Below are 128,645 nucleotides of genomic sequence, written 5' to 3'. Positions count from 1 at the left end.
TGGGACACACATTTCCCACGCCCCTGGCACACATTTCCACTCTTGCACTGGCACTGGCTGTCATCTGTGTCAACCTGGTTTGGGTTTGTGTATTCAGCTGAGGGCTCCATGTTGAACTATGGCTCTTTACTGAGAGAACAGAAAGTGAAAGTGTTAGTCACTCAGTCCTGTCCCACTCTGCAGACCCATGGACTGTAGCTCGCCAGGCTTCTCTGTCTCTGGGATTTTCCAGGCAGGGATACTACCGTGGGTAGCCATTCCCTTCTCCAGGGGATCTTCCTGACCCAGAGATCAAACCCAGGTCCCCCACATTACAGGCAGATTCTTTACTAAACCACCAAAGAAGCCCTGAGAGACATGGAATGCACAAATCTCTCCAAACAGTGGTTTTCTCATCTGCAAAATAGGGATACTGATCATTCTTACCCAGCCTTCCTGTATCAAGAACATGGCTTGAGATTATTCCCAGGGAGAGTTTTGCAGGTGGTATCCATTCCTCCCTCCCGTTATTCCTGAGGCCCACTCAGTGCTAGCTTGGGACCCCAGGTGGGAAGCCAGCCCAGATGCTGTCCAGGGTGCTGAAAGAGACTTGCCACCCTTCCAGGCAATAAGGAGACAACCTCCTGAGCAGCTCACCCAAGCTCACCTGCAGCCTTTCCTTACCCTTCAGACTGTGGCAAGGTCATGGGTGAGTAGACCATCCCTACTTTCATAAGATCATACCCCGGGAATGTGCAACAAAAGTATAATGCAAACTCTAGCTCTCACTCTCAAAGTTGCTCAGTCATGTCCGACTCTTTGCAACCCCATGGACTGTAGACTGCCAGGCTCCTCTGTCTGTGGAATTCTCCTGGCAAGAATACTGGAGTGGGTAGCCATTCCCTTCTCCAGGGGATCTTCCCGACTCATGGACCAGACCTTGGTCTCCCACATTGTGGGCAGATTCTTAATCTGTCTGAGCCCAATGCAAACTACATATGTAATTTAAAGCTTTCTAGTAGCTATTTTTAAAAAAATAAAAACTAGTGACATTCATTTAAATAATCTATTTAACCCACTATATCAAGAATGTTATTATTTCAAGAACACATAATCAATATAGAAAAGCTACTTTACATTCTTTTTCCATACCTAAGTCTCTGAAAGTGTGTGCATTACATGTACAGTACATCTCAATTCAGAATTGAGGACTCAGTAGCCACATGTGGTCAGTGGCTATCATATTAGCACAGCTCTAGATAGAATAAAGGCAGTGACCTTGGGAAAATCAATTCAGCAACCTCTGAAAAGGAGGTAGGAATACTACCTGCCTCAGCTGGTCATGGGAGGGTTCCTGGAGGTGATGTAAGGAGGGTCCCCAGCTTGGTGCCAGGACTGAGTAGGTCCAAAGTCGATATTCCTGAGATTTGGGTATTCAGGGGACACTAGCGGGCAGAGAGGGGGTGTTGGGGATGTAGGAGAAGGTCCTGAGGAGACCTGGTATCAGGCCTACTTATCCCCCCCTCCCCTCCCCCTCTACAGCCGCCCTCACAACCTGTCTTCCTTTTTCCCTGCCTGCATCCCCAGATCCTGGGATAAGGCAGGCAGGTTAGGAAAGGCACTTGAATAAACATATTAAAACTCAATTGAGTTTAATTCACTTCCATTAGGCACCAATTAAAAGAAAATTAGGTGGCCTAGGTGGCCAGAGGGAGAACCTGGGTAGAGGATGCTGCCAACTTCTGTCTCTCTGAACTCATCTCCCTTGAGGCTTCTTCTTGAGCCCCCTGTGCAATTCATGGGGTCCAACAGTGGGGCTTTTTAGAGCCAGTCCCCAGTCCTCCCTATTACTCCTCCTTGCACTCTTCCAAGGACACCAACCCCAGGAACCCTCCTACCCTCTCAGGCCCTCAAAACACATGCTGAGTGTCCAGGGCAGGGGAGACTCTAATAAGGGTTTTGGTATTTCAGACTAGTGGAAATCCAAGAAGAGTGTTGGGCAGGGGGTGGCAGGATCAGATTTAATAGGATTGCTCAGGGTGAATGGGAAGTGGACGGGGGCAGTTACTGAAGAGTGAGATGGATGCGGAGAGACCAATGAAGAGACCACCCATAAGAAGGAAACTTGAATTAGGGGGATGCTACAGAGGGGGCACGGAAACTATATGTATGCAGCAATGGAATTATCAGCCCCTGGTATGGGCATTATCAGAAGGAGCCAAGGGCGACTTGTGGGCTTCTGTCTTACATGGCTGGATAGATGACCATGCCATTGAATTTGGAGTCCAGGAAGAGGACCAGCTGTGGGGGAGACAGTTATGACTTTCACCTTGAGCCTGTTAACACTGCAATACATTGGAGATAGTCAAGGGGGAATTTCAAGTAGGAAGTAGGTGGTTAGACATACAGGACTAGAATTCAGGAGAAGGGCGGGACTAGAGTTACTGACATGGCAGGAAGCCATACTGGAGCAGGTTGCAGGGTGAGGGGGAGGTGAAGAAATTAAGGCCGGATAGACAATTCCTGAAGTGGAGCTATGAAAAGAAGGAAAGCTCAGGGGCCACTGTTGGCTCTGAAGGTGAAGTTACCTGGAGAGGATGATGGAATGTTTCCAAGGATGGAGAGGCCATCCTTACCCTCTCCCCAAGATCCTACATAATGATAGACCAAAAATAACCAGCCTTACCATCCTGGGAGGCAGGGTCCTGAGCCCTGGTAATGGATATCATCACAGAGATTGATTCTGCTCATTTGCTGGGCGGCAGGCCAGCCACAGTTCCTAAAGGAGGGTGGGAGAGGAGAGGGGTGGGCATTCAACGAAACCTTGGCTCTAAGGTCTAATGGGAAGAGGAACTCTGGACTCTATGGGGAGCTCACAGGCACAAGATGGACAGACAAACCCACTGCCTTGGGCTCTCTGCAGCCCTTGTGCCTGTTCTTTCCGACCAGGCAAGAACAGGGGCGAGCTCACCCCACAAGCTTCAGCTGCCCACTGGTATGTCCCCATCCCTGGCCGTGGCACAGCACAGTCCCAGCCATCAATCCGGGCATCCCCAGGGTCAACCAAGAAAGTCAATATTTAATTTGGGCACCATGTTAATGCCATCGATTGCTGACTCCCCTCCTCCACTTCCTCAGACTCATTTGTCACTTCCCACCCATGGGGGGCGGGGTGGGGTGATGCAGTACTGGAACCCAGGGGCGGCGGAGCTCAGCCAGGGTCCGCTTGGGAAAACTGGCTGCATGTGGGGGCGCTGCCCTTACCCACCCAGCCTCCCATTTCTCCCTGAAAACCACTGATCTGCTTTGTTTGAGTTTTCCGAGCTCTGTCTCCAGCGAGGAGGAGGTGGGGAGGTCCACATTCCTTCCAGGCAGGAACTGAGCCGAACTCCCTGCAGGGTCCAGGTGTAGCCGCCGGTTGAGCAATGAAGGGAAGGATAGAAGCCGTGAAGTACCTCCCATGGGACTAAAGTGAGGGTCAATCCTGAGACCCAGAACCCGAGGGCTGTGCTGGCTCAGGTTTCTGAAGCTCCTCCCAGGTGCCCGCCACTGTGCCCGTGTGATGCTGTGGAACCCACACAGGGGCTTTATACGGAGTCCATCTCTGGGCCCTGGAGATGGGCTTCGGGGAGAGTTGAGCTTAGAGGCCTAGAGCCCCTCTGAGCAGTGAGAGATGCCGAGGGGAGGGCAGAGCCCATCTCAAGGCTGGGCCGGGTCCAGCTCCTGTGTGTTCTTGTCAGCTCTGTGGATCCAGATATGGACTGGGGGGCTGTGCCTCCACACCCAGCCCAGCCCACCCATCCTCAGGAAGGGCATGGACTCTGCTTTATGGGCCAGGCCTGTGCTCACAGCTCCATCCCCAACTTCAGATCGACCTTGGGCAAATTAAATAACTTCTCTGAGCCTTAGATTCCTCTTCTGAGAAGTTTCTTAGGGCCTGGATCATTTTTTATAGTTTCAGAGGGTCAGGGATGGGCAGGGGCAAACCTTGGTGGCCCAAGGGGGTATTATGAGAGTTCTCACACCAAACAGTTGTCACATCTGGTGCAGCCTTGAGAAGCTGCTGGCAACGATGCTCTGAGGCTGCTCACTATCAGTTAGGCCTGGGCCACTGTGGCCCCCTAGGTGTTCCTCATTATGCAGAGCTCAAGAGCCAAGGCTGTGTCACCAAGGGGACAGTTGGGTCAGGCCAGCCATGTGGCACTGGGTGTGACCCAACAGGCAGTCCAGCTTGGGGCACCAGCAAGTGACAACAACATAGGTATACATACACACACACACACACACACATGTGAAGAAATACTGCTTCGATGAACTTGTCCAGAGTTTTGTGATTGAAAAATCCACAAGAAGTTGTTTTCATTTCAGCAGACATGTAAGTGTTATGCCTCATGGGTTATTGCTATTTCTGTTATGAATCATGTATGGGGAGTATGAGGACATCTAAATGTCTTAGTCTGCCCCAGATGACTCCCATCCTGAGCTGCCCAGAGACTTCACAGCAGCCCAGATGACCCACTCGGAGCCACTCAGTCAAGCCTAAAGCCAGAAGAGCCTGGCTTGGTCATTCATTTATTCAGTAAACATTATCTGATGTCAAGTTGTGCTAGACCCTGAACTGGGCACTGACAATGTAAAGATAAGGAAGACATACTTCTTAAGAAGGACACAGAGGAGGAGGGAAGCAAGACAAAGGGATGAATTTTGTTTTCTCTGCCCAAAACCTTCTAGGGGCCTCTTGTTTCTCTTAGAATAAAGTTAAATTTCCTTCCTGTGGTCCCTGCCCATCTCTCTGATAGAGCTCCAGTCACATGGCCTCCTTTGTGCTCCTTGAACATAGTTTCTTCCACCCCAGGGCCTTTGCATATGCTATATCCACCACTTGAAAGGTTCTTCCCTGGTTATCTGCTTTGCTGGCTTCTCATCTTTTGATTGAATCTCTAAGCACCTCCTGCATACCCCTTGCCCTTCTGGACCATTTTTAATCACATCACCCTAATCCTTCTATAGTACTGCTTCTCCTGGTGAAATTATGGCACCTATCTTCTGTTTGGGTTTCCCTGGTGGCTCAGGTGGTAAAGAATCTGCCCACAATGTGGGAGACCTGGGTTCAGTCCCTGGGTTGGGAAGATTCCCTGGAGGAGGGCTGTCTCCTCCACCAGACTGTAAGCCTGTGAGGGCAAAACAGGGTGAGTCTCTGACATTCACACCATTGCCTGGCACATGATAGGAACTTCATAGCTAATGTTGAATGAATGAGTGAATGAATGTGCAATTTAAGGTTCCCATAGGAGATCAAGGGGCAGGTATCCAGGAAGCTGGTAGAGCTAAGGCTCTGGCCCTTGTTCCCCTACCGTAGACCAACTGCATCTGCGTCTCTAGACTTGGGGGTGAAGGGAGGGTGTTGCATGTGCAGTCCTGGAAAGGGGAGAGCCCCAGAGAACACCAGCCTTTGAGCATGCATATTGCAGGAGGCTTCTTCCTTGCATATTAACTTGCTGCTGGACTGGCAGCTCCAGCTGCTGATGAATTTTTTAGTGTTAGGGCCAATGGTTGATTGGGGATGAAGGCCACGTCCACTTGTGTGGGGGAGAGTTATGTGCAGCTATTTAGGCAGGGGTTTGCTCCCGGGTGGTCCCTGGGCGCTACCACGTGTAGCTATGTGTCCAAGTGGGCTCTGCCCTTAGCTGGCCGACAGCACACATGGGTGATCGATGTTTTACATGCCATCACTTCCAATCCCAACCCAGGGAAGGAAGGGTCCTTAGAAACCATGAGTTTCACTCCCCCCTCTCCACATTGTGCAGAGAGGGAAAACAGGCCCACAGAGGGGAGAGGTTGCCCAACATTACACCAGGAGTCCATGGAGGGGAGAGTCAGGACTAGTGCCCAGTGGACATTGAGCATTTATGGAGAGCTATGGTGAACCTGGCACTGCTCTGGGCACTGGGGACTCATCACATGAGGGAAGCTCACGATCCAGGAAAAGGAGCCTGGGAAGAGGGAGTCAGACCTGGACATGAGCAATAGGCCCAAGAGCAGGAGGCGTCTCCTCTGCCTTTAGGCAGAGGGTGTCAGGGGAGGCACTTTAAGAAGACCACACTTGTACAGAGCTTTGAAGAATGATTGAAAACTCAGCAGGCAAAGAAAAGGGAAAGGACACTGCTGGTGGAGGGTGCCATGTAAGCAAATGCACGGAGGTATGAAACAACCTGGGAAGTTCGGAAAATTGCAAATCATGAGGTTTGGGTGGAGAGGAAAGTGTGAGGAGGATGGGCAGCAGAGATGAGGTGGCGAAGGGAGGAAGGTTCCAATGGAGTGGGCCTTGTGGGCCACAATAGGGGTTTGGATTTTATTCTGAGGGCTGCTGGCAAATCACTGGAACAGACTTGGGATTTAGAAAGATTTCTGTAGCTTCCAAGGAAAAATGAATTCAACAAATACATTTTGAATGCATCCTTACAATGTGCCAGGCACTGCGCTGGGTCCTAAGAATTCAATTCTGAATGAGGCACACCTAGTCTCAGTCCTGCAGTTGGAAGCACAGACAGGTGGAGCAGGTGGGACTATTGGCACATGGACTCAAGAAACACCCTATTTTTGTATTCTCATTAAATCAGCTCCAATCTGACTCTCACTCTAAGCCCTTTCCTACATGTTGGCAAAAGATTCAATCTCAGCCATCCTTGGGGCTGCCTGTCATTTCCCTATAGGCTTGTTCGAGGACCTGCTGTCCCACCTGGGGTCTAAACATGGAGTCCTGATTCTGGGCAGACTGGTTATATAGAGATAGGTGTTCATTATACTAGTCCATGGGGTCCCTTGAGCTTTGGCAACTCAGCTGTTCCTCTGCCACCCGGAAGCATTGAGGTTGGTACTCCAGTGCTTGGGCTCTGGCCTCCCCAGGTGTTCCATCCGTCCTCTCAGTTCCCATTACCTGTTGGGGGAGGGACTACCAGACCCCAATCTCCACCATTCAGATGACCCCTGCTTGAAATCCACTGCAGCTAGCTGCGTGCTCTCCTTTCTCTGCCCTCACTGGCTTCCCTCTTCTCCCCATCCCTTGGGAATACCTAGTGCAGTCACTTCCAGAAGGTTAGCTTTTTCAACAGTCAGGATGAGCCATCAAACTTCAAGCAGCTTTTGTGTTCAACCCCTCACAAGTTCCCTGAGGCTAGAAAAATCAAAGGGCTCAGATACCAGCTTGGAACTGGGAAGGGAGCAAAATAATTAACATCTCAATAAAATATACTGCCACAGACGAATGGATAAGAAAGCTGTGGTACATATACACCATGGAATATTACTCAGCCGTTAAAAAGAATTCATTTGAATCAGTTCTAATGAGATGGATGAAACTGGAGCCCATTATACAGAGTGAAGTAAGCCAGAAAGATAAAGATCATTACAGCATACTAACACATATATATGGAATTTAGAAAGATGGTAATGATAACCCTATATGCAAAACAGAAAAAGAGACACAGATGTACAGAACAGACTTTTGGACTCTGTGGGAGAAGGCGAGGGTGGGATGTTTCGAGAGAACAGCATGTATATTATCTATGGTGAAACAGACCACCGGCCCAGGTGGGATGCATGAGACAGGTGCTTGGGCCAGGTGCACTGGGAGGACCCAGGGGAATCGGGTGGGGGGTGGGTGGGAGGGGGGATCGGGATGGGGAATACATGTAACTCCATGGCTGATTCATGTCAATGTATGACAAAACCCACTGCAATGTTATGAAGTAATTAGCCTCCAACTAATAAAAATAATTGGAAAAAAATATATACTGCCACAAAAGTGGATAGGTGATGAGAGACCCAGGAACTGGCTCCTGTGGGAGCTCAGACAAGAGGTACCTAAATTATGCCAGAAGGTCAGGAAAAGCCTCCCAAGGAGGGGACCTTTTTTTTTTTTTTGCCAAACAGAGTCCTGAAGACAGCAAGGAAAAGTATTCCAGGAGGAGGGAACAGCAGGTATGAAGGCCTCGAGGTGACAGTCAACAGGGGTGTGTGATGAACTGATAATTGCTTTGTGAGAATAGCTGGGATTGAAGGAGGTGAGTCTGGGTGATGAAGGGTCTCCCAAGTCCCAAGCCAAGGTTTGGAATTCATCTGACCACGAGAAGCCACGGAAAAAAATGAATCAAGGAAGTGACCCAAGCAGAGGTCTGGTTCAGAAACATTTAGTTGACTAGTAATGAATGAATGGGGAGAGGGTAAAATTGGAGGCAGGGAAGGCAGTTGCCAGGAACTGCAGGGATCCAGGCAAAGGGTGGTGGCTGCCTGGACCCCCCTGATGGCGGCGGTGATGAATAGAAGAGCGTATTATCCATAAGTAATAAGGGAAAAGGGACAGGTTTTGGGGGTAGGGGGAGGGTGGATCTTAGGATGACTATCAGGGGTGAGTCCGTGAGACGGAGCAGAGCAGGATGGTGGTTTGAAGGTGTCAGCAGAAAATCTAGGGAGAAGGAAGGATTGGGGGTGCAATGGACCCCTCCCCGCACCCCATCCCTGCATCCCGCGATTCCCAAACTTCCCACTAGATGGAGGGCTGGTGCTGGGAGACCGGCTCCGCCTCTCATCCTCTGCCCCTCACCCTCAGTGGGCTGGGCCTCCACTTGGGCTTCTCCAAACCCCGTGTGTCCCTGAACTCGATCCAGAACACATGTATCAATATTTAGGGTCATCAGCTGTCCCCACTCCCTAGGACTCTCTTCTCAGCCTCGAGGGCCCAGTAGTAAGGGCCCTCTGCCCCAGGTCCCCTCGTTGTAGAGCTCTGTGCCCAGGTGTACAGGGGTGTTTCCGTGCTGGGGGCTGCCTACACCTCTTCAACCTCCAAAACTGCCTGGCTCCCACAGATAGGTCCCCAGCCTAGAGGCATCCCCATCAATGGCACCATTGTTGCCCTCGATGCTCTCCTTCTCCCGACCTCACGCTGGGGGAAGAGGCCCCCATCCCTCTCAGTTTTGCCCCAGCCCCCAAAGACGGGCCCAGTTCCGGTGCCAGGCTGTTAAGGAGAATGGCATCCAGGCCTTCCTGGACGTTGGGAACGGGATACGTGCTTGGCTGTGGGCGGAGCTAGTTAGGAGGCGGGGCCCAAGGTGGAGTCAGGGATGCCACCCGGGCCGTGGGTGTGGCCCAAGGCGGGATAGGGGCGTGGCCTATGAGGGGTGGGGTTGGGATCTCCCGAAATTGGAGGCATCCTCCCTTCTCTCGCAGCAGTCCCCACCCCCGCCCCGTCCCAGCCACTGCGGTCGCCCGGGAGTCCTGCCCGCTCTGGCTTTCAGTCCAATAGCCAGACAGACAGACGGTCGGGAGGCTCCTGGCCCCACTTAACAGAGGTCGTTTCTCAGGAGGCCGCGCCCAGCTCCCTGAACTGCCCGGCCTTGCGGAGCCGAAGGGGAAAAGGGTACAGATAGATTTTCTGGGCGCGCACCTCCCCCCCCCCCCCCCCCCCATACTCCGTGTTATCCCGTTTTTAGGACAGACACAGCCTGGAGGTCCTATGGGCTTAGAGTACTGAGCTGAAGGCTGGTCAGGCGCCTGCACCCCATGAACCCCCCCCCCCCCCCCGCCCCGCCTCCCCTTCCCTGCCCCTCGACGCTCAGGCCTGGAGCCGGCTCTAAAAATAGATCGAGGCCCGGGAGCGTGCCTACGCAGGAGGGGGTCTGGGAGGCCTGAGTCACCCTGCCGGCAGGGCCTTCCCCCGTCTCGGGAGCCGAGGCCGTCTTGACGGCTGGGCATCTCTCCGATCCTGTTGGCCCGACTCTGCACTCTTGGCTGTGCCATGTCCCCCTCCCAGGCCCGGGGAGCCAGCCAGGCGATGGCGGACCCGGCCGCGTGAGCGGTAGCAGCCACAGCCGGGAAGGATTAGGAGTCCCCCGGTCCTGATTTATTAGTTGTTTTTGTGTGCCTGCCGGCAGCGCTCCCACCCCCCATCCGCCCCCGGAGCAGTCACATCTACATCTGCCCTTCTCTCCTGCCCAGGCCCACAGAGATGTTCTAGGCTTCTGGGTGGGGACGTGGCCTCCGGGCAGCAAGAAGTCCCAACTTGGATCTTCGAGGTTCAGAGTTAGCATTCCCATTCAACAGATGAGAAAGCTGAGTCCTGGAGATAGGAAGGGGCCTATCACACAGCAGATTGTGCTGTGATATTCCTGTGTTCAAATCCCAGCTCTGACTCCTAGTCAGCCACTTCTCCTGGCCTGTTTCCTTACGGTAAAGTGCTCAAGTTGAAGATGACACCCATTCACCTGTAAAATCGGAATAAGAATAGATTCTTAGGATTGTCCAGACAATTAAAATTATTCTTTAAAAAGCAGCAGTGACCTGCTGAGTGTTACATGTGGGTTTAGTTCCAGCTCAGCAAGTCAGTTATCTCCGGCACCTATTTTTCTCACTTCTGGATGTACAGAGGGGGATTAATGGGTGTGGTGTGGTGAGCCCTACCTCCTATGCCGAGGGGCTCAGCTAAGATGATTGGGGCCTGGTCAGGGCGCTTAAGTGAATGTGGAACACCGGTTAGAGTGGAGGGAGGAAGGGCAGCATCCAGGCTTTGCATGGGTCTGGCTCACCTGGCTCAGACGGTAAAGAATCCGCCTGCAATGCGGGAGAGCCGGGTTCAATCCCTGGGTTGGGAAGATCCCCTGGAGAAGGAAATGGCAACCCACTTCAGTATTCTTGCCTGGGAAATCCCATGGACAGAGGAGCCTGGTGGTTACAGTCCATGGGGTCCCAAAGAATGGGACATGACTGAGCAACAAACGCTGGCTCCCGTTCTGAGGAGGGGGCATGTTTGGGTCATTACAGGTTTAAGAGCTTCAGGCTCAGCGAACAAAGGGGCTCAAGAGTCTCTAAGATCATCTTTTCCTTGTTGGCAAAGGGCAACGGCCCTGAATCCAGGTCCCCTGTCCCAGGCTCTTTCTCCCCACCTTCCAACCACCTGTCCTCTGTCATCCAGACACCAATATCAAGCCTTTTCTGAATGATCAAAGCTGACAATACTCCAGTTGGTTTTATTTCTTTATAATATATTATTTAGGCCACTTCATGGAAAAAATTGTCTGATATCTGTTGGAAATGTCATTGACCTTTCAAAGCTACATGAAATCAGCTTTGTAAATAGGAAGGCAAGTGGGCTGGGAAGGGACTGCCAGCGATGAACATCGGTGTAAGATGCAGGGCAAGAGTGCCCAGTGAATTAGCAGCCCTCTCAGTACTAATGATGTTAATAATTAACATTTTTGAGCATTTACTATGGACTTGGCTTAGTTTCATGTATTATCTCATTTAATCCTCCTGACAGTTCCATGTGGTTAGGTGCTATCATTATCACCCCATTTTACAGATATGGAAAGTAAAGGCTTAGAGAAGTGAAGGAAGAAAACGAAGCCAGGAAGTAGCAGAGCCAGGAACAAACCTTCTCTGAGCTTAGATTTTATTTCCTGTCTTGATGAAAAAGTTGGATTTTCACCCTGAAAATCCACTCCCTCAGCCTCCCTTTCTAGCTAGGTTGTCAGGACTCCCCAGCCCAGCCCAGGGCACTACTGGGAGGAGGTGGGGCTGGGTAGCAGCCAGTTTCTCTCCACCCAGAGTTCCAGGATTCAAAGAATTTATGAGTCCAACTGTCTGAGGCTCTTGCATGCAAAGACAGAATCCGGGAGTCCCCAAGTGCTCCTCTCCCCACCATGCCTTACCCAGGAGACTCCTTGGCTTGCTCTCCACCAAAGGGAGTTTGTCCTGGGCCCTGTTTCATTCCTGCTGCCAGTATTTATAAAGGGCCTAGTCTCTGTCACATGCTCCGGGGATAAAATGGTAGCAAAAACAGGGCTTTCTGTGGCTTACAGTCTAGCAGGCTGATAATTAATTACACCCCTCCCTCTTCCAAGCTTCTGCTCAGATCTGCCCCTTTTGGGAGACTGTTCCCAATTGCCTTCCTCAGCTCCTTTAGGAAGGAAGGTGAAGATAGTCTCAAAGCTAAACATGGGAAGGGCAGGTGGGAAGGGAAGGCAGCCAACAGACTGTGTTTGTTGTGGTGGTAAGGTTATACTCTCACCGTGCGTATGGAATAGCTAGCATCTATTGAGTTTCAGAAGCTGTGCACAGCACTTGAAATGTCTCATCTCAGGGAACTCTCACAGCATCTCTGTGAGCTGTGGACAATTCCATTTTACCAACAGGGAAACTGAAGCTCTCTCCAGGAGATGAAGGGATTTGCCACAATTCACACAGCTGCTAAGTGGTAGGAGTGAGGTTTGAACCCAAATTATTCTGAGGCTGTAGCCCCCACCCTCAACACTATGCTGAGATCTTGTTTGACTTTTAGGTAAAGAAACTAAGACCTAGGACTTCTTGGTGGTCCAGTGGTTAAGAATCTGCCTGCCAGTGCAGGGGATACAGGTTCTATGCCTGGTCCTGGAACCACATGCCATGGGGCAACTAAGCCCATGCATCTCAACTACTGAGCCCATGTGCTGCAACTACTGAAGTTTGTGTACCCTAGAGCCTGTGCTCAGCAACAAAAGAAGCCACTGCAATGAGAAGCCCGTGCACCAAAACAAAGAGTAGCCTCGGCTTACCGCAATTAGAGAAAGTCTGCGCGCAGCAACGAAGACCCAGTGCAGCCAAAACAAATAAATAAATAAAATTTAAAGAGAAAGAAACTAAGACTTAGCGAGGCCCGGTGATTGGCTAAAGGTCATACAGCACAACAGAAAATTGTGGATTGAGTTGGTTGGTACCGAGAAGGATGCTTGGGTAAAGGTATACAAGCTACTCCACCAGGTCTTTGGGAGGCCAACTCTTGCACCAGAAGGGATTACTGGGAATGGGGCAGGGTCTAGAGGAAGACTGGTCGGGGGCAGGTCTATCTGAGGGTCTTCAGTGCTGCTGGTGCAGCACAGGCCCGTGCTATGGGGCAGAGGACCCTTGGGATGTCTTGGCAGATGCACTGTCCCTCCCATATGTGTTCTGAGATGTCATCTTTGTGTCCTGCTCTGTGCAGGTCTGGGGAGGTGGCTGGTAGACAGGAGAAAAGGATGTTTAAGTCCTTCACTGAGTCCTTCACCCCCCTGGGGGCTTCCAGTCTGTCTGGAGAGGAGGGAGGTGCCCTTGTTGGGGACGGTGACACTGGTGAGTGTTTATGAGTATATTTCATAGGTGCTGACACCAGGAGAGCACCTTTCCCTTCGTCTATCTCTCCCTTAATCCTTTCAGCAAACCTTAAGTGACAGATACTGTATTTCTATATACTGATACTGTATACAGATGCTGTATTTCTGTTTATCCAAGGAAGAGGTGAACTGATGCCACCAAATTACAGAGCCATGATTTGGACCCAGGTATAGGCGATCTAACACCGTGCCCTTCTGCAGGGCTTCTCACATGTGGTCCCTGGGCCCCAGCACCAGCGCTGCCTGGGAACTTATTTGAAAAGAAGACAGCTGAATCAGAAACTCTGGGGGTGAGGGGCTGACAGTCAGTTTAACAAGTCCTCCAAGCTCCCAACTTCAGCTCTCCTGCCTTACAGGCCCTGGGTGAGAATGGGGCAGGGTGCAGGTGACCCATCTAAGATCATGGGTCCTGGAGTCAGACAGAGCTGAGTTCAGGCAGAACTAAGTTCAAATCTCTGCTCCACCCTTTCCAGCCCTATGACTTTGAGATTTTAATCATGAATCCTTGCTTTCCTAGCCTGTGAAGTGAAGGTGGTAACAGTGCCTCACCTCCTAGAATTGTTGCTGGTTAAAGATATCATTTGACAGATGAAAAAAAATGACAACTCAGGGACCTCCTTGGGGGTCCAGTGGTTAAGAATCTGCCTTGCAAAGCAGGGGTTGCAGGTTCAATCCCTGTTTGGGGGACTAAGATCCCATATGCCGAGCTGCAACTACTGAGACTTTATGCCACAACTAGAAAGTCTGTGTGCCACAACTAAGACCCAACACAGTCAAATAAATATTTTATAAAAAAGGAAAGAAAAATGGTGACTCAGAGAGGGAAAGGGACTTCCCAGACCCCTGCTGTGTGGGCTCCTTTCCAGAGAGGACTCTGCCCTGTGAGTCTGTCCCAGAGTGACCGTTTCCCATCCAGCTCCATCCTGGCTAGCTGTGTAACCTTGAGCTGATTATTCATGTTCTCTCTGCCTGTCTCCTCAGGCTTAGAGTGGGGATCATAACAGTGCCTGGGCTTCCCGCCGTTGTGGCGAGACTAAAATGAGTTCCTCCGTGCGTGGTGCCAGCCGGCACTTCAAAAGGGCTCAATAAATGTTAGCTGCTGTTATTGAAGGCAGAGGCAGGATCAACCCCGGTGTCTTCTAATGGCCCCCAGCCCTGGTCAGAGCATGATTAAGAGTTTAAAGGAGGTCAGAGAGCGTGGGAATTCTGAGGAGCGGAATCTTCCCCTTGGAGGAGAGCATTTTGGACAGGATCATTCTGTATCGTGAGAGACCGTGCTGTGCCTTGTAGGATGTTTAGCAGCATCTTGTGGCTTCTACCCTCTAGATGCTAGGAGGTCCCCCCCACCAAGCTGTGATGACCCCAGATATCTCCAGACGTCACCGAATATCTCCCGGGGAGGAAAATTGCCCCTGTTGAGAATCACTGAGATTATCAGGCAGGGTGGTTTGAGGTGCTTTAACACACCAGGTGGGTTAACACAGGATCCCATTGTTTGCCTCATGGGATGGTGGGGAGCCTGGGGTCCAGGGTCACACAGCAGGTAGAGGTGGGCCTGGAATCCAGGGCTCTTGTGCCTGTCACCTCTCCACAGGTCCCTCAGAACAGGTGGGCAGAGCCCAGGGGACAACCAAGCTGAGGCTCAGGATGCCTGGAGTGTCCCCGCGTCCCCCATCGGGGTCTCCCTCCCCAACCACTGCCGCATGCCTGGCAGTGCCCGTCAGAGTCTGGGCTCGCCTTTCCAGAAGCTCCAGGGTAGCCAAGCCAAGCAGGTACCTGGTGCCAGGTGCTACTGACGTTGGGCATCTAAGAATGTAGCCAGGGCTGGGGTTGTCAGTGGGCGCTCGCCATGCCCCTGTGGGGGAGGGGGTCATCAGCAGAGTGGAGCATCAACCCGCCCGCCGGTACCATAAAGCTGCCACCAGAGGTGAAAGATGGGTCCCCCTGCCACTGGGATCCAGAGAGCCGTGGAGACGTGGTGACAGGGATGATTTAGCGGGGGAGGAGGGAGAATGAAAGGCAGGCAGAGATAAAAAGCCAGAAACAGAGGCAGAGAGACAGAGTGAAGAGAAGCAGAGAACATGGATGAGACAAAGAGAGACAGGAGAGAAGGACATAAAGACGCAAAAAATGCAAGAAACAGATCAGAGACGCACAGAGAGATGCAGCTAGAGACGCAGCTCCAAAAATAGAGGGAAAGAGGAGAGTCAGAAACATAGACAGAGATGAGAGGGAGCTGGAGAGGGGGCTGGAGTCACAGAGAGGGAGGAAAGAGAGCTAGAGAATTAGATGCAGAAAAAAGAGGCCAGATTCAGTGAGGGAGACACATTCAGTCAAAGAAGACAGGACAGAGACATCCAGAGACGCTCAAGGGGCTGACCTCTGCCTCTTCTCTGTGACTCATGTCCTCTGGGCATGTGCGTGTATCTCTGCCCACGTGCACATTCATGTCTATGTTCATGTGTCATACACCTCCCGTGGGAGCCATCTGTGTCTGAGAGCCCGGCAGTGCTTGGGTGCGTTCATCTGCTAATTTACCACTGGCTGCCTGTGGGGTGCAGGGCAGTGGGTATCAGTGAACAAGGCCCCTCATGGAGATGCTTGCTTATTCATATTAAAAATATACAAACAAATACCAGAGCTGTGCAGAGATGTGAAACAGAGTCATGTATTACAGGACGACTCAGGGCTCCTCTATACCTGGTGGTCAGGGAAGGTCACCGAGGAGGTGGCTGGCGAGGCGAGACCTGGATGTCAAAGAGCCAGCCTGGCAAAGATCAGGGGCAAATCCTTCCGGAAGGATGACTTGGTACAAAAGTCCGGAGGAGAAAACCAACTTGGTGAATGCAAGACTGAGAAAGGAGGCCGGTGGGGCCACAGCTTCAGGGGGTGAGGTGGCTGGACAGGAAGGCAGAGGGCAGATCATGAAGGACTTGGTAAGGCCAGGGGAAAGATGTTGGGGTTCTTCTAGGTGAAATGAAAACTGGAAGATTGAAGCCGGAGAGTGACGCCAACAGATACGGGTTTGGAAAGATTTCGCTGGCTGCTGGGTGGGAAGTAGGGGGTTGGGAGGCTCCTGCAGTAGTCCAGGCAAAAGAGGTGGGTGGCTTGGGTGAGACTGGGGAGAAGTGGGTGGATGCAGGCTGTGTTTTGGGTGTAGAATCAACAAGATAGTGGGGATGGCGGGGAGAAAGGAAGGCGCCAAGGATGATTCCTGGGTGGTTTGCCTGAGCATCTGAATGAATTATGGTGGTGTTTACCAGCATGAGGAAGACACGGACAGGCAGCTCTGTGGGGAACAGTACAGAAGTCTGTTTTAGCTGTGTGATGTGCCTGTGTGTGTATGTGTGTGCACCTGTGTGCACATCTGCTAGGGCCCAGGTGTGCACGTGTGCCTGTGTGGGTTCAGACCACCTCTTGCTTGGCTCTGTGGGGGCTCCTGGGCCTGACCTGGAACCAGGCCCTGTCTTGACTCTTCGCTTCCCCCAGCCCCAGGGGCTGCCCCTGCCAGATGGGGATTCTTCAAGGGCCAGCAGGAACAATGGGGTGGGCAGGCCCTTGGTGCTGCTGACATCTGGGCACACAACCCCAGGCCCAGGAGGCCCGGGAGACCCGCCCGGCAGCGGCAGGCAGGCTCCGGGGCAGCTGGTGGCGATTAGCAGCGTTGATTACCTCGTGGCGATGCCATCTGGGGTGAGGGCACTGAGCCCAGCCCCACGGGATACCCTGCTTGCTGGCATGCAGGGCTTTCTGGGGCTGAATGCATGTAAATGTGTCAGTGTCGCGGCCTGCGTGTGTGTGGATGCCCATTGGTGAGTACATGTCTGAGCAGGGGTTTCTGTGGGAGCCGCGTCTGTGTGGCCCCCTGCGTCTGTGTGTGCACGTGTATGTGCTGCAGGTCTGCAGGTTTCCCTGTGTGCATGTATAAAGAATGATGCCTGTGGGCGCGGGTGTGTGTTTCTATGTGTATGTTTGTGCACACATGTCTGCATGTGCCTGCATGTGTTTCTTTGTGCATATCCGAGTACATGAAGTACTGTATGTGTGCATTCTGAAATGAGGCACCTGTGTTTGAGTACACCCAGGGATATATTTCTGCAGCTTCATCTGTGCTCACACGTGTGTCTCTGTGTGTCTGCTTATGTGGAGGAGAATCATGTGTGTGCTTGTGTCTGTGTGAACCTGTCTACCTTTGCACACGGAGTCTATACACATGTGCTGTGAGAGAACATATCTAACTCTCTGCTTCTGCATATATGCGTCTGGGGCAGGGAGGGGCACAGGCCTGTTTCTAGACTGTGTCTGTGATAGTGTATCCAGGCATAGGTGCCCCAGGCTTGGCTGTTCTTATGAGCACTCTTGGGGAGCTATGGAAAGGGATCTGGACTCCCCCTTCTCAGATCCCTTCTGCTCTGGGTTCAGCCATCTCCTCCTGCCTAGGAGGGTCTGGGGTATGAATGGGGGAAGGATTGGGGGTGCCCAGGGTGGCACAGTGATTAAGAGCATGTGCAATGGACCCAGGCTAACTGACGTGGGCCCCTGCCCCACCACCCACTATGTGACCTTGCAAGTTGAGTCATTCCTATGCTCTGGGTTTCTCCGTCTGTAAAACGGGGGTAAGCATATAATTCTCTTTCTGGGGCTGTTGTGAGGACGAAAGGAGCTAGCCTATGTGAAATGCTAGCACAGAGCCTGACCTCTGTCTGGGTACTGTCTATTCATTCCCAAGTGCCTGCTGCTGGGGCAGCACCCTATGGAGACAGGGTCTGTGCCTACCCACTCCTCAGGCCAAAGCTCCCAGAAAGCCCCACCCCCTCCACTTCCCGCCTGCTGAGCTCAGCGCTTCCCAGGCCCTGCCACTGTCGTAGCCACATCTGGGCCGGCTCTGCGCAGGGACCACAGTGGTGCGCCTCCGTGGCCACGGCTGGGGTTTCCGCTGACTCAGCGCCTCAGGCTCTGGAGGCGGGAAATCCCAGTCCTGCCCCCCCACCCCCACCTCAGGTTACATGGGGCCACAGGGCTATGGCTCCACAATGTTGCTTTTCCAGGAAGCCCCCCGCCCCCCAATCAGAGGACTCCAGTTGCTCCCCCCACAGGCATTCTTACGCTCAAGGACTTCTTGAACCTACCTCTCTATAGTTCTTTATCCTTGGGGCCCAGAAATTTGCTACCTCCCTTAGGAGGGGGAGAGGCTCTTAGGAGGGTCACCTTGATCATCCCCCTGCCTCTAGACAAAACTAGACAGCTTACCTGCTTCCTTCTCTTCAGAAGTCCAACCTTCTCCTCATCCAACCTCAATTCCCCTCGCTTCCTTGGATCCTGAGCATGAAGCAAAACCCTCTCCATTGCTGGGCTGGCCCAGCGTCACCCCCTCACCCCATCCTCCATCCTCACATCCTGCCAGCATTTACCATAATAATGATAAAACAGCGAATATTTATTGAGCTCCTCTTTTATGCCGTTGGGAAGCACTTTTACAGACTAATTTGTTTTCTGCTCACAAAGTATATGCAGTCATTATCCAGTTTTACAGATGAAAAAGTAAAGTCATCGTTAAATAGTAAGTTCAAAACTAGAGGATAGGGATTTGAGCCCTTCTAACCTCATTGGGGAGAAGGCAATGGCAACCCACTCCAGTGTTCTTGCCTGGAGAATCCCACTGACGGGGGAGCCTGGTGGGCTGCCGTCTATGGGGTCGCACAGAGTCGGACACGACGGAAGCGACTTAGCAGCAGCAGCAGCAGCAACAGCCGCAACCTCATTGGGCTTCCCTGGTGGCTCAGATGGTAAAGCGTCTGACCCGGGTTCGATCCCTGGATCGGGAAGATTCCCCTGGAGAAGGAAATGGCAACCCACTCCAGTACTCTTGCCTGGAAAATTACGTGGACGTAGGAGCCTGGTAGGCTACAGTCCATGGGGTCGCAAAGGGTTAGACATGACTAACCTCATGGAGTCAGGAGGAATAAGGGGACCCGCTGGGTTCCACTTGTCTGGAATTGAGTCCAGAGAAGAAGGGGTTAATTTAGCACCCTCCCCAACTCCTGGAGGGAGCCCCCCTCCCCCCAGTTCAGACGGTCAGAGAACAGAGTCACAGGGAATGTTAGGCTCAGAAACTGGAAAAAGCTGACCAAGGAGGCTTGGGCAGCAGCCACGTCACGGATGCCGCGGAACTGGGGAGGAGGGTCTTCATTCCCCCTCCCCCAGCCCCACCCCCGTTTCTGGAGGCCCAGCCGGGGAAGGGGAAGGGGGTGGCAAAGGGGAGGCCTTTTAAGCTCCAGGCCTGGCTCTTAAAGGGCCGGACTCCCCCCTCCCCCCCGCCGCCCCCACCCGCCTGCAGCCAGAGCCCCCTTGCAGGGCAGCTCCAGGCACGCAGGGTCCCGCCTAGTTCGCTCGCTCACCTGGCGGGCAAATGGAAGGGGCGGGTCTGGGAGCGCAGCCAGGCCAGCAGCGGGGCCGCGCGTCCCGCCGCCTCTGCCACCGCTGGAGCCCCCTCCCGGTCCTCCCTCCCTCCTCCAGCCTGGCGGGCGGATCCAGCTGTGTTCCATTAGCGGCCCTGGCAAGTCCCCAGCCCCCTGGAACCGCCCCCTATTCCCCCACCCGGAGTAGCCGGCAGTCCCCGGCAGTCGCGCGCGCGGGCGCGCGAGCGGGACAGACTTCAGCCCCCAAAGCTCGGGATCCGGGAACTTGGGGTCCCCGAAGCCGGCCAGAAGTGATCGAGGACCTTTCAGCGGGCCGAGGAACCCAGGCCCTGCTTTCTGGGGTTGGCTGCGTGGGGTTGTCTGGATTACTCAGTGAGGTGGGGGCGATCCCCAGCCACGGTAAGTGAGGGTTGGAGGGGGTTGCCTCCTGGCTCTGGGCTTGCTGTGTGACCTGGGGCAATAGGCGTTCCCTCTCTGGACTTAAGTCCTCTTCTTTCTAGCAGGATAGGCTCTACCTCCATCGCAGTTCTGACTCTCTCTGCCCCCGAATCTGTGCCTTCCTATTGGGATAGGATCGTTTCCTCGCGGAAGCACCTCTCCTATCTCTGTAGTGCCCTGCTCTGGCTGGGGCTAGGTGAGTGGAGGCCAGAGGTCAGGAGCAGGAAGGGGACAGGGAGCCCATGGAAGTTCACGCCTCCACATGCTCTCACTTGCCTCTCACAGCTGGCCGTCCTTCCACTGACTCGCAGGAGGGGGAGGTCAGGACAGGGGTGGAGGGATAGGAGGTGCATACCTGCAGAATGGGGAATGAGCAGCGTGGGGGAACAGTTCTGCCCCAAGAAGAGGGAGATTGGGGTCCTATCTCCAAATATATGAAGGCGAGGGGTCCTGCCTGCTCTCATTCTCCATCCAGAACTGAGGGAGGGGGAAACAGAATTCCTTTACAGCTGGAGAGAATGAGGTCAGACTTGCACAAGAACTTCCCAACAGGAGGGCCTGCAGGAAGGGTAGTCATCGCCTGCCTGTGTGCACGTGTGTGTGTACAGGCTGGTGTGTCTGTGTGGCCCCTGAACACATGTCTCTGTGAGTCTGCCTGTGTGTAGGTAGGCTTGCGTGCACACAGTGCACAAATATGCCTGTGTGTATATATGCCTGTATATCTGTGTGTATCAAGCCGACACACACATGACTGTGTGCACACGCGCGGGCTGCCTGTCTCATGGGAGGCCGGATGATGTATGGCTTGGCTGGCTGCTTGCTGAGCCTGCATTGATTTATCTGGGCCCATCCATCAGGGTTTAATAAAACTAAAAGACGAGCATCCATCAGCAGGGGAGATTGGCAACAAGGTCCTGAGCCTGGTAACCTGCTCTCCCGCCCACTGCACCCATGAGGGAAGCTTCCTTGGCCCCTGTGATGCCTCTAGGAGACTCAGCTCAGTTGTCAGTGCCTTGTGGGTGCCAGAAAGGGCCTGCTGGCTGAGCTGGGTGCAGCTAGCCAGGTACCAGATTAGCATTTACCAATACAGTGCACAGGTTGATAAAATATTGAAATACTTCCAAGCGTCTTGGCAAATAGCCTCTGCCTCAAACTTCCACGCTATCCCCAGTGACCTGGCCTTTTAGGACCCTCTCCATCTCTCTTCAGTCCAGCAACTGTCCACTAGCACAGCCCGATGCTGCCTGGACATGGTTTCACTGCTCTAGCCAGCATTCTGCACTGGCTGCTGGATGTCCGTGCCATACCGGTGGTTAAATATTTTGAATATCACCGCGGCCCAAATCCTAGCCCAAGGCCTGTGGTTGGGCCTCTGAGAGGGACTGATGCCTGGCCAGACCTCCTGTCACCCCAGGACCAGAGCCTGGGCCCCACGGGCTGGCTGCTGCCTGCCCACGTGTGGAATTGTGCTCTGTGAGCTCTGGAATCCACCTTCCCCCTCCCTGTGGTTTTCAGGTGCCGTGACTGCAGTCGACCTCTCTGGACCGGGATGTGGGCATCTTGGGCTCCTGGCTTGTGGCTGCTCAGTCTCTGCGTTACCTACAGCCATGGGGCAGATACAGGTGAGATGACGTGAGGATCAGAGTGCCATAGGCCTGCCACTGGCTCTTGAGGTGTGGGGTCCTATGCAGGTATGTGACTGTGGACCTCGGTCACGTGGGCATTTATAGGAGAGTCCAGAGGCTGAGCTCAGGGTGGCCTGAGCTGTTTGCACACAAGAGCCAGCATGAGTCGAGCTAGAGTAGGGGTTCCTGACCTCCGGGATCTAACACCTAATGATCTGAGGTGAAGGTGATGTAACAATAATAGAAATAAAGTGCACAGTAAATGTAATCGTCCTGAAAACATCCCTCTCGGACCCTGGTCCTTGGAAAAATTGTCTTCCAGGACACTGGTGCCTGGTGCCGAAAAAGTTGGGAGACCACTGAGCTAGAGAGTGTGTGTTTCTGTCTACATATCTGTGTATCTCTGGGCCTCTCTGTTTTTACATCTCAGAGCTGCTCTGTGCTTCTGTCCATACTCTTATGTCTCTGTGTGTGGGAAGAACCCCCCTCCGCAATACATAAACCCAACCTGTGCCCCAAGGGCTGGCGAGGCCAGCGTGGTGGGGAGGAGCCGGCAGCAAGCTCTCCTTGCAGACAGGCCAGGACTCTCCAGTCCTTTCCATGGTGGAGGATCCATCCTCCAGCCCACGTGCTCCTCCTCCTCCCCCGCGATCTTGGATAAAGGGCCCGCCTCAAGGCCCAGACGCTGGATAAGACAGAAGGGTGTAGCTTTCCAGGGCCCAAAGCCAGAGGAAGTTGACCGGGCAGCTTGCCCTGCCCTGCTGGGTGCCCTCTGGCTGTGTAGTTGAGCAGAAATAGAACTCCTAGAACCCCCAATCCAGCCAAAAGAGGCAGAAAAACCCAGGGACAGATGTGAGAGGGTGTATGTGGCGACGTGTGGGTTGTGTGTCTACATACGTGTTTTCACATGTTCCCACGTATGCTTTACTCTCCTTTCCCTCACCGGGTCCCCTGGGGATTGAGGCAGAAAATTTCAACATCTGTAAGGAATTTGGGCCCATTTCCAAGGGGTGAGTCACCCCTTGCTGCTGCTGATACTAAAGACGGTGATAGTTTTTCTGGCCAAACCTGGGGCAGAAGGATTCAGGGAGAGGGGTTGGTCACTGAGCCTAGGGATCCATGATTCCTTCTTCTAGCCAGGGATCCAAGGAGTCCAGTGTCCCAGCTTCTAGGAGCTATATCCATTGCCTTGTCCCAGCTACCCTATCTGCATTGATGAAAAAGCTCTCTTTTTTAAAATTCTAGCGTCTATCTCTTCTGTTGTAGTACCTTTCTCAAAACTTCTCTTCAATCAGCCCTAGAGAAGAGGCAGGCCCATGGCTGCCTACCTGGTCCCTTTGAGGTTTCGGAGACCTGAATAAGCTATCCCCTCTGCAGGAGCCTCTACCCCCTTCATATATCCTGTCTGGAGCCCTAAGGCTCTGGTGGTTCCCTTGACCTTGTGGTCCACTCAGGCCCTCAGTCTCTCCTCACAGTTTCATAAGATGGCTATCCAGGTGAAAAGTCAATCTGTTGACTCAGCCTTATGTCTGGCCTGCTTGTCTGTTTTGGCTGCGGGAAGCGGAACCCCACCCATTGCTAAGAGCACATGTACCGGTGGCACATGGCATCCCTAGTGGCCCAGGAGTCTACAGCTCACACATGTGCAGACACGCGTGTGCACAGATACATAACAGAGTGTGCACGGTTCTGACATCTTGCCCTTGAAGTGCTCCTTTGTCCCCCACTCAGGTGTATGTCGTGGAGTATGTGACCTGTCTAGAGTTTCTTTCGTTCTCTTGCCAGACTGGCCCCTGTCTTGGGGGTCTGGAGGAGATCTGGGTTCTAGGAGTTCTGATCTTGCTCAGCTATGAACTCACTTAGTAGCCTTAGGCCAGGCCTCAGTCTTCCCATCTGTGCCCTGACTCCCATCGTAGGTAGGTAGGTTTAGTCACTAATTCGTATCTGACTCTTGCGACCCCGGCAGGCTCCTCTGTCCATGGGATTTCTCAAGCAAGAATACTGGAGTAGGTTGCCATTTCCTTCTCCAGGAGATCTTCCTGACCTAGGGATCGAACCCAGGTCTCCTGCATTGCAGGCAGACTCTCTACCAGCTGAGCCACCACCAGGGTCAGAAGGCAAAAGCTGAAAGGAGGCCAGGGCAGAGCCTGATTGAAGATCCAGAGTGGGGAACATGAACTGGCTCTGTCCCAGGTTCCCCAAGAGCCCAGCTGTGCCTCCATCTCAGCCTGAGCACCCCCCTCCAGATGCCCTCACTGCCAATTCTTTTCCAGGGGAGCAGTGCCCACATTCACAGCAAGAAGGACTCAAGTTGGAACATAGAAGTGACTTATCGACCAACGTGACTGGTGAGCGCCCAGCTCAGCCTGTTGTTCCCCCTCCGCCATCTTCCTGGAGTGGCCTGTACCCCACTCACCTGCCCAGCTGAGCTCGTCATCTGGTGTCTCCCCTAAAGGCTTCAACCTCATCCACCGACTCAGCCTCGTGAAGACGTCTGCCATCAAGAAGATCCGAAATCCCAAGGGACCACTCATCCTGCGACTGGGAGCAGTCTCAGTCACCCAGCCCACGCGGTAAAGGCCCCAGTGTGGCCACTGGGAATCAGTACTGACCTCAGCCACGCTCCCCAGCAACTCTGGATGTGGGGCTTAAGCTCAGGGGGGACCCGTGGGTCTTTTATCTCGCTCCTTGCCAGGAGTCAGCCTGGTCCCACTCCTGGGCCTGGCAGGGTAGGCAGGGAGGGACTGGCAGGCCCACCCTCTGTCCTTTCCCCATCTCTGGCTAGCAGTAGATGAGGACAGGTCTGCATCCCATGGGCACTGTGAGGACCCCAGGATGGAGGAGGGAGCCTGAAAGAGTTGGGTGTGTTTGTGTGTGCACGTGTGTGTGTTCACATGCGTTGATATGTGTCGAGTCCAAGCTCCTACAAGTTCCTGAGTGTTCTGGCCTCGGCTTACCTCTCCAGCCTCATCTTCCAGAATGTTCGTTTTTCTTTCTTGATTCTCTAGTCATGCTCAATCCAGTCATCTTTTTTCAGTATCTCTTCCCTTCCCTCAGGCCTGGTCATGCTCCCCATGGCATCTCGGTTTCCTTGGAATCCTCGTGAAAGAGTGAAACAGTCATTCTGAGGATTCTTTGTTTATGGCCTTATCTCCCCCATCATCCCATCAGACTTTCGGGCTGCCTGAGGATAGGCCTCTTCTCTTTCTTTTCACCTGTTACCTGCAGCCACCAGACCACCCCCGACGCATAGTAGGCCCTCAAGAAATGTCTGTAGAATGAATGGATGTGTATATGTATATGTGTGTTCATTGGAGGTTGTGTGCCTATGTTTGTCTTGTGTAAGTTCAACAGTGCTGAGGGCCCAGGGTGGGCAGCGGGTGGTCTCTTACCTGAGCCTCAGGGCACCCTCCCTGTTCTACCCCCAGGCGCGTGTTCCCTCGGGGCCTCCCCAGTGAGTTTGCCCTGGTGCTGACACTATTGATGAAGAAACACACCCACCGGAACACGTGGTATTTGTTTCAAGTGACCGATGGAGATGGGTACCCGCAGGTGAGCCTGGCTCCCCACTCGCTCCACCCCCGTTGCTGTTGGGTCTTGAGGGGTACCAGTCCAGCCCAGCTTCTGTCCCAAGCTTGAGATCCTGGAGCCTCCCTGCTCCACCCCAGTGCCCACCCTTGAGGCCACCTGCAGCCCCCCTATCCCATTCTTTTAGAAGGTATTTCTCTGTGACCCCAGCCAGCTTTCCTCACTTTGTGGGCTGTTTCCCCTCTTGTGAAATGAGTGGGCGGGCCCTTACCTTTGTCAGGCTGTGGCTCACGGGGCTCTGATTCTCTGTCCTTGCCTTCCCCGCCTCCACACAGATTTCCCTGGAAGTCAACAGTCAAGAGCGGAGCCTGGAGTTGCGGACCCGGGGCCAAGATGGTGACTTTGTGTCCTGCGTCTTCTCAGTGCCCCAGCTCTTCGACTTGCATTGGCACAAGCTGGTGCTGAGCGTGGCCGAACGAGTGGCCTCCGTGCACGTGGACTGCATGTCAGCCTCCTCCCAGCCCCTGGGGCCCCGGCGAGCCATACAGCCTGTGGGCCATGTCTTTCTGGGCTTGGACGCTGAGCAGGGCAAACCTGTCTCGGTGAGTGCTAGGTCGGGCTTGGACTCTGCTCCCACTTTCTGGGAGCCTGAGTCGGCTCCCCAGAACCTATATCTCACCAGAGCCTGCCCTTGCTCAGAATCCCCTTATGGTTCCCCACTGACCTCCAGATGCAGCCTGGACATATTACCCTGGCATTCAAGGTCTTTCATGACCTGGGCCCTAAAATGTCTACAAATGTCTACCTTCTGCTCTGCCTGTCCATGCACCTTGGCTCTGGTTGATCTCATGCCGGCCATCCATCTCACCTAATACTTTCACACCTCCAGCCTTTGCCTATGCTGTTACCTCCACCTGGAATGCTTGTCCTTGTACACCTACCTGCCGAATACCTACTGGTCCTCACGGCCCAGCTTGAATGGAACCTCCTCTTCTCCTCTTCCTCTGGCCAAAGCGAACGTTTCTCCTGCCTCTCCCTCTTTCTTGAGTGTATGGTTTTGCTTTGTATTTGTGACTATATTCTTGATGGTCTCCCAGGCCAGACTGGAAAGCCTCTGAGGGCAAACCCTGGGATGGAGCTAACTCTGTGCCTCCTTGGGGGCCAGGACACAGAGCTTTTTGCTGAAATGAAGTGACACTTGTGTGTCCCCTGCAGTTTGACCTTCAGCAGGCACACATCTACTGTGACCCGGAGCTCGTGCTGGAGGAGGGCTGCTGTGAGATTTTACCAGGAGGGGTGAGTGGCCTGGACCCAGCCCAGCTGGGAGAGGCTGGGGCACCATGCTGGGGCACAGTGTGCTGGAGGAGAAGGACCGGGAAGGGGATGCCTAGACATCTTAGGATGCTGAGTGGGTGAAGGGGGGCTCCACCTTCTGTACTGACCCCAGCCCTTCCCCCATACTGGACAGTGTCCCCCAGAGACCTCCAAGGCCCGCCGGGACACCCAGAACAATGAGCTCATCGAGATCAACCCACAGACTGAGGGCAAGGTCTACACCCGCTGCTTCTGCCTGGAGGAGCCGCAAAACAGCAAGGTGGGTGGCCAGGGTGGGCAGACGTGGGCACAGGCACGAGTGGGCCTGTCCCTCCCCCGATCTGACTGAGGCCTGCCCCCAGGGTCGGTTGGTCATGTGCGCCAGGGCAGGGAGGGCACTGGAAGGCCTACCTATTTGCATCCTACCCCTACTGGATTCCGAGAGGCAGAGAGACAGCCCACTGTATGACCCTGTGCCTGCCTGCTTGCTCGCATTGAGAACTGTGCCTATTGAACTCTGGCACTAACCACAACTTCACTGGTACCATCCCAGACCCTGGTGAGGGAAGGATCAGGCTAGCACCCAAAGGCATTTTCTCCAGGACACAGATATCTAGGGTCAGAGGCCAGGCGCCACACTGCTTGCCTTGGGGCTCACTCATTCTTCTAGGCTCAACCTGGGCCAATGCCAGGCTGGTTCCATGCCCAGCACCATGGCCAGCTGCCCTGCCTGCTCCCAGATTCTTTAGGGGGTGGCAGGGAAACCCAGTTCCTCCCGTAGCCCCACCCCTGGCCCGGCAGCCTCCCTGCCCACCAGGCATCTTGCCCAGCCTTTGGCTCCAGGAACACAGGATCCCATTGATTCATGGTCTTGTTTTCTCCGACATCACGTGGGTGGGGGGAAAAGAAGGGGGGTGGACTGTGGGGGTGCCAGGGGTCTGGGCAGACTCTGGATACCCTGGGAGCTGCCAGATATCAGGCTGAGGGGGTCCCTGGGGTCCATGCCCCTGCCTGGGGGCCCCCAGAACTGTCTCCTTCTCAAGGTTTCCCCTTATTCTGTCTGCCCAGGTGAATGCCCAGCTGTCGGGAAGAATCAGCCAGAAGCCAGAAAGAGGAGCAAAGGTAGAGACAGCCGGTGGGCGGAGGAGCCCATGGTGTCCTCAATCTGCCCTCCGCGTCCTCTGTAAACCCCTTGAGTAAGAGACTCTCTCCGCCCACGCTCTTCCCACCTGCCCCCACTCTTGGACAGAGCTTAGGACTTGAAGATGCCAGCTCTGAGAAGGAAAGCTGAAGGGGGGAGAGACAGAAAAGTACCTGGCTTTGTGTAGGGCACCCGCTCCTGGTGGTTCTTGGGTAGGGGTGTTGGAAGCCATGCTCTGCCCCCTCCATTCCCCGCCCATTCTCATGCCCCTTCCTCTTCCCAGGCCCACCAGGAGACAGCAGCCGATGAGGTAAGCCTCCCATCTAGATTGGAGAAAAGAGCTTGGTTGAAAGGGTGCCAGCCTGAGCCCTTTGGACAAGGCTTTGGGCCCTTGGAGTCTGGGCATGGGGGTGTGGGATGATCACACAGCTCCCAGCCTTCCTTGGGGACCTGGTATTGGGTTCTGTCTGCCTGCTGCTTCTCCTTAGGAGGTGGGTGTTTAGCCCTGGACACTCCTGTTGAGTGGGCAGCAAATGGCCATGTGCATTTTGGAGAGAGCCCAGGCCTTGCCCATGGGACCCCGGATTCGGGGTCTCACTCTGCTCCAGTATGCTGTGTGACCCAGGGCCCACTGCTGTTGCTCTCTGGGCTTCAGTTTCCTCATCTGAGAACTGGCTTGGCTCTGGGTTGGTGGGAGTTGGGGGACACGGCCTATTTGATGGGATTTCAATCTTTATGCTCCTCAACTCCGCCCAGACACCAGTGTACCTGGTGTGTGTATGGGGGCCAGTGGGGTGCAGGAGGCTGGTCCTGGGCTCTCAGACCTGACCTCCAGGTCCATTCTTCCTTTTCAGTGCCCACCCTGTGTCCATGGTACCCAGGAGAGCAACGTGAGTGAAGAGAGAGTGTGCTGGGTGGGGCGGGAGGGGGCTGGGAGTGGGCACTGCCTGGAGGTTGGCTGGGCTGGGCAACTTCTTGGTTTAGGACAAGGGGGTCTTTGTGTACTTTCACACTCTCTGCCCGCCCATCCCCCAGAACTGGGCTTGACCCTCACCCCCCAGCCCACCAGGCCAGGGCCTCATGGAAGGAAGTCTCATGCTCTGTGATCTAGGCAATGTACCGGGCTCCAGGGTAGAAGGGGAATGGGGTGGCAGCCTGCAGGATCAGGGCCTGAGTACTGATCCCAGCACTCCCCACAGGGACTCAGGCCCGCTTTGCTTGGAAGGCTTCCCGTGTCATTCTAGAGACAGAGAAGGGGAAGGGCTGGCTCAGGGTGACACAGCCCAGCATGGCCCCCCAAGCCACATGTTGACTCAGGACCTCCCCTCTAATCCATCTCCAGGTGGTCCTGGCCCATCCTCCCTCTGGGGGGCCAGAAGAACAAGGGAAAGGGGCTCGCTGTGAGCCCAGCTGGTACCCAACTGTGCCTCTTCCGTGGGCAGTATGAGTCACCACTTTCCCACAGCCTGACATTCTGAGTTGACATTCTGCATTGATCCACAAAGGACACAACCCTCTCTCCCCTCAGTTCTAAGCCCCTGGCCTTTGGGGATGTCAGGAAGTACCCCTCTGCTCCCCACCCCTTTTTCCATCCTGTCCCCCACCAAATCCAGTAAGGCTGATCATCCCCAGATATGCAGGGGTTACCATGGCAACTGAACAGCCATGTTATCCTAGCAACTAGGGGGTGGAGCTAGCCAAAGCCAGGCAGGTTAGAGAAGATAGGTCAAACCCCCTCTGTAAGTTTGATAGCTTTAGTATATAAAATCAGCATGCTGGTTGGCCTGGGAGGCAGAGCAAAGGCTGGGATTCAGGATGTTGGCTCAGCCACTCCTGTGTGACCCTAACTAAACTGCTTGCCCTCTCTGGGCCCCTGGTTTCCCCTTCTTCCCTAAGAAGATTATGTCCTCTCTCCTCTGTTCTTTCAGGTCACAATTGGTCCCTCTGGCCCCCAGGTAAGTCCCAGATGAAGAATAGGACACCCCTGCCCTCTTCAGCAGTGCTAGCCCATCTCATGGCATGTGGCCTCTTGGCTGTGTGTTTATGTCAGGGCTACCCAAGCCTGCATGGGCTTCCCAGGTGGCGCTAGTGGTAAAGAACCCACCTGCCAATGGAGGAGATGCAACAGATGCATGTCAGGAAGGTCCCCTAGAGGGAGGCATGGCAACCCACTCCAGTGTTCTTGCCTGGAGAATCCCGGGGACAGAGGAGCGTGGTGGGCTACAGTCCTACAGGCTACAGCTCCCTACCTCTAGGTCTCAGAGTTGGACACGACTGAAGTGACTTAGCGTGCACGCATGCACCCAAGTCTGCATAAGGGTGGGGCTGATTAGATGTATGTTTGTGTGTGTGTGTGTGTTTGTTAGAGAGAGTAGGGGGTTGTGTGAATGTAAAGATGTAAAGAACTGCTCACTTCTGAGGGCCTATTGTGCGTCAGGCCCTGGGCTGCCCATTGGCAGCATGACCTTCTTGAACCACCTCAGGCATAGGTACTGTCGTTTTATTTCAGGGCCAGCTATGCCCACGTATGACTGGTGTGATTTTGTATGTGTGTGTGTGTGTGTGTGTGTGACCGTGCATTTCTGGACACATGTTTGCACATGCAGGGGGTGAACCCATATACCTGTGGGCCTGACAAGACCATAGAACTGTGGGTGATGGGCTAGGCAGCATGTGAGATTTCACTCTTGGGTGTGCCCATGAATAGATCATGTTATTCTTGGGGCCACTTCCGTGTATGTGCTAAGTGGCCCTGAGCAGTTTACCTGGAGGGTCACACTTCTTCCTCATTACAGCCCCTTAGCCCCTTGAGGTAGGTGCTGATGTGAATCCCATTTTCTTGATGAAGGAACTGAGGTTCAAACAAGTCGCATGACTTGCCCTAAGTCATGAGCTTATAAGGTGTGGAGGTAGGATTTGAACTCGGGCAGCCTGACACTCACCATCATGGGTGTCTGCCATTCCACATGTGTGTGCCCAGGCACGTGTGTCCCTAAGCCCCTGGTGTGAGCTAGCATGCTTGGAAAAGGATGTGGGGAAGAGATGCTTTCTGCGTGAGACTATAGATTTACCAAATATAGCCTTTTGCTGTGGGAGGGACGGGGGATGAATGCGTATGGGATCCATATGCTGTGTGTATGGTGGTGGGGGTTGGGATAGGGCTGTGCTCATTTACACACCCATGTGTGGTGGATGCGTGGAGAAGATCAGACTGGGGAGAGCTTCTTCAAGGCTCTCATGTGCTTCTCTGGTCCCCGCCCTTGTCTTGGTCTCATCCACAGGGAGGGAAAGGTGAGCGGGGCCTGCCTGGTCCATCAGGACCCAAGGGAGAGAAGGGAGCCCGGGTAAGTGCTCCGCCCATGCCCACAGCAGGATCTTCCCAGTGTGCCCTGGGGTTGGTCTGGAATGTGAGCCATCATCATCCCATCATCTTAGCTGGGAAACCCGCAGCCTGGTCTTAATAGAGGAGGAGGGCCAGGGTCTTTCTAGGAGTTAGTGTGTAGAAACCGCTATTTTATAGGGGCACCTGAGACGATGGGATTCCTGGGCCCTTCCTTCTCAAAACAGGTCTAGGGTGGCTCCCCTAGGAAGCTGATTCCTTGCTCCCTACTTCTAGGGCAATGACTGTGTTAGAATCTCTCCGGATGCCCCGCTTCAGGTAAGACCTGGAGGAGAGGCCTGCTTTAGGGCCAATGTGTGGGTGACCCCTGGGGAAGGGGGCTGTGCCCTCCGAGCCCTGGGGGTGACCCCGTACCCCTCTCAACACCTTATCTCCTTGCTCAGTGTGCAGAAGGCCCGAAGGGAGAGAAGGGGGAGTCGGGAGCCTTGGTGAGTATGCGACCCGGGCCAGGGCAGGGCAGCAGGGTTGTGGCCAGTCTCCCCACCCTTTCATCACCTCTCTTTTGTGTCCCCTGCTCATCTCAGGGACCCTCAGGACACCCCGGCTCCACAGGCCAGAAGGTAATAGGCCTGGATTCTGAGGGGGTGGGTGCCAGAGAGACCTGCGAACCCTACAGACAGGAAGAGGGAGGCGTCCAAAGTCGTCCTAGAGGATGACGTCATTGGGCCCAGAGTGGGTGGCACCCCCCAACCCTCCCAGTCATCCTGCCTTGTCCACATTCCCACCAAAACCAGGAGGGAAAAGCCACAGACTCCCTGAGTGAGTGGCCTGGCTGGTTGGGCAGTTCTTTCTGTTGTCTACCCTCCTGTGAAGCCATTTAATCTCTGGGGAGGCTGAGACTGGCTCTAGGGAGCAGATGAAGCTGCCCTGATTCTTCCAGCCCCTTCTCTCAGCCCCCGTCACTCTGCCTCTTCCTCCTTCAGGGCCAGAAAGGCGAGAAGGGAGACGGAGGCGTGAAGGGCTCACCCGGAAAGCCAGGCCGAGATGTACGGTGCTGGGACCCTTCCCCCACAACCCCCACACCCCTCAGCACATGGTCTTGAAGTGCTGAGCTGTAACCTTTGGAATTGAACCCACTGCCCTTGTTCAGACAGAATGGAGACCCAGGGAGGGGAGGGCTGTGCCCCAGGAAAGGGCAGAAAAGGGCCTGACTGACTCCCAGCTTCCCAGGTGGTCCTAGGGGTAAAGAACCCGCCTGTCAGTGCAGGAGATGTAAGAGATGCGGGTTCGATCCCTGGGTGGGGAATATCCCCTGGAGGAGGGCATGGCCACCCACTGCAGTATTCTTACCTAGAGAATCCCATGGACGGAGGAGCCTGGTGGGCTGCAGTCCATGGGGGTGCAAAGAGTCAGACACACCTGAAGCGACTTAGCGCTTATGACTTATGACTTATGACTCCCAGTCCAGAAGCCCCTGACCTCTAAGCCCTGAGTTGACATCTGATGGCCTTGGGGCACTGGGTGGAGTCTGGCTTTGGGACAGGGTAGTGAGGGTGGGCATTTCCACGTCCCAGTGGGGCTGCTGTCCTGGGAGGTGCCAGGCCTCGGCCATTCTCACAGCCTCCCCCCGCCCACAGGGCCGGCCAGGAGAGATCTGTGTCATAGGGCCCAAAGGGCAGAAGGTGAGCTGTGGTCATCTGATCGGGAGGAGCGGGTGTGGGGGCACAGAGGCAGTGGTTCTCTCACACCTACCTTATGTCTGTGCTAGGGAGACCCTGGCTTTGTTGGGCCTGAGGGGCTGGCAGGAGAGCCTGGGCCCCCAGGCCTCCCTGGACCCCCTGGAATAGGACTTCCAGGGACCCCGGTGAGTACCCCTTGCCCCTTCTGCTGTTTTCCCCTCAGAGACCCTTCCTCCTCCTGGCCAGGGGTGAGGAGGTGGGGCTGGGGGAAAGGGCCAGAGTGGACCTCACTGTAATGTGAGACTCCTGGCTGACCCACCCTGTTTCTGCCCTCAGGGGGACCCAGGTGGCCCTCCAGGCCCCAAGGGAGACAAGGTGAGCACAGACAAGAGCGGGGGCCCATGTGGGAACCCCCCGCTTGGTGAGAGGAGAGAGGAAAATGGGGCTGGGATGGCCGGGGCAGCGAGAGGGAGGCGGCAGGCATGTCGGGGAAGGGGCTAGGGGCCTGCGCCCTCAGTGGGCGGTGTCCCCGTGCCAGTGCTTGCTGGTGTGAAGGCCTTGGCCTGGGTTCACAGGCCTAAGTCTGGTCAATGACCACAGCGGTCCGACTGGAGGGCCCAAGCTCATGTGAGGGCCTTGTGCCTCGAAGAGCAGAAGCCCTGGAAATGTCTGTCTGCTGTGGTTCCTCTGGGCTCACCCAGGTCACCTCCCAACCTGCTGCCCTGGGTCAGGGACACACAGAAGCCTCGTGATCCCCCTTCCTGTGCAAGCAGAAGGACTCGGGTTAGACACGGAGAAGGACAGGCAACAGGAAGGGAATGTTTGTTGGCAAAACTTACCGAGAGGAGACAAGAGATTTGGCAAGATTGTCCTGCCATCCAGAGGGGACTGGAGGGTGAAGGGGTGGATGGGCTGAGGCCATGGCCAGCACCCTTCCCCTTAACCCTTCTTCTGACCGCAGGGCAGCTCCGGGGTGCCTGGAAAGGAAGGTCCTGGCGGGAAACCTGTGAGTGACCCCGTGGGAGCACGGCTGCCCACCATGCCCAGACCTCCTCTGCCAAGGCCTCCAGAGGGAGCGGGGGTCTGTCCTCAGGCTCTCTCTGCCATGGCTAATGCCTGCTGCTTCTCCAACAGGGCAAACCAGGGGTGCCCGGGCTGAAGGGAGAGAAGGTGAGTCCCAGGCTTGGTTGCCACAGGGTAGGGTGGGAGGGCAAGCCTATCTCTGAAGGTGACGGTGACATCAAGGGTGCTGGGCCTGAGACCTTCCTTGGGGGACCCCCACCCCTTCTTTGTTCCGATGGCGTGCCTTTGACTACTAAATAAAGGGCCTGGCTTTGGAGTTACATAGCCGGGTTCAAATCCCACCTCTGCCACATACGTGAATATGGCAAGTCAGCTAGCTTCTCTTTTTGCCCGAGTTTCCACACCCCTAAATGGGATACAGTGATTTCTTATGGCTTGTTGTGAGGAGGTAGTTTTTGATGTCCAGGAATTGTACTCTGAGTGAATGAGTCAGGCGAGCAGAAAGCACCCTCTACCCCCATAGTGTTCCTGCTGCCTACTTTGCCCTGGCTCCCCCCTTGTCTTCCCCAGGGTTTCAGCCCCACCCTGTCCACTCATGGTCTTTCCCTTCTGCTAGGGTGACCCCTGTGAAGTGTGCCCAACACTGCCTGAAGGGTTCCAGAACTTTGTGGGGCTCCCTGGAAAGCCAGGACCCAAGGGAGAACCAGGTGATCCTGCACCAGCCAGGGTGAGTGCCTAGGGTGGCCTGTGGGACTCCATCAAAAAATCTGGGGGCATAATCATGGAGAGGAGTTGGACAGAGGAGCTGGAAACTTCTCGTGGTCATAGAGATCTCGTGAGCAGAGTCTAGGATCTTAGTTCCATGGGTTCCTAAACCATAGAGTTTAGGGCTGGGCTAGAAGGCTACCCCAGGTCTCCATAGCAACCAAAGAGGGTTCTTTAAGCCAAGGCTTAAGATGCCTTTTGGGCATGCTGGGGTGGAGCCAACCTTTATAGTGAGTGAGGCTGTGCCCTCCTCCTGGGATTGGATATTGGTTGAGGGTGGAAGAAAGGAGTGGGCAGGGGTGGTGAGGGTCCTGGCTTGGACTGTGTACCCCACTCCCTCACAGATGCTTTTTTTCAGGAGGGTCTGGGAGCTGTTGGACAAAAAGGTGATCGGGTATGTATAGGCACTTTCCAGTGGGGTAGATTAGCCTGGCCTTCTTTCGTTTGTCACTTGAGTTGATGAGCCCCAACTCTGAGATGCTGACCTTGAACCCCCTGGGACTCCTGGCTGTTTGAAGGGTTTGTGATATGTGACATTGCTTTCCTCATAGATGGCTAGGAAATTTGGGGTGCCCCAACATACCCAGTCTCTCAGCCCATAAACCTTTTCTCCCCGCAGGGAGACCCTGGCATCCAAGGCCTCAAAGGAGAGAAGGTAAGGGACCCCGTCCTCTGGCTGCCCACCTCTGACCACTGCGAGCCTTTCTGATCCCTTCTCTTCCTTCCCCAGGGGGAGTCCTGCTCATCCTGCAGCTTTGCTGTAGCGGCCCAGCATCTCGGGCCTTCTGCAGGGGCCAAAGGAGACGTGGGGCCTCCTGGCCTCGGTCTGCCAGGCCTACCGGTAAGTCACTGCTTCCCCCAGCCAGGCCAAGGCAGCCCATCTTTGCCACACTGGTAGCCTCCCTAGCTCCTTAGGCCCAGTGTCTCAAGCAAGGCAGAGGCCAGGAGGGAGGCCCTGAGGTAGGTGCCCCAGGCCTGTAGCCCAGTGTCTCCCTTCAACCCTGCATCTGCCCGGGACTCGCTCTTAGAACCTCTGAGTGCCATTCTGTGTAACAGCTGTAGTTGTCCAACCACCGTGGGGTTGTGGGATTTCTAGTTCTGAACTGGCCTTTCTCCTTCTGGGTGGACACTGGGACTCATGGAATCTTGGAGGGATGGGAGTGGGGGGCACGCGGTGACTGACTTGATTGTTTTTTCAGGGGAAAGCAGGGGCCCCAGGGCCAGCAGGGCTGAAAGGAGAGAAGGTGAGATCTGGCTAGATGTCAGGAAAACTGGGGTCTTCTTGACAAGGATGCAGGGGAGGGGCCCCTGGATGGGGCATAAGGACAACATAGACAAGAGACCAAACTGTAAATCTGCAGAGAAATAAATTCATCAGTGTTTTGCAGACTGGAGTCAAAGAATTTATTTCTGAGAGCCCACACGTTCTCCAAGAGAGTTCCTTTAGTATTGCATTTTTAAATTATTGATGATCCAAAACAATTGAGTGCCTTCATAAAATAATAACAACAGCCCTTCTTCACCACTTTGTACCAAGTAGCATTCCAAAGGCTTATAGACGTATTGACTTGTTTCCTTCTCCCAAAACCTCATGTGGTAGGTACTCTGTTCTTCCCATTTTGTGGATGAGGAAACAGAGGTCCAACAAGACCAAGTAAATTGCCCAAAGTCACATGGGTGTTTGGGTGCAGACCTGGGATTTGAGCAAAGGGAACCTGGCTCCAGTGTCTATAGTCTTGCTACTCGGCTGGGTTGCTCAATTTCAGTGCCCTGTGAATGTATGTATTTGTGGTTGTGTTGGAGACAAATGACACCATTGAACTGATAAAGCAGCTACTCCAGTGAGGGGTTTTCTGGGTGTACGAGTGTTCAAGTGTAAGAAACCCTGGAATATACGTTCAGACTCCGCTCTACCAGGCAGGTCATTTGTCAGATTTCTCAAATGGAGCTTTGCACCCTCAACCCTCACCTGTTTCCTCTTCCAGTCCTCCTGATCTCCATAAATGGCATATACCCAGTTCTTCAAGCCTCCTCAAACTCCAAACCCGTCTCCACCTCACCTCTTCCATCTGACAGGTCTCTCCCAATCCTCCCTCTCCCCTTACTTGGCTCACCCCCACGGCTGCACATCCGCTTGGTCCCACAGTCTCTTACTTGGATGGGGGTGGCAGCCCTCTAGCTCGCCTGCCTGCAGCCACTGCAGCTCTTCAACGTTTTCACCCAGTAGCTATTGTGGCTTTCTTAAAACAAACACACACTCAAGTTACACCATTTCCCTGCTGAAAATCCTTCTGGAACTGGACATTGTCTCAAAGGCCGGTTGTGCCTAACAAGACCCTGGACGCCCAACCCTGCCCGCCTTTGCAGGTTCATCTGGTTCTTCTCTCCCCATTTCTGTGCTTTAGCTCTGCTGCCCTCCTTTCTTTCTGGAATATGTCAAGAATGTTCCCACCTCTTAGATTTTGTCCTTGTGGCTCCCACTGTCTGGAATGTTTTTCCTCTCTTGCTCCCCCGGCTCTTTCATTGACCGGGCCTTGGTCTCCTCTTTCTGACAATAATTGTCAGAATATAATAATAAACAGTTCTCTGACCATCCTGTCTAAAATGGCCTCCCCTGCCTACTTTGTCTCACCACCCTGTTTACTTCCTTCATAGCACTCCTGGCCATCCAGTTACAATTATTTAAAAGTTCTTGGTGTCCCCCACAAGGATGTAAACTTCACAGACGTGTTTGTCTGTGCCGTTCACTGCTACTGACCGGCACCTTGCCCAGTGCACAATGCGTCCAGGCGTCCAGCGAGTGACTGTTGGGATAAACGAATTCCTGATCTTTGTGTGCTGGGCCAGGGCTGAGGGTGGGTCTGGGATTCTGCGGCCTGAGCCTGAGGACAGAAACAGGCTGGCCACAGTCTCCCCTGGGAACCTTGGAGGAAATCCCTTCGCTCTCTGGGTCTCAGTTTCCTAGCCAGGAAATGGGAGTGGGGGTGGTTAGGGGTCCCCAGGGACTGCTCTTGTGGCTTGGGGTTTTGGAATGACTTAACACGTGTGTGCCTCCCCACTTTGACCCTGTGTTTTCTGCTTTGCTCTCAGGGTAATTTCGGGGAGGTAGGGCCAGCCGGAAGTCCGGTAAGTGAGCTTTGGATGACAACAGCTCGAGGGAGCAGGACGAGGTGGGAGGTGGACAAATGACAGGCCCCAGCATGGCCCAGGCAGATGCTGGGCATCACACATGGCTTCTTATCACACAGGGGCCGCCAGGGCCTGCAGGACCCACAGGCATCAAAGGGGAGAAGGTGAGTCTGAAGACCTTCCCCATGCAGCCAGGGCCAGCATCCCAAACACACTCCTCCTGCTCTACTTCAAACCCTCCCAGGCTGCCCACTGCCTGAGGGTAACATCAGATCCCTTACCATGATGTTCAGAACTCCTGAGGCTTGGCCCCACCTCCTTTTTTAACCTGGTTTTCCACAGTTCTCCTGAGAGAACCCCCTGCCCAGTCCAGGTGCTAGGTCAGGCCCGGCCACATTCCCAGCCCCAGATCCCAAGCCTGGGCTGGAGTCCCCCAACCCCGTGTCCTTGCTCGGCAGGGGGAGCCTTGTGAGCCGTGCAGAGCCCTGACCGAGCATCAGGATGAGGACAGCCACGTGGTGGCCTTGCCGGGGCCCCGCGGAGAGAAGGGGGAGCCCGGGCCTCCAGGTTTCGGTCTGCCAGGAAAACAGGTGAGTTCTGGGGCATGTGGAGGTGGGATACAGGAAGGGCTTGAGGGAAGTGGGGGCTGCCTGGGTCTCTAGGCTCCTGGTGCAGTGGCGGGGTGGGGGGTAGGTGGGAATGTGGAGGGGCCAGTGCCTCTGTCCCCAGAGGGAGCTGGCCTGACGTACCTCTGCCCTTCGTCCTGGGACACAGCATGGCTGGTTGTGCAGAAAGACCACCAACCTGGGACCAGACAGACTTGGGTTCAAAGCCCACCTCTGCCTTTTACAAGCCCTTTGACTTGAGCCAGTTACTTCCCTTCTCTCTGTCTCTGTTTCCTACAAATAGTGTTACTGTAAAGTCTAGGAACGATGTGTGTGAAGCACCCGGTGGCATACAACAGGCATTCAAGAATGATAATTACAAAAAAAAAAAATGATAATTACCACTGGAGCGATTATTATTGTTACTGCTTTACTCATAGCAGTGAATGCTACCATAGTGCATATCATGGGCCATTCGCAGCTTCGTATATGTCAACTTGTCTGATCTCACAAGGACTCTGTGGGGTAGAAGGCTGTGTCTTTTTTTATCATCTCCATTTGATAGATAAAGAAACTGAGGCACAGAGAGGTTAAGTAGCTTGCCAGGGTCACCCAGGCAGGAAGTCTGACTCAAGGCTCTTTTCTTAAGCTACACAAATTCACCAGAAGGACAGCAGAGGTTTTGGTTTGTCTTGTGTGTTGTCTTCCTCGGATCTAACACACTGCCAGACACGTAAGGGTGTCTAGTATGAGGGAATGGACGCTGGAAATGCTTTCTCCTCAGGGCAAGGCCGGAGAGCGTGGACTGAAGGGGCAAAAGGTGAGAGAAAACTCGGTGGGCACGGGTGAGCACCACTTCTCTCAGATGCCGTCCCCACCTCCTATTCCCGAATTGTTCTGTGCCCACTCTCCACTCCTGGCCCAGCCCCCAACCCCAGTGAAGGGCTCTGAGTGCCTGTAGGGCCCAAGAGGCCACTATGCCCCGAGCTGGGTCATCCCTGCCCTCCTTGAACCTTACTCCTTACAGGGTGATGCTGGGAATCCTGGAGACCCTGGAACACCAGGCACCACGGGGCGGCCAGGACTGTCGGGAGAGCCAGGGGTTCGGGGCCCTGTGGGGCCAAAAGGAGAAAAGGTCAGTCAGGCAGGGGGCAGGTTGCCCCACAAGCACAAGGGGATCAGGCCGAGAGCTAATGAGGGGAAGGACTTTGGGGTCAAGGCCGTGATCCTCATGAGATGCTGGCTTCACCGGCTGGAGGCGCCTTGGCTCTTTTCCAAGGCAGGGGAGGAGACCCAGGAGTCTCAGGGGCCAATATTGATATTCTGGGCTGAGGAGGGGTCGGCGGAGGGGCGGAGCTCTCCGAAGGGCACAAGGACCCCCGTTTCCAATGCCTCCCCTCTTGGCGGCTGGGCCTGGCTTACGGCTTCCTGACTGTGCCCATCTCTGACCAGGGTGATGGCTGCACCGCCTGCCCCGGCCTGCAGGGGGCGCTGACAGACAGAACAGGGCTGCCTGGGAAGCCAGGCCCGAAAGGAGATCCTGGGCCGGAAGGCGTGGGCCGGCCTGGTAAACCGGTGAGTTCTGGCCACCTGCCTTCTTGTCCTTCCCTCCCTGGGCCTTCTTTCTCTCCCTCCTGCCCCTTTGCGCCTGTGGGAGTCCTGGCTCACCTGTGTCTTTTAGGGCCAGCCTGGTCTACCAGGAGTTCAAGGACCCCCAGGACTGAAGGGCATACAGGTATGTGTGAGTGTGGGGGGCCTGGGCTGCAGCTCTGTGGGGGTGGGGAGATACTGGGGGCAAGTGGGCCTGGATGGGGGAAGGGAGATTGGGCTGCCGAGCAGGGGGGAGGGGGAGGAGGCTGAGGAGGAGGGGCTGGGGCAGGGGTGAAGGATGAAGAGGGAATCTCAAGCTCAAGCTTGTCCTTCTGCCTATTTAGGGAGAGCCCGGCCCTCCAGGAGTGGGAGTCCAGGGTCCCCAGGTGAGCTTCCAGCCTTCCCTTTGCCTGCTTGCCTCCCAACACTTACTCTCAGTTCAGTTCAGTCGCTCAGTTGTGTCCGACTCTTTGCGACCCCATGGACTGCAGCAGGCCAGGCTTCCCTGTCCATCACCAACTCCTGGAGCCTACTCAGACTCATGTCCCGTTGAGTCGGTGATGCCATCCAACCATCTCATCCTCTGTCATCCCCTTCTCCTCCTGCCTCCAATCTTTCCCAGCATTAGGGTCTTTTCAAATGAGTCAGTTCTTCACATCAGATGGCCAAAGTATTGAAGCTTCAGCTTCAGCATCAGTCCTTCCAATGAACACTTACTTAGCCGACTGCTTACTCCCACCTGCCCCCCCAAACCTCAGCCCCCTCCCTGCCCCCAGAGGCTCCAGGGCACAGCCCTGGCCTGCTGTCGCTTCTGTCTGGGACTTTGGTTTGGACCCCCTGCCCCCTCTGACCCTCCGGATCTCCTTGTGGAGCCCTCCTGAGTTTGGGCTGGCAGATACCCCACCCCAGACCAGATCTGTCAGTGGGGCAGGTTGGCTTGGGCAGCTGTGACCGAAGCTGCCTTTTTCTGACTTGCAGGGGGAGTCTGGAGCCCAGGGTTTGCCTGGCATTCAGGTATGTACGTCTGCCTCGGGTGTTGGAGGAGCCTGGCAGGGGAAGGGGCTGCCCGAGGATAGGAATAACTCAGTGTGCTTCCATCTGCAGGGGCTTCCGGGCCCTCGGGGACCACCTGGCCCTGCTGGAGAGAAGGGTGCCAAGGTGAGCCTCTGCCTCCTTGGGCTCTAGACTAGTAACGCTTCAGAATGTCCTGGCCGTGGGCACAGGGGACGTGGGAACTGAGGGATACTCATCAGACGGCTGTGCAAGGCCTGGTCTCCCCTGCTGGATTGTCACTAGCTTCAGACTCGGGCCCTGCAACCTTGGTACCCTCTCTTCCACAGGGATCTCCAGGAATGAAAGGAGCCACTGGGCCGGTGGGACCTCCTGGCGCCAGTGTCTCTGGGCCTCCGGTAAGGGCCCCCTCTGTACTCCACACTGGGGATTTTGCTGGGACTAAGGGCATTCCCACCAGGAAGAGGGCACGGGGCTGACCTTGCCTGTCATGGCAGCATGGGGGATGGGAGGCGAGAGGCCTCAGCTCAGCCCAGCGTGGGAGTAGGAGGACCACACTGTTTGAGGCGGGGGGTGGGGGGGGGTGTCCCTGAAGAATGACAGTATTGACCACCACCAGTTTTTGAGCAGTGACCACGCTGAGGCCCGTGCTAAAACAAACAGAGTTTAACTTAATCCTCACAACAGCCCTGTAAGGGAACAGCTATGATTATTCCCATTTCACAGATGAGGAAAATGAAGGCCTGAAAGTGAGGAGACAGAGCCAGGACTTAAACCCAGTTCTGTCTGACTCAAAGCCCATATGTTCAGCCCCACCCCCCCACCCCACTTCAAAACTTGGAGTCATTCGGGATGATCTGAAACAGTGCTGACCAGTAGGACTCTCTGCCCCACCTGAGATGTAGCCACCAGCCCCCTGTGGCTCTTGAGCACTCAAAAATATAGCTAGTGTGACTGAAGAATGAAATTTTACATTGAATTTAATTTTAATTATTTTGAATTTAAGTAGCCACATGTGGCTATTGGCTACCATGCTGGCCAGCACAGCTCGATCTAGACCAGCAACACTTTCAGTCTCATTTACCCTCAAGGACCTCCTTTGATTACTGTCCCACCAATGATTTCCATATTCTGAAAGATGTATCTATTGAACAAATTGCACAGATTAGGTAATAATAAGTGCATTTCCTCGTTTTTATTCATCAAAGACCTATATAATAGCTAGCTTCAGCTCCACATGAACCCACTAGAATTTTTCAAGATGATATAATTCTAGCCTGAATCAAAGAAACGCTACCTTGCAGCCAGCCAGTGCCGTGCCAGGTCGTGGGCAAATGTATAATTTTTCTTAGGCTTTTGGTAATGTTGAAAATAGCTCAGTGAACCGTATCTTTTCTATCTTTATCGATCCCTAGAGAAAGTCCAGACCCAGTTTGGGAATCACTGATGGATTCCTCCTGAGAGGGCTATGGCCTTGCCCAAGTCCCCACTGTCAGTCTGGGTCGTCATGGTCCCTGCCTGAGCCAAGGAGCACCCCCTCCCCTGTCCCTGCTAAAGGCAGATGTGAAGGTGAAGGAGGCCCTGGTCCTCAGGGAGCTCCGAGTCCCATGTGGGAAGGTGGCTTGTCTGGCAGGAGAGCGGCTGTCAGCGTGTGCCCTGGCTGATCTCTCCAGACCAGCTTCCCTCAAGCTGAATCCCATCCGCGAGGCTCCCCGGTCCCTAGCTGTGTGACCTTCAGCACGTGACAGCCTCTCGGAGCCTTTAATTCCCTTTAATAAGAGCTGAAATCGCTATCTTAAGTCACCTGAGAGACCTTTTATGATGGAGAGACTGTGTCGCAAGCACTGAAGACAGAGAGGATAGAGCAGGGACCTTGGGGCAGAGCACAGACCGGGGTGCAGTCATCCTGTTGGGCCTATTAGAAAATCTTGTTAAGCCTCAGTTTCCTCCCCTGGGGGCTTCCCTGGTGGCTCAGCTGGTAAAGAATTCATCTGCAATGTGGGAGACCTGGGTTCAATCCCTGGGTTGGGAAGATCCCCTGGAGAAGGGAAAGGCTACCCACTCCAGCATTCTGGCCTGGAGAATTCCATGGACCATACAGTCCATGGGGTCGCAAAGAGTCGGAGACAACTGAGCGACTTTCACTTCCTCCCCTGTGAAGTGGAACAATACCATCCTGCAGGGCTGGGAGTGGGGGGGTTCTATCCACTGCTCTCTCACAGGCACTTGGCCCACTGTCTGGCCCCCAGAAAGTGCTGGAGAAATGCCAGTCTTCCTCCTTCCTCCTCTCCTTGTCTCGTGGGCCTCAGTCTCCTCCTGTGGACATGGGCACTGAGATGTGGGTTCCAGGGAGCCTGGTGCTGCTTCCGTTTGTCCCGTCACCCTCCCCTCCAGGCAGGCCAGCTGGCTGGCTGCTGTCCAGCCCCACCCGCTGACCCTGGGCTCTCTCCCTGCAGGGCCCTGATGGGCAGCAAGGACAGGCTGGACTTCCAGGAGCCAGAGGGATGCCGGTGAGTGCTGTGTCTCAGGGCAGCAGGAAGCCACCGCTGGCCCTGACTCTGCACCCCTGTCTCCTCACCCACCTGTGTTTCTTCCCTGCAGGGTGAGAAGGGATCACAGGGAGACAAGGTAAGTCCCATGGACCTGTGACCAGTACCTCCGGGGAAATTAACAGCCCCTAGAACCCTGCCACCCGGGGGATCCTCTGCACTTGGTCGTGACCCTGGACTGGAGGATGAGTGCTGAGGAGTCATCCTGGTCTTGCCACCCACCAGCTCCCTGGTTCCAGGTTGCAGGGGGCCCCAAACACTTCCCACCTCACCTGGTTGCCAGCCCAGGGCTCAACCAGGTTCCTAGGAGACCCAGAGAGCTCCAAGTCTCCCTATGGCGGGCAGTTGCATTTTTCAGATGGGTGCTGAGTCACAGGACAGGGGAAGGAACTGAGTTCAGAAGAACTAGTGAGAGGACAGAGATGTGAGGGACCAGGAGAGAAGGGCATGGAAGCCGGCCTGGGCCAAGCCGAATGAGGCTGAAAACCTGTGCAGTCACAGATGGTGATGAAGCTGAAAAGGCAGTAACAGGAAGAGCTGTTTGCTGAGTGCTTAGCACATGGCAGGAACTCTGTATACATTCATCCAGTCCATCCTCATGACAGTCTTTGCATCGGGCATTATTATCCCCAATGTACAGAGGAGAAGACTGAGGTTCAGAGAGGTTGAACAGATTACTCAAGGGCATAGTCATAAGAGGCAAATCCTGGATTTAAATCCTGCCTTCTCCATCTCTAGAGCCCGCCCTGCCTCCCAGCTGTCAGTTTGCAGAGGGTACTCCATCCTTGCCCCCCCACCCCCCTTGCCACTGACGAAGGCTCTTCTCTTTTCAGGGCGAGCCGGGGGAGTGCTCCTGCCCCTCCCGAGGGGACCCCATCTTCTCTGGCATGCCGGTAAGTGGTGCCAAGAGCCTTCCCCCGAGCCTGGGGGAGAGGCCTGGCTTTCTGCCCCGTGTCCACGATGCACGGGCCCCCGCGCCCTGGCCAGCTGCCTCCCCACGCAGCCCTGCGCTTGGTGTGGGCATTGCCTGTAACCTCTCCCCTTCTCTTGCGACCCCCACCCCCACGCAGGGCGCTCCGGGACTTTGGATGGGCAGCTCCTGGCAGCCGGGCCCGCAGGTGTGTCGCTTATCTCCTCTGTGTCTCCTCTCATCCGCCAGCGCCCTGAGGCTTGCCCGTCCTAACACTGCTGCCCCCGCGATGGGGCAGAACTCTCTCTGGGTCTGATGATTTCTTCTCTCCCTCAGGGTCCTCCGGGTGTTCCTGGACCACCAGGCCCTCCTGGAATGCCTGGGCTGCAGGTACAGAGGGAGAGCGAAGGGAGGGCAGGGCGGCAGGGCGCATGCTCTGTGCTTGACCCCAAGTGTGCCGCTCCCTGGCCCCAACACCCGTACATGTCATTTCTCACTCCTTGTCTCCTGCTTCCCAGGGTGGTACCCAGGGCCCACTGGTCCCTGAGGGGAGGCTGTGTGTACTCCCAGCTCCTTTCTGAGGCATGTCCTGTTGAGTGTAGCCCAGGCATCTCACTGACACCCGTGCCCAGCTCAGGCCTTGGTCAGCTGGCAGGAACCCAGAATCTAGTTCTGCTAACAATCCTTGATACTGGTACAGAGCTCACCATTTTGGAGCAGCATTGAACATTCATTCACGCAACAAATATTTTTGCACATCTACCACTGTCCAGGCACTGCTTTAGGTGCCAGCGATACAGCAGTGGACAGAAAGAAATCTCTGCTCTCTGGGAGCTTGCATTGTAGTAGGAGAGGCAGATGATAAGCCAGAGAAAGAAATAAAATATAGTACGTTAGAAAGTGATACATCCTGATGAGAAAGTTAAAACAGGGAGTGAAGATAGGAAATGGGAAGAGTCCAGAGCAGATATTTGCGAAAAGTGTTGAAAAGAAAGGAACGTTTGAATCAAGACCTAAAGGAAAAAAGAGAAAAAAGAAAAATAAAAAGACTTGAAGGAAATGAGGCGTGAGCCTGCAAAGGAGAATATTCCTGACGGATAAGGTAGCAGGTGCAAAGGCCCGGGGGTGGAGACGTGCCTGCCATGTCTGGGGAGCAGGAAGGAGGCCACAGAGTGGGAGAGAGAAGCAGGAGTTGAGATCCATGTGGCATCATGATTAGAGTGTGTGTTCCAGAACCAAGCAGCCTGACTTTGAATCCCAGGTCTGCTATGTGTTAGCTTTGTGAAGCTGGGTATGTTACTTACCCTCTCTGTGTCTCGGTTCCTTCATCTGTTAAGGGGAAATAATTACCAAACCTACCTCATGGGGCTTTTGTGAGTATTGTTAAACAAGTTAACACCTGCTAAATGTATAGAACCTTGCCTGACATATAGTGAACATGCCATCATTATGACAACTACTGTTACGATTTTACATCTATTCTCTCACATTCATCTGGGCCTTACATCAACTCCAGTAGGAGGGCGATGTTATCCCCAAGTCACAGCTGAACACACTGAGGCTCTGGGAGGTGAAATATCTTGTCTGGAGTCATTGGCTAGGAATTGGCAGTGCTGAACTGGGGCTTTCCTGAGCAGGGCACGTTTGTCTGACCTTCACTGCCCTGCAGGGTGGCTCCCCCAGGCTTGCATGCCAGGCCACACTTCCCAGAGGCCCTAGGTGGCGGAGACAGTGGCTTCTGCTTGTCTGGCTCCCAGCTCATGAAAGAGTGAGTCTCACCTGAAAAAGCAAAGGAGAATCGCATGGAAGGTTCCCTCTGCCCTGACAATTTACTATACACCTGCCTCCACCCTGGCCTGAGAATCGGCTCTGGGGACCCCCTTTGCTGATGGGAGCCTCTGTCAGGATTCCAGTTCTCTGTCTCTTTGAAAGCTCAGAATTAGAGCCAACTTTGGGTCCCCCACAGGCCAGCCTCACCTTTACCAAGTGTCCAGGCTTCCGGCCACATGGCCAGGAAATAGCAATCAGTCTGCAGGGGGCTTGCGGTTTGCCAGGAGAAGCGTGAGAGTCATTTCAAAGTGACCCATTAACGAGCGCACGCTGATGTCATGTGAACCCGGCCAAGACATGCTGGGGGAACAAGGCAGAAAGAGTGGATGCCACCAAGTCTGGTCCCAGGCACCAGAGTCCCTGTCTGGCACCAGTGCTGGAGACCAAGCCGAGGCTGCTGCCAGCAGGCACCTGCCCCGTGCCAGGCCGGGTGCAGGTCCCAGTGCCTGGGGGTCCTTCCAAGGAAGGGAGAGCCCAGCAGTAACTCTCTTCAGGCACAGGAGCAGACTCGGAGATACACAGCATCCCGACTCCAGGAATGACATCCATTCCTACAGACATTAAGGAATGTGCGGTTCTATAGCTAGTAGACGGTGCGTAGGTAGCTCTTCAGTCTACAGTAGAACCAAGTGGGAGGTGTGGTGCTGGGAGGCCAGGACAGGAAACTCACAGTCTCAGGCTTGAGCGAACACACAGGCAATGAAGAAGGGAGCAGGGGTGAATGATGCTTTAGGGGCCTAATTAGAAAGAACACGGTCAAGGTGTTTTCCCTGTGTCGGGTGCTATTCTAAACACTTTACCTTCTTAACCACTGAGGGCTCGGAATGAGCAGGGCTGGGTGACGGCACGTGGCGTGCAGGAGGGGCCGGGGGAGACTGACTCAAGGTCTGACCCAGGCCTGGTGGAGCCTGGCCTGAGATCAGGTGGGCTGCTGGGGAGGGTGACAGGTTCTATCTCTGGACACTGAGACTTGAAGGGAGGCCGGCTGTCAGAGTAGACCAAGGAAACCCTGTGGGTGGGGGAGCAGCGGTGCATTCACGCGGCACATAGTTGATGCAGGCCTCCTCCAGGGCACCGGGGATTTAAAACCAAACACACTCCCAGCCTCCACGGAGTATTTAACATTGCAAATATGCATTGTGTGTCTGTAAGGGGAACAGAGTCTGGGTGGCAAACATTTAACGTGAGCATCACAGGTGCCAGGCTCTGTACAAAGCTCTTTATAGCTGTGAGCTCCTTTAAGCCTCCCCGTAAACTATCCCTGTTTTACAGAAAAGGAAACAGAGGCAGAGATTTTTTTTCCTCTCCCAAGTAACCTGCCAAAAATTGTGCGGGTGGTCAGTTAGGATCTGCACCTGGACGGGTCTGACTGCCAGCCTCCTCCCTGTGTATGCATGAGCGTTCTGGGAGATGCTTTTTGAGGAATGATGCTGAAATAGTCGTTAAGAGGGGGGTTGAAGTCAGTGGTCCTCAGTCTGCATCTCGCCTCTGTGCCTTGCTCGTCCTGTGACCTTTAGCAAGTTACTTGCCTCTCCGAGTTCTTCGTCTTGTTTTTAAGCTGGAGATAACATCCAACACACCGAAACAACTGTGGTGACTAAATGATAAAATATAGGAAAAGTACTTAGCACAGAAAGAAACCATAGTTATTTACTACACAGAAGACCCTCTGCCCCTAACGTGTAGGGGAACTTTTTTGGATTGGTTTTTATGGGGGGGAGGGTTCCCCCTCTGGGCCTACCTCAGCTACCCCTACAAACCGTCTGGAGACTTTCGAGTTAAGAATAGACATCAGCTTTGTGCCAGCCCGGACTCTCAGCTCTGCAGGATAAAGGGAAGGAGCAGTGGTGATGGTGAGAATGAATCAGAGGGACCTGCAGGCTAGAGAGAGGTGTCCAATCACCCGTGTCTCTTCTTGGCTGCAGGGGGTGCCTGGGCACAACGGTTTGCCAGGACAGCCGGGGCTGACTGCAGAACTGGTAGGTACCGGCCAGATCTCATTGCCCAGCGCCTCCCCTACTCTTCTCGGGGCTGAGTTTGCCACGCCAGCACCCTTAGCCTCAGTGGGGTTCCCTCTTCCCTCCCTCTTCTGAGGCTGGGAGAAGCCTGGATGCCACGTGGCTTCCCAAGGCTTCACCTGATGCCCCAAGTCCCCAGAGCCCTGCTGAGCCCTTGTGTCTGTCTCTTGCAGGGATCCTTGCCCATTGAGCAGCACCTCCTGAAGGTAAGGGCATTGGAGGAAGGGCGTGGGAACTGGCAGGGCTTCCCCTAAGGGGATCATCATAGCGCTCAGCTGCCTGGTGCCGCTCACAGAGAGCTGCAGATGAAGCTGTTTGTGGGGACCAGGCATGCCACACATCTGCATAAGGGGGGCTAACACAGTGCCGGCTCAGAACAGACCCCCAGTCAGTGTTTGCTGAACGAGTGTTTGAAGGAATCCTGCAAAGGCACCCATGTGGCCATGGGTGCTCTTGCCAATTGCACCTGTGAGACTGGCCCACAGCTGCTGCCGGTGAGGTCACACCCGGGCAGAGTGGGGAGGGGGAAAGTGCACTTTTAGAACTGTCAGACCGGGACCTGCGAGGGTTATGTGCTACGGATAAGCCTGGGTGAGGGCCTGGAAGAAACCTTTGCTGTCCCTTGGTCGATCCAGAAAGAATCCAGGAAGGAGGGGGGTTCGAGAGGCAATTCTAGTGGTGCAAGAACCAGGAGCTAGGGCCTGGTCGGAGAGCTGGCCTGGGTTAGGGACACCCCAGGGCCATGGTCTGGTCTGACCTACCACACTGGACACCACGGGTGACACAGCCTTTCATTGCTCAATCACCTCTAAAGACCAGGCCAGGAGTCTTCCTCCTCCCACTCAGCATCCCGAGGGGTCCCTCCCAGGCCCTGGCCTCCAGAGCCCCCCTGCCCCGTCCTGGTCACCCCCTTCTGGCACTGGCTGGTAAGTGCTCTGGACCTCCCATGAGTCCAGCGGTCCTACTCAGAACAGAGCATGGGGTGCCCCACCCTGCTCTGGACAGCAGTTGACGCCAAAAGCAGCTTGATGTTGGGCTAATCTGCCGGCAAGAGTTATAGGTTGGATCATGGTGGGGCTGTGGCAGTGAACCCCAGCTCTTCCGCCCTAGGCCTCTGGCAACCCGAGGTTCCCCAAGGTCTGCCTCTGGGCAAGTGATGGTGTGACTCCAAAGGTAGCATTCAAACTTTGTTGAATTCTCTGTGTAACATGTCATCTGACAGCTTCGTGATCAAGTGCTCCATGGAGGGCCCCCAACAGGAACTGAGTGTAGTCTGGAGAAAGGGTCCGATGGGGCCCCAGGGGGTGCTGACTCCCACAGGCACCCACAGCCCAGGGGAAGCCTGAGTCTGTGGACAGAGCACTCGTTACACCCTCAGATCAAACTCCAATCCAGGGTCCCACTTAACTTTAGACAAGTCAGGCTGTCTCTTTGAGCCTTGGCTTTCTCATCTCCAGAGTGCTTGTAAGATGACCCGCCTCATTGCACTGTCTGGGTTGAATGCGATCATGTGCAGAGGTCTGTCACCACGGCTGGTGTCACGAGTGCTGAGTCAATGACAACCATTATCATTGAGCTTCACAGTGAACAGTGGCGATGGAGCGGCAGCTCCTCTAGAGGCCCATGGACGCCTCCCCGCCCCACCAGGCTGTGGGTAGACGCCCGGCTTCCCAGTCCTCTGAAACTGTAGTCTAGTTTTCCACTAGTAGGTTTCATTTTGAGGGGGGTGAGGACACATAGCCTCCATCAGACTCTCAGAGAGGTCTGTGACCCCGAGAGGTTAAAGCCTCCAGGAGAGAGGAGGACCTTTCTCGTCACAGGAAGACTTCAGGCCCACACACTGGGGAGCCATGACAGCCGGGACCTGCCGTCCCATCCCTGAGGCTGTCTGCAAAGGGCTGGCAGCTGTTTCCTTGGCTCCCTTGGGCAGAGGAGCTGCTGTGTGGAGCTGGCCTTTTCAGGCTGAATCCTGGTGGCATGTCCTCACAGTGGGCGCAGGTTGCAGGAACAGCCAGGACAGATGGTCCCCCCCTGGCAGGCCCCTCTGCCTCCTCCCACACGGCTGTCTTGCACAGTAGCGTTGGCTTGGCCCCACCCAAGCTTCTTCCTGGAGGAAACTCAAAGCCAGTGTTGGGACCGGGTCCCCCGAGGAGGCAGCCGAGCGGCCTCAGGGATGCGGCTGGGGCAGAAGAGAGCGGTGGCTGGGGCGGTCTTAAGAGCGTGGGTGGGGGCCAGTCCACAGGGCACCCCAGGCTGGGTTTGGAGCAGGGATTCCCCCCATCTGGCCCATCCTGGCCCTTCTCCGGCCCTGACCCCACCGCCCTCTTCTTCTCCTCATCAGAGCATCTGTGGGGATTGTATCCAGGGCAAGACAGCCCACGAGGTGGCCCTCCTGGAAAGCGGAGAGAAGGGAGACCAGGGCATCCCTGGCGTGCCAGGCCTCGACAGCTGTGCCCGGGTAGGAGGCGGGGGCGGGGGGCTTGGGGTTGCCCTGGTGCCAGGTGAGCTCCCTGGCTGACCCCCCTCCGCTGACCGGGCCTCCGGCTGTCGTCCGCAGTGCTTCATGGAGCGGGAGCGCCCGAGAGCTGAGGAGGCCCGGGTGAGTGGGCCTCCGTCTTCTCCTCGCCTCCTGCCCCGTGTCCCACGGGGCTGCTCACACTCACCGTCCATCCTGCTCCAGGGGGACAACCACGAGGGAGACCCGGGCTGTGCAGGGAGCCCCGGGCTGCCGGGTCCTCCGGGACTGCCTGGCCAGAGAGGAGAAGAGGTAAGAGTCTGGGTCCCCACCTGGGCTGGGCCCCGAGGAGGCTGGTGTCTGCACCTCGACAACCCTCGGTTCCTGAGGGCAGTCTCATTCCTGCCAGCAGTCTCCTTGGGCCTTCTGGTGCCTCCTCATCTCCCCCCAGGAGTCCCTCAGGGGCCACTAAGGCCTCAGGCCACCCCGCACACCCCTCACTGCTCTGGCTTCATCTGCCCACCTGGCATCCGGGGCCTCCTCGCAGCACTGGACCCCCGGCCACTCTTCCTCCCTCGGCCTGCAGCTCTTTCTTCTCCAGGGCCTGCTCCCTCACCCCTTCAGCGCCCCCCACCCTTTTTTTTTTTCAAAGATCACCTTCTCAGTGAGATATTCCCTGTTGTTCAGTTACTAAGTCACGTCCGACTCTTTGCTGGACCGCGGCACGCCGGGCTTCCCTGTCCCTCCCCGTCTCCCGGAGCCCTTCCCTGACCATCCTCTAGAATGGAGCCCCCCACACACTCCACATCCCTCGAGCCCCAGGCCCTCTCCCTGTGCCCCACTCCTCACCCTCTGGCGTCCTTGTGTTCCCTTCCCTCGGGAACACACGGCAGGTATCTGCTGAGCGCCGCCTGCACGCCAGACCCTGTTCTATTCTTTCCTGTCCACCTCTTCCCAGAATGTAACTGCCACAAGGCAAAGATTTTAAAGTCCCGTTTACTGTTATGTCTTCAGCACCTGGGATGGTGCTCAGTACATAACAATTGCTCAATAAATGTTTGTGGGCTGATTGAATGAACCGCATGAAAGCTTTACCATCCAGCGCTGACAGCAGCTGCCTCTTGACTGTGGAGGGCTCGGAGAAGGGCTGCAGAGACACCCCCCCCTCAACTGGGGCGCTGCAAGCTCTGAGCCTCTTCATTTATTTCCCGTGGCTTCCTTCGCAGGGTCCACCCGGTATGAGGGGCTCCCCGGGTCCTCCAGGCCCTATTGTGAGTATCCGTGGTCTTCTGGCCTGCTTGAGAGGCTCTCAAAGGAGACGTAAAACCCAGACACCATTCTGCTGCCATACCCCAGGAAGCTGGGCAGGACAGAAAGGGGGAACCTCTTCTGCCTTTCCCTCATCACAGCATCTGCGGGGACTGTGGTCTCCCACCTCCGAATCCCCTAGAGCCGGCCTGCTCCGCCCCATCCTGCCTGTGGTCCTGCTTAGAGGAGGCCTCAGGGCATATTTGTGTTTCCCTCACCCACCTCCACCCCCCATTCCTGCTGTGTTTTGCACAAAGGCTCATGGTCTTGATTGCCAGGAAAGCGTGTGGCAACCTGCAGGCAGGGGCCAGAAGCTAAGATGGAGCCGCCCTCCATGGCTCTCTAGGGCCAGTCTCTAAGACAAGCCTGCAGAGGCCAGCCTAGGAGCGTCTCCCCTGGGGTTGACATGGCAGGCACGTAGAAGTGACTAGGAAAACCTGGAAGAACTGAAAACACTTCCTTTGGAGGAAAACAAAAAATTTTTTTTTGGCTGATGGGAGTCATCGTAGAACCAGGGCCCCGACCTGGGGGCCCGTGGAGGTCAGGTAACAGGCACCATGGGCTTCCACTCTGGCACTGGGGTTCACCTGGACGTGGGGAGACGTGGGCCGGTGGTCTGACTCCGGGGACTGTTGCGCATCTCTGCCATCAGCAGAGCCATTCATTCTTCCTGGAGCCGAGGCGAGGAGGAGCAGGTGGCTTCTGGTCCAAGACTCGGGACGAGTCTCTTTTCTAGCTGCCTTGATAATACCCCCATGACTTCCTTTCCCCGTGAGCCCTCAGCCCCAGATCGTGACCCAGGGTTACTGTGCTTGTGAGATGTGACCTGCCTGTTTCTCCCACCAGGGCCCCCCAGGTTTTCCTGGTGCTGTTGGCTCCCCCGGATTGCCTGTAAGAACCTAGCGCTGCTCGACCTCCCCTCCCCTGCCAGCCAGGTCTCTGTGGCTTTTGCTCGTGTCCCTTCCTGCCATGCCCTGGCCTCCCTCCTCTGTGTGTGTGTGTGTGTGTGTGTGTGTGTGTGTGTATCATCGTCGTCATACCCCTGCAGGCTTGGTAGCTAACGACACAGGTTCCCTGAGGTCCCAGCAGCTTGGACAGCTTCCCAGTCTCTGACTTTCTTTCCATTTTTCCCTTCTCCCTCTTCTCCTGCTTTCTCTCTCTCTCTCTCTCTCTCATCATCTCTCTTCTCCCCCCTTCCGTTTCCCTTTTTTCTCTCCCACAATCACATATCACTCCCTCCAAATCCTCCGGAGCTATTTTACCTTCTTATTTTAAGCTGGTGCCTCTAGGGGCCTCTTTATTCCCTCCCTTCTCACTCTGCCTCCTGCTTCTCCCACCTTTGGTGTTGACTGAAGATTTGCTGAAAGTAGTTCTTGGGGCCCTGCCAGGCGCCTGGCACAGAGCCCGGCAGAGATGCCAAAGCTTTAGGGCTTCACACTGCAGGCTGGCACGGGTTCACTGCCCTGCTGCTTGGTGGGGCTGGTCCAGAGGCGCCCCGGGGATTTCAAGGCGGCCACGCTTGCAACCTTTCCCATCATCCTAGAGGAAGCTTCCTCCTCTTCCCTTCTTCTTCTTTGGCTCCGGGCCAAGTCTGCTCTGAAGCTGGGCATGTGATGCCAGCAGCAGGGTTTCCGGGTGTTACGGGGCCCTGCCCCTCCTGCCCCTCCTGCCCAGGGTCTTGGCCACCTCCTTCCGCCCAGTGTCGTTAATTGCTCTGCCTTCGTCATCATCACAAGTACGTTTAAGTCACTCTCATCCTCACTGTTGCTCCCTCCTGGGTCATGGAAACTAACCTCCTGTTTTGCCGGACTTCATGTTCCTGGGGTCGGCTCCTCTCCCCCCAGGGCTGGTGATGGCGGCTCAGGGAGCAGGGCCCCTCCTTGTCACAGCTCCACCTGTCCCCACGTCCTCATCCTGGCCGGACCTTGTCTGTTTCTGCTTGCTTGGGTGGAGGGGCCATCTGTCCGTCTAGCCATCTGTCTTGTGTCGTGGAAAGGTTTGGGCGCCGCGTCTCTGGAAGGCATGAGGGAGAAGGGGCAGACCCGGCCCCTTAACGGTGTGTTGCATCTATGAAGTCCAGGTTGAGGATGAGGGATGGGGACGCTACTTTGCAATGGGTATCCCCAAAGAGACAGGGACTGCTCTGGAGGGAGCCTTCCTGAGTCCTTCCCCAGCATCCCTAAAGGAAGTTGATTTTTGCCTGGGGTGGGGGGTAGGGGCGGGGCTTGGACAGGTAAGTGTCTGGCATCGGGTGCTACATCTTGGTGGGGAGCACTCTAGGAACACCTCTGCTGACAGTTGCCCCTCGGAGGGAGCACATCTGTCACCCTCCTAAAGGTCCGCCCCAGACAGTGGTCACAGTAGGGCCAACCAATGACAGTCACCTGAGAAGTGCCTTCTGAGAGTCACCCGCCCGGGTGGGTGTATCTCTCTGGTGGCCCGTCGTGGGGGCCCCCGCTCCTGAGAGGCACCCGTATGTGGGAATTTATACCTCTGACAGTGTTGCCCTTCTGGGTCCACCCCCTATGGTCACTTTGCCAGGGACACTCTGGGGGCCACCAGCAGCCACCCCCCCCCACCTTTGCCTAGAATGGGAACAGAGGGCTGCGGGGCCGTGGGGAGGAGGCAGGGGTTGGGTGGGGACTGCCCTCCCCTGCAGTTTCTCATGATTTTTCTCTTCAAGGGTCTTCAAGGAGAGCGAGGCCTCAGGGGCCTGACGGGAGAGAAGGGGGAGCCGGTAAGAGGAGGCGGCAGGGGGGTGGCGACAGATGAAGAGCCCTGGGGAGATGGGTTGGGCCCCCTGGGATGGCTGTCAAGTGGAAGATGGGAGGTGAAACTCTCTGCCCCTCAGCCCTGAATCCCTTAGCACTGGGATCTTCACAAGCCCTCAGGATCCAAGGAAGCCGATCTCCAGGTGCCCTCACTCCTGTTAGGGGCAAACACCCCCGTCCCGGGGGCTTCCTCCCTCCCTCTTCCTAAAGCGTTGAACCTGCCCCTTCCACTCCCAGACTCCCGTCCTCCTCATCGCCTGCCCCAGGGTTTCCTCCTTCGGCTCTGCCCCCCAGGGTCCAGGCCTCTGGTGGTGGTATCCACTGAGGGAAGCTGGCCTAGGGGATATGGCTTGAGGTGGTGGCTGTCCCGGGGGCTGACTGGTGCCTGCTGAGGGGCAACGGCAGACCAGCTGGCCTTGGCCGCCCTCTTACCCAGGGAGGGGGACAGAAATGTTGAGGGGCTGGTCCATCATGTCTCCCTTTCTTTGCAGGGTCCTCCAGGGCAACCTGGTTACCCAGGAGCCATGGGCCCCCCAGGACTGCCTGTGAGTAAGCAGGCCCGGGGCAGGGGCAGGGGTGGGTGGTCTGGGTGCCCAGGGGTGGTGGTCAGAACAAGGCCAGGCTTGGGCAGCCTCAGTGGGCTTCCTCCTCTATCAGCATTTCAGCTGGTGTTTCCTGCCAGGCTGTCCATTCAGAGACCAACCTCCCCTCCCCTCCCCCGGCCACATAAGCCCCCTTGGGAGTGGGACTTGGCCCACCTCTCTGCTTTGGGGGGACCCACTGGAGTCGCTACATATCAGGGGCCAGCGGCTCAGAGCACCCGGAGCCTCCCAGACTGGGAGAGGATTGAAGGGTGTCTGGTGGGGAGGGGCAGGGAAAGTTGGGAAGACCCTGCGGAGGCCCGAGTTTGGTAGACATGACCACCCCCCCACCTCCTTTCCAGTGGTGGTGGTGGGAGACCCGGAGCAGCGCTCCCGCTCCGAGAGCACCCCGCCCCACTGGTTCCCAGCCTCTTCCTGGGCGCCATCTGCGCCCAAGTGCCAGTCTGGGTGCCAGCTGCAGTCTCCACCCCTCCCATCGCACCATGCCGGGCGGGCCGCGGGGCTAATTCCCTCTCTCTTTGCTGCCTGTCAGGGCATCAAGGGGGAGCGAGGCTACGCGGGTTCCCCGGGAGAGAAGGGAGAATCGGTGAGTACCAGAGTGCTGCTCCCCATCGCTCGCGGGGGCGGGAGGAAGGGCTTCAAATGGCTGGTCCCTGCCCGCCCGCCGCCTCCTCCGCTGCCGCCGCCTGGAGAGCTTCCCAGCCTCCCGGTGAACGCGAGACATGACCCCAGCTTCCCAGCCCCCTGAACCCTCCAGCTGCGTCTCAAGCAGTCTGCGCTGCCGGCTGGTTGCTGCGGGGGCGGCAGCTGCGAGGAGGAGGATCGCGCCAGGTTTAGTGGAGATGGCTGGAGGGGCTGCCTGGAAGAGGGGACCTCCTCCCACCCCCACGCCCACAGGCTGGAGAGCCAGCCCGACACTCTGGACCCCGCTGCCTCCAGGCCTGTCCCAGGCCACCCAGAGCCGACACAGCCAGTGTGCCAGACCCACCCTGAGCACGGGTCATCAGTGGGAGCCCCGGCAGTGACACAGCTCACCCGGGGTCCTGCAGCTAGTTAGGGAATTAGGGCGGAGGCTGGACTTGAACCCAACCGTTTGTTTCCAGCCTCCCCAAACCTTTGTCTTCCCTTCCCCATCACTCATGCCGCCCACCCACAGCTGCTGGTGAGGCCAGGTAGGATGCTGTAAACCCCAGCTGTGCCTTTATTCAATAACACATATTTCTCGGGGGGGGCCTTCTAGGTGCCAGGCTCTGTTCTGAAGATGCCTTGATGGATAAAACAGGCAGTTGGGTCTCTGGCCCTCAGGGAGCTCAAGTTCCAGTGGGACAAGCAGATAACAGATGAATAAACAGATACATATAAATTAGGAGAGGTGGGGCTGGTGGAAAAAATCAAGCTGGAGCCATGAACAGGATGCTGTAGATGGAGGGTTAGGGAGGCCTCTCTAAGGGGGTGGCATTGGAACTGAGCCTTGAGTGGAGCTTCAGGGTCAGGGGTGGGGGAAGACATATAGTTGCTGGGGAACTCAAGGGAGAGGCCATGGGTGGGGGCACCCCTGGATCAGATTGGAGCCATCGATGATTTGATAAGGTTTCAAGAGACCTGGAAAGGATAAGGGATGACAGAATTCTAGGTAGAGGGGACAGTCAGTGGTATGAATGTATAGTATTCAGGGAACGGCAGTCTGACCAAGCCAGGCAGAAGATAAGAAAAGGAGAGGGAAGTGAAGCAGGAAAGGGTGGTTGGTATCAGATCACAGGGTGCCTCAAAACTCAGCGTTCGGTTGACAGAGGGGAGCCATGGAGGGTGTGGGAGCAAGAGGGTGTTACAATCAGAGCTGTGTTGAAGAGGAGCTGGCTCTTAAAGTGAAATAAGAGGTGGCAGAACTAGTTAAGAGGCTGGTTCAGTAGCTCAGGCAAGGGAAGGGGCGGCCGAACAGACCGGGGAGAGGAGTCCTGCAGCTTGGAAAGGCCTCCGCCCACATCCCTGCCTCTGCCCTGTGCCCATCCCCTGCCCCCAGCCCTGATCTCCCCCTCCCCCCCCAGTCAGAGCGACTGATTCTGCTCCTTTGTGTCAGCAGGGCCCACCAGGATCTGAAGGCCTCCCAGGTCCCCCAGGCCCAGCGGTGAGTGAGGAAGGGGACAGGGAGATGTGGACATGAGAATCCCTGATCCTGCCCTGGGGTTGCATGGGAAGGTTGCATCTGGGGGTTCCAGATGCATTGTTCTCTGTGGTTGGCAACAGGGTCCCCGAGGAGAGCGAGGACCCCAAGGAAGCTCGGGTGAGAAAGGAGACCAGGTGAGTGGTGACAGGGACCTAGCTGGTTGTTCTGACCACTGTGAAGGGCTGGGGGGAGGCAGGGAAGGGGGCCTCTCCCTGGTGGTCACTCTTATGTATGGGTTGGGGACCAGCTGTCACCTCCCAGCCTCCACCATCCTTGAGCTGTATCCTCTCACCTCATGCCCAGAGCCTCACTTGCCGGCCTTTGGGGGCAGAGTGGAGGACAAGGCCCCAGGACTCACCCTGTCACTCTTTCCACCTGGGCAGCTAGGCTGGAGAGAGGGTGGCGCAGCACACTGCCCCTTGCTTTCTTCCCCCAGGGATTCCAAGGCCAGCCCGGCTTTCCAGGCCCCCCGGTGAGTACAGACACAAAGCCAGCTCTGTCGGGTGTGCTCCCAGTCTGGCAGGGGCTGGGGAGGGGAGGGAGGAAGGCCCAGGAGGAGGAACGGCCTGGGTGGTCAGGCCTGATTCCAGGAACAGGGACCGGGAGAGCAAGGCCTCCTGGGTGGGCCCCAGCAGCCCAGCAGCCCGGAAGTAAAAAAAAATGCATCACGTTAATGGTAAAGCACACTCAGGAGGAAGAAGGAAGCGGAGCTCCTTTCCAGCCCGTGTTCATCCCTGCCTGCTCCTTTGTTGGTTTAGGGTCCCCCTGGATTCCCAGGCAAAGCGGGAGCACCTGGCCCACCCGGCCCCCAAGCGGAGAAGGTGAGCAGGACCCCGAAGTTGGCCACACTCACAGATCTGAGCCATGCAGCTCCTAGCCCCTGTCTGCCCACTCCCACCCCCCCCACACCCAGTATCAGGCCTTCAGAAATTCAAGGACTGACTCAGTTACAGCCAGGATAGGCAAAGAGACTCAAGAATGGGCCCAGCAACTGCTGTAGGGCACCAGGGCCGGGGCAGACCAGTAGGTCCCCAGGGCTGGGTCCAGGATGCCTGCTGGCCTCTGTGCCACCAAGCTCTGCACCTCTCCCAGTGGGAGAGGGTGGCTGGGGAGGAGGCAGAGGGGTGTAGTGAGAGGTGGCCCACTAGAATGTGACAGGCTGGCCTGGGCCAGCTTGCAGCTCCTCCAGGGCAGGGCAAGGAGTTGAGGGAAACACAGCCAAGACTGGGAACCCCCCGCCCAGCAACGGGAGGAGCTCTGGGCGTTTGCCTCCTGGGTCTGACAACAGCAGGAAAGGGGAATGGGCCTCCGGGGGAGCCAGGCTCAGGATGTCCCCAACAGCCAAAGAGGGAAGTCATGGCCTGTGACCTGGTGACAAGGGTGCGAAGGAGCAGCAGTCGGGGAGCGCCCACACTGGCCATCCCTGGGTTTGGCTTTGGGACTAGCTCTGCTTTTGGCAGGAGACCCGGGTTCAATCCCTGGGTCGGGAAGATCCTCTGGAGAAGGAAATGGCAACCCACTCCAGTATTCTTGCCATGGAGAATCCCATGGACAGAGGAGCCTGGCAGGCTGCAGTCCATGGGGTTGCAAGCATCGGACACGACTTAGCATCTAAACCACCGCTGCTTTGGTCTGGAGGCTGACATCCCTGACTCAGACCGCCCTCTGGGCTTCTCCAGATGTGACAGGCGGGCGGTGTCAGGAGGCCCGGAACCGACCTGTGAGGTTGGGATGGGAGGATCATGGCCCAGAGGGAGGGGCAGGAGGTCTGTAGCCTCGTGGGGAGCCTCTTTCCTCTGAAAGCTGGAAAGGACTCCTAGAAGGGGCCACCTTGGTCTAGGTTCTCACTGTTCAGGTGAAGAAATGAGGCCCAGAGAATGCTGGAAGGCCCTGGGATGCTGGGGGCAGTCCTGGAATGCCCCCATTACTCCAGGGTGCACAGCAAGACAGCCCAAGAGCTAAGACTTGCCCCCCCATCCCCAGCCCCACTCAGGAGAGCCCCCACACCCTTGCTGCCTCCCGGATCAGCCATGGTTGAGGCAGTGGCGGGTTCCACCTCCCTTCACCTGGGTGGCGGTCTCTGCCAGAATCTTCCACGCAGGCTCTGTATCCAGGGCTGCCTGCTCTCCTTAGGCCAGTCATTGCCGTCTCCCAAACCTCTGGCCAGCGGTTCTCCAGCTTGACTCCCTGCGGGGCCGCCATTTCCTGGGGTTGTGCTGACCCCTCCTGGTAGCTGGTGGCATTGCAGTACCACCCGGAGCTCTCTCCCCTGGCCCCCTCCCAAGGGGTCTCTGGCTGGAGCCCTTCCCCTTGGCGAGGCCCACAGCCACTGACTGCTCCAGGGTGCCAGCCTCTTCCCCCTGGGGAAATGCTGCCACCACCACCCCCAAACTAAGCTGCCTGCCTCGCCCTCCCTTCTCCGATAAACATTCTAATTCACACATTCACCCCCACCTTTGCCCCTGCTTTGAACTGTCAGTGGCGCCCCAGTGCCTGTAGCAGTGTTTTTCAGGCTTTATTTTGTAGTCCCCAAGGCTTTTCCCTCATAGCTCAGTTGATAAAGAATCTGCCTGCAATGCAGGAGGCCCAGGTTTGATTCCTGGGTGGGGAAGATCCCCCGGAGAAGGAAACAGCAGCCCTCTCCAGTATTTTAGCCTGGAGAATCTCATGGACAGAGGATCCTGGCAGGCTGCAGTCCATGGGGGTCGCAAGAGTTGGACACAACTTAGCAACTAAACCACTACCACAAGGCTTTTTGCCACACAGAATCTCATGTGAATGCTCAAATCTATAAAACAGACTTGCCCGGCAGTCCAATGGTTAAGACCTCGCCTTCTGATGCAGGGGGTGTGGGTTCCATTCCTGGTGGCAGAGATAAGATCCCACATGCCTTGGCGCCCCCGCCCAAACAACAAAAAATAAAACAGAAGCAATATTGTAACCAATTCAATAAAGACTTTAAAAATGGTCCATGTTAAAAAAAATCTTAATAAACAAATATGCAAGTGGAGCTGCTCTGGCTAAGCTAGGGGTAGGGGTCTGGAGTCCCCCCCGGGTCTCCACTTTGTGCCTCCAGCCCCTCCAGGGTCCTCTGGGAGCCCCCAGGCCCTGAGAAGTAGTTTCAAAGCCACTAGTCCGTTTGATAAAATCTAGTACAGTGTCCTCCCCCAATCTAACTCCTCCAGCCTCCTCTCCCCTTCCCCCGTCCCCATCATACAGGCTCCCCAGACACCCTGGCTAGAGCAGGCATGTCACCCGCTCCAAACCTTTATCCTTCTCTGAAGCCCTTTCCCCCTTCTCTGCCTGCCCAAATCCCAGCCACCCTTCAGAGCCCAGTGCCCGCAGACTCTTCTGTGACACCTTCCCTGACCCTCACCCCCCACCCCCGGCAGAGTGAGCTGTGCCCTCTTCTGAGCTCCCAGTTCCCTTCTGAACACCCAGGGCCCCTGACTCACAGAGCACAGGGACTGTTGCATTGCCTGTGGTTGTCGTGGGTCTGTGACTCTCACTGGACTGTGACCTCCTCGGGGACAGGAGCCACCCTTGTTCCATCTGGGGGATCAGAGGCCCAGCCTGCATTACCGAGCACCTGCCAGGCCAGTCCCTGGTCAGCCCTGGGGAAGGTGCTGGACTGAACAGGCTCTGTCCCTTCCTCGTGGAGCAGTGCAGAAAGGGGGATGCTCTACAGATGAAGACAGATCTTCTTGGGCAAGTGGTATGTGGGATACAGCCAGTTAGACCAGAACCGAACTGGGATTTGAAGCCAGCTGTCCTGAGTCTAGTAGCCACCAGCCCCTGTGGCCCAGGGTCCCTTCTCCTGCTGGTGTGTCCAGGGGAGGGAGAGGGACAAGGTCCTGCTGACTTTGTTGGGGGGCTCGTTTCCAGGGCAGTGAAGGGATTCGAGGTCCATCAGGTCTGCCTGGTCCCCCTGGACCACCAGGATCTCCCGGGATTCAGGTGAGTGTGTCCCAGCCTGACAGATGGTGTGTGTGTGTGTGTGTGTGTGTGTGTGTGTGTGTGTGTTTAGGGGTCGGAGTGGGATGAGGGGTGGATGGGGTGGAAAGGGTGGCAGAGCTGGTCAGGCTCCCACCTCCGAGGGCTCCAGCGCAACATGCAGAAATGCCTCTTCCTCGTTTCCAGGGCCCCGCCGGTCTGGATGGTCTGGATGGGAAGGACGGCAAACCTGGCTTGAGGGTGAGACGTGGGCCCAGGAGGGCACCCCACTCCTTCTCCTTCCTTCCACAAGAGCCAAAGCCAAGGGAACCCTGGTGAAGGGAATCGAATCTCATCCCCCACACTGCTTTCAGGAGGTGCCCCCGCCTTCCCTCAGTCTGCCTCTCACCGCACCCCACGTCTCTCATGGCCCCAGAGCCCCCTGGTTTCTCCATTCTTCCGGTCTGCCTTAACCAAGTTGGATGCGCTGGCAGGCAGTGAAGGCAGTACATTTATACCCAGAAGCTCAGTCAACTAAGAAACTAGGCTGGGCATCAGAAAGAACTGGCTGCAGACATGGAAGGACCTGAGCAGCCCTGGCTCCTCATGCCTGGTTTTGCTGGGGCATCTGAAAAGGAGGGGGCCATGGCGAAGGGCAGAGCATCCAGGTCAACTGCCTTCTGTACCCAAAAGAAGGAAAACAGGTTCAGAGAGGGGCCAGGATTCACTTAGGATGCACAGCCAAGTCAGAGGCCAAGCCCCATGTGACAAACGCTCCATCCTGGGAGAGCTGGGGGAGGGGCTGAAGAAAGGGGGAGACAGTGGTGAATGAGTGGGTACAAGCTGGACAAAGCTCCTGTCTCTGTGCCCCTGGCCTCTTTCCCTAGGGGGACCCCGGTCCTGCTGGCCCTCCCGGACTCATGGGACCCCCGGTAAGCTGAGCTGTAGGAAGGGGCTGGGAACTGGGAGGTTCCAAATCTGGGCAGGTGCCTTGGTGGGCGGGGCAGCTCCCATCCACGTCCCTTGGAGACTGAGTTACGACTTTGGATGGGTTTGACTTGTTTGACCCAGGGAGGGAGGAGTGGGAAGCGGCCTCTGCTTGAGGCGAGGGATGTGGCAGCTCCTGCTTTTTCTTCCAGGGCTTCAAGGGAAAACCTGGCCATCCCGGCCTCCCAGGACCGAAGGTAAGGACCTGGTGACTTCCGCCAGCCAGGTTTTCTCGGCTCTTCTCAAGGCTCGACCCTGGGCAGATGGCAGCTGGAGTGGACAGGCCACTTGACCCTTGACTGAAATGCCATTCCAGCTTCCAGGCCTTCTGAGGCCACCGGTGCCTGGCGGACCGGGTCAGGGCTTTGCCATCTGCCAGCCTAAGGGCATCAGAGTGGGGGCATATGGCAGGACCCCTCTGATGTGGGGTCAGTTGGGGTGGCAAAGCCAAGTGGAGATCTGGTGAGCCCCAGATACCCCTCTCTCCTCCAGGGTGACTGTGGAAAGCCAGGCCCCCCAGGCAGCAGTGGCCGGCCCGGAGCAGAGGTAAGGGCCCAGGGTCTACGCATGCTGCCCTTAGACAGCCCTGGGTTCTGCTGAGTCCCGAATGCTGCCACTTCCTCCCTCCTCATTGGCAAGGTGGCTGCCTCTGCTTGGCCTTCTGGGGGAGGTTTTCCCCAAATCTGCACATCTTCACCTTCCCCTCTTAAGGCTTATAACTGGCTCCCCTCCCTATGGGGTCACTGCTGGGTCACTAACCTTCAAAGGCCTGGTCTCTGCTTCCCCCTCCAACCATACTCACAGGTAGGGCTGGTCCCCTAGGGCTTAGACCTAGAGGCCAGGGCTCGGCGTGGTTCCTCTGGCCGGTGGTGTGTCTCATCTGCTCTGCTCAACCCTCCCCTACCTAACAGCCCGTGTGTGTAAAGTCTGTTTCTATGTCACTTCTTCCTCTTTCTGGCTCCTGCAGGGTGAGCCTGGTGCCATGGGACCCCAGGGAAGACCCGGCCCCCCTGGCCATGTTGTGAGTTGACCTGTTTTAGTCTCTGTCTCTCTAAGAGTTCGGATCGCATTGGGCTGGGTGGTGGTGGTGGTGGTGGGCAAGCTGATGGTGACTTGAAAGAACTGACCGCAGGAGCAGCACCAGCCATGCAGAACCAGAAGGGGCTCCGGGCTCACCCCATCCAGCAGTTCCCCGGCTCTGTGCCATTGTCGTTATTTTCTGGGCACATTCGAGTTTGCTTATCAAACAAAGATCATTCAGTTATTCAACAAGTAATTAGTGAGCACCTGCTCCATGCCAGGCACTGTTCCAAGCCCTGGGCTACGGCAATGAGTGAGGTAGAAAGGTCCCCCGATCCCAGAACTTCCACACGGACACAACATGTTGATGAGTGCGGAGGGACCAGGCAGTAATGTGATGTCCTAGGCAGGGCTGGGAGGTGACTTCCCTGGAGAAGTGGTCTTTGAGCAGGGGTCCAAATAACATGCAAAAGCCAGCTATCGAGTTGACTGGGGGAGAAGTGTCCAGGCAGGGGTGTAGCTGCTACAGAGAGCATGAGACAGGCAGGGCATGGGGGAGTGGAGTTTGAGGAGGGCGTGAGTGGGGACGGGAAGGCTGAGCTGGAAGAGGTTGTGGTGCAGATGGTGAAGGACCTCAGGGCAGGAGGAGGAGAACATGCAAGTGGAAGCAGAGATGTCATGGACAGACGGATGGTAGTGGTGGAGCGGGTGGACCGACCCCACAAGTGTTTGGAGGTAGAGGACTTGCTAATGACCCAGATGGCAAAGGGGCAGGAGGCGGCAGAAGGAGAGGAATCGAGGATGACTCCTGTTTGGCTCGGGCAGCCGGGTGAGTGGGTGGTGTGTTTACTGAGAAAGGGTGACTTGGAGAGGAGGTTTATGAAATAATGGCTTTCCCTTCTCCTTGACGCATCTGTAACGCAGATGACTGCCAATGGGCGCCTTTGATCAGTGTGACGGCTCCGAGCTGGTGGGGTTCCAGAGAGGAGGGAATACACTGGCTGTATGCTTTCCAGAAGGCTTTTGGAAATGTTAAAAATAGATCAGGACCCCACAACAAGAACTCTTGGGGCCTCATCACTGTTTTTATGGCTCTCAAGGGGTCCAGCGACCTTGCATTGGGGACCCCAGGTCTAGCCCTGTCCGCCCCCCACCTCCACATTAGAGAGAAAGAGTCGCACACTCTGAATTGTGGAGACTCACTAGGGGGCTGGGGTGTGCAGGGCTCCTCTTCCCACCTCCGTCCATCCAGCTCAGCCCCTTGCTGAGGGCTGGCCACTCCTGCCCTAGAAGGCTTCAGATGAGTAGAACAGAGCCCGTGCCTCCGGAACTTTCCATCTGTGAGCACAGAGGGAAGTGCTCCGAGAGAGACCCGTGTGCCCCCCGGGTTCAGAGGAAGTGTCGCTCTGACCAGGGAGGTGATGCGTGAGCCGGGCCTCCGGGGCGGGATGTGGAGAGATGGGGCAGGTGGGAGCCCTCTTGTGCGGTTGAGGCTCGTCACCCCTAGTGATGGTGAGCGGCAGGGGACCAGGGAGCTTGGGGCTTACCTGCGAGGATGTTGGGGTTGGAGCTGAGCCCCTGTCCCTCACCTGCCTCCGCACAAAGACAAGCTCCTGGTCTCTGCTCCCCCCACACAGAACAGAAGGAAGGTGGCTGGGTGGGGACTGTTGGGGGTCCTCAGAAGACATCCAGGCCCACGTGCCGCATACTTCACCCCCTTGAGCTTGGTTCTGGCTCCCAGATCATCCCCTCAGTGCAGGCCCCAGTTGTACCGCTCGGCAAGCAGCAGGTGTGAGCATCCTGTGTGCCCAGGGATCCCCAGGCACAGATCAAATGCAAGAGCAGATGGAAGGAAGGCTCAGGGAACAGGATGGAGCTGCCGTAACCAAGTTCAGGGCTTGTTCCTGCGGTTGGTCCCCCGCCGCCTCCCGGGGCCTCGTTATGGGAGCCTCTTTCCAACCCACTGACTTGTCTCCCTTTAGGGGCCGCCGGGGCCTCCAGGCCAGCCAGGCCCAGCTGGGATCTCCGCAGTGGTGAGTGCCCTGCTCCTCCTCGGGCCCCTCCCTCCCCGGTGTTTGTCCCTGCGTGTCCCCATCACCCCTCCTTCCCTCTTGTAGGCCTCTCCTGCCTCCAGCCAGTCTCCCTAACTGGCTCAGGGTGAAGACTTTCAGAGAGGCCTGGAGGCTACCCCAGGGTCCTTCCCCAAGTTCAGGCAGCACCACCTCCCTCTCTGGGGCCTCGGAATTGGGGGACAGGGTCCCTCGTGCGCAGTGTCTGCCTCTGGCTCTGTGGGGTTCACTCTTTCCTCCCGCCATCTCCAACTCTTTCTCTAGGGCCCGAAAGGAGACCGTGGAGCCACTGGAGAAAGGGGCCTTCTAGGTCTTCCAGGCCAGCCTGGCCCCCCTGGACACCCCGGGCCCCCGGTAAGACCCCACCTCTTAGGGCACAGCCCCGGGAGAAAGGGCCAGTGGACTTTGTCAGTTGCACACAGCCCTGCACTTCGGGGGTCTCTGGGGAAGGAGAGGTGTTCAGCACCCCGATGGCAGCTTGGAGCTTGTGCCCGAGGATCGCATCCTATTTGGAATAAAGGGCAGGCTGTACAAGCCAGCACTGGGCCAGCCACGCAGCAGACAGCTGCCTCTGACCTAGCGCCCACGTGCACGTCCCTCCTCGAGGTGTCAGATGGGGAAACTGCTCCCTGTTCCACCCCTGTCCCCTCCCCAGGGGAGCTTGTTGGTTGCATAGAAAACCTGTACACGTCAGGCACCCAAACGCAGTGTTATTGCTGGAGCTGTCTCAGCAACTCCAAGACCACTCCGTAGTGTCAGCATGTATACCCGGAGCTGTGATACACTGGTCCGTGACACTGGGCTGAATAGTAACCTACATGCTTGACATGTTGTCATTCAATCTGTACTGCAACCCTATCTAGTAGGTCTGATTGTCCCCGTTTTACAGATGAAGGAACCAAGGCTCAGCAAGGTTGAGTAGGTTGCCCAGAGTCACACAGCTATTGAGTATAAAGAGGCTGCCTGACTCCAGAACTTGGGTCCGGAGCCACGCTGTGATACTCCCTCTTTCAGAGGTTCCAGACGGGTGGACCACATCAGGTGGAACTGACTGCCAGGCTCAGGGATGAAAAGTCTCCCAGGGGGCTGGGGCAGGGACCCAGGTCTCCTAGCCCCCAGGCCGGGGTGCTTTCCACCCAAGCGGACTTCCTTCTGGGGGGCAAGAGCAATGCGTCTGGGGCTGGTGCCCTGGAATGGAGTGGACGACTCCAGCCCATCTGCCAAGAGGCCCGAGTCTTGCCACCTACTCCTCTGACTCCTGCCATGGACCCTGGGCAAGCAGGTCCCATCAGTCCTCCGTCCCTCCTGCCTACAGGCTAAGAACCTCCAGGGTCCCCTGACGAATCTGCCAGTTGCCTTGCAAGCATAGATTGCTCTTCCCCAGCGTCTCACTAGAAATGGGCAGGGCCCAGGGGGCAGTCTCTCCTGTCTCAGGGAAGGAGTGGACACTGAGGCTGCCCTGGCCAAACTCTGGGACTTCATCAAGGACAGAGGTTCACAGGTTCACAACGTTCATTCAGCAAACACTGAACATACACTCAAGAGCCAGGGAAGGTGCGAGATGCCAGGATCTCAAACAAAGAGCAGGGCAGGTGCAATCTGCTCTTCCCTCCCAGAGCTCAGTCAGGGGGTGGCCGGGGCCAGGCTGGAGCATGGCATGGGGTCTGAGTGTCCACAGCCTGTGCCTAGAGGGTCGGGGGGAGGTGGGGAGGATTGTGGCTCCTAGGTGGAATGGGGCTGGCCACGCCTGGTGGGCGAGGTGAGGCATGAAATGCCAAGCTGGGTTGGGGCTCATCACAAGCTCCATTGCTCTCTGCTCCCCAGGGTGAACCCGGCGCGGATGGCGCAGCTGGCAAAGAGGTACCATTGTGCTGGGCTTCTCATTTTCTCTCGGGGATGCTGCTTTTAGCTCCTGGCTTTGCCCTGACCCCTCTTCATTCACTCAGTAAATGCTCCCTGTATGTACAGACCATCTCTGGATGTAGATACAGGCAACTGGTGCCCTTGTTATTACAGGAGAGGAACTGGGGACTAGGAAGAAGGATAAGAGTGAACCTTATTTTTCATTCTTTTTTTTTCTTTTAAACCATATACCTGATCCAAAAAAGCCAATGATAATAATAAAGTTCAATTAAACATCTCCTGGGGACCAGCTCTTGCCAGGCCCTCCTTTTCATTCTGACTTCTCACCTCTCTCTGTCTGTGACAAGGGACCCAGCTAACACAATAATAAGGGCCACATCCTGGAAACGTAATTCTCCCTTCAGGCTGCCCACGCTCTTGGCAGGGAGGTTCTCGTCCTTTCTCGCTCAGAACCCAGTAGGACACAGTTTGGGGGCCTGACGCTTTGGAAGGTCCTTTAATGACACCTGTTCCCCCTGGATGGTTTGGAGATGCTGTCCAGACTTCACCCCTGACCTTCTGCTTTCTTCTAGGGACCCCCTGGAAAGCAGGGACTCTACGGACCCCCAGGTCCAAAGGTGAGTTGGGCACTGGCTGGGTTTGAGAGGAGCAGCTCATGAGTTGATGAAGCCCAGCCCGAAGCTCTGACTTTAGTCATGGAGAGGAGACACAGCAAGGCCAGTGGGCAGGGAAGAGAAGTGGGCGGAACTTGGAGCAACCTCGTCTCTGAAGACTTCTCATGTGGGGCTGTTCCAAGGTTCTTAGCTATGGTGGGAAGAATGGAACCCTTGTGTTCATTCACTCCTGACTGATTCATGCATTCATTCCGCGAGCATCTGCTTGGCTTTGCTCACCTTCCAGGCCTTCTGTCCTAGCCTTGGGCCTGGTGCCCACTTAGTCCAGTCACATTTACACTGGAGCCTGTTGGGTTTTAGATGCAGTGCTGTGGAATCAGAGGAAGGGAGCCTGGGATGTCAGGGAGGCTGCCCAGAGAACAGGGACCTTACAGCCGAGTGGGAGGAGGACACTGGGAGAGGGAAGGCATTCCAGGCAGAGAGGACTAAGACACATGGCTGAGTCAGAATTACAACCAGCAAGGCGTGCCTAGAAGCACACAGGCAGGAAAACGAGGCTGGAGAAGACGTAGTCAGGACCCCATCATGATGGCCTGGAATGCCTGGCCGAGGAATTAAACCTTTATGCTGAGGGCAGCTGGGAGACATGGAAATTTCTCAGCAGGGAGTAAGAACATGAAAACCATCCTTTAAAAGGACTGCTTTGGGGGCAGAGACACGGGACAACCTGTGAAGATGCTGTGGTCCAAAGGGAGATGCTGGGGGCAGACCACTGAGACACCGTGAGATAAACTTGACAGTACTTGGCAATGCTGGACTGTGTGACTTCCTGTCCTTGTAGGGTGACCCGGGACCTTCAGGACAGAAGGGCCAGGCAGGAGAGAAGGGAAGAGCTGGCATGCCTGGCGGGCCTGGCAAGAGTGGCTCCATGGGACCTGCGGGGCCGCCGGGTCCTGCAGGAGAGAGAGGCCACCCTGGATCTCCGGGACCTGCGGGGAGCCCTGGATTGCCCGGGGTGCCTGGCTCCATGGTAAGGAGGAGGCTGGCCGCCAGGGGCACTGGTCCCACAGAGCAGGCATGCGAGGTAGAGCGCAGACCATTTTAGAAGCTCCTGTTTATGCTCTCCAGAAGAAGAGCGTGACCCCCATATGGGTGGTTCTTAACTGTGTGGGAGACTGGAGGGGGTTGGGGACCGTTTCCCCGGGAAGATGCACAAAATGTTTTCTTCCACTTTAGGGGGATTAGGACATTGGCCTCAGTGTCTGTGGGAGGCTTCTGGGACCTTTGTTCCCCACCCCTCCCATCCTTTATTCCCACGAAATCTATTCCCAGGAGAGATGAGCCCCAGACTTGAAAGTGTGATTGAGGCAGGTTTCTTCTCTTTCCTCAGGGAGACATGGTGAATTATGATGAAATCAAGAGGTTCATCAGACAAGAGATCATTAAAATGTTTGATGGTAATTGGCAGCTGACTGGCTGGCAGTGGGTGCTGTTCGCCCTTCCCAGCTGCTTCTTCACCCCACCCCAGCTTCCTTTCCCTTAAAGTATCCACCCTCCTACTTACCTCGCTCCCCCACTTACAGGCATCTGTTCAATTAGACTTCAGCCTTTCCTCTCACCTGCTCTGTTCAGAGACAAAATGATTCCCTCTTGCCCCCACAAGCCCCCACTGAAGCAGAGGAGACAGACAAGAAAATTGATATCAAATGCGTCTGCGGAGAGTGAGCTCTAAATAGAGGGGCACGCAGCAGCCTTAAGATGGCTGGGGTGGTTTCATTTTCAGCTTTTTCTCCTGTTGATTTGTTCATCCAACATCAATAAGCTACAGACTGGGGAAAACATGGACCCTTCCAGAAGGGGCTAGGCATCTTGCTTGGGAAGCAGACCTTGAATGCCAAGCAAGGAGTCTGGACTTTATTCTGAGGCGGTGGTGGATTAATGAAGGCTGCTGGAGAAAAGAGATGCTGGAATCAGATCTGGGCTTCAGGAAGATCACTGTGGGGAGCAATGTGGGGGCGAGGGCACAGGCGACCACTTAAGAGATCCACCTGTGTGTTCCTTGCTCTGACATCCCTCTGAGGAAAGGCTGTCTTGGACTCCACGCCTGCAGCCTGTTGTTCTGAGTCCCCGGGTGCCCTGTGACCCGTCCCTGTCCTTTCCTCCAGAGAGGATGGCTTACTACACCTCCAGGATGCACTTTCCCATGGAGATGGCAGCAGCTCCAGGGCGGCCGGGGCCCCCAGGGAAGGACGGTCCCCCAGGCCGGCCAGGCTCCCCGGGATCACCGGGACTCCCCGGTCAGATTGGCAGAGAAGGACGGCAGGGTTTGCCCGGGATGAGAGGTAGGTCTGCCCTCCAGTTACATGCCTAGTTCTTGGGGGAACAGAGAAGCATTGCATGAGGTCTGTTGTGAATATAGCATTTGTGTGTATATGTGTGTTTCAAATAATCTGACCAGGTGTATCATTTTTTTACTCCAGGATGGTACTGCTTATCTTATTTCTTTTGTTTCAGGATTGCCTGGTACCAAAGGTGAAAAGGGAGACGTTGGTGTTGGCATTGCAGGAGAAATTGGTCTCCCCGGCCCCCCAGGTAGGAGAAGCCAGTCTTTGAGACTGTGAATCTGGAACAGCTGAGAGCTCCTTTCTTGATGTTCTTTCCATAACATACTTGTGTAGAGTCTCAAAAAACCATAGGCCCATCAACCAACATTTATAGTAATGGCACTGTGTATAAGAGGCTCTACTAGGGCATGTGTGTGTGGGGGGGCAGGAGTGTTGAGGATTAGGTGGGAGATCCTGTCCTGTTCTCAAGTCCTAACCTGGGCTAGCATGGCACAGTGGAAGAGAGTCAGATGTTGTGGGCCAGGGAATGCAGGCTCGGGTCCCGCTCATCATCTTACTGGCTATATTACCTCGACGAGCCTAAGAGAGAAATGACTCAAGTCTGATAGCCTGATTCTGAGATGTAGCTTCACCACGTAGCATGTGTGTGACGTCTCTGAGCCTGTGTCCTCATCTCCAAAATGAGACAATAGTTCCCTTCTCATGGAATCGTTGCGATGATTCAATGAATAATGCAGAGAAATCACTTGGCTTCTGCTTGGCAGGTGGATAAAATTAGCCAGTGGTATTATTGTTACTGTTCAGTTAATGTAAGGATCAGATCAAGTCTTCATGAAAATATGGTGTGGCTGGAGAAATAGTCATCAGATGTAAGGTATTCCTATTATTTACCATGACTGTTATTTCTTCTTTTCTTATGACCTGGGTTTCCTGATTTCCCTTCTCTGATCCTTCCTGCCTTAGGTCCCCAGGGTCCTCCAGGGTATGGCAAGATGGGCGCGACTGGGCCGATGGGCCAGCAAGGCATTCCTGGCATCCCTGGCCCCCCAGGCCCCATGGGCCCGCCAGGCAAGACCGGCCACTGTAACCCCTCTGACTGCTTTGGGGCCATGCCAATGGAGGAACAGTACCCGCCCATGAAAAACATGAAGGGGCCTTTCGGCTGAAATCACCATTTCCATCAGATGAAGGACTCCACTGGGAACAAATGGCTCAAACTTTATAGGACTCTGGACGGGTTGTGAATGTTTGGGATTTTTTTAATTGCTATTAATATTTTTTTATCAATAAATAAAGAAATAAAACTATCTGCAATCTCAGTGCCACTGGGGTTTCTCTGGGGCTGCAGCTGCATCTCTGTCATCTTCTTCTTGTCATTCGGTCCCAGGATCAAAAGGGGGCATCTCCTTCATCGCCTGTGGTCAACCAGTAAAGCTGTGGAATGCTGCTGTAGAGAGGGTGCCCAGCTCAGCTCTCCTCTCCAATGACTCTTCTGAGTCATCCTTTGGTCCTCCGGACCACGCCTCCTATCCTTCATGGCACACTTCTCCAAGTCAGAGAGGGGGCATTGCTCAGCCCCTTCTCATGAATGAACCAAAAGCAGTTTGAAGACCTCTTCCCAGCTCATAAAGGCCACTCCCTATTTTCTTCCCTAAAAGAGGTGGGTGTCTGGTACCCCACCCACCCTCTTCACCTCTGGGGTGTGACCCAAAGCCCCATCCAGGATGCACCTTGGGAAATGCCACTTGGTGCTGAGGTACATTCATCTATCTGCCTGACAGCTCTTCCAAGCAAGCACACTCTCTTCTTGCCACTCCAGTAATTCCATGAAAAGTCTGTGTGAACAGGAGTAAAGATAGGTGGCAGCCCCTCGCCCAGGGAAGCAGGGAGTGCTTCTCCAGGAAATGATATGGAAATTCCTTCCTGTACTGATGGAGAGCCCTCTCACTCACCCTCCTGGACTGCACATGGCATCTTTTGTTATTCTTGGTTAATCTAGCACGTGGAGTGCTTTTTCTGTACATCTTTAGCCCTAGGCCTTCAGAAAGAGGTTGCATTGGTGCAAAGGGATCACGGGCAAGCCACAATAAGATCTGAGTTCATGGGCCTCCAAGTCCACTGGGACTTTGGTGGTCCATCTGCTGCCTCCTTCTCCATTTGTGAAAAGGCTCAGAAGAAGAAGAAAAAAAGAAAGATGAATATTACAGAAACATTCTATCTCAGACTTCTTCCTTTTCTGCTTTTCAGATCTCTTGATCCTGATGGGATGCCTGCCTTGTGAGAAAGCAATAGGGCACATCCAGGGGGACTTCCAGAGAAAGCCTTTTTACTGGCCCCAGCTTTCTGGAAGGTTTATTCAAGTTGGATAAACTTCAAAGGGATCACAGAGCAGGCTGAGAAATGTACCCGAAGTCCAGATGCTTATCCAAACTGCCTGAAGCTTTCAAACTGGCTGTCAAATCTCTCCAGAGCTGGCATTTCCAGCACGGTTTTGAAAATTCCCTTCCCCTGTTGAGCCCCAAATGCTAAGAGCTTTTCGGAAACTTTGACCTATTTTTTTCCTGCCAGGAGCAGAGAGGTGTGCCAGTGACGAGAGAAATGAAATAAGGCAAACTCTTGAGGCTGCCAAGTGTCTCACATGATACTTTTAGATAAAGGAGGAGCCAGTTCTTATTTGATCTCTCACCAGCAATTCTCAGTTAACCCTGATTCCAACATAAAACACGAAAAAGCAAACCCATCCTCTTCACATGGAAGTAGCAGCCAGTTTTTGACAGTGGACGAGGACAGATGTTAAAGTGCTCCCATCGGAAGGCCAGCTTCTTTTCAACCCAATCTGTGAAGCCCTAACTGACGATGGGCTTCACGATAAAGAGCACATTGGCACGAGTAGAAAGAAAAAGAAGGAAGGACCAGCTGTTGAATTGAGCAGGTTGGCTTTGAAGGCCAGAGGGGGCAAACCGCTATGAGGAAACATCAAACCCATCCCCTCTGAGGACCACCAGGGAATGGATCCTTACAGAGTAAGGATGCTTTCTTCTCTTTTCTCCTTGAGTCACATTCATACTACTCCGTGGGATCCTACAACAGGCGAGGTTTAAGCTTTCATGATTTGAGTGCTTGTTTCCCTGGAGTTGGAAATAGCTGTATTTTCCTGGACCATGAAGAACCAGATGGGAAGCTGAATTTTATAGTCTCTTATGTTACCGTGGTCAGCAAAAAAAAAAAAAAAAAAAAAAAAAAATCCATGGATTTTGCTCATAAGTAGGAGTTGGGTAAGCTTTTAGGGAAAAGCAGGAGCAGCATGCACCTTCCCTTCCTTTCAGGGAGCTCACTCACATTCCTGCCTGTCTTCATAGTGTATTTATTTCAGGCTTTGAAGGCAACACACAGATCATGAGGATTGGCAATTGATGAGTACATTTCCACTTTCTATTTTGTGCCAGGAACAGTACCAGGCTCTGGGGATTCAGAGGCAACCTAGACAGATAGGGCCGCGCCCCCACAGTGTCTAGCAGGGGGACAGCAGAGTTAAACAAACAGCTACAATAACGTGGGGTGATGGGGCAGTACCAGGCACCAGGGGAGCACAGAGCTGAGAGACCTAACCCTGTCTAGACAGAGATAGATGTAGGCAGACGGAACGTCGTGTGCCAAGGTCCAGAGATGACTGGGGGCAGCATGCTGAGTGATGAGAGACAAGGGCATGTGGTTGGAATGTGGAGTGTGACGGAAAGAGATGATGGGAAGCCAGGGTTTCGTGTGAGGCTGTGTCGAGTCAGGTTTGCATAACAGGGAATTCTTAATTTGAGAACCCCTCTCAAATTTGAGTGAGAGGGAAAAAAGGCTGCTGCCTGTTTATTCTACAGAGAAAAAGCCCCAAATCTGATGTCTTCTGGAACGGAAATCTCCTTTTCTGTCATAATATTTTCCCTTGTCACCCGAATTTAACAGAATCTGTTTAGACTCTTCACATGTGGTCCATTAACCCCCTCCGAGACTAAATCTTTTTGTCATTGTCCTGAATTGTTTATGGGAATAGAACGTATCAATGTAGCCTCCATATGATCTCATAATGAAAGGGGTGTGTGGCCAAATTGCCATGTCTGCTGTTCTCATTTTTCTGTTGGTTCTGTGGAAAGCTACAAATCACCCTCTGCTCCAAGGCATGCAACTGGAATTTAAATTTTGGAACTGGATCTAGTCAGAATCAAAGAGAATTAATTCCATAATAATTAAGGGGGTATTGGTATTCTTTCTCAGTAATCATTACTGGAGCTTGGTGTTGAACCAGGATGCCGAGAGGGAATGATGTGTCTCCAGGGGTGGCAATATTTTTGTGGATGGTCCTTCCATTACTAAGCTCTGCCTCACCTCTCATGGGTCAATCATGGGGCTTCCATGAACTCAGGAAAGTACTCTGCACTCTAAAAAAAAGGGCTGGAGTCCAAGTTCCCCCTTTGGCTAGAGCTGAAACAAAAACAGGAACTTCTCCACCCACCTCTGTCTGCCTCAGGTAGCTGAGGTTTTGGAAACAAGTTGATTGTTTTTCAGTCTTTGGAAGCTCCTGACCTCCATTTTACCCAGTCCTCTCCAAAATAAACACACCTGGACCTGCTGCAGGTCCTCAGAGGCGTAGCCCTGGACTTGGCTTTGGCTGGTTTCCGACTGCCTGAGAGATGATTTGGATACCCTTGCCCCCAGATAGCACAGACATCCAATAGAACGTCCTCCTATGAGCCCTTTGCTGGGCAGAGGGAGCTGGGGTGTGAAATTTTCATAGCTTAATCTTCAGCACCTAGATCAGAGCCTGACAAGTGGTGGGAGTGCAACAGGTTGTTGTGCTTGTGGAACAGAATGAGTGCATCTCACACTGCCCCAGTTTGCAGGCCAGGTGTCACTATCTCTCCTTTGACCTTCAGCCCAGACTACAGGGCTTCCTTCTTTTGGAGATTCTGCAGTTCGACTCCACTAATTGTTTTGGACTGTGCATGTAGGGAGCGGTGGTGATTTACAAAGGCGAAGAAGACCAACTAACTACAAGTGCTGATGAGTTAAGTTGGACCTGGCTTCAAGTCTGCCTTCTCCATTCCTTTTGATAGTTGGGAAGCAACTTGGCTGCTCTCGGCCTCAGCTCCTCATTATAGAAGGGTAACAGTATGTCAAAGGATTGTGGTGAAAATTGAGGCAATACATTGTACTTAGCACAATGTTTGACATGTAGCAAGCAGCCAGTACAGTACTACTACTGATAACTATTAATAGTCATTGAACTCATCCAAGGCACTATTCTAGGCATTGGGGATAGAAGAGTGAATAAGGAAAAGGACAATCCTACAGTATACATGTAAACTTTAAAGAGGACAATTCAAGTAGTGACACGTGTTATGAAAAAATAAGACATAGTGGTATTATAGATGACTAGAATGTGGGTGGAGGGGGGCAATGCTACTTCATTTTTTTTAAAGATTTATTTATTTATTGGCTGTGCTGGCTCTTCATTGCTGTACGCGGGCTTTCTCTAGTTGCAGTGAGTGGGGGCTACTCTCCAGTTGGGATGCACGGGCTTCTCATTGCAGGGGCTTCTGTTGCGGAGCACAGCTTCTAGGCACTGGGCTTCAGTGGTTGTGGCTCATGGGCTGAGTTTTTCTGCAGCACGTGGTATCTTCCCAGAGTGGGGAATCGAACCCGTGTCCTGCATTGGCAGGCAGATTCTTAACCACTGGACCACCAGGGAAGCCCCCAATGCTACTTTAGATCTCGTGTCAATATTCTCACCCAAAGAAGTGAGATTTGAACTGAGACCTGGATGGCAAGGAGAAGCTAGCCAGTGAAGAGCCAGTGGAAGAGCATTCCAGGCCGAAGGAACTGTTAATCCAAAATCTAAAAGTGGGAATGAGCTTGGTACGTTCCAGAGGTGGAGACCAGGCCAGCACAGTTGGGAGTGACCTAAGGGCCACAGTGGCGGGAAGAGGGGCTGAAGACGCAGGCAGGTTCTTGGTTACAGACGGCCATAAATGCTATTAGGATGAGTTTAGATGTTCCTGTAAGAGTTATTGGAAGCCTCAGGAGGAGTTTAAGCCCAGGAATGACATGATCTTATTTACATTTAAGACAATCATTCTGGCTGCCCTGTGAAAAACAGAATGTGGGGGAAGGAGTGAAAGCAGGGACATTGATCAGGAAGCTATGGTCATGCTCCAGGCCACAGATGATGGTGTTCCAGACTAGGGTGAATGTGCCAACTCAGTCTATTTTCGAGCTAGAGCGCACATGGAAGTGGGAGAGTGTGTGGAGAAACAGAGGTCACACAAGAATGACCCATGGTTTCAGGCCTGAGAGACTGGGTGGATTTTCAGGGATGAAGAGGAGGAATGAGTTTGGGGGAAATTATCAAAGAGAACTCTTCAGCAGGCAGGCTATAATACAGCACAGTGACAGTACCAAGTGCAAAGCGTGGGTAACTCTAGAGCTGGTGGGAATGTGGGAGGGTTCGGTGCAGGATGGGATTGGAATTTAGTTGTTTTTTTTTTTTAATTTACTTATTTAATTGACTGTGTCAGGTCTTAGTTGTGGCATGTGGGCTCAGTAGTTGCTCCACGCTGGCTTAGTTACCCCACGAGGTATGGGGGACCTTAGTTCCCCGATCAGGGATGGAACCTGTGTCTCCTGCATTGGAAGGTGGATTCTTAACTGCTGGACCACCAGGGAAGTCCCTGGAACTGAGCTTTGAAGGAATGGACTTGGGAGGGCTGCTGGTTGGGTAAAAGGACTGGTCTGAACACAAGTCTGGGCATGAATAGGTGCCATAAACTCATTTTTTTCAGATTTCTTTATATACTGGTTTCTGACAGTAGAGGAAACTGAGGCTCAGAAATTCAGTGACTTGCCTGAGGTCACAGAGTTAGAAAGTGGTAAAATCAAGATTCTCCATTCCAAAGAAAGGGGGCTGAATGGTGGAACTGAACACAGGAGTACAGAACACCAGACAAATGGGCGCTGTAAGACGTAAGATGAAAAGGTGAGGCTGGGCCAAATTGTGAAGCGTCTAGTGTGCTGCAATGAAGAGGTTGGACCTTATTTTGTAGATGTGGATGAAGACAAGACATTGTGGGTTCTCCAGTGGACGAGGAGCATGATCAGCATTGTGATTTTGGAAAGTGCTGGCTGTCGACTGAAAAAAAAAAGGCAAAACATGAGCGCTGTGAGTTGTTTTATTTGGGGCAAAATGAGGACTATAGTCTGGGAGAAAGCATTTCAGATTTTTCTGAAAAGCTGCTCGAAGTGGTAGGAGGAAGTTCAGTATATATGTGACTTTGGTGAAAGGGGAGTACATGTAATCAGCCCATATTTTTTTGCAGAATGTGTCTGCCAGTGATGAGAAGCAGATGTCACCATGGAGCATTTTAGTTCTTTTATAGATACAAGGCGATGCAAGAATGGGGCTCATGACATTGTCTCCTGAAAATACCTAACTAACTGAAGACCTATTCAGCCAGTTTTCCCCAGAGCACAGAATGCCTCATTCCTAATCTCCACGTTTAACTCCTTTCAGGGAGTGTTGAAGGCCAGTAGCAACAGTGGCTCATAATTTGATCCTTTGTAGAGACAGATGGCAAGTGCCAATTTGCAGGTGACAATGGCTCGATGGCCAAAAGTGACAACATCTCGTAACACTGTTAATTATTTTTAAAAATACAGGTTCTGGAGATACAATGGCAGGCAAAATCAGACACAATCTGTGCCACACAGGACTAACAAATTAATCAAATAAGCCTGCAAACAAGTGGAGAGCCTAAATCACAAAGAAGCAAATACACGACTGTGAGGTCTTTGTCAACTAAAAAAATGTTTAGAGTTATGAGTCAAGTTTTATTTGGGGGCAAGATGAGGACTGCAGCCTAGGAGAGAGCACCTCAGATAGCTCTGAAAGACTGCTCCAAAGAGGCAGTGGGGGAAGGTCAATACATAAGATTGTGGTAAAGGGGGAGTTCAATGCAATCGTGAGCTTACTTCACAAAAGGTTTTCTGCTAATTGCGAGGAACTGAGGTCACCATCAAGGGATTTAGTGCTTTTCTAGATGTGAGGAGATGCAAGGATTGGGATCATAAAATCAGTTCCTGAAAATATCTAACTATCTAAAGACCTGTTTCATCAGTTTCCCTGGAGCACAGAGTGCCTCCCTCTCCGCCCCAAATTCCCTTTGGGGAGTGTTGGAAGGTCAGCAGCTGCAGTAGCACAGGCAGACGGCAAGGGCCCTTGTTGGTGCAGCTCAGTCGCTGGCAAAAGCTCTTGGCAAGTGCCAATTTGTAGTTGACACCTCTTAATAATCAAGATTTTACTTACATTGGGGATCAGTTCTCAAGACTTCCCTGATGAGACCTGGGGCATCCATTGACCCCAGTTCTAGGCTACACTATGCCCCTAAGCCATAGTGAACTAGAGCAAGTCACTGGACCTATTTTCCCATTTATGAAACAAGTCAGCCTTGTGTAACTCAATGAAACTATGAGCCATGCTGTGCAAAGCCACCCAAAACAGAAGGGTCACGGTGGAGAGTTCTGACAAAATGTGGCCCGCTGGAGAAGAGAATGGCAATCACTTCAGTATTTCTGCCTCAAGAATCCCATGAACAAGATGAAAAAGCAAAAAGATACGATACTGAAAGATAAGCCCCTAGGCAGATAGATGTCCAATACCCTACAGGGGAAGAGAGGGGGAAAAAGCTCCAGAAAGAATGAAAGAAAGTGTTGCTCAGTCCCTGTTCGAGTCTTTGGGACCCTAAGGCCTGTAGCCCAGCAGGCTCCGCTGTCCATAGGATTCTCCAGGCAAGAATACTGGAGTGGGTGTAGCCATTTCCTTACCCAGGGGTCGAAGCCGTGTCTCCTGCATTGCAGGCAGATTCTTAACCGTTCAAGCCACCAGGAAAGCCTGAACGAATGAAAAGCCTGGGCCAAAGTAGAAACAAGGTTCAGCTGTGGATGTGTCTGTTGGTGAAAGTAAAGTCAGAAGAGATCCTAGATGTCTAGTTTCCATCCCATTCTGACGGCTTGGAATTTTCCTGTCCAAATACCATACAGCCCACTCCAAAGTTACTGACATGGTGTCCTGACGTTAGAACGAAGTACTTCTAGCCCTAGCCTCTGTCCTTCCCAGGAGTCCTCTGTTCCCCGTTGTCAGGGTAACCGCCTGGGCCTTCCCCTGGTGGAAACTTGGACTGAGGACAGCAACTACGTTACTATCATGCGTCCTTTTTGCCAGGTTAAAACATGGCCACCGCTGCAACACCCTACCCAAGTTTCTCTCTCGAGACCTACTCTAGAGCAAGAAAGGGAGGAACAGCTGTGCCAGCACAGCAAACAAGTTTTCCGGAATCCGCCTCCGGACCCTTAGCTTCTCCGGCCTCTCTCTGTGAGGCACCAAACCTCCGCCTTAGAGCGTCAGTTCCGTCGACCCCTGAGTCCAGGATGGACAGTCTCATACCTATCCAATCAGAATAGGGCCCGCCCCCAGGCTCCAGAGGAGGCAGGTTTGACGCCTGGAAGCTCCGCCCTCGCGGACGTGTGACGTCAGAGTCGCCATGGCCAGCTACCCGTACGGGCAGGTGAGTGTGAGGGGCGGGCGAATTCAAGTAGGGACCTCGCTAAGTTCTGCCCGGAGCCCCCTGCTTCGCTTTCTTCCCGCCTCCTCCGCCTCTTTCCCACGCTGAGGTTGTCTTCCGCGAGGTTGCGCAGGAGAGAAGGGAAAAGGGATGGTCGGTCGCGCCTGGCTCACGTCACGTAGGCATGCACGTCTGGGAGGTCGTGTCGCGCCCCCTTTGACGTTGCGCACGGGAAGATTTGGGGCTCTTGGACCCCAGAGTCAGACTGCGCTTGGCCTGGGCCCCACAACTCTCCCAGGACTCCACCGGGGCCCGCAAGCGGGGTCATCAACGCCAGCAGAACGTTTAGAGCACTGATTCTGTCGGTATCTTTTGGGGAGTCGATAAAAATACACCTCTGACATACTGCATCTGAATAATCAGGAGAATCTGTGGTTTTAGCAGACTGCACAAGTGAGCTTGTCTGGCCACTGATTTAGTCCTGTACCTCCATTTCACACATAGAAAAAGTAAGACCCAAGAAGACATGGAATTTATCCGAAGTCATTAGGCCCCAGAACCCGGAGCTGCCAGCAAATGCCTCTTCCCCACTTGCTAGCGCATCTTGATCCAGCCAAGAACGCCACAGCAAGGTGATTCTGTGGCCAGAACCCGTTGTTGGATGACAGAATGGTTGAGTGATCAAGTGCAGTTTGGAGTCAGAAGAAGGTTCACATCTTGGCTCCATCACTTAGTTTAGAGCCCTTAAGCAGGGTACTTTTGCCTTTCTGAGTTGAAGTTTCCTCCTCGGTAAAATAGGGCCACATAATAGGATCTATTTCATAGAGCTGTTATGAAGAATAATGAAGTGATGCTCGTAAAACCTTTGATACAACTGAGAGTGTAACGGGTGTTACCTTTTAGTATTTTTATTTTTCCTAGATTCCTAGAAGGTCAGTGCTGGAAGAGCCCTGAAAAGAGTTCCTTCATTTTATTAATTTAAATGTCATTTATTTGGCTGCCTCAGGTCTTAGTTCCAGCATGTAGGATCAAGTTCCCCAACCAAGGATGGAACCTGGGTCCCCTGTGTTGGACTGCAGAGTCCTAACTGGTGGACCACCTGAGAAGTCCCAAGTTCCTTCATTTTAAAAGGAGGAAACTGAAGCTCAGAGAGGGCTCCTGAGTTGCCCAAGATCACACTAATTTAGGAGATCAAATCCATGCAGGAAAAATTGGCAAACAGGGTCACATGGTCTATTACTAAGCGCTGTATGTAATCACATACCGAAAGATGTGGCAAGAGCCCTCTTAGGCAGTGCAGCCCTGTTCACAGTATTTGGACATCCATATTCTCAATCGTGAAGGCTCTATAAGCAGGCTCACAGGAATAATTGATTCAACTTATAACTCCGGAAAGAGCCCGAAGAGGTTAAGTGGCTTCCCCATGGTTGCACATAGCAAGTGAGGGAGCATCTATGCTAGAACTTAGAACTTTTGTTGCATACTTGGCAGAGGTAGGAAAGAGAGGCCCGCCGGGGCTGAGGTTAGGAGGAAGTATAACCAAACTCGGTTCCATTTGCTGAGGCTTGTGAGATGTTAATAAGTATTGCTAATGTGGGAGTATGGATAAATAAGTTTGGGAAATTATCTGTTAAATATAGCATAGTAAGTTTTTCATCACAAAGCATCTCAGAATTCTTAATTTGTTAATAAACATTGTATGTTTGCAGAGAGGGACAGAATATGCAGTGTTTCTTAGACTTACTTAGCCATTGAAAGCTCCCCCTCCCTCTGTTTTGAATCTGGTCACTTTTTTGGTGACACTGGTATTCTTGAGGAATATAGTTTAGGAAAACATTGCCACGGTGCATTGTTTCTTGGTGGGTGATCTGCATCAGAATTTTTAGGAGCTTGTTAAAAAAGCACGGCTTAGATTTCCACCTCAGACTTGTGTGTACCCAGAAAAGGCCCAAGCATCTGTATTTTAATAAACTTTTGGAGATCATTGGTATGCATCCTAGGAGCAGTGACATAGAAATTAGGAACCTGAACTTCCAGGTTAGACCGAATTGGACTAGAATCCTGATTCTACTATTTAATATTTATACCCCTTTGGACAAATCATCTAAGGGCTCTGAGTCTCAGTTTCCTTACTTGTAAAGAGGGAGGAATAATACTTCATAGGGCTGGAAAGAGGATGAGATATGGTAAAGCCTGTAGGCAGCTTGGTGCATTGCTAATGTGTAGTGTGTGCTAGCGTGTGGAGGCATCGCTCTTGCTGCTGTGATCACTGTTATGCCGTGCTGCCTGGCCTTATGCTCAGTGAGATAGTGAGAAGAAGCACAGAGAGAAATGTGCCTCAAGTAGAAAAAGAAATGCTTTTCCATCACCATACCTTTGTTCCTCCTATCCAGCTCCTGGTCCACAGTGTTGCAAGAAAGGAAGTGTGTTGTTTGAAAGCATCCAAAGAATTAGTACTGCCTCTCCTCCACCCAGTATGTAGCCCTGGAGGATTCTAGCCTCCTGTTAGGAATCAAAATTCCTGTAACTTTCCACTGCCTCCTGCCTGGGGCGTCCTCAAGCATGGACTGGGTGTTGGAGAAGTAAAACTCCAGTACCCTTTGGTCCCATCGGGGAGCCAGCCTAATGGATTTCAGTGCATAAGAGCTTGGTCTCTGAGACCAGAGAGATTTGGCTTCAAACCCCTCCACTCCCATTTCCTTGCAGAAATTTCCCACCAAAGTCTGAGGCTTGGTATCCCCCTTTTAAAAATGGGATCATGGGTGTACCTACCTCAAGAGTTTCTGTAAAAATTAAATGAGATAATCCATGTTAAGTGAGTGATACAGTGTTTTGGCATGTAGTAAATACTCCAGGTGGAAGAGTGATACAGACACGTAAATTATAGGATCAGCGTGATAAGTATTAAATGGGAGTAAGAATCAGGCCTGCACAGGAGAGCTCCCTAACTCAGTCTTGAGGGAAGGAAGGCTTCTTAAAGGAGATGACATTTAAGCCAAAAACCGAATATCCAGTAGGAGTTGGCTGCATGAAGAAAGTATTCCTGTGGAGGGAGTAGTGTTCACAAAGGCCAGGAAGCAAGAGCCCAGGATTGTGGAAGAATTTAAGGAGATCAGTCTAGTTGTGAAGAGGAGGGGGAGATGGTAAGAAATGAGACCAGAAAGGTAAGCAAGGACTAGATCTTAAAGGGCCTTATGTGCCTTTTTGAGGAGGGTGGACTTGTGAGGGATCGCCTAAAGAGTTTTATCCCTTTTGTGTTTTGAAGCTGTTACCAGGGGGCACTATCAGGATGGGCTGAAGCAGGGAGACCAGTTTCAAAGCTGTTGAAGTAATCTAGATGATTTGCAGCCAATTAAGCCGACTGTGCTCTTTCCACTGTGGGAGCCCAGTGTGCCATGGCCGAAAACAGCAACCTCTGTAGTATATACAGCCTGTTGCCCTAAGGGACCTTGGCGACAGCCTTTTCCAGTGGACGTTCATGACTGGCATGCTGTCCCTAATCTAGCCTCCAAGCAGGTTATGTGCAGTGCCTTTAGAAAACGTCAGGGGAGAGTGGCCAGCTACATTGGCCAAGTCATACTGTCCATCCGCACCAAGCCGTAGAACAAGGAGCATGTGATTGAAGCCCTCCGCAGGGCCAAGTTCAAGTTCTCTGGCCACCAGAAGGTCCCCATCTCGAAGAAGTGGGCATTTACTTCAGTTTAATGAGGATGAATTTGAAAACATAGTGGCAGAAAAATGGCTCATCCAGATAGCTGTGGTGTCAAATACATCCCTAATTGTGGTCCTCTGGACAACTGATGTGCCCTGCATTCATGAGAGCCTTGGTGCTGACCCCTCCTTATTCATGCCCACCAATAAATCCTACTTTCCTGTCCAAAAGAAAAGTTATCCAGGTGAGAGAACAGTGACCCGGGGAACATGGAGCTGGGAGGTAGAAGTGCGAACATTTGGTGCCTAATTGAGGTGACAGAGAGGAAAGGACAGAAGAGGGGTCGGGGAGTGCTCCAGGGTGTCCCTTCATGCGATGGCACACAGAGGGAGGAGCGGATTTAGATGGAACGTCAGGAGGCTGTTGGATATGAAGGTCTGCAGCTCACAAGAGATGAAGTTGGAGAGAAGGATTTTAGAGTGTCAGCACAGAGGTGGTAACTGAAGTCTTGGGACAATTCTTGGCTCGCTGTTAATTGGCTGCAGGCTTCTAGTCTTTAAATATTTTAGGATGTTCTGCTGGTGAACGCCCAAACCACTCCTTCTGTAATCTTGTGACTGTTTAACCCCTTAGAATGGGCTCTAGCCTCCTGCAGCAGGCTGGGGGTGGCTCCAGAGCACAGGCTTGTCTTTGCAACACAGCCGACTCTTCCCCATCAGCCTCAGCATGGACCAACCTTTGACACCTCTGAGCTTTACTAGCATCTTCAGGGTAGAAGAATGAGCTCTCAGAGCCAAAGCAAAGTGTAGGACTTTCTGATTGGGTTATTTAAGAGGGGGTGAGCTTCCTTCTGGGGCTTCCTCGGTGGCTCAGTGGTAAAGAATCTGCCTGTGATGCAGGAGATGCAGATTTGATCCCTGGATTGAGAAGATCCCTGGAGGAGGGCATGGCAACCCACTCCAGTATCCTTGCCAGGAGAATCCCATGGACAGGGGATTCTGCAGGCAGCCTGGCAGGCTACAGTCCTTAGGGTTGCAAAGAGTCAGACACGACTGAAATGACTTCACATGCACGAGCTCCCCATCACTTATGGGAATGTAAGCAGAGATTCCAGATGGTGCTACAGAGATTCCATCATTGATTGAAAGGTTGGACCGGGAGGGCTCTGGGATCTCTTACAATACTGTGGCTCTTGAATTGAGTCTAAGTTTTGGAGTGAAAACAAGATAAAATTCTTCTGAGTCTCCCTGATTTCTGGGCTTGAAGCCTCTGAAAGATCACCTAATCCAGCCTTTCCCTCTTCAACACTGCCCACTGTAGAGACCCATTATATTTTGACACATATATTTTGGACAATCCCTGCCACTGGCGTGTGGTAGACTCTCACTCATTTATCGTGAACACTTACTTAGAAGAGGGTAGAGTGGGTGGAGTCATGCAGACCCTGTTTTAAATCTCACTGTTTCTAGCTGTGTTCTTCCAAGCACATGATGAAACTTTCTGGTCCTTAATATTCTCATCTGTAAAATAGGAATCATAGCCCTTACCTCATAGGACAGAGGATCAGTGAGATCCTTAATAAAATGTTAATTGCTCCCTGCCCCCACCCAAACTTATCAAATGTATTTTACTTGCAATCAGTAAAGACATAGGATTAGTTTGGAAAAGACCCTGATGTTGGGAAAGATTGAGGGCAGGAGGAAAAGGGGACAACAAAGGATGAGGTGGTTGGATGGCGTCACTGACTCAATGGACGTGAGTTTGAGCAAGCTCCAGGAGATAGTGAAGGACAGGGAAGCCTGGTGCACTGCAGTCCGTGGGGTCACAAAGAGTTGGACATGACTTAGCAACTGAAAAATAATAACAACAACAAAGGGTTAGTTTTCTGTATTGTTTTGGAAACCATGGTTACTGAACTTTTCCTGTCTTTTTTTCCTCCTTTTTTTGGGGGGGGGGGATAATCTCATGTTTATCAGCATGTAATGATCTTGGAAAAACCTCTTAAAGGGGTTGGCAAGTGACATGGAGTAGTATAAAAGGACATGGAGTCAGGAACTCTCACTCCTGTTTCATTTCTGGTTCTGACCTTTACTAATAACTCAGTGGCCCTGGGAATCGTCTTCCCCAGCCTGGATCCTGGTGGTTTTACTTTCTTCATCTTATGATGCAAACTAGAAACCTGAGTCATCCTAAACACTTCCCCTTCTTCACTCCTCCTTCCATCGCTTCCCTAATCTAATTAGTTGCCAAGTCATGTCTAGTCTATCTTTGAAATAGCTCCAGAATCCATCCTGTTCTGAGTCTGCTGTCTGGTTCAGACTCTGCTTGTCCAGCACTTTGGCTGCTTCCTCCCCCGCAAGCTCATCCTCCACACCCTCTGCTGCTTAGTTCTCTAAACAAGGCTGTGATCACGTTTCTTCCCTGTTGGAAACCTTCCTATGGCACTCTGTTTCCCCTGGCGTAAAGCTCCACATCTTCTGAGTGATATTCATTTGTTCACAGTTTTACGGAGGCTTGCCAGTGCCAGGCACTGTGCTGGACACTGGGGTGCTGTGAGCAATGAAGCCCAGTGTCTGCCCCGAGGGAGCTCACTGTTTTGTGACAGAGAGAAATTCTTCTAAGATGCAGGTCCCCACCAGCTAACCGAAATGCAGCAGGAGAGGTGATGGGACAAGGAGCACGTAAAGAGCTTGCCTTTCTGAGTTCACACTGCGTTCTTGCCCCTGCCCCCTGGTTTTTAGCCCACTCCCTGACCACTCCATGCTCGCCCTTAGGTCTGTGCCTTTGTCTTTCTTCTCCCTTCTGTCTGGGATGCCCAGTTTCCTTTTGGAGAATTCCTGTGTGCCAGACTCTGCCTCCTCCAGGAAGCCTTCCTTGAGGCCCTGCCTGCATGTGTTCCTTTGATTGCTTATTTATCATTTGACAAATGGAATCAATTCCTCTACCCATGCCTCTGAATAGCATTTAAGTCTATTTTTCTGATGACATTAATCGGATTGTATCACAGTTACCCCGAGCTCCTCAAGGCCAGGCCCTGTTCTGTCTAGCACAACTTAACACAACATTATTGCTCTGTAAAGTCTTAGTGAATGAATGAAGTCTTTTAACAGTTGTCCACCTCAGTTTCTGAAAATAGGCCTTCTAACACCTTCCTTTTTTTTCTGTTAAAGGATTGTTGGTGGGGTTTTGCCAGTAGCGTTTATGTTTGTATGTGAAAGTGCTTTGTAAACTGTACATCTGAGGGCTTTAATGCAGGGCAGAAAGGGAAGGGTTTAGTTGCCATCCGCCCCCAGGACTGTGACAGCGCCAAGGTCAGAAGCCCTGCTTGGACAGCCCTCGCCTGATTGTCGTGGGGGCATTTCCCGAGGTGTCCTCAGCCAGGAACAGTTTACGGCTCCGCTCACAGGAGTTCTTGGGAGCAGCGGCTCCCTGGCTTCTTGTCCAGCCTGTCCTTTGGTTTGCCCAGCCCCTGCGGAGTCCTGTCCCCTGTTCTAGCCCACCCTGGAATCCTGTGCCCTGATGCTTAAGGCAAGAGCACTGTCGCAGAGGCAGTGGGAAGTCCCCCTTTTTATTCTTTGTTGGTCCTATGGCACCTGGCTTATGTGTCCATTTTAAACAGCTCTTTCCTCATGCTGCGTTGTTAAATGTTACAGAGAGTGTGTCTGTGCTCCTTTGAACATTTCCCTCTCCTTTATACACTGCACCGCGCCTCCTTCACCCCCCCCCCCCACCCTGCCCTGTGCCAGAGTTTACCTGGCTCAGGGCTTTGCTGATAGTAATAATAATAATTAATATAACAACAGCAGATATGATTTATGCCAGACACTGTTGTTAGAACTGTTCGTCTTGTGTTAGTGCTTTTCAAAATGCCTTTTGAATCACAGGGAAGGTTTCGCAGGGCTCACTCACAAGCTCAGAAGGGAGGGCTTGCGAGCCCGCCTGACTGCGGCTCCGGAATCCCCACCTCCAACCATAGCAGCTTTCTCTTGTGAGTTTTTAGATTTGTATTTATAAAAAGGTTCTTTAGCTAAAATTTAACAAAAGCTGTATACATTTCTTGTAATCTGCGGAACAATTCACTGAGGAAGGGATTATTACGTATTTTGCTTGTGAGAGAACAGGCTTAGAGAGGTTAAGCCACTGGCACATGGTCATGAAGTCAGCTGATGAGAGCAGAGTATGGAACTGAGATTTGCCTGTGACTTCATTATCTGTGGAGGAGTCTTGCCATGAGCTCTGGCAGCTTCCAGGGAAGAACAGCGCCCATGATGCTGAGTGGGGAAGAGCCTGCCACCCACCCTCCCTTCCTCAAGAAGCTTCTCTTCCTTGAGTAGGCAGTCCCTCTTTAGATCAAGTGTGAATTTGGCCTCAGCCTTGAGGGTAACTGTCCAGGAAGCCATGAAACACAATTAAAAGAGACAGTCTGGATTCACACTGGCTAGGCCACTGGTGGTTGGTCTACGACTTGTCTGGATGGTGCATCCTCACAGTTTTTGGAGCTGGGCCCAGCTGCCGTTTGTGCCCTTGAACTCAGCCCGTGTGCAGAGGCCTCGAGGCTGTCCTCCACTAGGCCTTTTGCCGGCCTGTTAGGGAGATGGAGCCGAACACTCTTGAGTCTCAGGGGTCCCTGACTAGTGGCGTGGGGACATGATCAAGAGAGGGAGTGCTCCCATGTAGGCTCTACTGTACCCACGGCCTGGGCTTAGCAGCCAGGAGACCTGCATTCTGGCCCCAGTCCTTCCACACAGTTTTGTGTGATTTTTCTGGACTGGAGTTTCCTTCTCCATAGGGGAGTGCTACTACTAGTAGCTAATGTGTATTGAGTGTTTTGTGCTAGGGTCTCTGTCAGAACTCCTTACGTGATAGGCCTCATTTCATTCTCATACTAATTGGTAGGCAGGCACTTTTAAAGCAAAGAATATTGAGGTTTAGAGAGGCTAGTCATTGGGCCAATTAGTAAATGGCAGAACCCCAACTTGAACTGGTCTTTTTCACTCCTAACCATTGTCCTATATTGCTTTAGGAATAGGGTCTTGCCTGCCTGTCTCACAGAGCCGTGGGTGAGTCCGAAGAAATGTTTTTGCATCGTGAGCTAGAGTACAGTAAGGAAGACGTGCTCTGGGTGCATCCATGCTGTGGATGCACCATTGGTGACTGGGAGGGTCAGGGGCATTGCTAGAAATCATATTTGTGCTGTGAATTCTGCAAGTAGAGGTGAGGGTACCGTAGAGTGTGGATTTTGAATTCAGTTTGATTCATTTGCCTGCTCACTGATAGAATCAGTACTCATTGAGCATCCAGTCCGCCCTGGGGGCTGGGGATAAAGTGGCAAACCCGTCAGGATGCCAGCCCTTGTGGAGCCTCTTGGTGTGCGGGGAGGGCAGGCCTCCAGCCCTGCCTCTGCAGGTCACGGGCAGTGTGACTGGGTAAACTGTATGTCCTCTAGAAGCCTCAGGTTCCCCATCTGAACCGTGGGATCATGAGTCCAGCCCAGCCTGTAGAATCAGTTGAAAGAAAGGCCGTGGCAGGGCTTTATAACTGTAAAGTGCTGTGCCGTGGCTAGTTTCTGGCCGTGTCCTTCTGACCCATGTCTTGCTCTTCTTGCAGGGCTGCCCAGGAGCTGGAGGACAAGCACCCGGAGCCCCTCCGGGTAGCTACTACCCCGGACCCCCCCACGGCGGAGGGCAGTATGGGAGTGGGGTACCCCCTGGTGGTGGATATGGAGGAGGTCCTGCCCCTGGAGGGCCTTATGGACCACCAGCTGGTGGAGGACCCTATGGACACCCACACCCTGGGGGGCTCCCTTCTGGAACCCCAGGAGGACCCTATGGTGGCGCAGCCCCAGGGGGCCCCTATGGGCCACCGCCTCCAAGTTCCTACGGTGCCGGACCTTACGGCCAGGGACCACCTCCTCCAGGTAAGTAGGGCTCTTGGACTCCAGGTGCCTTGAGCCTTGTTCTGAGTTATCCAGGGCCCTGTGTGCCCTTCTGTGGATGCACAGGCAGCCTGCGCTCTGGCTTCTAAGCATCTTGTCTCTAGCTTCGCTTGCATTAGCAGAATGAGAAGTCTGTTAATTAGCTTTGCTGTGGTGACAACAATTCTGGAATCTCTGGCTTACAGCAACAAACGTTTATTTCTGTTCCTCGCTCACACTTATTTACTCTTGCTTATACATCGGCAGCTGCAGGCTTGGCTGCTGAGGTTCTGCTCCACGTGCCTGTTCTTTCCAGGATCTCGGCTAGAGGCACAGCCCCCGTTTGGGGTATGCTGTTTCTGTGGCAGGCAAAAAAAGCAGGAGAGCTAGGAGGAATGCACAATGACTCCTAAAGCTTCTGCTCTGAAGGACTTTATATCTCTTCTACTCACGTTTATTGGCCAGACCACATCCCCTGGTCAAGCCTGGCATCAGTAGGATGGGAGTGGATACTCCTCTCATTAGAGGGGCTCTGCAGCCCCCCGAGCAGTGGAGAGGACGTACCATGCTCTTGCCGGGAAGTGGGGGAAGGGGTGGATTAGCCAGTCATTGGAGACAGTACTACCATCTGCTGTGGGAAGGAACCCCATTTCTGTGTAAGGGAGACTGACTGCTATACGCAGAAAGGCACGGTAGCCTAATTGCTGAAAGCTTGGACTTTTGAGATAAGATCATTTACTGACCTGACCACATTACATCATCTCTGTAAGCCTCCGTATCCACATGTGTAAAATGGGTAAATGTCCGTACCTCACAAGATTGTTAATAAAGATTAAGTGAGAGATTGCAGTAGACACTGGGCATGGTGTCTGGCACACGGGAGGTGCTTACTAAACAGTGTTCTGTCAGAGGGCTCGTTCTGGAACATTCTCAGCAAAGAGGTATTTAATGTGACAGCAGATGCGGCAAGGGCTGTACCACTGCAGGATGCCGAGGCAGGCAGGGGGGTGGTGAGATGAGACGGGGAAGGATAAAGCGCAGAGGCGGTGAAGGTGAGCTCCTGGACACATGGGGCCTGGGGAGGGGGCTTGGCCACTCAGTGGATGTGGAGACGCTTGGCGGGGGCTTCAGGCTCGCTGAAGACTTCTGAGTGGTCTCAGACCAGGTGTCAGGAAAGGTGAGTGCCCAGACCCCTGTGTCCTCCCAAACTCATTCAGTGAGCCTGTTCACAGAATACTTGTTCTGAGGAGTCCGCCCTGGCAGTGAGGCAGCCGGGCCCCACTCTGGTGCACCTGAAGGGCCTCCAGGGAGTGGTACTGCAGGGAAACTGCAGCATCTTAGTATACAGACCGGCAGATGGCCGAGGGAGAGGCTCAGACCTTGGGGGTTCTAAACTCTGAGAGCCAGTGGCATTTATCTTGTCAGAGCCGGAGCTGCTGGCTGTTTGCTTTCAGCTCAGCAGCTTCCTGGTGGATTTCCTCCTCCTCCTCCAATTTTGTTTCTGAGCCTGCATGAGGTCCCAGCAGGGGAATGGAACCCCTGTGGCTGTGAGGCTCACTCCTCCAGGGCCTAAGGCCAGAGATACTCTCTGGAGCTGCGAGGAGAGGAGAAATGTGCTTCAGACTATTAACTGCTCACCCTCTGCAGCTGCCTCTCTCCTAGCCACCATCATCTCCCCCCGGGGCCGCCCGTGAACCCCTGGAGCAGTGCTTCTTGAAGCATGATCCTTACCTCACATGCACTGAGTCACCTGAGGGCCCATCTTAGCCCTGCTGAATCCAGGGTCTAACAGTTGAGCTCCATGCTCTGCCAGAGAGGTTTGGCCCTTAAAGTTGCCCCCACTGCCCACAGGGAGATCCAGGGCATTCGACTCCCAAGGACCTCTCCAGCCTCTCACCTGCAGTTGCCCCTCTCCCATCACCCAGGACCCCGTGGAGTGCTCTCTGAACACACCGTGTGCCTTTGCAGGTTGCTTTTCTTTTCCCCCTTGTAACTCTTTTGTCATCCTTTCAGACCCAGTTTTAAAAGCCCTTCCTCTGTGAAACTGTGACTGCACATATTCCAGGCCCTTTGTGAAGAGTTTATTTTGCTATTATGTCACTTAGTCATCACAGAAACCCTGGGAAGTAGGTCCAATTTAGAAATGGAGGAATCAGTACTGAGAGAATGGAACGGTTTCTCTAAAGTCACGCAAGCTAGTAAGGATCAGAGCTCTTTGCCTCCAAAGGCTGAGCTCTTCTCTGCTGATTGCAGAGACCACGTGTTCCAGAGACTCTTCGCCTCTGCCTGTGGCCTCCTCTCCACGTCTGGCACAGCAGCTGTTTTTTTAGGAAAGCAGGTGGGGCCTGTCAGGATTTCCCATCCGAGGAGGTCAGCCTAGTCCCTCAGTCAGGCAAATCTTTTTCCTTCCAGCCTCACTTTGGGGACTGGGCGGTGGTTTGTGTGCAGTCTCTGATGCTGCCTTGTGCCAATAAGCCCTTTTTGTGGCCAGTGAACTCAGCAGGTTTACCAATACTCTGGCTTTTTCCCAAGACGGTCTTCTGTGCTTCTCCGCTTTCATCTGCCACCCTCTCCCCTCACCCCCAGCGCACCCTGCAGTCGCCTTTCCAAATGCATGATCCTTTCTTGCATCTTCTGACACACACACACAAAGCTGTTTGAACCACGACAGCGACACTAATAATCAGCAGTTACATAGAGCTTAGGTGGTGCCGGGTGCTGATCCGAGGGTTTCCGTGTATTTGTTACACCTTCATAGTAACCTTATGAAGTAGATGCTATTGTGTCCTCACTTCACAGATAAGAAAACTGAAACACAGAGAACTTTATAGAACTTAGCCAAGGCCGCACACGGGAGCGCTGAGGCTTGAACCAGGAGGCCACCTCTAGCGGGAGCTGAGCGCCTCCCTTTTCTGTGTCCTGCTGTGCCCCTGGGGATTCAGAGATGAGTTAGGCTTGGATCTTGCCCACAAGTTGCTCCAAGTATAACCTGGAAGAAGTAGGGAAAAACATGTACACAGAAGAGTGATCAAGGGCTCTAGAGTGAAGGGGTACGAAGGAGAGAGGAAGGAAGTCTGTCCAGGAATGGAAGAAGAAAGGCTTTAAGGAAGGAGCAGCATTTCCTTTGAGTTTTGAAGTGTGGATGGGAAATGGATGCAAAGAGGTGTGGGGGAAGGGGATGCGAAGCAGAGAGAACCCAATGTGTCAGGGCTGTGTGGAGGGGCTGGGCAGTTCTGGGGAGGAGCAAGTGCCTTACTGCAGCTAGGCTGGCACAGGGGGTGGGGAGACAGATCGACAGACAGGGGTGGACCACGTGGTGGGGAAGCCAATGCTGTTTTAGGGACACTGGACTTTTGTGTTGTAGGCAGTGAGGCACCTTTGAAGAGTTTTGAGTTGAGGGAGGGGGAAACTGATGAGAACAGAGTGGAATTTTGCAAAGATTACTCAGCTACAAGTGCTGGGTGGTGGAGGGTTGCTGTGTGGGGAATTCGATTAGGATTTGGGGTTTGTTCCACAGTCAGGTGAGAGGGGTCTGAATCAGGGCAGGTGCAGTAGGAACAGGGAGGAGTTGATAGCTGTGTGTGGAACTGTCAGCTTTGGGCAGCTCTTTGGACATGTGGGGTGAGGAGGTGTCAGAGATGTCCGTGGGGAGGTTCGGAGATGAGGACCATTGGAGGTCACGGGGAGGGAAGAACGATGGAGCTCCGTGGCCACCCACACTCTGGTAGGTCTGGATAGGATATGCCTGCTCTTGTGGTGCCAGGGCAGTCAGAGATGGACCAGACCTGGTTCCCACCGCAGAGTGCTCCCTGCTGCCTGATGCTTAGGGTGCTTGTCTCTGGGCCATGCGTGTTAGGTGCTCAGCCAACAGTTCTGGGTCCCTAGTCTGGGAGGGAAGAGATGATCCCCCTTCTCAGAGGATTCTTAATCTGACAGGCAAGTCCCTGTTTCTTAGAAACTTAAAATCAAATAGGGGAGTGGCTGGAGCACTATAGGAAAAGCCTGAAGGATTTGTGGGGTAGGATTTAACGCGTTTACACAGAAGATCCTCTTCCACTAGAGGAAGGGTGTTGTCTTGATGGAAGACAGGGAGGGGGCAGACAAACCTGTGAGGCTTTCGGAGTAGGGAAAACCTGTAGCCAGGGAGGTGCTGAGGCTGGCGCTTCCCAGCATTTCTGCAGATTGGTCTTAAGACCTGCATCTGACTGTCCTGGTTGACACCCCTTTCTGCAGGTGGCGTCCCTCCCAATGTGGATCCCGAGGCTTACTCCTGGTTCCAGTCAGTGGACTCTGATCACAGCGGCTACATCTCCATCAAGGAGCTGAAGCAAGCCCTGGTCAACTCCAACTGGTCCTCGTTCAATGACGAGACGTGCCTTATGATGATAAGTGAGTCCTAGCCCTTCCCCATGGGCTCGAGCGGGGGTCGAGCCCCCTCCTGTCTGACAGGAGGCAAATGGAAGGCCGATCTGAGGAGAATTCTTTCGGCCAGGGAGGATTTCAGGCAGGAAACTGGGTTCACGATGAGATAGGCTTTAAACTGAGAGCTCTTTTCCTTAGGTCTTTTCTCAAGTTCTGGACCTGGCTGAGTCACAGGCCAGATCGGTTTCTCGATCTGCAGGATGGGACTGCTTGTCCTGGTGGGTGATGGCAGGGAGGGGGTCAGCCGCCAAGCCTGTGGAGACAATGCAGTTCTGGCAGGGGTGGGGCTGGTACAGCGCTTGATGAGGGTGCATCTTGGGTGCCGGCATCTGGGCCTCGGGCCTGTGGTTCTGTGGAGTCTCCTACTCCAGCCTGGGGGGATGGGCTACCTGAGTGGTACGTGAGGAGCCTGGGCCCTTAATCTTGATGCCTTCCTTCCCTTCCCTCGCAAGACATGTTTGACAAGACCAAGTCAGGCCGCATCGATGTCTACGGTTTCTCCGCCCTGTGGAAGTTCATCCAGCAGTGGAAGAACCTCTTCCAGCAGTATGACCGGGACTGCTCGGGCTCCATTAGCTACACAGAGCTGCAGCAAGGTAGGGCCTGGCAGGGACTTGGTGCACAGGCACCACAGACCTTGCTCATTACTCCCTAGGACAGAGCAGGGGGTGCTCTCTGCCTTCTGGCCACCTCGTGTCCCACTGCACTACAAAACGCTGCCCTCAGCACAGGCCCCCTCCCCAGCCCGTCTGTGACCTGGCTGGACAGTGAGCCAAATCCCGGGCAAGGACATGAGCAGGGCTGGACTCTGACAATGAAATTCCTGGCAGCACTGTGTCAGACAGACCCAGCCGGCAGGGAGCCTTGGGGATGGAAACTCAGCAGCCCAGGGCACCTTAAGGCTGGTACGTGTGGCCTGTGTGGCTCTTGCCTCTTGAGTTTCTAGCGTGCAGAATGGAAAGAGCCCTGTAGAGGGGCTCAAAAAGATGGCTTCTGTTGCTGGCTCTGGTGGAAGGCAGTTTCCTTCCCAGAGTACTCTAAACGTTGTAGTTGGGTAAGGTGACGTGAGGTCACAGCTCCAGGTCTGGTTCCACATCTGACTCTAGAGGACAGTTGGTTAGTGTGGTTGATGAGAAGTGGACAGGGAGCTTTCCCAGCTAAGAGGGAAAAAGCATTCCCCACAGCATCCAGCCCATCGCCCTGGCCATGGATTTCAGTCAGACCGAGGAGTTTGGAGGCAGGGGGAGAAGGGAGCTCCCTGGTAGAAGAGAAAGGAGATTTGTCCTGAGCACCTAACCTGTTGAGTGATGATCCAGTGGTGGATGTTTGTAAGGGTGATATCATCACAGGAAAGCTAGTACTTATTGAATCTTTGCTATGGGCCAGGCACTGGAATAAGTTTTTCTCCTATGTTACATCAGTCTGTCTCCACATGTGATAGGTACTGTTTCTTATTCCCCACCCTTAGATGAAGGATCTCTTATTATTACCCTTTTACAGATGAGCAAACTGAGGCCTAATCTAGAAAACTTGCCCAAGGGCCACATGGCAAAAGGGGAGCTGAGATAGTAGCCTGAGGGGGTAGATTATACCGAGAGGGAGAAGGGAGCGTCTCAGCTGGGTTGGGGGGACGTGGGGAGCAGTGTGGAGGCTGCAACCTTGGAACTCTCCTGCAGCCTCACCTGGGGGAGATGGGATGATTTTATTACTTTTAACAAATAATCCTTACTATGAGTGTTTATTATATGCCAGGCACTATGCCAAGCCCTTTGCATGATCACCTCCTTTAATCCTTACTAGAACCTACAAGGTAAGTATTACCCCATTTTAGAGATGGTAAGACAGAGGATTAGCAAGGTTAATAAACTGCTTGCAGAGGGGCTGTCTCAACTCCAGAGCAGGTCCTCATAGCCTCAGCTGAGCTGCCTCTGATGTCTGTCAGCTTGGGGCAGGATGGCCCAAGGGGGCTCAGGCTTCCATCTGTAATACAGACAAATCAGAGATGAGCATGTACAGACTGGTGTCATTCTGGGACCCTTCGGGCCTCTAACTAAACAGACAGTAGAGACCTTGAGAGCAGGCGATGGGGGCCTTCCAGCTCCGGGGAGCACCCAGAACTCCTGCTGTGCTCCTGGCATCTCGGACGTCTGTCCCGTTTCCACTTTGGTGCCAGTCCCCTCAAAGTTCCTGCACTGCGGTGCTCCGTGGAGCTGGTCGATGGCAGTACTCACGGCAGGTTTTTGTGTCTGATCTGTGTGCCCCTCCTCTCCAGCTCTGTCCCAGATGGGCTACAACCTGAGCCCCCAGTTCACCCAGCTCCTGGTGTCCCGCTACTGCCCGCGCTCCGCCAGTCCCGCCATGCAGCTGGATCGCTTCATCCAGGTGTGCACCCAGCTGCAGGTGCTGACTGAGGCCTTCCGGGAGAAGGACACAGCTGTGCAGGGCAGCATCCGGCTCAGCTTCGAGGACTTCGTCACCATGACAGCCTCTCGGATGCTATGACCAGCCCACCCGCAGAGTGGGGAGCGCGTCAGGCGACGACGACATTTCCTGGCTCCTAGGGTGGGAGAAGCATGTGGGCCTCTCTCCTTTTCCTGCCCCTTCTAGAAAAAGAATTTTCCCTTGCATGATGCAGCAGTGTTCCCAAAGAGTGCTGGGAGTCTGTGTCATGGCCACTAAATAGCAGGGGCCTCAGCTGAGGCCACACAGGTAGGGGCCTGACCGAGGACTGGAAGTTGAATGTCCTTACATCCCTGAGCATTTAAATGGCACATCCTTGCGCCAGTTGCGAGAGATGCGAGTCACAGCCGTTAGCGTCCAGTTGGCTGGCTCCAGCCTCTAGCTTTTCCTTCTGTGCCCTGACGCCAGTGGTAAGTATTTGTCAGCCTCTTAGCATTAGCACCTGCATTCCCTCACCCGTGCTGTCTTGTCAAACGAACCCCATTTCTCCAAAGCAGAATCTGACCAGGGTAGGGGTGAGAGATCTGCCCATGGGACCAGTGGCTTGGATTCCACCCCTACAAGGCCATGTGTGGTTGACTTCTAGCTGCCCAGGGGTTGTCCCTGCTCAGGGAGCTTGGGCCGTCTGCTCCCTGGGCATCTTTGGCCAGGCAACCCCTCTGCAGCTCGGACCCTTCACTTGCCTGTGTCTTCTGCTTGGCTTCAGTCTCCAGGGAACAAGTTGCCACCTCCCACTGCCAATGCTTTTTTTAATTTGTGGGTTTTTTTTTTCATTTGGGGCCAAAAAGTTCAGTGACACCATAAGCTTCAATATAAGAATAAAATTCTGGAGTTCCATGTTTTTCACCACAATTTCCCAGTTAAAGGTCCACGTGTGATTCCATTTAGTCACTCATTTACTTCATTCAATGAATATTTAAGTACATATTATATCCAGTGGTCTCCAGCCTTTTTGGCACCAGACACTGGTCTCATGGAAGACAATTTTCTCACGGATGGGGGAGTGGGGAGGAAATGGTTTTAGGACGATTAAAGTGCATTACATTTATTGTGCACTTTATTATTATTGGGTTTCCCTGGTGGCTCAGAGGGTAAAGCGTCTGCCTGCAATGCAGGAGACCCGGGTTCAATCCCTCAGTTGGGAAGATTCCCTAGAGAACGAAATGGCAGTCCACTCCAGTATTCTTGCCTGGAGAATCCCATGGACAGAGGAGCCTGGTAGGCTACAGTCTACAGGGTCTCAAAAGAGTTGGACACGACTGAGTGACTTCACTTTCACTTTCTTAATATGATTCCATAAGCTGCACCTCAGATCATCAGGCATTAGATCCTGGAGCTTGGGGACCCCTGCTAGGTACCACGCTATGCAGAAAGAAACAGTTCAACAGGCATGGCCTTCGGGGGGCTGCTGTCACATACCTGGGTGAAGTTCAGTGTCGGGGCCTGCCTGATTCAGTCCAAGGGGCTGACTGTGTGTTTTATAACAGTTTTTGGGCCGGCATTCCGGGCTAGAAGCCACCACCACAGACTTCTCACAGCATGGCCTTTTATCATCTCAAGCCCTGGTTTTATCTTGCAGACAAACTGCATTTATGAAGTCATAACTTTCCCCCCATTTTTATTAAGCACAAACATCTGTACTTACCAGCTGGATCTTCAGCATGATAATCAGCCTATGCCAAATGTCTATAGTGATCTGACAAAATCTCAATCAAAAGCCAAGACACCAGACATTCTGGCTTGCCGGGGAGACTTGATGATGGGTAGTGGCAAGCTAATCCTTTCACTCTGGGGGGTGAAGATAAGCAAGCCAGGCTCTCCTTCATGCTTGGCTGGGGAAGCGGCTCAGTGAGGCCGGCAGGTGTGTCAGGCTGAGCCAGTTCAGCCCCATTCTCCTCTGGCTGCTGTTGTGCTAGAATCCTCGAGTTAGATGGAGTCCAGTTCCCAGAGGCCAGTCCCCATCTGGAGCTAGAACCCCCTCCATTTACTCCACCTTCAGTCTGGCCTCTGCTTGTCAACCTCCAGTGACGATTCAGTGCCTTTCTGGGCAGCCCATTTCCTCCTTGACGAATAGGGGCTTCTCCCTGAAGTGGATCCCACATCCTGCCACCTTGGAAATACCACTCATTGGCTGTGGTTTTCTCTCTCGGGCCACCCAGAACCTGTTTCACCCTCTCAGCACGCCAGCCCCCTAGGCAGCTGAAACCTGTCACTGCATTTCCCCCGGGCCTCCCTTCCGTAGGTCACATACACCTGGGCTCCTCAGAAGCTCTTCACTGAGCTTCATCCCAGGTGACCTCTGAATCATCCGAGACCCCCAAAACGGAGGCCTGAGGCCCACCACGGTGCTGGGCTCAAACAGCAGAGAGTCGGGTAGAAATGCAGACATTAGGGGAAGCTTCTGTTGTTTCTTTGCTCCACTGAGCCACGTGTCTACTGAAACCCACATGTAGAACAGTGCCAGTCATGTGCTGGCACCCTCTCGATCAGCTGGGACTGAGGAGCCCAGGACCTGGCTGCGTCCTTACGGGCATGGTTGGTTCTAGACTTGGGGGCCAGCCCTCACACCTCAGTCTACCACACCGCCCCTCCAAGCCTGGCTACAAACTTGACAAACAACTTTGGATCCCAAGGCCAGAGGGAGGGGAGTGGAGAATGGGTGGGACACCCCACATCCCGCCTGGCAGCGACTCACAGGAGCTGGGCTGACAGTCCTCTGGAGGGCAAGATGCCAGGCGCAGACCAGTCCCTCCACCTGCTCTGCCCACGAGGATGGGTGCTGACGCGTCCTGGGCTGGGTCCCTGGCAGGAGCTGCATTTTGCCCCATTTTCTGACGGGCGAGGTCATTAATCAGGTTAAGCAGAGCCGGCAGTGCACAGGGCCGAGCCAGCCTCTGCCAGCTGTCTGCTGCTCCTCCCAGCAGAGAGCCCTTCAGACGGCGTCCCACCTCCTGCTCCGGCCGTGAGGATCAGGGCCTCCAGCCGCCCTCTAATCATCTGGTAGCAGATGGAGCCTGTCGAGCCCAGTCCCTGGCTTTCTCTTTTTATTCGGTGAGTTCACAGAAAAGAAATGCAAGCCCTGATCTCCAAGAAAGTGAAGATAACAGTAAACCAGTTAACCCTGCTGTCTGCCCACCTGCCCTCCCCCTCACCTTCCACAGGCTCCTGGGCCCAGGAGCTGACAGATGTGGTCACGACTGAGGTCCTGGCACCAGGATCGGTGCCGCGTGAGGGGGCAGCAGCCTGTGAACTCTGAGGCCTGGCCAGGAACCATCTGGGATCCAGTGTGTCGGGGGCAAGATGCGGGAGGGGTCAACAGAGAGCTGCCTTCCGGCGCTGCCTTGACTCCCCCCACCCCACCTCCCCCAGCCTCCCCAGCTTCTCACTCCCTACCTTCTCCCTCCTAACCTAAGAAGCCCAGATTTTGTGCAATGACAAGGAAAGGGAACAGTCAGTGCCAGGCTTTTAATGAGAGTTGCTTCAGACTGCTAGCCTCCCTGCCAAACGGCCACGTGTTCTATGACACCACGCAATCAGCGGGGTCCAGCCTGCGGAGTGTGCACTTGGCACCTGGTGGGGGGTGGGGGGCTGTTTTCCCACCAGAGAGGGGCTGGGCTCAGATTAGTTCACATGGGCCTCAAGGAGCGGCTGCCAAGTGCAGTCTGGGCTTTAGGGAGTTCCTGAACCAGATGGAAATGCCTGCTGGGACCCTTAAAGCAGACTCCAGGGAAGACCTGTAATTGGGTAGGAGAAGGTCTTTGGGAGTCAGGCCAAGCTCTGGAAGGATGATGGCGATGGATGGTACCATGGGGTATGGCCAAGTGAGAGGAGCGAGACGATAATCTTGTCTGTAATGCTTTGCAGTTTACAGAGAGCTTTCCACTTATCCTGAACATGCTTAATCCTCGCATCCGTCCCTCATAGGGGACACAGTTGAGAGAAGGGAAGTGACACTGCCTGGAGGCAAACAGGCAGAAAACCAGGAGTGGAGCCCCGGGCGGCCTCACACTGCAACCAGCAGTCTTTCCACAAGGTGTGGGGGTGGGCCCCCCAGGAGCCAGAGGAGCAGCCCAGGCAGAGGACAGGTTGCACCCCCGCTTCCCTCCAGAGCCACCAGCACGACCCTCACTCAGGGCAGCACCGTGGTGACGCTGGTGAGCAGCACATGCTCCGAGACTTTGGAGACGGAGCACCGGCTCTGCAAGGACAAGGACTTGTGGCTGGCAGAGGAGCGAGGGCTGGGGGCCTTCAGAGAGGCGCAGGGACCCAGGCCGGGCAGGCAGCAGGAGAAGGCGGCCTTAAACTGCTCCCGGAATTTGCCTTGGTTGAGAGACAGAAGACACAGCCATAAGGAGACAGAGGTGGCCTTCGGCCCAGAAACACCGACATAGTTCCAGCCAAGCTGCCTCTGAGGGGGATGGGAAGGAAGGGTAGCCCCGGGCAAGAGAGAGCCCCAAGGCGACCTCGCCCCTGCCAGGGAGAGTGAGGATAGGCCCTGGAGCAGATTCCCAAGGAGAAATGCAATTTTCACCTGATTCTTTGCGCCCTGGCTCTGAGCCTGGCTCAAAACGTGGCGTCTGGCTCAGGGACCTCAGGTCACCTCCACCCTGGCCGGCGTGTAGGTGAAGGGGCTCAGGGCTCACCATCTGCAGCTAGGCTTTGCCCACCTCTGCCCCGTGGTGGTGAAGATGACCACAGCGGTGGCCCTTGCACGAGGCACTGTGCCCGCTGCCTGAGCTTGTCATCCAGCTCACCCCAGCACCCCGAGGGGCCCGAGTCCTTCATCTCCTCACTCCACTGATGAGACACACAGGTCCAGTGGCCTGTCACCACGCAGAATTTGGACCCCATTCTAATTCTAAAGCCCTTGGTTAAAGTTGAGGGGTGTGGGGGGACAGTGGGGAGGAGGGACCACCACGGCCACCTGTTCAGCCAGAGGACCCCAGGCAATAGACTGTGCTGTAACTGAACAACCACGTTTCATCACTGGCGAGCCACGCTGGCGCCCAGCAGAGGGCTGAGCACACAGCGCTGTGCTTAGTCGCTCAGCTGCGTCCGACTCTGCGACCCCAGATTGTAGCCCGCCAGACTCTGTCCATGGGGATTCTCCAGGCAAGAATAATGGAGTGGGTTGCCATGCCCTCCTCCAGGGGATCGCCCCAACAGGGATTGAACCCAGGTCTCCTGCATCGTAGGCAGATTTTTTTTTTTACCGTCTGAGCTACCAGGGAAGCCCCCAGCATAGAGTAGGCGCTCAGTAAATGTAGGGCAAATGAAGGAATGCTCTCCATCACGTGCTCATCTCTGTTCTCTGAGCCAGAAACCACTGGCTGCTGCTGCTGCTGCTCTTAAGTCACTTGGGTCGTGTCCGACTCTGTGCGACCCCGTAGACAGCAGCCCACCAGGCTCCTCTGTCCCTGGGACTCTCCAGGCAAGAACACTGGAGTGGGTTGCCATTTCCTTCTCCAATGCATGAAAGTGAAAAGTGAAAGTGAAGTCGCTCAGTTGTGTCCGACTCTTGGTGACCCCATGGACTGCAGCCTACCAGGCTGCTCCGTCCATGGGATTTACCAGGCAGGAGTACTGGAGTAGGTTGCCATTGCCTCTCTGAACCACTGGCTAGCCTTTGTTAAGTAATTCTTTAGTCTCACTGAAGGGTAAAATATTGACCCTGGCCCCTTTAACTTTTCAACTTTTTTGCAAAAGTCGTTTGTCCAGGCTTGAAGAGTCATCTGGTCCTCAGGCCTGGTCCAAGTCAGAGGTCTGGTGAGTCACACTCTGCTGAGCCCAGGCGGGGGCTGGGGGTGGGGCCTTTCCGCCCTGAGGCCGGGAGGTAGCGGAAGAGGGAGGGGGCTGTGGGACAGCTGGGAGGGGAGACCTGTAGGGAGCAGGGACCACAGATGCCTGGAGAGGGACAGGGCTGGTGCTGGAGGCAGGTGGATTCAGGGGTAGCCCCCCCAGATCCTGGCCATGCTGCCCGTCTGTGTCTAGCTGGGCATTCGGAAGCCACTTCTTGGCTCTGGGCTGCCTCTGCTGGTGGCCCTCCCTTCCTCCCATGCCTTGATTATGCAGTCACCTCTTCAGACTGGGGCTCCATCTGGAGCCTGTGTCAACCAGACTGGCTGATCGGTGGTCCTGCTCTGCATGTGTCAGGCAGGGGTGGTGAGCTGGCCCACCCCTGACCTCCCGCCCACCCACTGGTCTGCGTCATCTGCAAAACTGGATCCAGGTGCTGGTCGCCTTCTTCGGCCACTACTGGGAATGTAGCCTGTCTCCCACTCAAACCAAGACTCCTGGGCGGGGCCAGGTGATCCCCCTGAGTAGGAGTGCGCAGAGCAGGGTCACTGTCCCCAGGAGGGAGCAGGTGTATCCTCCCAGGCTTTAGTCAGCCTGGACTGGAGATGCGGAGACTGCTGTCCCGGGGACTGTTGCCACCCTCTGTTACTCTGTGTCTCCAGCCCACTCACCACTGAGGAAGTTGTAGATGATGGGGTTGGCAGCGCTGTTGGCATACACCAGCCAGTGAGAGAAGGTGAAGCAGGCGTAGACAGCTTCTCGGTCGCTGGCTTGGCGGAACATCCCGAACACCCTAGGACCGGGGGCAGGACACTCAGAAATGGGGGCTGTGTGTGTGTGTGTGTGTGTGTGTGTGTGTGTGTGTGTCTGTGTGTCTGTTGGGCAGGAGTCACCATCCTCATCGAGCATACAGGAAAACCAGAACTCAGAAAAGGAAAGTGAGTTGACCAAGGTCACGCAGCTCATGAATGGCTGTAAAGTACAGGAGTCCCACGGTCCCTTCTGTTCACCAGATGGCCTTTTCCGGGGCCTCTGGGTCTGGGGTCCTGACCACAGTTTGGGGTTCTTGAGCACAGAGCATATGACCGGAGTGGGCCTGGGGGCAGGGGCCAGGGTACCTCGGCTCAGTCACTGGCTGGCTGACCCCCTGGGGCTCCCCTTCCCCTTTATCATCTGTCTTCACAGCAGCATGATGAGTCATAGACATCATCCGATTTTCAAAGAGAGAACAGATTCAGAGAAGAAAAGTGATGTGCCCAAGATCACACAGCCAGGAAGTGGCCGAGCACAAACTCACACTCAGATTGTCTCACATTGTGGCGAACAGCCCAGTGTTTTGCCTTCCCCACCCCCACCCCACCAAGGCCTCTCTGCTCTTCCAGACACCCGTGGGCGTGGTCCCTCCCTTCTAGTCTCTGCCAAATGTCACTTTCTCAGGCCTTTTTAAAAAACCATTACATCTTAAAAAAAAAAAAAAAAGATTTTTTTAAAAAACCCCACCAATCTCAGTCATTGTCACTTTCTATCCCCTTTCCCTATTTTTTTCTTCCTAGCAGTTATCCCTGGCTGACATTGTAATATATTAATATGTCCATTCTCTCTCCCACCAGATGTCACCTCCACGAAGGCAGGACGTTGTCCCCTGCACTTGTTCATTCTGTTCCCAGCCCCTGCCATCTGATGACTGAGTGAATAGATGAGAGGATTTTCACGATAGCCTCAGGAGGCAGGCGGGCTATTCCTCCCATTTTACAGCTGAGGAGATTGAGGCTCAAAGAAGAGAAACAACTGTCCCAAGGTCACACAGTGAATGAGCGGTGGGCTAGTTTTTCTCTAAAACTGAGACAGCTCCTTTCTCTGACTCCACCAGCTCTCCCTGCCCCCAACCGCTCCCCAGGCGCTCTCACCTCTTGAGGACGTTGAGGACACTGATGGGCAGGTAGCAGAGGGCAAAGACCAGCAGCACCACCATCAGCATCTTGGCTGTCTTCCTCCGAGCTCGCATCTGCTTCACCTCGGCCAGGAAGGCGCGGGCCCGAGGCTGGGGCTCTGCACCCAGGCCTTGCCCCTGGTCCTCCAGCTGGACTGAGGGCCGCTTCCAGTTCCTGACCAGGGCTGACGTGGTGCCAGGGATCTGTCCAGCACACAGACGGCAGTTGTGGGTACAGCCCCTTGGGAGGGGTGTTCTGTTTGCTGGGCTGGACTCTGGGGCAGGGCAGAGGTGAGCAAGGGAACAAACCCTTGCAGTAGGAAGGAACTAATACTCATGATAAAGACCAATATTCTGGACTTGAGTATACTTCCATTTTTCCATTAGCTCATTGTGAGACCTCCCACAATATGCCTCTTGGGAACATATTGTTGGCCTTTAATTATAGATGAGGTAGGGGGCCCTCAAGAAGTCCCTAGGTCACAGCCTGGGGCCTGAACATCCTCCTAGCTACCCATCCATCTTCCTCAGTGGTGAGTTGTATCATCCTCTGGCCCATGGTTGACTCTAGGAGGCCTGAGCAAGGGGTGAATAGGTGGGCAGCATGGAATGGCCTGGGCCTCAGAGCACAGGTCCCAGCCTAGGTCGGTGCCTGCAGGCCTGTGATGGTTCTGGGCTCCTGGAGCAGCACAGATTCCTTCACAGCCTCTCCCACACTGGACACCTGAATCAACCCTACAACAGAAGGGCATGGGGCTAGAGTTCAGGAAACCTGGGGTCTAGGGCCAGCTGAGCCATCCATGAGCTATGTGACCTTGGTATGTGACTCACTTTTCTTTTCTGAGCCTTGGTTTTTCCTGTTGGTCGGACACAACTGAGCAACTTTCACTTTGCACAATGTTTGAGAATCTGCATCAGAACTGGAGAAGGGAAAGGCTACCCACTCCAGTATTCTGGCCTTGAGAATTCCATGGACTGTACAGTCCATGGGGTCACAGAGAGTTGAACACAACTGAGTGACTTTCCCTCACTCTGCACTTTTTCCTGTTGGTAAGGATAGTGACTCCTGCCATCTTGACCGGGGGACTGTGAGGAGCAGATGGCAAGTGTTGGTGGACCGCAAGGCTGCTCGTATTCTGGCTGGCATCCTCTCCCTGTCCAGGCACTGATCCAGGACTCACCCCCACAAGTGCCAAGGGCCACGGAGCACCCCCTCCCTTGACAAACGCCTCCTCCCCCCCCCCCCCCCCTGTGGAACTTGCTGTCGGTCAGTTTGTAATAGAGGAGAGAAGGAAGGCTCTGGAACCAGGAGGGCTGTTACTCATTGGCTGTGGCAAACTGGTTGCCCTTCCTCAGTGTTTGTATTGTGGGTAATATTGCTTCTTCGGTTAAATATTAATCGCTATGAAGACACTGCAAGCCAAGTGCCTAACTGGGAAGCAGCACAGAGGTACAATTATCGTTGGAACCCCTAGACCTGGGTTTTAGTCCCTGACCTTCCACTCACTTGTGAAGGATTTGGGAGAAGTTGCTTTGCCTCTCTGGGTCTCAGTTCTCTCATATATGGAGTTGGGGATAATGTTTGGTGGTGGAGAGGATACAAGACTGGCTGGGAGTGTCCGGTATGATAACTACTGAGACTAGGACGGTGGCAGGCAGCTACTGCTATTAGAACAGTATCAATTACTCCTTGGTTCCAGGGCCGGCACTAGCACTTCTGGCCTGGAGTTTGTCCCTGGGCCTTGCCTCTCTGGTTGCAGCCAGAACGGCATGTTCTGAAGGCAGAGGACTGTGTACTCCCTCAGATGAGGACCCTTTTGCCCTCCCAGCCCAGACAGTGACAGCAGAGTGGGCCTCACCTGGCGGCCCCAGAGCTTGCGGAAGATCTGGAAATAGGCCATGGCCATGAGGCCCAGCGGCGCCAGGTAGGTGACGATGAAGAAGCAGCTGTGGTAGATCTTGGGATAGAGATCGTCTGCAGGGGCCAAGAGATGCAAGTGTTGGGCCCCCAGCCAGCACCGCTTAGCAATACCACCCTGCCCCAACTAGAGCCAAAGCTCGGCCCCATGCAGGAGCCCTGGCAGAGAGACCCTGGAGTTACCCAGCCCATGGGTGTGTCCATCCCGGAGGAACCCTGGCACAGCTGTCTACCCTAGAGGAGGTACCCACCCTGGAGGTAACCCTGGTAGATGCCTGCTCTAGAGTGTCCTCCTGAGAGGCCCTGGGGTGCCCACTGCAAAAGTGCCCTGAGAGATGTCTACCACTGGGTATGTATCCCAGAGGTGCCCACCTCAGATGCCCTCTCAAGGCTCCCGCTCTTACCAGCCCAGCGTTCATCACAGACGGAGAAGAGCCGGGTGCGGTTGGCTAGCTCCGGCAGCACACTGCTGCACTCCATGACCGCAGCCTGGGGCACCATGACGGCCAGCGACACAGCCCAGATACCCAGGATGGAGCCCCGGGCACGCCGGGCAGTGCTCTTGAACAGCAGAGGGTGGCAGATGGCATACCAGCGGTCCAAGGCGATGAAGCTGAGGGTCAGCACTGCCACAGACACAGACACGGCCTGCCCCGTGGGGACACAATGTCAGTCCTTTTGGGGCCACCCGGGGACATGGGGTGAGTGATGGAGCTCACAGCCCAGAAATAGCAGGCAGCCAGGTGCAGTGCAGATCCTGACTCCACCACCTACTGCCTGGGTGTTGTGCTATGCTTAGTTACTCAGTCATGTCCGGCTCTTTGTGATCCCACAGACCGTGGCCCACCAGGCTCCTCTGTCCATGGGATTCTCCATGGCAAGAGTACTCCAGAGAATGCTGTGCCCTCCTCCAGGGGATCTTCCCAGCCCAGGGATCGAACCCAGGTCTCCTCATTACAGGCAGATTCTTCGCTGTCTGAACCACAAGGGAAGCCTTACTGCCAGGGTAGATTTGATCAAATCACTTACCCTCTCTGAGCCTCATCTGCAGAATGAGAATATATCATCCTCCTGGCAGGATTCTTTTTAGAATAAGTGAAATTATGGGTGGAGAACATCCAGCCTGAGACCTGGCACATAGCAGGTGTAATAACTTACACTTTTCGAAATAACTACGTGCCAGACACTGTTCTCAGGATCCTCACAATGACTCAGGAGGTGAGTACTCTTACCTCCAAGGTACAGATGAGGAAACTGAAGAACAGAAATGTTAAATAACTTGCCTTAGGTGAATTTCCTCACCTGCCTGTCTTTATTTTCAGGGTGGCCGGAGTTAATCAGTTGAGTGGAAAACCTCAATATAATGGGAAAACCAAGAGGCATTCTCTCTGCCCTGGGATTTCATCCTTTTCCCCAGGCTGTAAGGGAAAAGAGTCCTCATTCTGGGAGGCAGAGATGAACCAAGGCCAGAGATGCAGGTGGGCACTGGCTCCACGAGTGCCCCCTGCCCTCTGGGGTATAGGGAGGTGGGGCAAGGGATGAAACCCTGGCCTCTGGCCAGTCCTCCTTCCACCCTGCCAACCCCACTGGGTGTCTTGATTCCCACCACTGGGAAAGGGAAGGCCCAGGCCAGCGGTGGGAGGGGAGGGGAGGGAGGGCACTCTCTCTGGCAGGCCCCCTCAAATCTGCCCTCCCCTGGATCAGGGAGCAGCCCAGCGCTCTGTCTCAGCAGGCTTGTGCCTGGCTCCTCATCGGTGTGCCTGAGTACCTGGAGGTGACTGTACATGTGTCCCCAACTGACTGTGTGTATGTCTGCGGGTGTGACCTGGAGGGGATCTCTGTATCAGTACGTGGGGCTGTGTCTGTGTCCTTAAGTGTCGGGCCTGGTAGCTGGCTCCTGCTGACAGTAGAGCATGACATTGTCGAGGTCCTGAACCACCGTCGGAAAGTCAAGACTAAGGGTCCCTGAGACCTACGCAAGGCCGTGGTTGTTGGGCTTGGTGTGTCAGAAGGATCATGAGGGTCACCCAGGCGGAGCTCACCTGTAGATAGGGGATGACCTTGCAGAGGGCATGGCCAAAGAGCCAGGATTCAGTGATGTCTACTAACAAGCTGGCCGGCAGGCAGATGGCTGTCACCAGCACGTCGGCCAGGGACAGGTTGACGATAAAGTAGTTGGTGACCGTCCTCATGTGGTGGTTCCGCCACACGGCCAGGCACACTGCAGGGTGGGCAGGGGGGAGAGATGAGGCTGGAGGCAGAGCCACGCCCAGTCTAGCTGGGCCCCATCAGTGAGACCCTTCCCCCATACTACCTGGTAGGGACTGGGGAGAAAAGTGAGGCCCAGGACCCCTCCCAGTCCCTAGGGGGACCCCACAGCACCCCTAGAGACCTACCCAGCGTGTTGCCCACCAGGGCTACGAAGAACACAGCCACGTAGGCTGCGATGAGGACCCACTCGTACTGCTTCGGGTACAAATAATCACGCCACAGATAGCGGAGAAACTCGTCTTCGTAGTCTGGAGGCTCCGGGGACTGTTCCCTGCCCTCAGTGGGGACCCCCATCTGGGGCCCTGGTGTGGCTGAGGGCTCCATGAGCTCAGGAGCCACTATGGCTGATGGGCATCCCAGGCTCTCCCCAGGGAGGGGTGCACCTGGGCCAGGCCTCAGCCCACTTCCCTCGGGACAGGGGGCCCAGTCTTGCACTCAGGTGTTTAGGGCCCCAGCCCCAAACATTCTGAAGGAAGGAAGGAAGAAAGGGAACATTAGGGAGTGTGCTGGGTTACGTGCAGATAAGCTGTCTCTTAATTCTCACAGTCATATGGGTTAGGATGAGCCTGAAATGGTTGGAGAAAGCCTTGCATCCCCATTCCATACCAGTTGGCCAACTCACCTCTCAGCCTCGGTTTCCCCATCTATCTCGTAGAGTAATAACTGAATCTGCCTCACAGGGTCAGTGAGGAGAAATCAGCTCTAATGAACGCCAAAGGTTTTACCCAGAAACTGGCTGGCTTCCTGGCCATTGCGGGTTACCGCTATTAAGAGCTCCGCTTTGCAGAGACAGAAGCTCAGAGAGGTTGAGCCCCTTGCTCAAGGTCACAAGGCCACTAAGGTCTGTCTGAGTCCACCAAACACCACAGCTTAGGAAGGAGAAGCCATCCTGGTTGCAAACACCTTCTCTCCTGAGTCAGTTCACGGGCCTGAATTTGGGGGTTGTAAAAAAAATGATCAAGGGAGGCTTTCAGAGACCCAGGCCCCGCCCACCAGACCTGTCAGACTCTCCCAGGTGGACACACACGGTGTGGGTGGAGGTGCGGGGAGGAGCTGACAACCTCCCTGAAAGCGAGGGGAGAGCCTCACGCCCAGGGGCTGAGCGGGTCACCCCCAGCCCCAGATAGTCCCCGCCTTGAAACCCGCGGCCGCGATGAGCCCCGGTGGCCGCCAGGGGTCGCTGGACCGGCGCGCCGGCCGCCCTCTTCATTCATAAATCCGGCCTCGCACCCCGCTGCTCCTCCCTCGCTCAGACCCCTCCTCCCCCCAAACTGAGCCTGGACGACCCCGGATGTGTGTAGGAGGGTTGCGGATCCCTGGAGACCCCCGGGGGAGCAGGAGGGGTCTCCTTCACATCCCTACCGGGCGCCGACGGACATGCTTCCCCAGCGGGACCTCATTGCATTTCGGGGGCTGTGGGGCGGTGGTCTGGGGAGCGAGGGCGCGAAGGGTTCTTTAGGAACCTGCCGGAAAGAGGGCAGAGCCTGCTGGGGACCCAGCCTCCCAGCACCCAGGTCACAGCTCCCGAGACGCTTGGCTCCCGCCGAGGGTCCTCTGGAACCGCCCACTCCGGGCCCAGGGGTCCCCCAAGCCCCGCACCTGTTGGCTCTGGGACCCGGGCGTCCTCGGCTGCTGATCCCCCGATCGTGCAACGGGACTTCGCCTCCCCTCCCGGAAGGCCGGTCTCTGGGGCCCGGGGCTCGGGGCTGGGGGCGGGCACCAGGCTGGGGCAGCCCCCTTCCTAGGCTGCGCTGTCTGGGCTGGCTCGGCTGGGCGCGAGCGCCGGCTCCGACGCGGGCTGTGGCTGGGCGCGGGCTCCGCGGAGCTGTGCGCCGCGGGGAGCGGGGACGGCGCGGGAGGGGCAGGGCAGGGAGGGGGGGCCCCAGCCTGTCTCGGCTGCAGGTCTCCCAACCCCCGAGTCTCGGAGGGCGGAGGGAGAGGCTCGTCCCTCCCAGCTCACGACTTCACGCGTCCATCCCACCTTCATTCATGTGTCCATCCGTTCATTCATTACGTTCGTTTGCATTCAACATTCCTGCCTCCGCCTACGCTGCATTCAGAGCGCACCTACTGTGTGCCGGCGGGCCCCCGGGCAGCTTCGGAGAGCCACAGTGCTGGAGGTGGGTCCCAGCTCCACCTCTGCCCGCTGCCTTACCTAGCTGACGAGGATGATGGCACAGGTGGGTGATCAGGGCGAGAGAACGTCGCCTGCACCGTCTCCTGCCAGGCTCCAGCTGTTGCTGGAGCAGCGAGCTCCCGGAGAAGCCTAAAGACCCTACTCGCCCATCTCCCAGCCTCTGATTCTATCTGCCCTCCCGTCCTTTCTGTTCATGACTGCTTCACCCCTCCCAAGATAGGGAGGATAGATGGGGGCAGCACGCAGGGGAGCAGAGGGGCTGATGAATTCAACAAACATTTTCTCAGCTGTGTGTCAGGCAATGAGCTAGAATATTACCGCTGCCGTTTGCACAGTCCCCGCCATGCATGATCCCATTTAATCATCACATCAACCCGGTGAGGCGCTTCTTCACCATCCCCATTGCACAGATAAGGACCCTGGCCTCACGTGATTCAGTGACTTGTCCAGGGTCACACAGCAGAGGCCGAGCTGGGATTCAATCCTGCCCAGTTCTCCAGGTCTATCCTCCTCCTTCACCAGACAGAGGTGCCCAGGCTGGCTGGAGGCAGGTGGGTTCACAGCCAGGCAAGTCCTCTACAGTGTGACAGAGCTGCTGGGGCACAGAAGGACAGATTGATTCAACCAGGACAGCAGGAGAGTCTCCTAGAGCAGGGATGTAGAGACCTAATGAGAAGCCCTGCGGTGGGGGTAGGGGGTGGGGATTCAAGGCAGAAGAAACAACAGGGACAAAGGTATGGCGGTTGGGCCTTCCGGGAGTCACAAGCCGGTGAAGGGTGACCTCCTAGGCATTGAGCCATCACCTTGACCATCCTCTATGTCTGGACAGGACCTTCCTAACCCATCAGATTCACCCTACTCTCTGAGCCTCAGAGACGCACACCCCTTCCCTCCTGGGAGGGGATTCCTGAGCTGGAACTTCCATCTTCCCTGTTGCAGCCAAAGGCTTTTCTTCAAAGGAGCTAGAGATGCACATTAGGCAAAGAGGGTGTGGGAGGGAAGCTGGGGGCAGGTCGGGGACCTCCTTTACCTGTCCAGGGCAGGAGGGAGGACCAAGGCTGGTCCTTGCGTAGCACTGTCCCTGGGCAGGATCTGCACAGTAAGTGATCGTTCAGAGCATCCATGAGGTTCCAAGGCTCTGCCCTGCGTGCCCGAGGTGGCTGCCTGCCATAGGGAATGGATAAGGGGACGTGTGTGTGTATGTGTGTGTGTGTGTGTGTGTGTGTGTGGTGGGGCAGGGGGAAGAGAGAGAGTTTGAGTGTCTGTATTTAGAAGTAAGGGTTGTGACTACATGTCTGGGGAATCCAATGTGTGGCTGTGTGTGTGTGTATGTGTGTGTGTCTGAGCATGCATGTGGGTAGGGGACAGGCTCTGGGCTGATGACTGGAGTCACCCGGGGTGGGATGTTTCTGTATGATGTGTGTCTTGATTTGTCTCTATGCATGCTGATGTCTGTGTCTATGAAGGATGTGTGTGTGTGTGTGTGTCTTGGGGGTGTCTGTCTCTCGGTGTGTCTGGATGTGTGATTGTAGCTTTGACTAGCATGGCCTCCCAGCTCATTCCCCTGTGAGTGTGGGAATGTGAGCGTGGTGTGCCTTTGTGTCCATGGCTCTGCGAGTGCGCATGCATGGAACTCGGTAGTCTGCCCCCACAGTGATGACTCATTCAATCTCCCAAGTGAATCCCCCTGTCCCCCGCCCATCTAGAGCTGTGACTGTTTGATAGGTACGGGCTGGGGAGTGGGCTGCGGCACATGCGGGGATGGGAGGCAGATCGCGCGCGGACACTCAGATGACAGCCACATTGAACAAGGTACAGGTGGTGATGTGAGAGGGACAGCCCCCTCTGTGCCTGTGTGGGCGATGGCCACCGGCTGAGCGCTGCACAGCCCCGGCTTAGAACCCAGCGCAGAGCTCAGAATGCCATGATTCAGGGCCTGTCAGACACCCTGGGTTGGAGTGAACAAGGAGCTTCCCAAGTCCCCCGTATCATTGTGTTGGGGGTGCACGTGTCTGTGTGGGGAAGAGTCAGGCTGAGAATCCACCCCCACACCCACAATATCCAGTTTCACAGAGCCTGTACCATCTCCCCTTAAGAGGGATCCCTTTTCACTCCTGGGAACCCCAGAAGAAGCTGCTCCCCAGGACAAGGGATCTTGGGTGATTCCTTCTAACTTGAAGCAGCAGATCTTTCTTCCTCCCCTACCAGATACTGGGCAGGGAGGAGGCTCTGGGTCCCCAGGTCCGTCTAGCCTGGAGTCTGTCTCCCTAAGCCACTGCTTGAGGGTGAGAGAGAGAGACCAGTTATTTGGCCTCTGTGGGCATGGAGTAGAGACCCTGGGGTGTCTTGCTCAGAGAAAATTCTGGGGCCCCAAGGGGGCCACTGATGCTCTAGAAGACCCACCAAGAGCTGCAGTGGTTTGGTCCTTGGGCTAACAGCACTGTCCTCTGGGCATGGGTGCTAAGTCGCTTGTGTCTGACTCTTTGCAGCCCAATGGACTGTAGCCCATCAGGCTCCTCTGTCCATGGGATTCTCCAGGCAAGAATACAGGAGTAGGTTGCCATACCCTCCTCCAGGGGATCTTCCTGACCCAGGGATCGAACCCAAGTCTCCTGCATTGGCAGGCAGGTTCTTTACCACTAGTGCCCCCTGGGAAGTCCTCTGGGAGACCTTGGCTTCTGGCAAACCACCTGTGTCTAGAGGAGGGCCCCAGGACCTCATATTCTTCATCTCCAGACTGGGCGCTCAACCTCCTCCCAGGGAGGGCCAGCCTGAAGCCTTTGCTTTGCCGGAGCTGTCAGTCAACCTTTGGCCACACGACCTCTTTCCTGGAACCAGCCAGCTCCAGCCTTGTTGATCTAATCCTGAGCCTCTGAGCTACAGGGCCCGGTCACATCCATCTTCAAGTGTCAGCCTGGGCACTGCCCCCAGGTGCTACCTCCCCCTCCCTCCCAATTCCAGTGTGACTTACAGTAACCTCTGTCTGGCTGGGACTAGAATAATCAAAATGTAATTGCGTTTTCAACTCGCTAATGCTGCCATGGGCCCAGGATGGGGATGGGAACACTCTGGGCGGGGAGAGCAGAGGTGCTTCTCAGAAGAACAGAGATCAGAAAACAAGCAGAGGTGTGGGGTGGGGCTAGGGGAAGGCCAGCAGTGAGTGGGCTGTGGGCCCAGAAAGGAGAGTTCTTTCAGAGGGCTGAGTCCAGACAGGCCACGGAGGTGGCCAGGGTACTGTGGTCCTTGGGCCCAAAAGCACTGACCTCTGGGAGTTCCTGGCAAAGTGTCATACCCGCAGGAGGGACCGAGGGACCTCAGGTCCTCCATCTCCAGGCCAGGTACTCAGGTTTTGTGCCCCTTCTCCTTGGGGAGAGCCAGTCTTTTTCTGGGGTTTGGGTGATTGGAAAGGACCCACCATCCACCAGGAGAAGCAGGGGTCCAGGGCCGGAAGTCAGGCATCCTCAGTGGCTTACCAGGTAGGGAGCACCTTAAAGCCGGGTCAGGAGGTAGAGAGAGGGGGCTGGAGAGAGCAGTCTTCTGTCTGCTCACTCACTCAGAGATCCACTCAGCAGACAGACACCGGTGGGAGGTACGCTGCAGAGCTGGGGGGTCCTCCTGCTTAGGCTGCAGAGACCCCATGTAAGCATGGGTGGAGTGGGTATCAAATGCATTAGGGTGGGAGCTGTGGAGTCAGGCCCAGGGGTGGGATGGGGCTCGGACCAACAATGGGTAGTGCATGTGGATCTGAAGGAAAACAAATTAAAACCCCTCATCTTGTTAATTCTGGCGGTGAAAGAAGGTGAGGAGCACAGGCTCTGGGGCCAGAGAGGCCTGGGATAGAGTCCGGGCTCTGTCACTTACTACTGTGTGATCTTGGACTAGTCACTTCACGTCTCTGATGGACTGGGTCATGGCCGTCAAATATGTCCGTGTCCTAATCCCCAGAATCTGTAAATAAGTTACAATGCCAAAGAGGCTTTGCAGATGGGACTAAGTTAAAGATCTCGATGGAGTAGCCTAAGTTAACCAGGTGGGGCCAGTATAGTATAATGAGGACAGGTCCTCATGAGGAGGCAGGCAGGTGAGAAAGAGGAGATGTGATGACAGAAGCAGAGGCTAGAGTGATACCAGCCCTGGAAGGGGCCACGGACCAAGGCGTGATAGCAGCCTCTTAGAAGCTGGAAAAGATAAGCAACAGAGTCTTTCCTGAAGTCTCCAGAAAGAATGCAGCCCTGCCAGTTCCTTGATTTTTAGCCTCATAAGACACATTTGGACATCTAAACTCCAGAAACATAAGAGAGAAAATTTTGTGTGGTTTTAAGTCACTTAGTCAGTGGTAATATGTTACAGTGCAATAGGAAATAATACAACCCGTGTCTCATTTCACTGCTTAGGAGACCAACAGGAACCTTTAGCACACTCTTGTGTATTCACTGTGAACAGAGCAGGTGTGCGGAGCAGCAAGTGCTGGGCACCAGAAAGACAGACAACCACACATTCATTCTCATGATATTTTAAAAAGAATATTTTTAAAAATCAGAGTGATCTTCATTGGGAGGATCCAAACTTTGCCAGGTATCTTTATGCTTATCCTGTCATTTTCTTTTTTTTTAGTTGTTGTTTGTTTGTTTTTGATGTGGACCATTTTTAAAGTCTTCATTGAATTTGTTACAATATTGCTTCTGTTTTATGTCTTGTTTTGTTTTGGCCAGGAGGCATACAGGATCTTAGCTCCCTGACCAGGGATTGAACCTCTGCATTAGAAGAGAAGGTCTTCAGCACTGGACCACCACTGAAGTCCCTAGTAGTGTTTTTGTTTCTCGTCATGTATTGGTGCTGGAGGCTGTTAAAGATCCAAATCCTAAAATAATAAGTAATAGTAGTAGTAAACAATGATCACAGGAAATGTGTGCTGGTGTGGCTATTTCAACGCAGGAACATATGAGGGGAAGCAAAAGAAGGAGAGGCCTGATCTTCCTGGGAGGGGTGTGTGAGTCTCTGTGTGTGTGTGTGTGTGTGTGTGTAGACTAAAGGTGAAGGGCGAGTTAGGTATGTCTTGGATCACCATTCATATGAGGAAAATCTTTTAACAGGACAGAGAAAACCAAGATAAACAAAAAAGCTCCAGGGGGCAATTGGGGCTAGGTCTTGAGGGATGAATAGAGATTCATAGATGGACTTTGAGTGAAACATGCTGGGCAGAAGGGAGAGAGGAAAAGGGGGCAGGATTCCAGGCAGAGGGGACAGCATGAGGGGTGGGCATGGCCACAGGTCTGTTCTGGGGCCCCGGTAAATGCTAGTTTGGCCTGAGGGTGCTCCCACAAAGGGAAGAAATGGGAAATAGAAAGATGGATGAAGGGCTGGCCTTGAGTCTAGGCTGAGGAGCTTGGGCTCCATCCAAGAGGCAGTAGAGCTCCTGAAGGGTGTGATGTAGACTGATTGGCAGCCATACCCTCTGACCGAAACACATTTATAATGAATAAAGAGTACATTTTCCTTGTGAAAGATTCCAAACATTCAGAATAAAATAACATAAAATCATTATTTTTAATTATGTAGAGTAGCTACTGATTTCTGTATAAGAAGCTACTCTAACAAAGATTCCCTCAGTCACAGTGACTTAGAAAGATGGATGTTGGTTTTTCTCGCCAGGACATCCAGGGCTGGTGAGGTGGCTCAACGATCATCAGAAAGCCAGAACTCTGCTGGGACAGAAAATTACCCGTTTTGAGCACTGGTTCTGGTGCCAGATTGTCCAGGTTTAAATCATGGGTCTGCCACTTATGAGCTGTGTGTCTGTGAGCATACTACTTAACTTCTCTGTGCTTGAATTTCATCATCTGTTAAATGGGCCTGATATAGTTCCAATCTAACATAGGAAGAAGAATGTTCCCCCAAAGATGTTAGTCTGGTGGGCTACAGTCCATGGGGTCGCACAGAGTTGGACACAACTGAACGACAAACACTCTCACTTTCTAAAGATGTCTATGTCCTAACCCCTAGAAACTGTGAATGTAACCTTATATGGCAAAAAAGGGCGACTTTGTAGAAATGGTTATGTTAAGAATCTTGAGATGTTATCCAGAGTGGCCCAGGTTGGTCCAATGTAATCATCAGGGCCCTTATAAGAGGGAGGCAGGAAATCAAAATAAATAGGAGGTGTAATAATGGAAGCAAGAGACTGTAGTGATATGATGACAGGATCATGAACTGAGGAATCACAGGTGGCCACTTGGAGCTGAAAAAGGCAAAGTAATGGAGTCTTCCCTGGTCTCCAAAAGGGAGAAGCCCAGCTGACACAGTTTTTAGACTTCTGACCTCCAGAACGATAAGAGAACATACTTGTTTTGTTTTAAATCACTGCTGTAGGAACTTCCCTGGGGGTCCAGTGGTTGAGAATCCAACTTGCAATGCAGGGGACATGGGTTTGCTCCCTGGTCAAGGAACTAAGATCCCACATGCCGCAGAGCAGCTAAGCCTGAGAGCCACAACTACCGAGTGCTCTGCAACGTAGAAGCCTGTGTGCCACAACAAAGAGCCAGCGCATCCAAAGTCGATAATAATAATTTTTAAAAAATCAGTGCTGTAATTTTTTATAGCAGCAATAGGAAATACACATCTTCGTTAGGTTAAAATGAGTTGATACATCCGAAGCACTTAGAAAATTACCTGACACATAGCTTACATATAAGCCTTTGCTAGTGTTCTTAATGGCAAAAACTCTTGTCCTGGGTCAGAGATGGCCAACTCCACCCATGTTCCAGCTAGGGGGAGGCACACCTCTTCTGTTACATCCAGTTGGCCTGAATTTGGTCACCTGGTCACACGTAACTGCAAGGGAAGCTGAGGGATATAATGTTTTTCTGAATAGCCCATGTGCCTACCTGAGATATATGGGTTCTAAAGGAAGGAGGGGAGGTGGCTGTTGAGGAGCTAACGGTGTCTTGCTCTGAAAGACAAGGAGTTTAGCAAAGGTACTTTGCCCCCAGAGTTCAGTTAGAGACACACTTTCCGGCTTCTTTTTCTTGTGCCCCTAATTTTATGTAACATCTCTTGACTCCTGGCTAAGATGAGACATCCTCCCTGACCACTCTTGGCCTCCCTCTTCCTGCTAAGCCATTACATTTGCATCTGGTTCTGTATCCATAATTAAAATGCTCTGGTTTTGTGTGTTGTGTATCTCTGAACTTCAAAATTGAAAAATCAATAAAATGTCTAAAAAACTTTATGACTATGCAAACATTATTCCCTGTAGAACTAACTAGCATTCTGGGACCTCTAAAGAAGGAACTATGATCTTATGGTTTAAATGTTCTTGAAGAGGAAATGCTCCAGGCTCCAAGTTCAAATATATTTTTCTACATTCCTTTAGATACTCAAAGTCATGTTACATTTTAATTTGCTTCGTATTTGGGCCACGACTTTCTTACACAACTTTTTGTTCTCTGGGAGTTCTTCATTGCTTTTCTCTTCTCTTCTTGAGAAAAGAAACATATGCCTTTTTAATCAGCTCATTAGAGTCTTCCAGCTTCTTAATTATATTATTTTTTGAATGAAGCCCATTTTTTTCCTTAAGGACATTCTTCTCCAAACCCTCTGACTTCCTGTTCTAATTTTGACTGATGGTTTTATAGACCTCTGGTATTTCTATTCATTGCACTCCTGGGTTAATTCTACTCTTTCGTGAATCTAACTTTCTCTTTCTGGAGTTTTGCCTCTGTTTTGCTGAAGTACATCTTCAAATGACATTTTAAAAAAGAGTGCATGGGAGAAAAGCTTCATTGCATGTCTGAAAGTGACTTTAATTTGTTGTACGCTTACTGAGTCGGGAGGTCAACCAGCAGGCTTCACTTTGGGATGTGGAAAGGGGGCAGATAGGCAATCAGACATGAGTTCCCACCCTGGGCCAAATAAGAAGTGATCTACTCTAGACCCCAGTACTCTGAGTAAGAACCCTGGTCGTTTTGAAAAAGATTACTCAGGTTTTTTAGAAAGTACTTCTTTCTCATTCTTTTCTTTTTAAAAATATTTTTACTTTTGAAAAATTGAGATATAGTCGATGTACAGGCTTCCCTGGTAGCAGAGCTGATAAAGAATCCACCTGCAATGAGGGAGACCTGGTTTCCCTGGATTGGGAAGATCCCCTGGAGGAAAGCATGGCAATCCACTCCAGGATTCTTGCCTGGACAGTCCTCATGGACAGAGGAGGCTGGCGGGCTACAGTCCATGGGGTTGCAAAGAGCAGACACCACTGAGTGACTGACCGCAGCTCACAGTCGATGTGCAGTGTTACAAGTTAGCAGTGTGCAGCATAGTGATTCACAATGCTTAAAGGTTCCACTCCACTTGTAGCTATTATAAAATATTGGCTATATTCTCTGTTATATAATGTATCCTTGTGGCTTATTTATTTTATACATAATAGTTTGTGCCTTTTAATCCCCTACTCTGTATTTTACCCCTTCCCTCTCCCCACTGATAACCATTAGTTTGGTATCTGTATCTATGAATCTGCTTCTTTTTTGTTATATTCACTAGTTTTGTTTGTTTTAGATTCCACATATAAGTGATACTATATATTATTTGTTTTTCTCTGTCTCATTTCGCTACACACAATACCCCCCAAATCCATTCATGTTGTTGCAAATGGAAATTTTTTTGTTCTTTTTTATGGTGGAATAATAATAGCATCTTATCCATTCTTCTCTTGATGGACACAGGTTGCTTCCACATCTTAGCAATTGTAAATGCTGCTATGAATATTGAGGTGCATTATCTTTTTGAATTAGTATTTTCTTCTCTTTTCTTTTTTGGATATATACCCAGGAGTGGAATTGCTGGGTCTTATGGTAGTTCTATTTTTAGTCTTTTGAGAAACCACTATATTATTTTCCACAGTGGCTGCACTAATTTACATTCCCACCAACAATGTACAAGGGATCAGCTTTCTCCATGTCCTCACCAACATTTGTTATTCATGGTCTTTCTGATGATAGCCACCTAATAGGTGTGAGGTAATATCTCACTGTGGTTTTAATTTGTATTTCTTTGATGAAGAATGATGTTGAGGATCTTTTCATGTGCTTGTTGGCCATCTGTATGTCTTCTTTCTTTCTTACTTTTTAACCTGTCTGTCTCCCTGTATGTTCCTGATGTGAGTGTATTTGTAAGGGAGAGTTGGTGGCTGACACTGGTTTGTTATTCACTAAACAGGCCTTTTCTTGAATATTTTCTAAACTTTGGTTATTCACATACCACTATTTAATTTTATGCCATATCTTCTTACTACCTGAATTACTGTTTACTTATGGTATTATTTTTCTTTGAATTGACTGTCTTAGTCCTACATCATATCTATAAAATTGCAAGTGTGTTGTTAAAATTATATCTCTTATTATTTGTAATTATACAGTTATATCTTATAATCTATGTGAAAACAAACACAGAACTCTTAAGATAGCAGAGGTTTACTTAATGTAAAATATTATGAACAAGAATAAATATATATAAAACTGAATCACTTTTCTATATACCAGAAACTAACACAACATTGTAAATCAACTATACTTCACTAAGTAAGAATAAGGACTTCCCTGGCAGTCCAGTGGTCAAGGCTTTGCCTTCCAACAGAGGGGGATGGGTTCAATCCCTGGTTTGGGAGCTATGATCCCACATGCCTCAGGGTCAAAAAACCAAAAACAGGAAACAGAAGCAATATTGTAATAAACTCAATCAACACTTAAAAAATGGTTCACATCAAAAATGAAAAATAAAAGATAACAGAGGTTTATTTATTTACCAGTAAATATTATCCACAGGAGTGGTTCATGTACTATACTTTGGGAAATATTTTTTTTTTAGCTTCGTGGCAGGAAGGATCTTAGTTCCCCAACCAGGGATCAAATCTGCGGGGGCAGTGTGTGGGGGAGTGTCCTTTCTCCTCCTTGGTCTTTATTCTGGCATGCTGGGAAATAAAGTACAAGAGTAATTATAGGAGACAAAATATCACTTTCATTGCTGATGATGTAAAATGTGGGGCCTCAGCTTAGGATGTGAGTTGAGGGATCTCAGCTCACTGAGATGAGGGCTAACTGAGCCCCGCTCACGGCCATCACTGCCTGGTGAAATGATTTGACCTCCATTTCACATGTCATGGGCTCAGAGTCTCAGTTCAGCTTCTCCCTTTCACTCTTAGTGGCACGTGACTATGACAGTCAAGTATCTTGAGCTCAGGGACATACTCAGAGAACAGAGAGTTCATAACTTATACCCACGGCTTCAAAAAATAAAAAGGAAACACAAAACAACCCTTTACACTTTATGTGGCTAGTAAAACCTTGGTACTCAACCCAGGCAAGGACAGTTTGAGACAGGAAGGTCGATCTCAATAATGGATATGGATACAAATACCCTAAACACAATATTATCAAACTAAATACAGCAATATATTTAAAAATACATAATGACCAAGTTGGGTTTATTCCAAGAATGCAAGGCTATTTTAACATTTGAAAATTGTCATTTTTAAGTTGCAGCAATAACAGGTTAAAAGATACAAAAATCCTATGATTGTATAAAACAGATAAAGAAAAAGCAACTTATTCAAATTATTGGCAAACTAGGGATGGGAGGGGCTTCCTTTTTTAATTTTTGGAATATATTTTATCCTTATTTTAAAGTTTTTATCCAGGGGAATAGTTACAGCTGATCCAAATAACCCAGCCCTATTAGAAACTGGAAATTCTTACACTGAGGTATTTTTTTAATATCATATTTTTAATTTCTAAGGGCTATTTTTGTTTGTTTTCTGAGTGTACTTTTATTTTTATTTCTTTATTTGTTTTTGACTTATGGGATCTCAGTTCCCTGACCAAGGACTGAACCCAGGACACAGCAATGAAAGCATCGAGTCCTAACCAGGCCACCAGGTAACTTGAAGGAGGTAACTCCCTTAGTGTGAAAATTGTAAAGGATCTTTCTAAAACCTACAGTAAACATAACAATGATAAAAGCTTAAAAAGCCTTCATTGCAAAGTCAGAAACCTAAAAAACAGTGTTCACTATCCCTCTTTCTGTTCAAAGCTGTGCTAGAGTTTGCAGCTTATACAGTAAGAAAAAGGGGGGGAAATGGTATAAACCATTGAAAAGGAAGAAACAAAATGGTCATTATGTATTTGTAGATAAAGTGATTGTCTACCCAGAAATTCTAAGAGATTCTACCGACAAATTCTTAAAACTATTAAGAGGATTCAGAGTGAGAGGAAATTTCCCATAGGTCTGTTGCATTCCTGGATGACCTGCAAACAGAGGCACTAAATGACCTTTGGATTTTTTCTTGACACTCTCTTCAAGAATATCTGTATGTCAACCATCTTTGGACTATAGAGTAAGCGTCTCCCTCCAGAGCAGAGGGCAGACTTGCTTACTGTCCAGTATAATGAGGATAATGTCTCCATCTGCAGCCAAGATCAGGCATTCGGGTCCCCTCAATGCAGGGTTCCTCAGCAATTAGGCCAGCTCAGTGCATGGGCAGCATCCTTTGGGACCTGGAGGGCAAGTGGAACCACTGACTCAAACACGAAGCTCATGCTGCTTGCTGAGCCACCAGTAACGAAGTTCTTTGTCTCTGACCTAGGAGTCTCATCATCTAGGACACTCTGACAGCTAAGGATCTGAGTAGGGCAAAATCCCAGGCTCTTCACATTCTTGGCAGTTCTTCCATCTCATTTCTATTTATAAAAGATAACTTTCATAAAAGCACATAAAACTCTTAAGTGCCTAGGGATAAATCTAAGGGATGTGCAAGATTTTATGAAGAAAATTAGAAAACTTGATTGATGGTCATTCAAGAGATATAGGTACATAGAGAGTATACATTGCTTGTAGAAGGAAAGACTCAACTGTAAACATGTCAGTTCTCCAATTAATCTATAAATCTATTTCAGTTTCAAAGGGCTAAATAAAGGTTTTTTTAAAACAATTATTATTTTCAGGGGAAAAACAGTTTTCAGAAACATGTCAAGCTTATTCTAAAGTCATATGAAAGAACAACCAAGAGTAGTCAAGGCTACTTTGAAGATATTGAACGAGGTGAGGAGAATGATCCTCCAGGTAATAAGACTTATTATACAAGTGAAGCAGGTAAGACAAGGAGAGGTTGGCAGGATATACAAATAAATAAACGGGGGCAGAACTGAGAGCTCAGAGACAGAGACATGCAGATTGGAGGTTCAGCATACGTCAGAGGTGGTATTTAAATCCATTCCCTCAAATAACTGGTTGGGAAATTTGTTTTCTATGTGGGAAAAAAGAGAATTGCACCCCTCTATCACTCTGATCACCAAAGTCAATGCAGAGGGATGCTAAAGGTGAAAAAAGAGAATTTTAAACTCTTAAATGAAAATCTTTTCTTAAAAAAGATTTTTTTTTTTACATCACGATGTAAAGATTTCAAGTGACAAGAAGCATAAATAATATAGAAATACAGATAGATTTAACTACATTCAAATTCCAAAGTATTGTGTAGTAAAAATATAAACAAAATTTAAAGCCAAGCCACGTGGCTGGGAGATGATATGTATTGATATAAAATGCACACAACAGACAAAGCATTAGTATCCAGGCTACCTAGAGAGCTACAGATCAAGGACTTCCCTGGGGGGTCCAGTGGTTAAGAATCTGCCTTCTAATGCAGGGGATGTGAGTTTGATTCCTGGTCCAGGAAGATCCCACATACCTCAGAACAACTAAGCCTGCGTGCTACAACTACTGAGCCTGTATACCACAACTAGAGAATCCCTGCGCTGCAATAAAAAGATCCTGCATGCTGCAACTAGGACCCAACACAGCCAAAATAAATACATATTTTAAAAGAGAACTACAGATCAATACAAAAATTATAAACAGCTTGAGAGATAAGGGGACTTCCCTGGTGGTCCAATGGTTAAGACTCCACACTTACAAATGTAGGAAGGGCAAGTTCAATCCCTGGTTGGGGAACTAAGATCCCATATGCTATAGCACAGAGCCAAAAAGTAAGAAAAAAGAGAGAGAAAGAGAAAAGCAAGTAAAAGGTATAAAGAGGCAAACCATACAAATGTATAAAATGATGTTTAACTTTACTTGAAATTATTGGAATACAAATCAAAGCAAAATGCAGTATAGTTTTATACCTCAAATTGGAAAAGATTGGAAACATCTTCGGGCTGAGTATATTATTAACAAGTGTGGGTGAGTATGTGTGGAACCATGGCATTCCTCTTAATGCTAAAGAAGGCTTAAACTATAACCACTTTGAAAAACAATATGGCAAAATCTAGTAAATTTCAATGCATGCATACCCTCTAATCTAGCAATTAACTTTTGAAATAAACTTTAACTCTTGATAAGTAAAAAAATGCTCATTACAACACTGTGTGTAGTGAAAGATTGAAGGCAATAGAATAATGCATAAATAAATCATGTTAGAGCTTAAAAAAAGATTGAAGGTCTATACATGTATTTATTGACAGGCCTGTGCCTAACATTTATGAGACCCAGGGCAAGAGTAATCTGGAGGCTCAAAGCCCATGTCTTACCTCTTCCTACTCTGGCTCCATCCCACATAGTGAAGGACCTCACACATCAGCCAATTTGTCTAAATTCTGTCCACCAGAGCCATCCCCCCAAAACAGCCACCCTCTGGACACCCCTTGGGCTTAGGGTGTGCATGGCCACATGATCAACCCCAAGAGAAAAACTAGCAAAATGACCTCTGGCCTTGGGAACAGGTTCCGGGCCCTTGAGTCAGGGGAGTTCCAGGATCCTGTGTACCCAGACGTGGTTTAGAAGAGCAAGCGAATGGTCCTGGGTGATCCTTGGCACTTTAACCCATAGAGGAGGGCGTGAAGCTAAGGGAGGTGTTATGTGTTAACATCGACAAATCTCACCTATAATACTGAACATACAAGGTAGAACTACAAGTACCAAATGAAAACTTTATATGAAGCTTAAAAATAAGCAAAACAGGGACCTCCCTGGTGGTCCAGTGGTTAAGAATCTGCCTTGCAGTCCAGGAGGATGCAGGTTTGATCCCTGGTCTAAGATCCCACATCCCACAGAGCAACTAAGCCCACGAGCCACAGCTAGAGAGCCTGCCTCCTGCAATGACGCAACAAAGATTCTGCATGCTGCAACTGAGATCTGACCAGACAAAGAGAGAAGCATTTTATAGAATAAGCAAAACAATATTATCAACTGCTCCAGGATACAAAGAAGAGGAGCAAAATAATAAAAATTTGAATGGGAATGGCATTTACTTCTGGCAGTTTGGTGAATTCAGTTCAGTCACTCAGTTGTGTCCCACCCTTTGCGACCCAATGGACTGCAGCACGCCAGGCCTCCTTGTCCATCACCAACTCCTGGAGTTTACTCAGACTCAGGTCCATTGAGTCGGTGATGCCATCCAACCATCTCATCCTCTGTCGTCCCCTTCTCCTCCCGCCTTCAATCTTTCCCAGCATCAGGGTCTTTTCCAATGAGTCAGTACTTCACATCAGGTGGCCAAAGTATTGGAGTTTCAGCTTTAGCATCAGTCCTTTCAATGAATATTCAGGACTGATTTCCTTTAGGATGGACTGATTGGATCTCCTTGCAGTCCAAGGGACTCTCAAGAGTCTTCTCCAACACCACAGTTCAAAAGCATCAATTCTTCAGCACTCAGCTTTCTTTTTTTTTTTTTTTTTCGAGTATCTGTGTTCAAGTTTATTCACAATACTGATTTTTTTTTTTTTCGAGTATCTGTGTTCAAGTTTATTCACAATACTGATTTTTTTTTTTTTTTCGAGTATCTGTGTTCAGCACTCAGCTTTCTTTATAGTCCAACTCTCACATCCATACATGACTACTGGAAAAACCATAGCTTTGATTAGATAAACCTTTCTTGGCAAAGTAATGTCTCTGCTTTTTAATATGCTGTCTAGGTTGGTCATAACTTTCCTTCCAAGGAGTAAGCATCTTTTAATTTCATTGCTGCAATCACCATCTGCAGTGGTTTTGCAGCCCAAAAACATAAAGTTACTGTCACTGTTTCCACATCTATTTGCCATGAAGTGATGGAATCAGATGCCACGATCTTAGTCTTCTGAATGCTGAGTTTTAAGACAGCATTTTCACTCTCCTTTTTCACTTTCATCAAGAGGCTCTTTAGTTCTTCTATACTTCCTACCTTAAGGTTGGTATCATCTGCATATCTGAGGTTATTGATATTTCTCCCAGCAATCTTGATTCCAGCTTCACCCAGCCCAGCATTTCTCCTGATGTACTCCGCATAGAAGTTAAATAAGCAGGGTGACAATATACAGCCTTGATGTACTCCTTCCCCTATTTGGAACCAGTCTGTTGTTCCATGTCCAGTTCTAAAACTGTTGCTTCCTGACCTGCATACAGATTTCTCAAGAGGCAGGTCAAGTGGTCTGGTATTCCCATCTCTTTAAGCATTTTCCACAGTTTGTTATGATCCACACAGTCAAAGGCTTTGGCATAGTCAATAAAGCAGAAATAGATGTTTTTTTGGAACTCTCTTGCGTTTTTGATGATCCAATGGATGTTGGCAATTTGATTTCTGGTCCCTCTGCCCTTTCTAAATCCAGCTTGAACATCTAGAAGTTCATGGTTCACATACTGTTGAAGCCTGGCTTGGAGAATTTTGAGCATTACTCTACTAGCGTGTGAGATGAGTGCAGTTGTGCAGTAGTTTGAGCATTCTTTGGCATTGCCTTTCTTTGGGATTGGAATGAAAACTGACCTTTTCCAGTCCTGTGACCACTGCTGAGTTTTCCAAATTTGCTGGCATATTGAGTGCAGCACTTTCACAACATCATCGTTTACAATTTGAAATAGCTCAACTGGAATTCCATCACCTCCACTAGCTTTGTTCATAGTGATGCTTCCTAAGGCCCACTTGACTTCACATTCCAAGATGTCTGGCTCTAGGTGAGTGATCATACCATCGTGATTGTCTGGGTCTTGATCTTTTTTGTATAGTTCTTCTGCATATTCTTGCCACCTCTTCTTAATATCTTCTGCTTCTGTTAGGTCTGTACCATTTCTGTCCTTTATTGTACCCATCTTTGCATGAAATGTTCCCTTGATATCTCTAATTTTCTTGAAGAGATCTCTAGTCTTTCCCATTCTATTGTTTTCCTCTATTTCTTTGCACTGATCACTAAGGAAGTTTGGTGAATTAGGTACTCTGAAAGTTCTTCCCACTCGAGAAGAACCAGATGTTGAAAAAATAAAAAGAACCAAATAAAAACCCATTAACTTTATATCTTATTACTGGTTTCCCAGGAAGAGAAATCTCTAAGGAGATGAAACAAAACACAATTGTGATCTATGAGGGGTACATATTTAGGGAGGAGTGATGCATAAGAGTAAATGCCTATTTAGCACCACAGTCAGGAGCACAGATGAGACAGGTAGCACCTGAAGGATCTGAGTCTGAGATTCCAGCTTGAACAGGGACCCAGAAGTGTATTAAAGTGATTACAGATCAACAGCTCTCCCTAGTTCCCAGATACAATTATCTCACAATAAACAGCTTAAAAAAAAATCACCACCAACAGACCTGCATTAGACATATGAATGTCCAAGTATGTACTTTTTTTTTGGCCATACTACATAGTTTGCAGGATCTTAGTTCCCCAACCAGGCATCAAACCTGGGTCCACAGCAGTGAAAGCATTGAACCTTAACCATTGGGCCACCAGGGGATTCCCTAAGCATGTACTTTAGAAAAAAGAAAAATGATGGAAGACACACCTGAGATGCAAGGAGGATTGTTGAGGGAAAAAATGATAAATGTGGTTAAATGTAAGCAAATGTTGTATAATATAATGAGTATGATAGCAAATTCATGGGCTGAAAGAAAAAGAGGATAGAAATGAAACTTGATTGCAAGGAAGAAGGGAGCAGTCATTGGAATTAGAGTGTTCCAAGTTTCTTACATTGTTTGGAAAGAGAGTTGGAAAATTAAATTCAGGCTTTGTTAAATGCGCAAGGTAAAACTTTAAAAATAACTAATAATAGAAATAGAGTCAATGACTTCAAAGAAATGAGTTAATTTTCAGGCCAGTAGACGGAAAATGTGGAGTAAGGGAACAGAAATTCAGGGTGTGGCCAAGATGGTGGAGGAGGAAGACCCTGAGCTCACTTCCTTCCATGGGCACACCCAAATTGTAACTCTGTACAGAGTAACTATCTATAAGAACAACCTGAAGACTAGCAGAAAAGATTTTCCACACCTAAGGATGTTAAGAAGGAACCACAGGAAGTGTGGACACAATGTACAGTCAAGACCCTCCGCCCCACCCCTGGTTAGGCAACCCAAACAGGAGGGTAATCGCAATTGCAGAGGTTTTCCCAAGGAGCAAGTGGTTCAAGTCCCAAATTGGGCTCCCTAGCCCAGTGTTCTCACTAGGAAGATGAATCCCTAGAACATCTGGCTTTTGAAGGCTAGCGGGTCTTGTGTACAGGAAAGCTTATAGGAAATAGAAACTACACTCTGAAAGTCTTAGTCGCTCAGTAGTGTCTGACTTTTTGCAACCCTGCGGACTGAGGCCGGGCAGGCTCCTCTGTCCATGGGATTTCCCAGGCAAGAATACTGTAGTAGGTTGCCATTTCCTTCTGCAGGGGATCTTCCCAATCCAGGGATCGAACCTGGGTTTCCCATATTGCAGGCAGATTCTTTACTGTCTCAGCCACCAGGGAAGTACTCTTAAAGGGTTCACACAAAATCTCACATGCCTGAGACCCAGGACAGAGGCAGGAATTTGAAAGGAACCTAGATTGGACCCACTTACTGATCTTGGAAAGCCTCCTGGGAGGCAGCTAGGACCCCCTTGAGGACACGGACACTGGCAGCAGTCATTTTGGGGAGCTTGTTGTACCACCAGGACACTGGTGCTGGCAAGCACCGTTTTTGAATCCTCCCTCTAGTTTATTATCACCAGGATGCAACTCCGCCCACTAGTGGACCAGCAACCTTCACACTAGGCAGGGCCTGGTAGCCAGCTGGGCCAGGGTCAACTACCAGTGGGCCCACAGTAATCTGTCCCACTATAACAGAAGTGCCCATGTAGAGCACATAGCTTGAGTGCCCAAGGGGAAATGTGTTACGGGGCCCCATAGGATGCTTCTCCTACATAAGACCATTTCTCCAAAATCAAGAAATGTAACTGAACTACTAAATACACAGAAATAAAAATAGAGAATCAGGCAAAATGAGGCAACAGAGAAGTATATTCCAAAGGAAAGAACAAGATAAAACCCCAGAAGAAGAACTAGGCAAAGGGAAGATAAGC

General features: G+C 52.9%; 3 protein-coding genes, 1 long non-coding RNA gene and 1 pseudogene across 13 annotated transcripts; 3 read left to right on the top strand and 2 right to left on the bottom strand.

The window, feature by feature from the left end:
- Positions 1-9,870: 9,870 nt before the first annotated feature.
- LOC122426057 lies at positions 9,871-19,654 on the bottom strand. Its single transcript, XR_006265110.1, has 3 exons — positions 19,556-19,654; positions 18,408-18,476; positions 9,871-10,238 (listed from the first exon to the last, which is right to left on the bottom strand). It is a non-coding gene; the product is annotated as an uncharacterized LOC122426057 (long non-coding RNA).
- Positions 19,655-19,757: 103 nt separating this feature from the next.
- Positions 19,758-71,516, top strand: COL16A1 (collagen type XVI alpha 1 chain). Of its 7 annotated transcripts, XM_043444660.1 has the most exons (72): positions 19,759-19,975; positions 21,530-21,636; positions 23,913-23,987; positions 24,095-24,212; positions 25,068-25,191; positions 25,503-25,769; positions 26,383-26,463; positions 26,636-26,761; positions 27,550-27,603; positions 27,906-27,932; positions 28,477-28,512; positions 29,551-29,577; positions 30,904-30,966; positions 31,239-31,280; positions 31,406-31,450; positions 31,547-31,582; positions 31,946-32,008; positions 32,600-32,644; positions 32,731-32,826; positions 32,978-33,016; positions 33,603-33,647; positions 33,776-33,811; positions 34,281-34,391; positions 34,788-34,823; positions 35,049-35,084; positions 35,160-35,270; positions 35,629-35,673; positions 37,520-37,555; positions 37,678-37,722; positions 38,017-38,148; positions 38,948-38,983; positions 39,191-39,298; positions 39,616-39,738; positions 39,845-39,898; positions 40,098-40,139; positions 40,732-40,767; positions 40,858-40,911; positions 41,094-41,162; positions 43,221-43,274; positions 43,366-43,392; positions 44,147-44,206; positions 44,384-44,431; positions 44,560-44,613; positions 47,979-48,032; positions 48,245-48,277; positions 50,413-50,529; positions 50,629-50,670; positions 50,752-50,838; positions 51,753-51,797; positions 52,681-52,725; positions 54,518-54,571; positions 55,097-55,150; positions 55,740-55,793; positions 57,288-57,332; positions 57,452-57,505; positions 57,808-57,843; positions 58,130-58,192; positions 61,257-61,328; positions 61,512-61,565; positions 62,192-62,236; positions 62,444-62,488; positions 62,784-62,837; positions 63,259-63,312; positions 65,294-65,344; positions 65,645-65,734; positions 67,205-67,240; positions 67,816-67,860; positions 68,699-68,887; positions 69,248-69,314; positions 70,023-70,199; positions 70,372-70,449; positions 71,166-71,516. In XM_043444660.1, the coding sequence occupies exons 2-72, from the start codon at positions 21,564-21,566 to the stop codon at positions 71,366-71,368; spliced, it is 4,878 nt and encodes a 1,625-aa protein (XP_043300595.1). In that variant the 5' UTR covers positions 19,759-19,975; positions 21,530-21,563; the 3' UTR covers positions 71,369-71,516. The 7 variants fall into 7 exon arrangements, with proteins under 7 accessions (XP_043300593.1, XP_043300595.1, XP_043300597.1 ...); XM_043444662.1 differs by lacking the exon at positions 52,681-52,725; XM_043444656.1 differs by having other exon boundaries at positions 50,629-50,838.
- Positions 71,517-79,533: 8,017 nt separating this feature from the next.
- On the top strand, positions 79,534-97,104 carry PEF1 (penta-EF-hand domain containing 1). Its single transcript, XM_043445447.1, has 5 exons — positions 79,534-79,807; positions 89,064-89,373; positions 93,604-93,759; positions 94,245-94,388; positions 96,065-97,104. Exons 1-5 carry the CDS (start codon positions 79,784-79,786, stop codon positions 96,292-96,294), a joined length of 864 nt encoding a protein of 287 aa, XP_043301382.1. The 5' UTR covers positions 79,534-79,783; the 3' UTR covers positions 96,295-97,104.
- On the top strand, positions 83,147-83,265 carry LOC122426912 (annotated as a pseudogene).
- A 2,598-nt stretch (positions 97,105-99,702) lies between the features above and the next one.
- HCRTR1 (hypocretin receptor 1) lies at positions 99,703-110,428 on the bottom strand. 4 transcript variants are annotated; one of them, XM_043445444.1, is made up of 10 exons: positions 109,767-110,428; positions 109,530-109,630; positions 108,790-109,096; positions 108,293-108,633; positions 107,939-108,117; positions 106,301-106,544; positions 105,838-105,953; positions 103,956-104,182; positions 102,720-102,841; positions 99,703-100,572 (listed from the first exon to the last, which is right to left on the bottom strand). In XM_043445444.1, exons 4-10 carry the CDS (start codon positions 108,489-108,491, stop codon positions 100,382-100,384), a joined length of 1,278 nt encoding a protein of 425 aa, XP_043301379.1. In that variant the 5' UTR covers positions 108,492-108,633; positions 108,790-109,096; positions 109,530-109,630; positions 109,767-110,428; the 3' UTR covers positions 99,703-100,381. The 4 variants fall into 4 exon arrangements, with proteins under 4 accessions (XP_043301379.1, XP_043301378.1, XP_043301380.1 ...); XM_043445443.1 differs by having other exon boundaries at positions 108,293-109,096; XM_043445445.1 differs by lacking the exon at positions 108,790-109,096.
- Positions 110,429-128,645: the final 18,217 nt, after the last annotated feature.

This window comes from Cervus canadensis, chromosome 24 (assembly GCF_019320065.1).
Source record: "Cervus canadensis isolate Bull #8, Minnesota chromosome 24, ASM1932006v1, whole genome shotgun sequence".
Taxonomy (NCBI): domain Eukaryota; kingdom Metazoa; phylum Chordata; class Mammalia; order Artiodactyla; family Cervidae; genus Cervus; species Cervus canadensis.
The sequence above is the reverse complement of the archived record's forward strand: the minus strand, read 5'-3'. Positions and strand labels throughout refer to the sequence as shown.

Coding starts and splice junctions, on each gene's coding strand:
- COL16A1 (XM_043444656.1), top strand. CDS start 21,564: ATGTGGGCATCTTGGGCTCCTGGCTTGTGGCTGCTCAGTCTCTGCGTT. Junction 38,149..38,947: donor TCGGTCTGCCAGGAAAACAG/GTGAGTTCTGGG, acceptor CTTTCTCCTCAG/GGCAAGGCCGGAGAGCGTGG. Junction 43,393..44,146: donor AGGGATCACAGGGAGACAAG/GTAAGTCCCATG, acceptor TTCTCTTTTCAG/GGCGAGCCGGGGGAGTGCTC.
- HCRTR1 (XM_043445443.1), bottom strand. CDS start 108,491: ATGGAGCCCTCAGCCACACCAGGGCCCCAGATGGGGGTCCCCACTGAG. Junction 105,954..106,300: donor CTGTGATGAACGCTGGGCTG/GTAAGAGCGGGA, acceptor TGGCCCCTGCAG/ACGATCTCTATCCCAAGATC. Junction 100,573..102,719: donor CATCTACAACTTCCTCAGTG/GTGAGTGGGCTG, acceptor CTCTCAACCAAG/GCAAATTCCGGGAGCAGTTT.
- PEF1 (XM_043445447.1), top strand. CDS start 79,784: ATGGCCAGCTACCCGTACGGGCAG. Junction 79,808..89,063: donor CCAGCTACCCGTACGGGCAG/GTGAGTGTGAGG, acceptor CTCTTCTTGCAG/GGCTGCCCAGGAGCTGGAGG. Junction 94,389..96,064: donor CTACACAGAGCTGCAGCAAG/GTAGGGCCTGGC, acceptor CCTCCTCTCCAG/CTCTGTCCCAGATGGGCTAC.